General features: G+C 43.2%; 2 long non-coding RNA genes across 3 annotated transcripts; both read right to left on the bottom strand.

Annotated features, from left to right (window-relative positions):
- Positions 1–36335: 36335 nt before the first annotated feature.
- On the bottom strand, positions 36336–96580 carry LOC121466502. 2 transcript variants are annotated; one of them, XR_005976778.1, is made up of 4 exons: positions 96353–96580; positions 94287–94334; positions 89765–89893; positions 36336–37472 (listed from the first exon to the last, which is right to left on the bottom strand). It is a non-coding gene; the product is annotated as an uncharacterized LOC121466502 (long non-coding RNA). The 2 variants fall into 2 exon arrangements; XR_005976777.1 differs by lacking the exon at positions 36336–37472 and having other exon boundaries at positions 89011–89893.
- A 25378-nt stretch (positions 96581–121958) lies between these two features.
- LOC121466503 lies at positions 121959–128258 on the bottom strand. Its single transcript, XR_005976779.1, has 2 exons — positions 128128–128258; positions 121959–123114 (listed from the first exon to the last, which is right to left on the bottom strand). It is a non-coding gene; the product is annotated as an uncharacterized LOC121466503 (long non-coding RNA).
- Between the last annotated feature and the right edge of the window lie 11572 nt (positions 128259–139830).

Below are 139830 nucleotides of genomic sequence, written 5' to 3'. Positions count from 1 at the left end.
CCTCCCCAAATCCTCTTTTCAATAAACTCCACACTCAAGCTCTCTCTGTATGGTGTGTCCTGTCACCTGCCATAGTCCTCAACTGACCTCCAAGGACCCAGCTAGATCAGTATCTTAACAGAGGACTCTTTTTTTCTTGCCTGATGCTCTCTAGTCTGAAAGCCTGTCTTGTGTGACTTTATCCACCTCCCAGGGACCATTCAAGTTCAAAGGCAGTTGGAGATCTCTTTGACAGCAGAAAAAGACTTCAATTCAGTAGCTGAACCAACTTTGGGACTGTTAGGGCTTCTGTTGCTGTGACTACCATGACTAGAGCAACCCTTAAAGAGGATAACATTTAACTGACCCACAGTTTCAGAGGATTCATCAATTATCATCATGGCATGGCAACTTGCAGGCAGTTGGTGTTGGAGAAGAACTGAGATTTCTACATCTTGATCCACAGACAGCAGGAAGAAACTGAGTCACACATACCCAACTGACCCTCTAAGAACTTGCCTGATAATCAGTGAAGAGCTAAGCCAGGGAGTGGTGGCACACATCTTTAATCCCAGGACTCGAGACAGAGGCAGATGGATCTCTATTAGTTCAAGGCCACCCTGGGCTGCACAACATTGAATCTGTTTAAAACAGAGCTCACACAAAGTTGATTCCAGCACTTGGGATCACACTCCTTTAATCCCAGCACTAGGAAGGTGGAGACAGGAGTGACATGTCTGGGTGGAGAGAGGGATATAAGGCAGAAGGAGACAGGAGATCAGGCAGTCTGGGGTTTGCTGGAGAGAGTTGCAGTCTGCAGATTGCCCCGGCAGTCTGAGGATGAAATCTGAGGAGGCAGTCTGTGGACAGGATTGCTCCTTCTGTCTGAGCACTGATACAGGGGAAAGGTATCTCTCATGGCTGGCCACACTGCTTCTCTGATCTCTCAGCTTTCTCCCCCTTAATATCTGATTCTCGGTTATTATTAATATCAATTAGAATTCACGCTACAAATAACTCAAAATCCACCTCCAGCACACTTCCTCTAATAAGGACATATCTTTTCCAACAAAGTCATGTCTCATAATAATGCTATTCCCTATGGGCCAAGCATTCAAACACCTGCGTCTATTTGAACCTTACCTATTTAAACCACCACAGTTATGCTTCAGATGGATCTTTCTATTCTATCTCTCTCTGCCTGGAAGACAGGAATACAGCAGACAGAGAGAAAACACACATGCCTGAAGCTAACATGAATGTCTCTTGACACCTGACTTGGCTGCCTGCTGTGTAATATTTATTTAAAGATGTGTTACATTTGTTTATGCCGTGAAGCACTTGTTTAATGATACAAAGATGAGTTGCATCCTTTTATGTTGCATTTGTTTACTCCATGATGCTGTGTTATTGTCCCTGTCTAAAATACCTGATTGGTCTAATAAAGAGCAAAACAGCAATAGTGAGGCAGGAGAAAGGATAGGCAGGGCTGGCGGGCAGTGAGAACAAAGAGGAGGGGAAATCTGGGAAGAAAAGATCACACAATGAGGAAAGGAGGAGAAGAGGAAACAAAGGGACAGCCACCCAGCTGCACAGCAAACCACAGAGTAAGAAGTGAAAAAAAGTATTCAGAAAAAGGGAAGATAAAAACTCAGACACAAAAGGTAGAGGGGATAATTGAAGTAAAGCTGTCCAGAAATAAGCCAAGCTATGGCCGGGAACTCATAACTAAGACTATGTTTCCATGTGATTTATTTGGGAGCTGGGTAGCAGGCCCCCTAAAGAGACAAAGAGAAAAACAAAACAACAACAACAACAACAACAAAAACACCTGCCAATAGAAAAGATGTTTGCTGTCATTCTGGAGGCGGCATGAGACTTCAAACTCATTGTCTCAGACTGAGTAGCAGGCACCGTGCTTGGAAGACAGTAATTTGAGTGTCTCTAGGTGGCTGCCTGGATCCTCACCCTGTCCTGCTGTGCTAGATGTAGCAGCAGCTGTGTTAGGAGGGACCTGCGAGGTCTCTAAGGACATGACACTCCTGAGCACTGGGATGTGCCATGTGCAGTTCAGCCTTGGACCCCGAGTCCAGGTTTGCACTCTCAGTCCTCACTGCTGACTCCACTGGACCTGTTCTTAGTCAAGACCTTCAAGTGAAGCCAGACTCCTAAAGACCTGAGTAAGAGCAGAGTCTAAGGAACTGCAGAAATAGGAGACTGCAGGGAAAGGGAAGGGTTAGGAAAGTCCCAGCTGAGCAACCTGAGACACAAATGGGGAAGTCACCCCCAACGAACAGCAGAGATGTTAGCCCACCCCTCCTGATTCACATCCTGTGTTCTTCAACTCCACTGCAGGCTGCGGGCAAGAATGACGTCAGCTATACCAGAAGTTTTTTTTGTAGGATATCAACAACCATCCCTCTGCGATGTCTGTTACATCCTACCTTAAAGCTTGTGGAGTCCTTTGGTGGGAGTATATTGAAGGTAGGGGAGAGGGGGCACTGGAAACTCAGGTAGTATGGGGAAAGACAGGGTCTCTGTTCTGCAAGCTCTTTATTAGATGGGCAAAGTAACAGAGCTTCAGAGAGTTAAACAAATGCAACATAAAAGAATGCAGCAGTGTGGAGAGATAGCTGAGTCATACAGCGCTTGTCCTGCAGGCATCAAGACTAGAGTTTGAGCCCTAGGACCTAAGTTGTAGAGGGAGGGGTGGTAGAGCATGCTGGCCATCTCAGAAGTGCTGCAGCAGAGACAAGTGGATTCTTGAGACTCACAGGTGAGCCAGCCTAGCCTTCCTACTTGGTAATCCCTGAGTCAGTGAACTCCCCAAACAAAAGATGGAAACCAGCTCGAGAACTAGAACCTTGATAGTTCTCTGGCATCCCATGCACAGACACAAGCACAGAGTTTGTGGGCACTACCCCTGTCCATGAGCACCCAGCCCTGCCTTCACCACCCCCACAGGAAAATAAGCAGAAGTACCAAGTGCCCACAGTTTCGCAGTTTCTGCCTGCTAATGGTAATGTTTTCTATGAAAGTGTTCTTCGTTATTGTTGTTTGGTTTTTAAGAAAGTTTCTCATCATGTAACTCTGCCTGGTCTTTAAATCAACAGAGATCTGCTGCCCAATTCTGCTTCCCAAGGACTGGGATGAAAGGCAGGTGCCACTATGAGCAGCTAAAAAGTTGCTTTTCAAAATCCCAGCAATGTAAGCACGAGGACCTGAATTTCATTCTCTAGAACAAACACAAAACCTCCAGAAGAGATGGTTTGTGCCTGTAATCCTGGACATAGGATGATCTTGGTCTTGGAGGTTGGCCAGTTTAGCCAAATCCATAACTTCCCAACTTCAGAGGGAGACCCTGCCTCAAAAAACTAGGTGTACCTCAAGGCCTCTGGAAACCCAGTAGTGACTTCACGCTTTCCTATGCAAGACCACGGGGGCCACAGAATTGACTAGAAAAGCACAGCCTGCAGTTAGGAGAGCCAACAACCCTGATTTCAGAGGGGAACAAACCTGTTACGTGTTTTAAAGGATATACAAAAAGGAAAGTCCAGAGGGGTGTGGTGGCCATTTTCTGTCCGATTGGCTATATCTGGAATGAACGACAATTCAGAAATGGAGGGCACACCTGTAAGAGATGTTTTGCTTGGTTTCAGGTGGGTGAGTCAGGACCTGTAAAACAGGAAGCGACATGCCTTTAATTCGGTTCCTGAGGCACGAAGACTCACCTTTCTCTGGGATCTACCTTATGCTGGATATTTATAGAAGGACATAGAAGAGGAAGCTTTGGCTCTTTGCCTGCTCGCCCTCACCTTGCCAGCACATCAGTTTCTTCACTAGCACGAGAGCCTGGTTCTACAGGAATCCAGCACACACTGAAGACCAGTCTTGGGAACTGAGCAACTGCTGGGTTCTAGGACTTAGCATTCACAGCCAGCCATTGTTGGATTAGCTGAACAAATCTTCTTTTCCAAAAGTCTCCTTTATATAGTGAGATTCCTTCTCTAACCTCTGTTTCTCTAGAGAATCCTGACTAATATAAGGAGTCTGAAGAAGGAGCAGCAGTTAGGGAGAGAGAGGAGATGGGGGCAGGGAGGAGGCAGGAAGATGGATTGCTGCAGCCAGAGAGTAGAAAGGATTCCTAGGCCATAGGCAAGAGGCATGAACATGGGGTGCAGGGAGAGGGGTGCGGGGAAACCCCACAAAGACACAACCTGTTTGGCCAGGGTTACTTCCATTTCTGGTTGCAGCCTATGTGGCCACTTTCTTTGCCCTCTGTCCAGGTTTGCTGCAGAGGGTCCCCCAGGACATGGCTGCTGAGTGAGCTCCTTGAAGAATCTGGGTGTTATGAACTCAGAAGCCTGAAGCCCCTGCTGCTAGGTCTCCACCCCACCCCAGGCCCTCCTGCTGCTGCACTCCCCAGCCCCAGCACTCCTGACTGGAACCAAGGGAGGGGTCACACTGCAGCAGACAAGGGCATAGGACCAGCCCCCACAGACTGTGGGGTGACTCAGAGAGTGGAAACTAAGAACCTGATTTGACAGTCCCTAAGAAGAGAAATACCTCACTGCCAAAAGTTTCAGAAACTTCCTGTGGGCAGGGCCATCAGAAGAGAGTGACTGAGCCTTTCCTGACTTTGCAGACAGCTCATTTCATCACAGCAATTCAGAGAGTTCGCATTGCATCGCACCTGAGTCTAGGGAAGAAACCATGGAGCTGGCGGCAGCCACCAAGCTCATTTACCGCCACCTGATCCTGCTTCTCACTCTGCTGCCTGTCTGTCTGTGTGCAGGGCTGGATGGTGAGTTCTGGGATTCCATGGGAACAGCGCCTGGCAGGGAGTTTAACTTGGCTGAGGGGCGCATGTAGTTTGTCTGTGAGTTTCTGGGTTCCTTCTGACATTGGAGAAGCTGGGTGGTGGCAAGGAGTTAACTGTGTTTTGGGCTAGCCAGTGAGTTCCAGGATCAGTCTGGGAGGGGAATCACAGAGGCATAGTGTGGGAAGACAGGGTTTCCTCAGTTCAAGACTCCTTATAGAGTCTCAAAGTTCCTTCTTGCCCTTCCCCTCTGTCCCCAAACTAACTCTCAGGCATTCTCTGGGCTCTTATCTTGTGAACTTCTCAGTGTGCTTTAATAGAAGATCACAGCACATGCAACCAGCTTTTATATTGCTTTTATTATGTTTAGCTTTGTCCCTTATATTTCTAAACTGTCCAGGACTTTTATCATGAAGGGGTATTGGATTTTGTTAAAGGTTTTCCTGCATCTAATGAGATGATCAAGTACATAACATTTTTCTTTCACTTTGTTTATACAGTGAATTACATTTATTTATTTTTGTATATTGAACCATTCCTGCATCTCTAGTATGAAGCCTACTTGATTGTGGTGGATGATATTTTTGTTGTGTTCTTGAATTCAGTCTACAAATATTTTATTAGTTATTTTTGCATCTATGTTCATAAGGGGCATTGGTCTGTGGTTTTCTTTGCTGGGTCTCTATGTGGTTTGAGGATCAGGATAAAATGAATTGGGCAATGTTCCTTTTGTTTCTATTTTGTGGAATAATTTGAAGATTATTGCTCTAACTTTTCTTGAAAAGTCTGGTAGAATGCTGAACTAAAACAATATGAACCTGAACTTTTTTGGTTGTTTGCTTGTTTATTTGGGAGACTTTCAGTGATTGCTTCTCTTTCACTAGGGATTGTAGGTCTATTTAAATTGTTTATCTGATCTTGATTTAACTTTGTAAGTGGTACCTATGGAGAACGTTAATCATTTCTTTTAGATTTTCCAATTTGGTGGAGCACAGTCTTTTAAAGTATACCTCTGTGATTCTCCGGATTTCCCTGGTGTCTGTTGTTATGTCCCCCTTTTCATTTCTAATATTGTTAATTTGGAAATTCCTTCTCTGACTTTTAGTTTGGATAAATTTTGTCTATCTTGCTAATTTTCTCAAAGAGCCAACTCTTTCTTTCATTGATTCTTTATATTGTTCTCTTTGTCTCTATGTCATTGATCTGAGTTCCCAGTTTGTCTGTTTCTTGTAGTTTACTTTTCTTGGGTTAGTTTGCTTCTTTATGTTCTAGAACTTTCAGGTGTATTGTTAAATTGCTGTCTTGAGATCTCCCCAATTTCTTTATGTAGGCCTTTAGTGCTATGACTTTTTCTCTTCGCACCGCTTTCATTTTGTCCTGAACATTTGGATGTGTATTAATTTTCACTGTATTCTAGGAAGTCTTTAAATTCTTTCTTATTTCTGCCTTGGCCCAGGAGAGAGCGGTTCAGTTTTCTAACTGGGTTTTCGAGTTTTGTCTTGTTTCTATTTTTGATGATAACTCGCTTTAATCTGTGATGGTCTGATAGGATACAGAGAGTTATTTCAATTTTTTTACATCTGTTGAGACTCAATTTGTGTCCAAGTATGTGGTCAGTTTTGGTGAAAGTTTCAAGAGGTCCAATGAAGAAGGTCTATTCCTTTGTGTTTGGGTGAAATGTTCTGTAATTTCTGATATGTCCATTTGGTTGATAGCGTCTGTTAGCTCCAGAATCTCTGTGTTTAGCTTTTGTCTGGATGACCTGTCATTAGTAAAAGTTTGGTATTGGAGTCTACCACTATCAATGTGCCAAGGTCAATATGTGATTTAAACTGTAGTAATGTTTCTTTTACAAACTTGAGTGCCCTTATGTTTGGGGCATAGATGTTAAGAATTGAAATGTTATCTTAGTGGATTTTTCCCTTGATGAAAATTTAGTGTCTATCTCTTTTGATTAGTTTTGGTTTGAAATCTATTTTGTTAGATATTAAAATAGCTATATCCACTAACTTTTTAGGTCCATTTTATTAGAATATCTTTTCCAACCATTTACCCTGAATTAACGTCTTTGCTTGATGTTGACGTATGTTTCTTGGGTACAGCAGAAGGATGAATCCTGTTTTCACATCCATTAAATTAATTTGTGTCTTTTAATTGGGGGATTGACATCTTTGGTATTGGAGATATTAGTGACCTATGATTGGTGATTCCTGTTATTTTGTTGTTGCTATTGGTGGTGGTGCTGGTGATGGTGGTAGTAGTGGTGGCAGTGGTGTGTGTGTGTGTGTATGTCTGTGTGTGTGTGTCTTTGTGTGTGTGTGTGTGTGTGTGTGTGTTCCTTCTTTTGGATTTCTGGTGTGGCGTTATTTATTTCCTATCTTTTCGTTGGTGTAGTTAACTTCCTTAGGTTCAAGTTTTCCATCTAGTGCCTTCAGATGTGCTGGATTAGTACATAGATATTGTTTAAATATTGTTTAAATCATGGAATATCTTATTTTCTCTGTCTGTGGTGAATAAAGATTTTGTTGGGTATAGTAATCTGAACTGGCATCTCTGGTCTCTTAGAGTATGCAGGAAACTAGGCTCTTTTGGCTTTTAGGATCTCTGTTGAGAAGCCAGGTGTAATTCTAATATATTTGTCTTTATATGTTAATTGGTCTTTTTGCCTTGTTGCTTTTAATATTCTTTCTTTGTTCTGTAAGTTTAATGTTTTGATTTCCATATGGTGAGGAGAATTTCTTTTCTGGTCCATTCTGTTTGGTGCTCTGTATGCTTCTTGTACCTATATGGGCATCTCCTTCTTTAAGTTAAGAAAGCTTTTTTTCTGTGATTTTGTTGGAAATACGTTCTGATTCTTTGAGCTGGAATCCCCCTTCCTCTACTCCTATTATTCTTATATTTGGCTAGGCAGGACAGGAGGACTGTGACTTCATACAGGCTATAGCCACATGCATAACCCTTAAACCTTTGATTGAACTAGAGAGGACCCTAAAGGTCCAGTGCTCATATCAAGGGCACCAAGATAGGTACCAGGTAATGTGACTATGGCAGCCTCTCTCCATCTATGCTATTTGTAATTTTTCCCCTGGAAGCCTCTCCTGAGTGCTTAAGATCTGTGATGAATTTACCGTGCACCCTTGATAACTCTTTCTTTCTGTAAAAGGCATTCTCTCATCAGCCAGATTTGAAGCCCCAGCAGCACAGATACTTTGTGGTTTATTTTTTACTTAGGTATTATTAGACAAAGATATTTCAAGGAGTTGTCAGGCAGGTCCTCCTGGTGACACTGTGTACATCCTAGGGGTTCATGGTAGCACCAGATAGTCATGCCAGACTAAGGCAGCTGAAGGTTATCCAGAACTCAGGATCTATCTTTCCTAACCAGTGTACCCATGCAAGAGTCTAGGTTTATAGAACATGAGTCCTGTGGTCCTCTGCTCTCTTTGGACCTTACCAGCTTGTGTTTTTTTTTCTCACAGATACATACTATATTTATTTCAAATTCACTATCAAGGCTCGTTCCACACCCTGGTTTGAAGGGCAGTGCTCAGTGAATGGAGAACCTATCCTTTGGTATAATGAAAGTAATTTCACACCTTTGGGTGACCATGGAAAGGTGATATATGACACCAAAGCATGTACAGATTTCAGCCAACGTCAGAAAGACATTGGAGAAGAGATGAGAAAGCAGATACTTAACATGGAACAAGAAGCAGACAAGACCATGGGTAAGAATGGGGCAGGATGTACAGATAGAAGTTATCAATAAGAAACAAGAAGGGCATATGGGGTGATGGTGGCAGCACATGCCCTTAATTCCAATACTCCAGAGCCATAGACAAGCAGAATCTTTAAATTCAGACCAGCCTGGTCTACACAGAAAGTTCTAGGACAGGCAGGGTTACACTGAGAAACCCTGTCTTGAAAAAACAAAATGAAAACAAACAAAAAACCCAAACAAACAAACCAGCAAAAAAGAAAGAAAGAAAATAAGAAAGAGCAAGCAAGACAGACAGACAGGAAGAAAGAAAGAATGAATGAAAAAAAGAAAAGAAGGAAGGAAGGAAGAAAGAACAAAGAAAGAGTAAAGGAAAGAAGAAACAGGGCAGAGCACTTGTGGGAAAGGGACTGCTGAGGATTTGTATAAAGAACTTAATGTTGACACAACCTAGAAGTACTAGGTACCCTATGGGTAAGAAACAGGAAGCCAGGGGAGGAAAGAATCCAGGTCCCTAAGTGTGTAGAGAAAGACTTGACCTTGGAGGGTCTATAAGGGGTAGAATATGATGGTTTTGTGTGTCATTTCCAGGCTGTCACACCTTGCAGGTCACTATGGAATCCCAATATAAAAAAGGAGAACTCACTGATTCCTCCTGGAAGTTCACCATGGATGGACAGTATTTCTTCTACTTTAATCCAAAGAACAAGACTTGGGGAGTGATGCATGAGGAAGCCAGAGGTATCATGGAGAAATGGAAGAGTAACAGAGAACTACAACAACTTCTAGCATTGTTCTCCATGGGGGATTCCCCACACTACCTCAAGGAATTCTTAAAGCTCTGGAAGGAAATGCCAAGTAAGAACTTAGGTGGATTATCACAAGGAAACCTCTACGGGGTGGGAAAGTCTGTTGACTTACCTAAGTAGACATCAGCATGTGTGCATAATGGTAGATTTGATAGACTGAGTGATTTCTTGATAGTCTTTCTGCCTGGGGAGTCAGTTATGACCAAAGGGCTCTCTCTCCCCCATCTCACCTGCCAATGTTTGTCAGTCCTATTAACCAATGCCCAGGTACTACATGGCCTGCTAATGATCCCCAAGTCTGTAGGCATCCCTATAAATGTTAACCCTTTCTTCCTCACTTATAGCTATCCTTCCACCAGCTCCATATCAATTGAAAGACTTCACTATGTTTCTCTGGCACAACTAAACACCACCAACTGACCTTACATCCAGAAAGTTCTACCCACAATAAATACGTCACATTGTTTGATAGCTATTTGTTTTCTTTGGTAATGAAATAAGCTCTGTAAGGATATCTTACACACACATCCTAGTCCTCTCTCATTGTAAGATCTGGTAAAATAGATATCACACAGGAGTCTCTAGGGATGCCGAGAGAGAGAGAGAGAGAGAGAGAGAGAGAGAGAGAGAAGCTCATAGTGATGCGTTTTCAGCTTTATCCATACTTTTCCTAATGTTTTTATAGGATCAACATCAAAGACCCTAGATACCACCTGGTTTCCATCTGTCACCCCACTTTCTTCTTCTACCACCCAGTCTCCATGTATTGCAGTGCATATCATCATGGGAGTCAGCTTCCTAGTCTTTATTTTGGCATGATTATGGAGAACTTTGGTACCCAAGAAGGTAAGGAGCAGCCTGGGCTCTCACTCCTGTCTTTGGTAGTATTAGTCTGGTATGGATGTAGGAGAGTGGTCCCAAGGGACACACCCAAGCCACTGTCCACCCCAGTGCCTCTCTATCTACTTGAATAATGATGAATGCCTCTTCTTAGCCTTAAACCCTCACTTTACAGTAACGTATGCGATGACTATTGTTGAGGTACAGTAGGTTCAGGAGAGTCAGCATGAGCATGCAGTCACAGGAGGTTTAAAACAGTAAAATTCCCCTGAGGTAACAGAGAATTCAGCAACCAAGGATGCAAATAAGACACAAGGAAAACTGGAATGGGGTGTTGCCTTCTCATAATCTAACAAAAGGTTCCCTCAAGACATTGATTAATATCTCTTTGCTTTCTGAGGGTGACATTATGCTCTTTAACCTCATAGACAGTATCAGTTACCTGCTATGTATGCTCTATACCAGGAGAAACAGCGTTGTTAGAGCAATCCTTGATTGCAGTCTGACTTTTTTCCTTCAACTTTATTCTGTGTGTGTGTGTGTGTGTGTGTGTGTTATATGCATCTGTGCATTTTGTATGCCCCCATATGCACAATAAAGATGACAGAAGGAATCCACCATACTGCCCATGCGACAAGGTCTCTTACTGACCTGGAGCTGGGCCTGCAGCCCTCAGGCTCCATTGATCCTCCTGCTTGTACCTCCTGAACCCCTGAAATTACAGGCACACCCACCCACCACCAGCTTTTGCCTGGACTTTGGGAATTGAAATCAGGTTCTCATGCTTGCATAGCAAGTCCTATACCAACTGAGCCATATTCCCAGACCCCAAATTGAAGTCTGTTGATAGTCTATCTGACAGCCCAATAAATACATTGCTTCGGCTCAAACACCAAGAGTAGCCAACAACTAAATGAAACAAGCTTCCTAAAGCCTCACTTGCATGACCTCCTGCCATGCTCCTTGGAGAGAGACCCTTGCCTTGTATCTACTTAACACTTATGAATGATTTGTAAGAGATATTTGCTCACAGTCAGTTAGGACGGCCCACTGCACTCAGTCTTCCACAGTCCCACCATGTTAGATGTAGTTGGAGTGGTGGTGATTTTTATTTAAGGGGATGTATTTATCACAGCTGAGTGGGACAAAACTCCTTTCTCTGTTGTCACTGATGGGCAGAAACCACAGCCAACTGTGCTAACTCACCAAATACCACAAGAATGAGATGAAGTGAAATATGAATTAGCATGCTCTAGATTCTTTCACAAAAAGGATGAAGTATGATATATCTATCTGTAAACAGAAATGTAAAGGACCACCCCAAGTTCTGTTCTAGCACCTCCTGGGTGGATCACACCCCTCACCCAGAGCCCACTTGTCACCCTCAGCCTCAGTGAAGCTCAAGATTGCCACGTCATCCTCGTTCCTACAGCCCAGCCTCTAAAGTCTGTTTCTCTGGCAAAGGTCTCATGTGTTGTGCCTGTTAGTGTCACAGCAGAAGTAGGAGAAATGTCTAGAAGTTGTGATGTGCTGCTGCTTAGCAGGGTGACCAGAAGGACACAGGTCCACAGTTTACTTACTACAGAGGGATTTTCAGTATATTGCAAAGGCGCTTAATAAAGTCATTTCTCAAGGTGGTTTATCAGTTTTGTCCATGGGTGTTTAAAATTCAGTTTTCTTTACCTAAAGACATGGACATGTGTGTAGTGTGAATGAGCACATGGTGAGGACGCACATAAAATCTTTTCGGAATTTTGTCTTTGGGGGCAAATAGATGAGTAATAGCTCATCTATTAGCAACACTTACTACGCTTGTAGAGGACCCAGGTTCAATTCCCAGCACACACAGGGCAGGGTACAATCACATGTAACTCCGGGTCCAGGAGGTCAGAGCCACTCTTTCAGTGTCTATGTGTTCCTGTTTAAGCGTGTTGCACGGAAATACACTCACAAGCACAAATATGCACATAAGACAAAAACATAACTACTAATTTTTTTTTAAAAAAAGCATTGAGATTCATGTCTGATAGTGAGCATCTGAAGAGATATAGCAACTTTGTTTCTTGCCTTTTTATTAGCAATATGTTTTATTTAACCAACTATCACTTAAATGTGACCTTAACATAGAATCGGTGCAAAACACAAATAAGATATTTTACATCCTTTTTCCTCATGGCTGGAGAGATGACACAGAAATTAAGAGCACTGGCTGATCTTCCAGAGCTCTTGAGTTCAACCCAGAAACCATATGGTGTTGACTGTCGACCATCTATAAAGGAGTCTGGCACCCATTTCGGGTGTGCAGCTCTACATATAGGTAGAGCATTGTATACATAATAAATTAACAAATCAATAAATCTTTGAAGAGAGCATAGGGTTGTGAAGAACATTGCCTGTGGGACAATGGCCCATACTCTGTCAATTGTATTTTAATAAAATGCTGATTAGCCAGTAGCCGGACAGGAAGTAAAGGCCGGGATACCAGGCAAAAAGTAGAGGTGGGGCACAGAGAATTCTGGGAAGAAGGAAGTTTCAGTATGCAGTCCTGATCCAGCTGCAGAGGAAGCAAGGTGTGACTGCCTAACTGAAAAGGGTACCAAGCCACATGGCTAACATATACAAGAATTATGAGTTAATATAAGTTGTAAGAATTAGTTAATAAGAAGAGCCTGAGATACTGGGCCAATCAGTTTATAATTGATGTAGATCTCTGTGTGATTCTTTGGGACTGAATGACTTCAGGACCAAACTAAACAAACTTCAGACAATTGTCAATGTCCTAAGTATTTCAATTGATCTAAAATTTTCACTGTAAGTATGGGGTGGTAAAAAGATTCACATCTAATATCAGTTGACATGTTAGGTTTTAAAGGTAATATAATTATTTTGGAATAACTCTACTGCATAAAAAGAAAACTGTACCTGGATATTTTGTCAGCCTACAATTCCAATATGTGAAGAACTGAGGCAGGAGAATTGCTTCAAGTGTTCAAGCATATTATAGATTATATAGTAATTTAAAGGCAAGATTTAACTGTAAAACAAAGTCCTGTCCTCAAGTATGAATAAATAAATAAATAAATAAATAAATAAACAAACAAACAAAAAGTTAAAAGGCCAGCAAAGACAGAAATGCAGGCATATTTTGCTGGTCTTTTACATTTGCTGGTTTTTTTAGGTTTGCTATTTTTTATTTGCAATCTATTTTTAAATGCATATATAGCCCAGAAACACTGGAAGTCTTATCATAGCAGAGCTTAGAGTGACATAAAGATCTAGAAGGAAAAGATGAAAGAGAAAAAGGATGTGGGACTGAATTCTATGGTCTGTAAGGTTGGGGAGTGTCAGAAATGAAGGAGAGTGGGATGCTGTTAGTAGATGCCCAGGAACCCACTGTAATTCACACCCTTTTCGTCAATAGGTTCTCCCTGCTGCTCCTCTTCCTCTGTAGACAGATCTCCAGTCTTCATCACCAGCTGTGTTGGGTGACTCTTGAACATTGCCTGAGACTTCTTCAGCAAACCAAGCAAACGTATTTCTGATGACATCCCCGAAACCTGTACTGGTGACTTCTGACCAACCTTGTGGGAAACCCTGAGAGCGATGGTCTGGGCGCCTCACTCACCAGGGCATCTGAGTCAACAGTGTTGCCATCAGGGGCTTCTTCTTGCTTTGCTTCTTTTCCTTTCTCATTCTTTCCTGATAGCTTTGTGGAGGTCAAGCTGGGCCGGGCTGCAAATTACTTCTCACTGTACAAAACAGTGACTTGCGCTGGGTGTCTGTATTTTACAGGCAGCAGTTGGCACCTTTTTGAGAACAGTGCAAAGGCTGAATGACCCCTTACTTGGCGCAGACACATTCTGCAGACCAGAACTGATATAAATGTTTTAGTGAGAAATGAGTTACAAAGAGATAGCTCAGTCCTAGAGTGCTTGCCCTCTCCAGCACGAGGAGCTGAGTTCACTCCCCAGAACCCATGGACACCATGGTGACACACACTTATAAACCCCGTGTAGGGGACAGAAGGAAAAGTGCATACCTGGGAATTCCTCATCAGCCAGACTAGTGGAACTGGTGATCCAGGAGAGACAGGATCAAAACACAGTGCTCATGGCTGAGGAATGACACCAGAGTTAAAGCACTGTCTCCATAGGAACAAGTACGTGAATGAGCACACACACATGTGTATATGCACACATGAGAATGATAGACACTGTGGACCAGAACACAGCCAGTGAATTCTCACACTGTGTATATGCACACATGAGAATGATAGACACTGTGGACCAGAACACAGCCAGTGAATTCTCACACTGTGTATATGCACACAAGAGAATGATAGACACTGTGGACCAGAGCACAGCCAGTGAATTCTCACACTGTGTATATGCACACATGAGAATGATAGACACTGTGGACCAGAACACAGCCAGTGAATTCTCACACTGTGTATATGCACGCATGAGAATGATAGACACTGTGGACCAGAGCACAGCCAGTGAATTCTCACACTGTGTATATGCACACATGAGAATGATAGACACTGTGGACCAGAACACAGCCAGTGAATTCTCACACTGTGTATATGCACACATGAGAATGATAGACACTGTGGACCAGAACACAGCCAGTGAATTCTCACACTGTGTATATGCACACATGAGAATGATAGACACTGTGGACCAGAACACAGCCAGTAAATTCTCATGAGGCAGTACTGCTGAGAGGGAACGGAGGCTGTAAATACTAGTTACAAGATATTACTTGGCCTTGTCTTCTGGGCCAGTTTTACGTTCATACGAAAAGGGGACAGCACATGTCTTCTTAGATGAGTTTCGTAGCACCGTGATGGATTCATAACTTGACATACGGACCTCATGTTACAGTTATTTATTAGAGTCTGGATGTGTATGACGGTATGTTGCATCAAACATGCACTGAAAGAATTAATAAAAATCCGCAAGAGACTCTCAGGAATGATCTGTTTGAGCCTCTGCAGGTGCAGCGCTATTACCTCTCGTCAGACAAATCCACAGATCTCATACCTTAACTACAGTTAGGGGGATGCGCAGGACCCAAGAGGAGCTGGTCCAGACTTCTCCCACGGCCTTGTGTCCTGTGGAAGAAATTTAAGATTAACTTAATCACCTGTTTAATAACTGGAGCTTATCCTGAGAACATGGAGTCAGAGGTGGAGCTGTCCTTATCCTAGATTCAGTGACAGCCTTGATCGTCTGCCCCAATGATATACTGAGACAAAGGAGTCTCTGCCTGTAATGAGAGGTCAGTACGAAGAAAAAGGCTAGTGTGAAGGCATCAGACAGCTGATGGATAATTCAGGATTATAAATAAGAATTAATTAGTATTCAGAGCGCAGTTCTACCAGCTGAACCAAGTCATGGTGAGACTACTGGGTGCAGCTGGTAGATTTTTAATTTTATATTATTTTTAGTTGTACATTTTTGGCAAGTGTTTGAGAGCATGAAGAGAGCCAACAGCTTCTTTTCCTTGTTGGCAGTTGTATCTCCTTAGGGGCTACTTTTAGGGGTTGGAGAGTTTTAGGAGCCATGTCTCCACTCTTTGCCGTCTGATGGTCAAAGGGACTTTTAGTGTGACATGACCCAAAACTCAAACTCCAGGGTCTCCACAGCCTCTCCGAGGCTATGAGATTCCTTTAGAGCTGTCCCATTGTCCTCCATCCTCGACATGGCCAACCTGGAGGAAGATGAACATATTGGCTGTCAGCCTAGCCCTTGATCCTCACTGTTCTGGGTTTCTAGAAATCTCAAAAAGTCAGTTACCCCAGATCTAATCTGTTATGTCACTTTCAGGGGGAACACCTCACTGCCAAGGATACCCTAAATGTGGCCAAATCAAATGCAGGGACTTTAGTAAAATATTATGGGACAGTTTCGCAAAGATTTTTAGATCACTGAACTGTATGGTGACTTACGTAGATTGTCCAGTGTGAATTATTTAGATCCCTTTGTGTCGCGATATCAAAAGATCGGACACTTCTGATAATAAATGTTGACAAAGACAAATTTTAAATCAATCTTGACTCAGATAAGACCTTCGTTATTGAGAAGTTAAAGTTCTGACAATCACAGAAGAAATTACAAGCAGTTATCTTGAGAAGCATAAATGCAATTAAGTAAGCTTTTTAAAAAATCCATACCATTTTAAATTAACTATCACAACTTGTGACATATGAAAGCTTCTGCTTTTTCACAATCTTTTAACAATCGTTTAGGATGAAATTAATATATCATGAAATTCTGACCCGTAAGCACATGCTCTCCTTCAAAAATGCGTCTCTGTGCCTTCATGAACCCATCACTGCCTCTTTCTTGGCTGTTTCCAGGCTTTGTTAATTCGTGCTGTGATTTAGGCTTCTTTTTATGAAAGCAATAAAAACCTGAAGACTTCATCCTGTTTTCTCTTTTACAAAATAGGTTCAGACGCACAGTATTGTCAAGTCTTTCCCTGCCCTTGCTTAATGTGCTTTTTCACACCTTGCTGCAATAACCTGGTTGTTGTATGATGCTGATATTTCCATTTTTCTTCATAATTTAAAATAATCCAATATGTTAGATTTGTCTGTATCTTCTAAATTAAAAGAAATTTGGACTAAGCTTTCATAGTCTCTTGCTTACTTACCAGTCAATTTAAGCTAGATCCTTTGAAGAATGGACTTTTTCATGTAAACACACCACATAGTATCTCACCTGGAGGTTAGGAACAAATACATCAACTCATAGACACCTAACCTCATCCCTGAAGTCTAGAGTACAAGTCGTGTATGCTGTGGGGGCGGGTAGATCTGGAGAAGTGACTCAAGCCATTTAGAAGAGTCTAGACAGTCGTGAGTAGAATCCAGACAACGGCTACTGAGTTATTTATAGTTGGAGTTTAATTTTGATTTGTTTATATTGTGACAGGGCCCTGATTCTTCCCTCTTGAAATAAAGAAGTATTTAACTTAATTTTTATATTTACAGAAGCTTACAATTATGGACTTCGAATTTTTAAAAGAGAATTTTGATTTTTAACAAGATTCTGGATTTTTGCAGAGACTAAACTTTTAAAGTGTTTGAATTAGTAAAGACTGTGGAACTTTTTAAGTCATTTTGGTTTTTATACTGTGATGTTAATTTTAAAATTCCATCATGGGATTAAATGAGAAAAAAAAAGGTTCTCACTGAAAAATGTTTTGTAGGGCTGGAAAAATGGCTTAATGGTTAAGAGCACTAGCTGCCCTTCCAGAGGTCCTGAGTTCAATTTCCAGCAACCACATGGTAGCTTACATCTATCTGTAATGAAATCTGATGCCTTCTTCTGGCCTGCAGGTGTGCATAGAGGCAGAACACTGTATATGCAATAAATAAGTAAATCTTTTTTTAAAAAAAAAGTGTTGTTTTTATGTTAGGCTGACAAGGGTTCAGTTGGACTGACTAGTTTTATTTCTAAACTTGAGAAAACCAGAGTTTCATCTCTAATTTTCTTTTGGTTGTGGTGTTTCATCATAGCAATAATTACCCCAACTAGAGGAAAAAGGGTCTTGCCATCCTGAAGAGAACAAAAACCTGATTACCCTCAGGCCCTTGCATCAGGATGCCTGTCTAGAAGTGAAAACGGCAGACACAAATGCTGTCAGCAGGCTTTCTGTCCCTGCCACCTGGAATAACTATAACTGTAAGTAGGGGAGAGAGAGAGAGAGAGAGAGAGAGAGAGAGAGAGAGAGAGGAAGAGAAGAGAAGAGAAGAGGATGTGGACATGCTCACAGTGTGTTCAAACCTCCCGAAATGAGCTGTCACTGTCCCTTCATCATAGTAGGGCACATATTAAAAATAAATTAGCCCTTAACCCTTGCAGAGAAGTCTGAGAGTCACTCCTAAGCTTCTATCATGGTTTGCCCTGACCCCTAAGAAATGGAGGTGGTCCAGACTCCAGGCTGCAGGCCTCTGGGTCTCACTGGAAAGTCTCCCCAGACAGAAATCTTCATCTGCCCATGGAGTGCTCTATCAGCCACCACAATCAACATACCAAAGAGAGAAGAGCTTCCCTAAAGCATGGGTCAAAAGCCTTTATTAGACCAAGTATCTATATCACCCCATCAAAGAGTTAGGGACCACCTCGCAGAAGGGGAAGAAAGGATGTAAGAGCTAGAAGGCCGGGATGTTGTGAAAATGCTGTTTTCCAGCTATAACAGATCTGCTGCACTGCTGAACTCTCAGCAGCTCTGAGCACTTGCACAATCCCTGCACAGAGCAGGCCTGTCAGCCTTCCCTTCATGGAGAGAGGGGTCATGAGACACAGAAGTTCTCTGGGGACATAACTACAATTAATGGTGCTGGAGAGGGACAGACATTTTTAATCAATATTGTAGCCATTCTTAAAATGCCCATGTTCCTGTACTTAACCCTCACCCACACTTCTATAATTGTAATTAAATTAATTGAGACACATATAGGCACTTGTGAGCATGCACACACACACACACACACACACACACACATGTGAAGCAATTCTATCTTAAAGAAAAGGGGATCTAGTGGGAGTGGAAATTAGAGGGTAATACAAGGGTTAATATGGGTGAAATATTATGTTATACATTTATGGAAATGTCATAATGAAACAAATTATTTTGGTGCCTTCCTCTGCAAATTGTTTCATGACACAGGTCACATACACATAGAGAACATATGCCAAATCTGTACCAATATTAATGCTCATCCCTGTCCTTGCTGAATAATCCTTATGAAAGCAACTAGGTGAGCATCTTGCCTAACATGGAATTATCCAGAAGGAGCCCAACTCTAACCACAAAGGCCTGTGTCCTGACAGCATGAAATGTCTTCCAGGGTAGGGATCTGGCAGTAAGGCACCCAGTGTAACATCTGACAAGGTCTATAGTAATCTCCATAGTGTGGAAGAGACAGTCTGACACTTGCTGATTTTGTCATCTGAGAGTCACTGGAAGGCCCTTTGACAAATTTAAGGGCCTGGGGGGTTTTGACATGAACTAAAGCTTGTTATTTGGAAAACTGACTGTAAGGTCTTAAAGCATTATGTCCCCAACTGACCCAGGTCAGGTGAGCATCCCTTTTTGGTGACTGGTAAAACTTTGTGTAACTTTGTTCATAATATTGTATGAGTACGTGGTTATACTTTTCCTGTTGAGATGACTGTTCTTGGTTTCAACTACATCTGGAATTAACTAAAAAACAAAAAAGGCTGGGCAAGCCTGTGAGGAATTCTTTGATTAATTTGATCCTTTTGAGTTGTAAGATCCACTTACAATCTTGTTCTTAGAGGTGGGAAGTCACACCTTTAATACAGATCTTTGGATTAAATCTAATCTGGGCACCACATCTCCTCCTGGAAGCCCTGTATAATAACATGGGAAAGGAAGATTTTGTGCTTTCTCTATTGCACCAGCATCAAGAAGCAAGCCCATTTCTTCACTGGCACGAGAGCCTACCAATCAGAATTGTAGCATATACTGAAGATGTGCTGAGACAACCAGCCTCGTGGGTGGAGAAACTTCTGTATTCTTGGTCTTACCATTCCCAGCCAGGCATTTTTGGCATAACTGGACCACAGCCTGTAAATCATTCTAATAGACCCCCTTTTTTATGTAGAGAGGGATTCATTCTTTAAGTTCTTTTGCTCTAGAGAACCATGACTGATAAGTCTATCACATGTTTAAGATCATGTAGGGGCTACAAGTTAACCCCTTTGTGATATGATCAGTTGAGCTTTCTTAGGGTTTATTTTGGGGGACTTAGGAGAACACCATTGCCTCCATTAATTTTCCTCACTTGACAGTGCCCTCAATTGAAATGGGTTAGGATGTTACTGTCTGTGTGGCTCCCTTGAAAGCACTGAAGCCATTTCCCTTTGTGATGACTCATGACCCTCTTACAAAATACTTGATGGTTCATGTTCAACCTCGGTCATCTCTATGATCAAGACAGAAGGCTTATCAGAACCATGGCTGCTTTTGACCTCTCCGGTTGTTCCTTGGTCTCCTGGGACCTGGATGACCTGGGAGTAAAGGATAAAATTATAATTATTGTCTTAGCCCCACTATCTGACCAATATCAGCCTCCAAGTGTGGACTGAAGGAACGTAAGGCCACTCACACAAGTCTGGAGGAGTGGAAAGTCCTCTGAAATCCAGCCATTGTAGAGCACTTAGACCTTGGCCAAAGGTAATTTGCCTCTGTTGAGTCAGGCTCTCACCTCGTAGCTCTAGTTGGCTGGGAGTTCAAATTCACAAAGTTCTGCCTGCCTTTGCCTCCCAATTACTTGGATTAAAAGAATAAGCCACACACCTGTTCTCTCAGCCTCCGAAAAGCAAAGTTTCACACACATTTGTTGTGAGGTTTCCACCAGAGAAGACTGCTCAGACATGGGTTTAAACCAATAGTGAGTTTCTAATAGCTGACTGACACCTACACTGTGTATTTAGAATCCCAGTGTAGCCTCTCTCGGGATAATTTTTATGCACAAAAACCATGTCCTGAGTTGACACATGTAGCAAGAACAGTTAGCCAAAACAGAACTACAGAAACCAAAATGCAAGGTTAGTACATTTAGAGACTTAACCCAGAACTATGGACTTTGGTGGATTAGGCCTTTGTTTTACTCTTTTTTTTTAAGAGTTTAGTGCCTTTATTGCCTCTACAAGCTGGTTATAAATTAATTTTAATTAACTCCCACTTATTAAAAAGTTCTTTGTGAGACATATTCATTAAAAAATACAAGCAAAAGGCAAAATTAAAACACACCACACAAAAAAGCACTGTTAAGTTTTTTGATACATGTACACACATAATTAGGACAGGTGCTGATGTCCATATTTTGAGGTTCACAGCCTAAATGGTACTTCCATAATGAAGTCAGTTGTGCTAAGATCTGGGTGCCCACCAAGATATGGGGACCTGTCACAACATTCTTGTGCCCTACTTTACATGCCTTTTTCCTGATCCTTTTCTCTTATTTTCAGTAATCTTTATTTTAGGATAAAACTCATTAAAAACACTTTCTTACCAGAAATGATTTTATTTTTGTCAATAATCTGTCTTCCACACATGGAACACACACACACACACACACACACACACACACACACACATGAACACATACAAACACACATTACTTCATGTGTTTTTCTCTAGTTACTGGTTTTAGTTTCCTTTATAGAATTCTTGAAAGCAATGTGATTTAGAATTTTCTTATAAAAACACAGGGCCCTTGACAGAGGCCACATCTGATCCATTTTGTCCTTTAATAATAGATGTAACTTTATTAAAACTTTATTATAAGGAACAGCAATTTGCTGGACTTGTGGTGCACCTTTAATCCTAGGTCCTAGAGGGAAAAGGCAGGCTGATCTCTGAGTTCAAAGCCAGCCTGGTCTACTGAGCTAATTCCATAATAGTCATGGCTACACAGAGAAACTCTGCCTTGGGAAAAAAAAAACTTTTAAAATGTTTTAAAGAAATGTCTATAGTTAAAAAAATTATATAACAAAATTAACCAGAAATAAAGTCCACAAATGTTCTAACAGGAAACTCAAAAGATATATGACGTTGTCTTAGTGCTATACAGTAAGAATAGCCATTCTAATCAGTAATTTTTAAATTTGGCTACAGAATGTTATTAAAGCTTATGTTATTGTTAGCTAACTCATTTCAACGTGTAACTTAGGGACTGGAGAGGTGACTGAATGGTCATGAGTGCTGAATGCTCTTGCAGGGGACCCAGATTCAATTAATTCACAGCATCTGCCCAGTGGCTCAGGACAACCTGTAACTCCAAGCTGCAGAGGACCCTCTGGCCTTCGCAGACACCTGTATTTAGCACATAAATTATGCAGTGACACTGTTTGTATGAGATTTGTATTAGGTCAAGGTTGTATGCTGTGAAAATTATAATAGCAAATTTGTGTGATTTGTTAGTATCTTATGAATTGAAAGACGAAGAAAACTCACATAGCCCCTTGTCTTCATATAATCAATTTAAATCAAACCCCTTTGGGGGTTATTCAGAGTTATTTAGGCAAGTAAGCATATGTTATATATCAACAAATTTTTTTCTGAAAGTGGAAGACAAATCTATCAAGTCATAATCACAGCTAACAGCTGAACCTGAAGACCACAGGGCACATAAGGATGATTCGAAAACAATTTTGACAACGTTAGCAAGAATCTCAAAGGACATTGAGATGACTGTGTTTCATCGTTGTTTCACTGGGAGGAAAACATTCGAACCACCAAACATAACTTAGTGCAAACATGGGAGGAGTCGGCTTTAAATTTTCCCTGTAGCAGGTTCCCAAGGACAGTGTGCAGAGAGGTGACTCAGACTACAGAGAGTGTGTCATTTCACCTCTGCAAGCTGTATGCTGCATTGGCACAAAGCAGGAGGAGGGTGTGGCAGGGCTCCACACACCTTGAGGAAGAAGGTATGTGAGCGAGCACTCCACGCATCGCAATATCTCTCCTTTATGGAGCACCATGGCATGGCCACAAGCATCCTCTCATCTTTATGACTCAGTGTAGTGAAGAGGTGCGGGCAGGCCTGCTTTTCATCCCACCCGGCTCCTGCACAGCTAGCTTTATACCCGAAATAACAGCACACAAATTGTATTCTTTTAAGCACTGCCTGGCCCATTATCTCTAGCCCCTTACTAGCTAACTTTCACATCTTGATTAACTCATTTCTAATAATCTGTGTAGCACCACAAGGTGGTGGCTTACTGGGAAAGATTCTAGCCTACGTCCATCTTGATCCGGAGCTTCATCGCGTCTGACCCAGAGAGGAGAGGCATGGCAATTGCCTCACTTCCCTCTTCCTCCCAGCATTCTGTTCTGTCTACTCCACCCACCTAAGGGCTGGCCTATCAGATGGCCAAGGCAGTTTCTTTATTAACCAATGAAATCAACCAAAATCAGAAGACCCTCCCATATCAGCTCAGCATGGCATGGCCGCAAGCATCCTCTTATCTTTTGCCTTTCTACTTCTGCCCTCTTCAGAGAGTGAGTGCAGGGACAAGATCCTTGGAGTATGGGAAGGAAATAGAACCAAGGTCTGCCTGAGTGGAAATCAGAGCTACCTGAACTAGAGCTCTCTTGGAGAGGTTTAGAAAAACCAATGGGAGCTCAGAATGGGGCTGTTGAGAGAGGATCAGGTGTGGGGAAAGAGGGACTATTCCCGCCTGAGTGCACAGTCCAGATCTGTTGCATGGGCAGTTAGTGCCCAAACAGCCCTGGAAGAGTTATTCAGGCTTTGCCTTTCCTTGGCACCTCAAGTCACCGCAGGCACCTGCGGGGTCTGAAGAAAGGAGCCATGGCCTGAGCAGGAGTCACCAAGCTTACTCAGAGCACCCAGGCTCTGCAGCTCCACTGAGTTGTTGTTCTATTGGTCGACCTGTAAGGGTGTCTGGGAGGTAAGTTCATGTGATCTGACTGGGAGAGCCTGGATACAGGGACTCAACCTGGAAAAACCTAAGTCTCCATTGACCATAATGAAGCTGTGTAGTGTCCTGTTCCTCATGCTGGCTCTCTGTTATGCTACGGGACAACTCTACTTTGGAGACAGCTCATCATGTTTTCTCCTTCCTACACAGAGAGGAAAAGTGATAGGGAAAGGTACTGTGTAGAACACACAGGGTCTAGAGGAAAGCAGGGCAGGAAGGACAGCAGGCTATTCTATTCCCACTCTGCTCTATAAGCCATCTAACCTTCCCCAACCTGCAGATCCACAACCTCTCCAGCTTTCCCTGGTCACTCAGTCCTTACCCTCCCTTTCCATCTTCCAGCAGACCACAGCAATGCACTAGTACACACACTGCCTTTTCAATTTTTTATGTCATTTATTTACTTATTTATTCACTTACCTATTTATCTATTGTACGGTAGAATCACATTCTGTAACCCAGACTGGATTTAATTTGCAGCAGTGCCTTTATTCAGGCTCCTGAGTTTTAGGATTGCAGATTTGTCACCAAGCCAAGCTTCATTTCCCACTTGGTTGGCTGAACAAACATCTAGCTCACCTCCAGGCTCCCTTGTCTAATCAATACTGCTTGGCGCAGTTGTGAGAGGTTATAAAAATGTTTTCCTTACTAAAGTCTGGGGGTCTACATGCTGTGGGAGCACATTCCGCTCCTTCAGCCAATAACATTTAAGATACCAGCCCATGTGGGCATGGTCTCTCATACTATAAATGTAGATATGAGGCATGTTCTCTCTATCTCTCTTGCTTCTGGCTCTCACTTCTGGCTGCTGGACTCTGTTCCTGTTTGTGCAGAGGACTGTTATCAAGGACAGTGATCTCTAAGTCTACCCCAAATAAACAACCCTTTATTATTTATAATTATGAACTGGTATGGGATTATTCTGTGGCTTCAGCCTTTATCTATTATACATTACTTCCTTCTCAGACATTTATCATCATCATCTACTATTATTATCATTATTGTTATTTTAATTGGCATATGTTTGGGAGTCAGGGATGCTTTCTTTAAATTGACTTCATAATTCACTATTCCTGCTCCCACAAAAACAGCTGGAAAAAGAAACAGACCATTTTCTTCATAGGTACCACATAGCAAAATTAAATCAAGAACAGAGAGACAATTTAAATAGACCTATAACCCCTAAGGAAATAGAAGCAGTCATTACAAACCTCCCAACAACAACAACAAAAGCCCAGGGACAGCTGGTTTCAGCACAGAATCCGATCAGAATTTCAAAGAAGAACTAATACCAACACTCCCTCAAATTGTTCCACACAATAGAAAGAGAAGGAACATTGCCAATTTCTTTTTTATGAGCCCACAATTACCCTGATACCCAAACCACACAAAAATGCAACAAAGAAAATTACAGATCAATCTCCCTCATGAATGTTGACACAAAAATAATAAAATACTGGCAAACAAAATCCAAGAACACATGAAAAATAATAATTCATCCTGATTAAGTAGGCTTCAGCGCAAAGATGCAAGGTTGGTTCAACATACAAAAACCTATCAATGTAATCCACCATATAAACAAACTGAAGTGGAAAACCACATGATGATCACATTAGATGCTGAGAAGGGTGTTGCTGGGGTTGGAGTAGAGAGTGTAGCAAGGGAAGAAGGAGGGGCAGAAGGAATCTAAGGCACTGGGAGGTGTGGTAGAGCTGAGGTTTAAGAAAGAGGAGAGAGTTAACAAAGTAAGGCCCTAGACAGAGGATCAATACAGGGATGAAGGTAAGGGAAAGAACAGGCCAGGAGACAGTACCACACCCTGCTCAAGGTCAAGAGAGGGTAAGGATGTCTTAAGAGGAGAGAATAGAGCATTGAGGTGTTGACTGGTGTATCTGTCCCACGTGGTCCCACAGCTATTTAGCCCCAAATAAATATACAGAGGTCTACATTAATTATAAACTGCTTGGCCTATTAGTTCAGGCTTCTTATTAACTCTTTCTTACATCTTATATCAACCCATTATTCTTGTCTGTGTTAGCCACGTGGCTTCGTATCTTTTTCAGCGAGGCATTCTCATCTATCTTCCTCTGTGTCTGCATTAAGACTGCAGACTAACTGTTTCTTCTTCCTCAAATTCTTGTTGCCCCGACTTTACTTCCTACCTGGCTACTTGCCAATCAGCCAATACAATTGACAGAGTACAGAATATTGTCCCACAGCATTGGAAGTTAGGGGTTGTAGGGGCAAAACAAAGGGGAAAAGAAGGAGAGCAGCAAGTAAGAGGTTGAGGGCTGCCAGCAGAGAAGAGAGGGTCCTAAAACTGGGGCTAAAAGAAGACAAGGATAGGGTTTGGCCCTAGACAGTAGAGGTAGGACAAGGCAGAGTAGAGAGAGAGGGGTGGTTGGGGCGGGGGAGAGTAGAAGGTGAGACCAGCCAAGTTTGGGGACTTAGAACAGGAACTGAGAGGATGTGAATAAATCCCACAGTCTCTGATAATTCCTTTCTGACCTCAAGCACATAACTGTGGCATAGACCCATAGGACTGAACTTATTCCTAGACTTTCTGCCATGCTTCAGCTGCCTAGGGTCTCCAAGGGTGCAGATGATTTGTGTGGGAAGGGACCACATGGAGTGGGAGACCTGGGAACACCAGAACCAGGAAGCCCTGGCTACTTAGCTTCTGCCTAGGTGTCTTGGCCTGTGTCAGAAAAAGGACCTGAGCCTGTTGAAGACTTTCTTGGAAGCTGATGTAAGCACAAATCTTCTAAGAGAAAAAGGGAAGGGGTGTGACAGATAAAGCCCAAACTTTTGAGGTCACAGCCCTGATTCTGAAATTTTCATGAATGTCATTGAATTTTCAGGAAGCTGGCGTCTAGTCTATTACAGTGCCCTTCACATCTGAGGCTGGGTTTAGAGAAGGGAACCAACGGCCTAGCCACAGTGACTAAGCACCCTGCCTCTGCACAAACTCTACCAGCCTATGAGTTTAGGGGATTCAACAACACGACTTGAGGGGACAGAGTGGCACAGGATCCAGGATAAAGGGTGATCCTATCTGAGTTGATGATCCTGGGCCTCCACCCCCATCCCCCATCCCCTCAGACTCCTACTGGATAAGCATACAGTCTAGACCCTGGGGTTAGCTCTCTACCTCACCCCTCACTCTTTCTCTCATAGGTTTTCAAAAAAGCTGAGAAGTTTCGGAACAAATACACCAGGATGGCATGACTGTAGGAGGAGAAACAGAAGTTCACTGTGGCTCACCAGAAGTCACTGAATCGCTAAACCCATAGATGCCCCGGGGCAGGAGTCACACCACCCCAGCTCCCTCCTCCTTCTCATTTTTTTTTCCCCCACTGGAAAAGGTTGCCAGCTTACACCAGTTCCCTTCATCAGCTTTTTCAGAGCTGAGGGCAGAGGTCACGACAAACAGCTTTACTGACTGAACCAGCACCCATTTCACCATTCTTATATCCCTTTCCCATCCTCCTATCCAGGAAGATGGCACTGCATGCCCCTGCCTGACACACACCCAAGAAATCCATGTACCCTCACCCATAGAGTCTAAAGTAGGGGATATGGGACAAAGTTTAAATCACATAGGATGCTCCCAGTGGTGCTGAGTAAGATATAAGGAAGACTCTGTTCTTTCCTCCCAGACCTCCCAGGCTAACTGCTGGGCAGACAGTAGCAGATAATGGGGTTCATTTCAGCAGGCATCGCATAGCTTTTATTTACAGATCACATAATAACATTGACAACTCGGCAAGTCACTCCCTCTCTACATCAAACATTCTATCCCAGCTTCAGCATGAAAGCAGCTCAAGGGATTAGGGGACAACAGGAGACCAGGTTTGGCCTCTGTACTCATCTTCTGACCCCAGATTAGGTAGCATCCTGTATCCCAGTATTGGTAACCATTACCCTGAGCTCTCTCTCCAAGTGATGCCAAAGCTGTGTGCTAAACAACCAGGAATGGTCCTGTGCTGCCTGTGCCTCCTGGGCCAGCAGGAGTTGAGTGGAGGAGGCCCTGATGTTTGTGTCCATCATTGTCTGCAGTTCTCAGGAATGAGGACACTCCTGAGTCAGAGATGCTTGCTAAGGGAGAGGGGAAACCCCCTTCACTTCTAGGGTAAGATCCCTACAACCATCAGGGGAACAGGACATGTTCTGTCAGACAAGACTCCTTGTCCCTCCCTGCTAGGCAACTCTCAACATGTATGACCACCATGTCCCTTCTGGATTTGTCTCACTTCTGGACATCTTGTCTGACTGTCATCATTCACATAATAACCTAGTGGAAAAGAGCTCACCTCACCATGTCTTCCTGAGGCCTGATGGGCCATCTGATAGCCTAGGACCACAGGCTGCTCTCTCCCAGGCCCCAGGACCATGCCAGAGGGCACAATGAAATGGAATCTATTTTCCCTGCTGCAGGTGGATCAGGATGGCTCCTGTCCAAGCAAGGTGCTTCTCCGATTAGACACTGCCATGAACTCCACCCAGGAGCCATTTCCTTGATGACACTTCAGACTGGCATATTGCCCTGGGGACATTGGAGAGTCAGAGAACTCAGTATTGCTCAATCCAGCAGGCTGGGTGCCTCTACAGTGGCAATCTGACAGTGAAAGCTGGTAACTACAGACTTTGTCACTGAGGATACCTGTGGAGGTAGCAGTAATACAGACACTTCCTCCTTATGGTGACCTGGGCTGGGTCACCCCACTGTGATTCACTGTTCTCTCTGGAAACGCTCCCACAGACACAGAGCATCTCAATCATTCTCCATATCTGCTAATTTAGTCAGGCTGACAATGTTGATCACTGTCCCTTACAGTTTTTCCTCTGTGTTTTAACTTACAGTGCCTACTATAGATAAGCACAGCATGGAGGCAACACTGACATGAAGAACACACAGTGCACTACAGACACCACTACAGCCTCCCCCACCCCTGCCCTGCTGTACCCTCCTCTCACATTCCTGGACCTTCGTTTAGTTCCTGGTTTCTCCTCACACTTACTTCCCATTATATAACCATATTTATCTTTTAGAAGCTTAGATCCACAATGATTTCAAGGTCATTTTAGATACAGGTTTGGGGAGAGATGAAGTTTCTGGGACTCACTGGCCATACACCATAAACAACTCAGAGAACTGAGGCCTTTGAAAGAACTATGTCCTCAAGTAAGTTTGATGGAATCTGTGGATCCACAGCCAAGGTCAATCACCATCCTGTATGAACAGCACCCATAACACTACACACACACACACACACACACACACACACACACACACTCATATACACCTTCACAAGTATAGGGTTCAGCTGCAAAAAACACTAAATAAAACAATTTAAAAAGTGACAGAAAATTCAAAAATTTTCTACCAAAGATCTGTATTTTTCCTATGTAAAAGCCTCTTCTAAAATAGAAAAAAAATCATTTTTACTTCATGTGTATGAGTGCTTTATGTGTGTTTGCCTTTCTGGCCCGTGTGTGTGCAGTGCCCACGGAGAATCCTCTGGAACCTCATTTCCTCGGGCTGTGAGCTGCTGACTGAGTGCTGGGAATTCAGCCTGGGCCCCCAAACAGCAGCTGGTGCTCTCACCCTCTGAGCCCTCTCTCCAGACCCCAGATGCTGCTTTTAATTGGGAGAAGTTTTTTAACTGCAGAACTCTCCTGAAAGTCTTAGGTGCCAGTGTCACAGAGGTAAGGAGGAAAGCTCAGACTTCCTTCCCCACAAGACAGCTATTGTCTCCAACAGAAAGAAAGTATAAGGAAGGAAATGGAGGTGGGAAGGGAGAGTGGCAAGAGGGAACTGAGGGAGGGGCCACCTTGACAAGCTGGGACACAAGAACTTGAGGGTGCAAAGACCTTGAGGGGGTGAAGGGGAAGGGACCCGGAGGGGCAAATGAGTCTGGAATGGGGGAGAAACTTGAGAAAGAGGACATGAGGAAGAGCAGGCTGGAGGTCCCAGGGAACCCAGAGGGATGGTCTAGAGAGAGACAGAGAGTGTGAATCTAGAGGAGTAGGGGAAACTGCTAAAGCTAACAGTGCCACCTACTGGAAGGGCCAAATGACTACATTGCTGTGGGCGTGGAAACCTCACCGCAAGAGAGGGCCGGGTAAAAATTTGCAGAACTTTTATCAGAGAACAAGCGGAAGACACGACTTGCTGAAAGCACGGCTTTATTCGGTCTCTGTCTTTCCTGATTCTGTTGCCCACCTGTCCCCGAGGGTGCAGCTGCGGGTGAGTGAGGGGAAGGGACAGCAGGTTTGGGAGCCCAGGACCACAGTGTCCTCACCTCTCCATTCACAAGAATGCTCCCTGCGCCTGTGTGAAAGGAGGACCGCGATCTGCTGGCGGAAAGGACCAGCCACAGGGCCCTGATGGAACCCCGAAGAGATGCAGGAAAAGATGAAGACTGGGAACCGGCATGGCTGGAGCACAGAAGGACTAAATTCACAGCCCCGCCGCCGGGTCTTTGGCGAATCTCCACGTGAGGTCCTCTGCGGGGCGGTACTGAGGACTCCCCATTCTCTCCGCAGCTCTAGTCACACCAGTCCAGTGCGGCACCTCAGAAAGGAACCATGGCAAAGGCTGCAGCCACTGGACGCAATCTTTCCCTAGTTCTGCGCCTTTTTGTTCTACTGAGCTGTCTGGAATCTTCACTGCAGCACCGTGAGTTACCGGGACATAAATGAATGGGAGTGGGGGAGGGGAGCACTAAGGCGGAGTTGGGGAAGGAGCAGGGGGCAGGAAGATCAAAGTCTTCTCAGGGGAAGCTCCTGGGCTTCTCTCTCTTCACTATCACAGGGATTTAAGTATGGGCGCCCTGGTCGTCACCAAGTCCCTCCGGGTTTCTCTTCAGTGGATTGACAAAGTTAGAGGAAAGTTACTGCTGCCTCCAAGGGCTGGCAGGAGAGACATGTGATACCATGCCCTTCTGAGAGCCAACATCTTAAATGTCAAACAAGGTCCACACTTGAAGAATTGGGAATAGGTTTTAAAGCCACACTCCCAGTGACATACATCCTTCAGTCAGCCTTACCTCCTAAACCAATCCCAACAGCTGCCACCAACTAGGGACCAAGTGTTCAAATTTCTACTCTATAGAGGACAGGCTCATTCAATTCACCACACCAGCCATTCACAGGAGCATCTGGGGGTTCATCCCTGAGTGACAGGGCAGTAAGAAAGAACGACTGTACTTGCTGCTGGGCTGAATTGTCTCTCTTCTTGGGATTTGATTGGTCCTCCTGGGAAGGCAACCTGGGCCTGTGTTGGAGGTGGTTTAGTTTTAATTGTTTTTTTTAGATTTATTTTATTTTGCTTGCATGTATGTACACGCATTATGTATGCGTCTGGTGCCTTTGGAGGATGAAAGAGAACATTTGATCCCCTGGAAGTGGAATTAGAGGCGGTGGCAAGCCACCATGTGTGGTTGTTGAGAATCAAACCTGGATCCTCCGCAAAAACAAGTGCCCTTGACCATGTCACCACCTCTCTAGCCTCAATGGTTCAGTTTAAACAACGGGCACAAAAGTCAGGGTTTTCATGCGGCACCGTTTTCGGTGTCTTGATCATCTGTTTGGTGTTTATTTATTCATATCCTGAAAAATCTGCATTGGCTAACCATTTCCTATATTTAAGGTTTTTCTGACCTGCCTTAAGCAGTTAGGCTTCAAGGTGGGTACCTCTACTCATCAGTGACCCACTGTCCTTGATGTTACTGGCTCCTGACCACTCCACCTGATAGGACTTTCCTGTTCTGTATTTCCTGGGATTCCGTAATACTGGTTTCTATTCCCCTGCCCCCAATCCTTGAGTCATCATCATCATCCATGAGATCCCAGCCATGCTGTTGCCCTTCTCCCTGGTCCTCACTGTGCTTCTCAGCAGGGATGCTCCAGCATCCACAGACAGCATGGACTCTGCACTCTTCCCCTGGAAATGTTTGCTGTTCCATCCACTCTGGCACATGCACTTCTCTGAGATTTTTGATACCCACTCTTCTACGGCCAGAATTAACCAGCCTAGATTTTCTTTGTTCTGCAGTGTGGGCTAGCCTCTGACCAGGTCCAGGAAGCCATCCCTGGAGCACTGCAGTATATCCTGAGGATCTGGCGTATGTTTGTTCTGGTTTCATTCTGTTGCTGTGATAAACCCTCTACCAAATGCAACTTAAGGGAGAAACATGGTCTTGCTCAGTGTTCTATTGCTGTGAAGAGACACAATGACCATGGCAACTTTTATAAAAGAAAGCATTTAATTGGGGCTTGCTTACAGTTTTAGAGGTTTAGTCCATTATCCTCATGATGAGAAGCATGGTGGTACCCAGACAGATATGGTAGCTGAGAGTTCTACATCCAGATCCAAAGGCAACAATCTGGGGTTGGGATGGGTTTTCTAAAATGTCAAAACCCACCCCCAATGACACACTTGCTCCAATAAGGCCATACCTACTCACACCAGGCCACACTCCTAATCCCTCTTAGAAATTGCCACTCCCTGATGATGAAGCATTCAAATACATGAGCCTATGGGAGCATTCTTATTCAAACCACCACAACCATGGTCTTGTGTAGTTTTTAACCCTGGGCATCTGCCAAGGCCTGTGCCCTTCTCCCTGGACATCCTTTTTATGCTTGGCAAATAAGAGTCACCCATGCTTCTCCATGGACAGAGTGGACATATTTCATATCAGATATCCTTTGACACATGTACTGAGCCTTTACACACACCCTTCACTTTTAGCTTTAGAAGTTCTGGACTTCCTGTTTCATGCAGTATGGCCCAGCCTCTGCAAGCCACTCCTGGAGCATAAGGGCATTGTCTCCAGAAAATTCTGGCTGTTTGCTGACTACTGAAAGTTAGTGTATCCAAACATGGGGAGAGAGCTGAGTGACAGAATGTCTGCTTCACAACCATGAGGACTTGGTTTGATCCCTAGCGACCGTGTAATAGAGCCAGGTGTGGTGCTGTGTGCTTTCCCTGTCAATACTAAGAAAGCAGAGGCAGGAGAACCCTGGAGTCAGTGGCATGACTGTCTATCCTGCTTGGTGAATCCCAAGGCTTTTTGAGTCCTTGTTTAGTCAATGCTACTGTGACACAGTCCTAAGAAAGTATAAAAATGTTTTTCTTCTCAAATCTGAAACTGTGAGTTTAAATACTTCCTTCTAAGACTTGATGGTATCACATTAATATTGCTTTCTTTCAATCACCTTCATAAATCCCTGTTTCTGCTTTAGCAAAACAGTTTCCTCTCATCAAACTTCTAACAGGATTGATGCATATTGTATCTGATCCACCAAGCTGCTGAGATTGTGGCCTTTGGTTCACAACCACAAAGCCAGTTCTCGGCTCACAAGGGCTCACGTTCATGTCCACCAATCTTCCAGCAGGGGTACTGAGTGAGAAAGATTCCAGCCATTAAAGAACAAATTCAAGCCTTAGGAGTGGGAGGAAGGAGAAAGTTGGGGGAAACCACAGTGATGGAAGAAACGGGTGGCAGAAAAGGCAGAGAGGAGAAGGAAGAGGAAGTTGGTTGAAGGGACAGGAGAGGATGTCCCAAAACAGCCCACCTTAAAGCAAAAGTTTTGGGATGAGAGAAGGGAAGGAGGTTTTTCTTTTGTAACACTTCTGCATTTTTTACTATAATTATATGGCAAACTTGTTAAAATTTCCTTTAAAATTATAATTTTAGATTTCAAGTCTACACACACACAGAATATTTATGTCCATGCCCCACTAGGTCTTTCCTAATTGTTTGTGCAGTCTGCTGAACAGAACAGCTCTAGGATATTGTGTCTTCTCTTGTTGTTAGTTTGGGAGACCAGGGGCTGTAAGTGTCCTGGGAAACAACTGCCTGAGGAAGAGGAGACAATCAGGGCTTCGAGAATTTCAGACAGAGATCTCTTCTTAAGAATGAGTTAGGGGTGTGGCATCTGATGCTCAACATTGCTGTGTGAAGTGCCCCAGTGGGAACATGGTGAGTACTGTGCTCACAGGTGGCAGCTCCCTTCCCATGACAAGTTGCAGCGTAGTCCAGGAGGCCTTTCCTGAACTTGAGGCTCCATGTGAATTTACCACGTGTTCTGTGATACCTCCTTTCCCTGTGTGGTCAGTAGATTTTCATTTTTAGGAACAGATACTATCTGACAGATTTAATTCCTCAACACTTGATAAAATTCACTAACAGTACTTGTGAGATAAATCCCCCTGGTGATATGTTGTGCGTCTGAGGGGTCCTCCCACTCCAAGACAGTCAAACATGGCATGGAAATATGGATCCAGAAGCTGAGTGACATCTTGACTAGAGGCTTCTCTTTCTACCCTTTTGTCCTTCAGAAGGATTCTGGGTGTCATAGAACCATGAGTCCTGTGACTTTCTGATCCTTCTTTGTACCTCACCTGCTTGTTTTTCTCACAGATACACATTCTCTTAGTTGTGACGTCATTGTCAAGGCTGGTACCACACCTGGACAGCCCTGGTGTGAAGGACAGTGCTCAGTGGATGGAGATCCTTTCCTTCAATATAAGGACAGCAAATTCACACGTTTGGGTGACCTGGGAAATGCAGCAAATGGGACTAAAGTGTGGACATATATGATCCAAAAGCTGGACTATTTGTGGAAAGAGCTCAGGACAATGTTGGCTGACAATAAAAAAGAGATTACCAAGATCAGTGGTAAGTGTGGGATCGAGTACTGGGGCAGAGACAGGTGGCAAGAGAGAGGAAGGGGAGAGCACATGTGGGAATGGGATGGTGGTTGTATTTGTGTGAGAGAGTTGAGCATTGGTCCAACCTTGGAAGCATGTGGTACCCAGTGGGTAACAAAGAACAAATCATGTGGAAATGATCCTGGCTCATAACCAGTGGGAAAGTCCTGACCTTTGGAGAAGTGATGGATCTATGAGAGTGAAGCATGATGGTATTGTGTGGTTCACAGGTCAGCCCACTTTACAGGCCACCATGGTTTCTCAGTATGAACACGGACAAATTGTTGGTGCCTCCTGGAGATTTAACATCAGTGGAATGTACACCTTCATCCTCAATACAATGAATATGAATTGGACACTGATTGATCATGAAGTTAGTGGTATCATGAATACATGGAAGGGTGATGAACACTTAATAAAAGATCTCAAGACAATATCCACAACAGACTGCAGTTATTGGCTCACGGAACTTTTAAAGTACCAGAAGGAAAAGCCAAGTAGGTATTACCTAGATCATCAGGGGCAACTCCATTTCATTTGATATACTGGGTGGGAGATTTCTTGGTTGTCTTCATGTCTGAGATCCAGTGATGAAAACAAGGACAAAGGGAAAGGAAGCTATTTGCAGATGAGGCGTATGAGGCGTGTATGTGTGTGTAATAATTTAATCACCATGCATTCCTGCGTTGATGGCAATTTTTTGCATCATTCATTCTATTTCTCACCCTCTTCTATCTCATTAATTGTTCTCTCATTGTGGTTCTCACTGATCAATACAGTCTGAGCATCTTGTATTTCCTGACCTTTCCCCCATTCTAGACTCACTGTTGATTTTCATCTCACCTGATCTGTCTTCTTCCCTGGCACCATCTTCACAGGTGAGCTTCTCTCCTGCCAGAGGAAAGATGAGGCCTCATCATAACCTTGCTTCCCCAAACATAGTTCCATGAGTCTTTGAGGACAGAGGACATGCTTCCTCTCCCTTCCAAATCAGGATCCACCTAAACAGGTGTTTCATAGCAACAGGGGTGGAACTCTGTGTGTCACTGAATTGCATGAGCACCAAGAAACTAAAGTGAAATCTCCTTAGATCTGAGGTCTGGTCAAAGACTCAACTGTGTTTCCACTTCAGCCTTGCCAACTGCTGCTCCAGATGTGGTCCAGCCTTCGTCCATGGCCATCAAGACCAACATCTCTGTCCTGCTGATAATTCTCATGTGCTTGCTCCTGAATATTCTTCTCTGAAGAGAATACCAGGTAATTACAGGTACTGAGGGCAGTGTTGGGAGTGCAGTAAGAAACAGGTGGGTGAGGAGCAAGGACAAAATCCCTGAAGTCCTGATCTTGTCCCTCAACTGTATCATCTTGTTGAGAAGGAGGCAGGATACCTGATGTTCATGTCACCTACTAGCAATAACATGTGCATGTTCGTCACAGGACAGCAATCATATCACAGACCAGTTGAGAATGAGGAGGGAACACAGCAGGTGTTTGATCAGAGCAGGTTCCTAATCAGGAGGGTCCTGTGATGCAGATGTGCACAGAGCAGGAACACAAAAGAACATGCTAGTTCCACTTAGGGTGTAAAGGGAAGAGCATTCCTTCTTGCAGACAAAAATTAAGAGATATAAATAAAAAGATGACCCAGTGGCAAGACCACCTGCTGCTCATGCATCAGACCAGAATTCTATTCCTAGAACCCACATGGTAGTTCATGACTATACAACTCTAGGTCCAGGAGAACCTGGCCTTTCCTCTTCACCGAGCCCAGGTATTCACACAATGCACATACAGACATGCAGGCTCACATTCATACACACAAAATAGAATTGAATCAAGCAGCAGCAGCCTTCAGTACCCCTGGAGCAGTGTCCCCACTGGAGACAGAAGGGACTGAGATGCTGATGTGGCCTACTTCTCCCATCTGGGCTTCTCAGATGGACAAAGTGTGGCAGGGACAGTCACATCCACACCTGTGTGTGATACACTGAAGCTGAGAGATTTTGGAGAAGAAAGTTGGATAGAGGTTCCCCCCCCTACTCTTCCAGCTGCTCTCATCAGCCTCTGAGTCAGGAAGCAGAGCTAGTCATCACCACTTTATTCTCATCTCCAGGCCTGAAGCAGGGCCTGGGGCTCTGGGACTTGAGAAAAAAGGAGGAAGACAGTAGGGGATCCCAGATGGAGAGCCCAGGGGTGATGGAGGAGAGAACTGAAGGACCCTCAGTGAGGGTGGCTGTGGGGTGGTGATGACTGGTACAGGGCACCCAGGAAAACTGACCGAGGCTTTCCTCAGACCCTTCAATAGATGTGTTTCCTTGCTGCAGGTTGAAGATGCTCCAGAGAAGTCATGAGAGTTCATCTGGTGCCACCACTATCCCTTTCCATCAGCCTCAACCAGATGAATCATGATGCTGCGGACACAGCATTTCATGGTCTTCACTCTGTGTAGTTGCTTGGGCCCTTTCTTATCACCTTGTACTCTTGGTGCTCCTGGGTAAAATTTGTCCTTAAAATGGAACTACTTGAACTAGAGATGTGGCTAGTACCCATTCCTAGCATAGGAAACAGGGTAACCCGATCTCCTTAGCAGAAATGTGTAGTTTTACCCCTGTGTGTATAACTGACCTGTATCTAGGTCAGACAGACTAGGAGGACTCCTACACTCCCTAAGATATTTGGCTGGCAGTTAAATACTGTTAATTATTGATTTTGTAATAGATATATATATTATAGCCAAACCTATACTATGCAGCGTTTTTTTAGAACAAAATAAGAAATGTATCTGTTATTTTAATATAACTATATATGATACAAAGGGATACTACATAAGTGAAAAGATAATATTTTAAGGTATTATTGCTATTATATGTTAGTTTCTGTGACATGCACTAGGTCCAGCAATGGCCACATGCACACTGGGGAAAGAGAACCTGGAAGCTGCTCAGTCCGACAAGCTGGCTGTCCCTGCAGTGACAATCTGGCAGTGAAAGGCAGAATGTCCTGTGAGCTGGTGCTGCTGGTTCCACATTCTCCTGGTGCAGGTCTGGGTCAGTGCCGCTCTCCACTGTGTCAGAGAAGCTTCTTCTGCAATCCAGACCTGAGATGGAAGGAGAGTGAACTCACACTGGTTTCCTCTGACTGCGCAGGGACACTTTGCACACGTGCACTAGCACTCACACACACACACACACACACATGACACATACACACGGGACAACATAAGAACCCTAAAGTATGGAGAGTTCACTGTTGAAAACAATATTTTTTTTGAGGTACAACCTAACTACATAGTACCGCCTGGAATGGAACTCACTCTGTAAACCAGGCTGATCTGGAAACTCAGAAATCTACCTGCCCCTACATCCCCAGCACTGGGCTTAAAGGTGTGTGCATCACACCTGACTGATTCTTGGATTTTGAGCCCTTAGGTTGTGCTACTAAAGTATCACTAATGTAAGATGCACTATTTCTCCCTAATTAATTTGTAAACTACAGTGGCATTAAGTAGACTGGCCATTCTCAGATATCTCAGGCACCACTAAAGGAAACCTGTAACAGCTAATCCTAAGAAAGAGAAATTGAGGACCAGTTGTTTAGTTGAAGTCACTGGTAATGTTTGTCCTTTATTTTCATTACTGGAAGCCATCTGATTGCTGATTTGGCATCTTTAAAAAATGCCATCCTTCTACTCAGATGTCCATGAACTTTTTCCTTGTGATTGTCTTGGAGTTGGTCATGTTTCTACAAATGTGTGCATGGCTGCATTGTATGACATTTACATAAAAATGTTCAAAGAATTTTCTGGTAATTTTACTTCTCAAGGTTTGTAGCAATATGTATTTCATTTGTGATAAAGTAACTGTAATATCCTCTTTGTTCTTTGTCAATCTGTAAAAGTCCTATAGGGTGGGGGGATTGGAGGGTATTGATATTTTGTTTGTGTTTTAACAAGTAAAGCATGCCTGAAGATCAGAGTGCAGAGCTAAGCCACTAGAGGTCAAGGAGTATTGGCACACACCTTTAATCTCCGAAGATGAAGGACAGAGGCAGAGGAATCTCTGTTAGTTCAAGGCTACCCTGGGCTACACGAGATTGAATCTGTCTAAAAGAAAAACAGGGCTCCCACAAAGTTGACCCCAGAACTTGGGATCACAGGTCTTTAATCCCAGCACTAGGGGGGGACGAGAACAGAATGACATGGCTGGGTGGGGAGAGGAATAGAAGGCGGGAGGAGATAGGAGCTCAGTGCAGTCTGAGGAGCAGTGCAGTCTGGGACAGTCAGTCTGAAGCGGTCTGAGGATGTAACCTGAGGATGGGATCTCCCGTTTGGTCTGAGCACTGGTAGAGACAAGAACTCTCTAGTGGCTGCCCCTTTGCTTCTCTGATCTTCAGCGTTAACACCTATATATGACTCTGTTTTTATTATTAATAACAATTTGAATTCATATTACATCTGGCACCCAGATGTTTGGGGTATGAATTCATGAAACAGTCATTAGCCTATGGCTTTGCAGCCACATGCATAGGCCAGAGCTGAAGTAGAAGGGTCTTCTTTCTATGTGTTGTTTTCATTGGTTGAATAAAGAAAACTGCCTTGACCTTTCAATAGGTCAAAACTTAGATAGCCAGAATAGACAGCACAGAATGCTGGGAGGAAGAAAGCAGAGTCAGAGAGAGCCACCATGGAGCCAGCCGCCAGCCACCAGCCGCCAGGTCAGACATGCTGAATCTTTCCTGGTAAGCCACAACCATGATAGACATACAGATTATTAGAAATGGGTTGAATCAAGATGTGAGAGTTAGCCAATAAGAAACTAGAGCTAATGGGCCAGACAGTATTTAAATGAATACAGTTTCTGTGTAATTATTTCGGGTATAAGCTAGCCGGCCATCGGGAGCTGGACGGGAAGAGGTCTGCCTCTCCTTTTACTACACAGAGCTATAGGCAGTCAGAGACATCACCATACCAGCTAGGTTTTTCTCTTTCTCTTTCCTGATGGACATTCCCTGGAGCCATTCTCAGGCTGCTACCAAACCAGGTAGCTGCCTTGAAATCCAGTCAGGTTTCAAACTGTTCTGTGAAGCAGCAGTGAGCCTCACATCTTCATCGTCATCATCAGAACATTGGTGAAAAAACTGGGAATTCTTAGAGAAAGGAATTAGTTAAAGCATAGAGTTTTCCCACATTAAAATATGGGACAATAGAGAAATTAGGTCTCTGTATGATGACACAGTGCATGATTTAAAAATGGAGCAATTAAATGAAGGGATAATCAACTTAATCGGGATTGGCATACTGTGTATTATCATTTTGATAATCCTTGCTATTGCTTTAATAATTTTTGGTTAATGTCTTAAAAAATACTTTGTGAAAAAGGGTGTTTGGTTTGACTACCAAAATACAAGTCTTAGAAAAACTTAATTCAAATGTGATGAGAGTAGGAGCAGATCCAGGCAGGGATATTTGCCGAAGCAAGACTGGGGCAGTGACATAGGCTGGAGCAGGCCTGAGGCAGTGAGCTCCACGGGAGTGGGAGCAGATCCAGACCAGGGACATTTGCAGAAGCATGACTGGGCCAGCAACCTGGGCTGGAGGTGCAGGTACAGGGGAACAACCACTGAGCCACTGGGCCAGAGCCAGAGATGACTGCGGGTCCTGGCATGAATCTGGGACCTTCGAGGGAATAGACCTGAGCCAGGACCCATGTGAATCTGGGCATGAGTCTGGAACCTCCAAGGAACTAGGCCTGAGCCAGGACCTCTGCGGGTCTGGCTTGAGTCTAGGATCTTTGATGGAGTAGGCCTGAGCCAGGTCCACACCCAAGTCTGGGACTGAAAACAGGGCATTCCCATAACAATGATTTTTCTAAGCATAATTCAAATCAAATAGAATTTGCCTCCCTTCTGTATTATGCAGAAGGTGCCAAATGCAGGCACTGACCAGCCAAGGGAGATTCAAGGTAACCCTTTGCCGTCAGGGAAACTCCTTAAGGAGTCTTCTCAAAGGCTTTTCTGCCAAATCTGGTTCAGTACTTTACTGTAACCACAGAGGAAACACTTTCCTAGAGCAATTGAAGAATGTAATACCTATTGCAAGAAGCCATGCTGTTGTAGATAATAGAACATCTATAGAAGAGAGTAGAAAACAATTTAGGAGATACAACAAAGCAAATATTTTGGCAAACTTGTGTGAACGGACAAAGAACAAAATTAAAAATACAAATAAATGACTTTGTCACTGAATGTCTGATACACATGGGTAGGATGTAACAATAATTGCACTAGAATCTTAGCATCCAAACTGGCATGTTCAGAAGCTAAATGTTCAGCTTTTAGGGATTAGAACTTTATCTTAGGTAAAGCATAGCATGAGAATGTATAGGGGCAAGAGGAAGGAGAGGAAAATTAAAACCATATGTGGCTAACATAGCAATGACGTGATTTGTGACAACAATGGAATACTCAGAGTAGCATTTTTTCAATCTGAAAGAAAACATAAAATAACATATGTCCCTGGGAAAAATTTTAGAAGGTATCATAAAGAACAGTTACCAACCATTCAGGTTGTACAAGAACAGGGCACAACAGCTGCTGATCTTCCAAAGGCATCAACTGTCCTACCTTCAAAATAGTTGACAGACAAACCTGTATGGGCTGTGCAATGGAAGTTAACAATGGAGAATGTAGTAAGGAGCAGTGGTGGGCTGCCTCCTGCCACCCGGCTAGCATATGCCTCAAAATAATTACACGAAAACTGTATTCCTTTAAACACTGCCTTGCCCATTAGTCCCAGCCTCTTATTGGCTAATTCTCAAATCTCGATTAACCCATTTCTAATAATCTGTGTAGCACCAAGAGATGGTGTCTTACCAGGAAGGATTCTAGCCTACATCCATCTGGGGTCAGAGAATCATGGCAACTGCCTGACTTGGCTTCTTTCTCCCAGAATTCTGTTCAGTCTACTCCGCCTACCTAATTTTCTGTCCTATTAAAGGGTCAAGGCAGTCTCTTTATTTAACCAATGAAATTAACACAAAACAGAAGACTCTCCCCCATCAGGAGATATTGTAGGTTTTAGATCAGGTGGCACAGGAACAACAAAAGGACCAGAATATTGAAGAATCAACCAGCGCTTAGAATTCTCTTATATTTGTTGTTAAAAAGAAATCTGTAAAATGGAAATTGGTAACAGATCTAAGAGCTGTCAACAAGGTAATTCAAAATGGACCCTCTGCAGTCTAAAATTCTTTTACCTTCCCTATTGCCTAAAGTAAGGCCTCTTATGGTCACTGATATTAAAAATTGTTTCTTCACTATACCTTTACAAGAAAAGACACAGAGAAATTTGCCTTTATAGTTCCTACTTACAATAATCCTCAGCCTACTAAGAGACATCAAGAAAATTCTCCCACAGGAAATGTTAAATAGATCCATCTTGTGCCAATACTTTGTACGGCTAACGTTGGAAATGATATGGAAACAATTTCCTCTAGTTCAATATTATATGAGCAGCAATTTGCTCTCTGATTCTAATACAGATATTTTGAAAAGAATGTTTGAAGAATCAAAAGATACTTTGAAAAGAATGTTTGAGAAGCAAAGAATATTTTTGCCTTCTTTTTGATTACAAATTGTTCCTGAAAAATATAAAGAGGAGATTTTATTTGAAATCTTGCTTTTACTGATAGCCATGTTATGACCTAAAACTGTGTCTTGCTTTGTGGTTTACATTACAGTGACTGAAGACTTTAGCAAGATGCTTTGGGTATAATTTATTTTAAAAGTTTCTGTTATGGCTGGAGTGATGGCTCAATGATTAAGAGCTTACTTTTCTTGCAGAAGCTCCAGGTTCTATTCCGAGCACCTACTAGTATCCCACAACCATCTGTAACTCCAGGTCCAATGGATCTCATGCCTTATCTGGCCTCCAATGGCATCAAGCACACATGGAATGCACAAATACATGCAGACGAAACATTCAGACACATAACGTAAAAATAAATCTCAAAAAACCTTCCACAAAGTTTCAAGTATAAGACTACAATGATGTCTCCGAGGCAAAGGCACTGGCCATGAAATCCTTATGATCTGGGGTGGACTCAGGGAGTCATAGTGAAAGGAGAGAACTGAATTCCCATGGTGTCCTCTTGCCTTCACAGGGATGCCAGGGCACTTTACAGTTGGTTAGGGGGCACATGCTTGTAATCACAGTGTATGGGAAGTAGGAGCAGAAGGACCAGAAGCTCAAGGCCATCCTTGATCCAGGAGCCAGATTACATACAATGATTGACAAGCTTTCTTCACATGACTGAGGAAAGGTGAAATTATCTCTTCAGTTTCAGTCCTCTCATGTATCTCTGTCTGCCTGTCTGTCCATCTGCCAGAGGTAAGTTTTTGTTTGATTGTTTGTTCTACTTTTTGGCATAGAGCAGACCGGCACACAGGTTGGCCAGTCCTGATGGTGCAGCACCTATCTAGAGCAGTGAGCTCTGACATGCTCTTTCCACACTCTCAGAAAATGTGTACATTTCTCTAACTCATGTACTAAGTCAGACCCTAAAATGAGGCCTCTCACTCATATGAATAGCTACATTGATGCAATTTTTAAATCAGAGAGGAGTTCATTCCTGAATCTCAAAGATGAATGGGCAACAGAGGCTGTGTACTCATCTCTTAGGTCTGCTAGAATTTGTAGACAAAACATGTTGTGTGCTGACCCAGGTAAGGTTCTCCTAATGACATGATGATCATGATACATTGGGATTTGTTGTGTAAACAATAAACAAACTATGGCTAGGCTGGAGAGACAGCTCAGTGATGACAGGCACTGGAGACTCTTCAATAGGTCCCATGTTCAATAACAAACACCCAAAGGGGGCTCACAACCACAAGTAACTCCAGTTCCAGGGAGTCTGACACCCTCCCTCTTTTGATGTCCATGGACAACTGGCATGAACATGGTACACACATACATATATTTATGGGAAAAAACATCCATATACATAAAGTAATACCAATTTTAAAAATACCTCTATGAACATCTCTCCTGGGCTAAATAACATAGTCTGAAGATACTGCTTTCTTGCGTGTGAATGTTATTTACTTGAAACAGACATTAAAACTAGCTTTCTGAAAATGAGTCTGTCATGCAAAAGTGAACAAATGGTTTAAGGGAAATGTAAAATAATAAATGCCTACAGGAAAAGTCAGTAAGGCTTCCAGGCCACAATCTTCATTTACACCCTAAAAATAAATTCGCAGCAAAGTAACCTCTGGAAAGCAGAAGACAGAAAATGAGAAAGAAAAGACAAGAGTCTACACAAATAGAAAGTATAGATACACTAGAAAAAGCTGGTGAGGGAGAAAACAACTCAATGAAGACAATGGTTCCTTCACCCCAGGGGCTCCTCTTGGACACCAGTGGACAAGGAGTCCTCAATGATGCTCAAGACAATAACTGTGGTGCTCCAAATGAAGAGAAAGAAGAGCAAAGATTTCATGATCCTTTCAACAAATGCAGAAAAAGGTGTCAAAACACAACACACGGCCATGTGGCCTGGGCAGGTAGGAGACAACCACAGGCCAGCCTTGCACCGTGTAAGCAAATGGATAGGACTAGGAAAAAAAACAAAGGTAACCTAGACCCAGAAAGACAAACAAAATATATATTTACTTATAAGTGGATAAACATCAATTTTAAAGAAAAGAGCTGTAAGAGACTAGCCATCCCCATTCTCAAAAGCAGCCTAGGAATTGTGCTCCAGTAAGGAGATATGAAAACATAGAAGAGCTGTCAGGGCTGCACAGCAGGAAAGTCCTGTCTTTGGGGACAGAAAATGACCTTGAAAAGCACCTTCTTCACTTCTGTTTTGCTGTCACCAGATACCGTGAGCATGGCAGTTCTTTTAAGAGGATGCGTTTAATGGGGCTTGTTACACTTTAAGAGGTTTACTCCAATGTTACCATGTCAGGGAGCATGGTGGCAGGCAGGCATGTGCTGGATATGCAGCTGAGAGCCACATCTTGTTCCACAGGCAGAGAGAACAAGTCTAGGTCAGGCATGGGCTTTTGAAACCTCAATGCCCACCCTCAGTGATACACTTCCCCTAACAGTGCCACACAACCTAATCCTTCCAATCCAACAGAATGTTCCATTCCCTGGTGACTAAGCATCCAAATACACGAGCCTATGAGGGCCATTCTTATTCAAAACACTATTAAGGGAGACTAATGTCTTAGATCCAGTATAGGAAAAGGAACTGAAGGAATTGCCTGCCTTCCTCCCTCCCTCCCTTCCTCCCTCCCTTCCTTCCTTCCTTTGTTTCTTCTCTTGATTTTCGAGACAGGATTTCCCAATGTAACAGTTCTAACTGTCCCTGAACTCGCTTTGTAGACCAGGTTAGCCTCTAACACAGAGAGAATTGCCTGCCATTGCTTCCCAAGTGCTATGATTAAAGGAGTGAGCTACCACTGCCTGGCAGAAATTCCCTTTCTGGAGAAGTCTGATATCATCATTAGTACAGAGGTATGAGTAAAGAACCAGTGATTAAAACTCCAACTACACTTCCATGATCACATTTTGCTCTTTGTATAGAACTGGAAACAGGGATGATCACTAGAGAGACAACTTCAATTAGAAATAGTCTATGAAATCTGACTGAAAGACAAAGGTCTCTAATAAATTCTAAAAGCTGAGATCTCCTTTAGGACATCAAGGGAACAGGAGGTGAGAGGTTTTTTGCATCATTGAACTCAGAAAGCTGAGAGTCTTGACTACTGAGGAGCATCTCAGGGTAAGTAAGCAGAGACCAAAGATGCAGAGCAAACTCACAAGCACTCATAGACAAGATGGCTGAGTGGGAAAAGCACTTGCCTGATAGCATGATGTTTCTTGTATATGTGACAAAATGCTGAAATCATCTGAGAGGAGGGAACCCCTGTGATTAAATGCCTCCAGAGATCAGAATATTGGGCTGTGGGCAAGGTTGGAAGGCATTTCTTAATGAGAGAGTGATGTGGGAAGGCCCAGCCCATTGTGGGTGTTACCACACCAAGGCATGTCCTCCTGGGCACTGAAAGAAAGCAGGCTGAGCAAGCCATGAAGAGCAAGACTGTAAACTGGACTTTTCCAAGGCCTCTGCATCAGCTGCTCCTTCTAGGTTCCTGCCCTGCTTGAGTTTCAGCCTTGGCTTCCCTCAATGGACTCTGACTGGGCATACAGAAGCCAAATAGACCCATTCCTCCTCAGGCTGCTTTGGTCATGGTATATCATCACTGCAATAGAAACCCTAACTAAGACACCAGACAACTGGGTTTGAGCCCCAGAACCCACTGGGGGATTAGGTCTCACTAGAAGAGGAAACATATCTGTAAGAGGCTCAAAAGAACAGAGCAGTGGAGATTCTGTGGACAGAGCATCCTAACTCTGGACAGATGGATCCACAGTGGCAGACCTTGAAGCTTAACTACTGATGGACTTGTGAGAGCTTGACAGGGCCCAATTTGGACAGATTATAGTGGCTTTTTGTGTAATAATTTATTTTAAAATGGTAGGAAAATGTCATGCCATACAATAGGATTTGTATGAGAGTTTTATTGGAAGAGGAGGAAAAGAGGGCAGAAAAATGAATAGAGAAGGGAGCAGAGAGGGAGGCGGAGACTGTTGCATGGAGACAAAGTAGCAGAAGAGAAAGGAGACAGGAGGTTGGCACCACCTGCCTTTTATAAGTGAAAGTATCAAATGTGCACATGGGGTTCTCTTGGAGAAACAGATGATGACACAGATCCCATGAGTGGGGCAGATAAGGAAGATCCAGCTGTTCAAACAGGATCAAATAAGAAGGTGCAAGTTGTTCAGTGAGTAGTGACACACAGAGCAGGGGCCATGCTTGAGTCTGAGAGACACATGGATAGCCTGGTACTAAGACTTGTCTGAGAATCAAGAAGACACATTTGAGAGAGAATCCTCACACGTGGGAAATGGCCAGAGGTAGAGAAGTGGGGGGAACTCACCAATCATGTTAGGGTTGGACAGAGGGACCCAGGGAACAATTAGTTGGAGAAGGAAGGCTGTTTGTCAGATTTGGACCCGGTTCCATGTGTAGGAGTGCCTCCAACTGCCAACGGGCTGGAGGAAGCCCTAGCAGGGCCTGCCTAATCTTGGGGAACCAAGGTTACAATTCAATTGAAAATGGTGGGAAGTAGTCATGCCATACATCAGGGCTCACTAGGAAGGTTTATTAGAAGAGGACAGAGAAGGGGCTATAAAGGGACAGAGACAGGAGGAGAGAAGGGGGCTGGCAAGGGAAAGAGACTGAGCAGAGGCAAGTGGACAAGAGTGGCAGAAGAGAAATCAACAGGAGGAGGCCAAGGCCTGCCTTTCACAAGGGAATACAGCAAATGTGCACAGAAGGTGCTCCCAGTGGCTGCAGCTGAGGACATATCCTGTCAGGACCCTAAGGGCAGGCCAGTACAGATGCCTGAATACTAATATTTTATCCTGTGGGAGGCTGTAAGGTAGATAAAATCTCCCATATTAGTGTGTGGAGGTGACTGAAAAGGCTTGTTTGTCTGGAACTCCAGATGCCCTAGATTGTCACCGTGAAAAAAAATGAGACAGATACCGAGTCTCAGGATCTAGTGAGAGTCCATGTCAAAAGAGAGCTGCAGACTCTGAGGAGCCAAAATGTGTAATATGTTTGAGTGTGGGCAAAATTACTGTCATGATTGTGATCTTAGGATAAGAGTTAGATAAAGTGATAGGGACATGGGAAGCAGGGGAAGCTTAGGTGGGGAGAGGGAGAGCAACACAGAAGAAGGTGGAAAAATAATAAGGAATATCAGAATTGTTACAGTTGTGCTGATAGGGAATCTGGAAAAGGATCATCTACTTACAGAAGTGCCTAGCTAAATACAGGAGAAACAGTGAGGGAGGTAAAATAACAGCAAGATGGTTGAAGAGGTGACAAGGATTCATGCTATTAAATATTTACCTAAAATATAACAAATGTAAATCTAAGTATAAATATACATACATTCTTCTAACGAACATTTTTTCGTGGGGGCTGATTGTGCTATCTCCAGGAGACTACCTAACAGAACCCCAATACCAAACAAGAGAAACCCTCATTTGAGTTGTTGGTCAGGGCCAAGAGGCTACTAAGGCATACAGCCTATTGCTGCTGCACTTCTTTTCCCCAGAGCTGGAACTTAACACCCTACTTTAAAGACTCCATGCACTTTAGAGACATGGCCCAGAAGCCACTGAGCCAGTACCGACCTAAAGTCACCTCCCTGAGGGACAACCTTTCTTGGTTCCAAAAGGTGCCAGGCAAGCTTCCAAAGGAGAGAGGCAACAAATATTTCCACCTATCAGTTGATGCCTTTGGACTCCATCAATGAGCAGCGTGCCACAATAACTCTTATCTCTGCAGGACTGGCACACATACCTTGATGGTATCCAGCATCTCTCTCATTGAACTTAAGACCTGCTCAGCAAGAGGGACATCATGACTTGTACTGGAAACTAATAATAAACATAGCTAACTAATTAGTACTGAAGTCATGGTTATTGGAGGAGAATCCACAACCACTAATTTACTAACCAGCATAATCTCTAACAGCAATCTATAAACATTTGTCCTTAAACACCTGAGTAAATGTATTCTTCACTCTCATCAAGGCAATGTCTCTGCAAAGAAAGGAGAGCACTGCAAAAAAAAAAAACACAGCCAATCAATATGCACAGTTGTGGAGCCCACTCCTAAGGGATGAATCTTCCAAACAGTCCCACAGCTAAGGCTCAGGGAACAATTCAAAAGAGGGGATGGAATTCCAACAGGGGTCCTCTGGAAGAGCAGTCAGGGCTCTTAACATTTGAGTCTTCTCTACAGAACTGAATCTGCTTTTTACTGGAATAAATTTGTGATTGCAGAACTTTCCTAAATGTCTTAGGTTCCAGTGTCACAGAGTTAGGGAGAAAAAGCACAACTTTTGTGACAAGATAGTTACTAAGGGTCTCCGGTGGGGAGGGGGATGTTGGTAAAGGAAGGAGATAGAGAGGACGGAAAGGAGAGTGCAAAGGGCACCTTGTAGATGAGGAGTGCTGAGCTCTGGGCCAAGCATTAGGACAATTAAAGTGTGGGGGGAGGACAGGGTTGAAGGGAAGAGACTTGGTGGAGAAAGTGAGTCTGGGATTGAGATGTAGGAAGAGGCAAGGTGATAGAAAGTGCAGAAGGAAGATCAGAAGGGAACTCAGAACGGGTGGGGTGAGGTGGTTGAGAGGGAGGCTCCTGGTGAGGCTGAAGCTAAAGCAGGTGTGTGTCCAATACTCAGGAGAGAAACTCCTCGTGTGACTCAGGCTGCTGTGGGCGTGACTGGCCTTAAGTCACACAAGCTGCATTCTCCTGCCCACAAAAACACTGACTGTGGATGTGTAATTTCTGTTCAACCTGACAAACCTCACTATATCCGTCCTGCATCAAATACTCAATTCTAACTTTAGTGTAACAACTTGGAATGCAACAAGCTGATGAACAGGACAGGAAATGTGGCTCCCATCGTTCTTCTGACCCCAGTTAGGGTGTACTCCATGTTCCAGAACTGGTGCCCATCGCCACAGAGTGTATTCAGAAGAACTTTGAAAGCTGCGTGTTTCCCAGACAGCGGTGGGTTCTATGCTGCCTTTGACTTCTGTGTCAGCTCGAAATGACGCGAAGAGACCCTGGATTTAGGGTCTATTGATGTCTCACTGCTGTCCAGTGGATTCCTTAGATCCCATGGCCATAGAGATCACTACTGAAGCCCGAGGTGCTTGCTGAGAAAGAGGTGGCAGCTTACTTGAGAACTAACCTCAGTCTCTTTCTCTAGGTAAGGTAAGATCTCCAAAAGCATCTGGGGAACAGGAGATGTTCTATCAGACAAGAGTCCTTATCTCTCCCTGCTAAGCAGCTCTCAACTCACAAGTGACCTGTTATATCCCTTCAGCAATGTCTCTCTTCTGGACATCTTGCCTTATGGTCACCTACCCACCTAATAGGCTAGTAGGAAAGAGATCCCCTCATGATGTCTCCCTGAGGCCTGATAGGCCTTCTGATAGTGCAGGACCACAGGCTGCTTTCTCTCAGATCCATTACCATGTCAGGAGCCTTAATAAATGGAGCATTTTCCCTGCTGAAGGTGGTCAGGCTGGCCTCTGCACAAGCAAGGTGTTTCTCCAATTAGACATAAACTTCACCCAGGATCATATCCAAGAATTGGCCCCTCAGGCTGACAGATTGTTCTGGTTCAGAGAGTCCTAGAGTCAGACCCAGACATGTTCTTCATTGGTCTATTGTCTCTCTCTGCTTTCTCAAGCAGAAATGAGCAGGTGTAACAGAGACAGTCTGTACTGTGAAGACTTCAGTACTGATACAGTAGCTGTATTGGTCACTTTCTGCTGCTGTGATGGACACCAAGGCCACGGTCACACAGAAGGAAGGGTTTGGAATCTAAGAGTTTCAGAGGACAAGAGTCCATCACCTCACAGCAGAGAAGCATGGCACCTGGGGTGCATGGTTGCTGGAGCAGCAAGCTTAGAGCCCACATAGCTTTAGTTTGGTTTAGGTTTCTGAGACAAGGTCCCACTGTTTAGTTCCTGATGTACTAGAACTTAATACACAAAACAGACTGGATACAAACTTATAAAGATCTCTTTCCTCTGCCTCTCAACTGCTGGCATGAGCACCATGTGACACCAGGCATAGCTAAGAACACACGTCTTGAACCCCAAGCAAGGTGTAGAGATGAAGAGAAGAGAATGGGTTTCAAAGCCACACCCCCAGTGTCATATTTCCTTCAACCAAGCCATACTTCCTGAACCTATCCAAACAGCTGACAACTACTGGGGACCAAGTATTCAAACACCATACTCTATAGGACAGGCTCATTCAAACCAGCGCACGATCCATTCACAGGAGCATCTCTGGGTCCATCCCTGGGTGACAGGGCAGTTGTGAAGCATTGCTGGAAGAATGGCTGCACTTGCTGAAGGGCAGAGTAGTCTCTCTTGTTGGGACCTGATCTGTCTGTCCCCTAGAAAGTAACTCTGTGTCTATCTTGGAGGTGGTCCAGTTTTGATTGTTTTATAGGTTTATGTTTTGACTACATGCATATATGTGCAGCACATATGCACCTTGTGCTTTTGGAGGACAAAGGAGGACATTTGGGCTCTGGAAATGGAGTTACAAGCAGTGGTGCATCACCGTGTGAGGTTGCTGAGAATCATTCCTGGATCCTCTGCAAGAGCAACAAGTGCTCTTAACCACTGCACCACCTCTATAGCCCCAGTGGTTCAATTTAAACAATGGGCAAAGGAGTTGGGATTTTCACGGGATAGCAGCTTTCACCTTCTTGATCATCTCTTCTGTCTTTAATTATTAAAATCAAGCCACATTTGGGTTGCCTAACCATTTCTCTATATTTCGGGTAATTCTGTCCGTTGACCATGACCTCCTTAAGCAGCTAAAGATCAAGGTGGGTCCCCCTACTCATCAATGGACCACTGTCCTTGATGTTACTTCTCCTGAACACTTCACCCTATTCTGTACCATGTTGCAAAGATTCTAAGTTAAAAATCCAGTTTCCTAACCCCAACCCAGCCTTGAGCCATCATCATCCCGGAGCTTCCAGCCATGCTGTTGCCCTTCTCTCTGATTCTTCTCACTGTGCTTCTCAGCAGGGATGCTTCAGCATCCACAGAGCAGCATTGGCCCTGAGCACTTCCCCTGGAAATATTTGCTGTTCCATCCACTCTGGCACATGCATGACTCTGAGAGTTTGATATCACTTTTCTACACAAGATTTAATCTGCCCAGATTCCTTTGTCTTAAACTATGTGCTATCATCTGATTATCTCTAGGAAGCCATCCCTGGAGCACTGCATTGTGTACAGGGGTCTCCCAATGCTTTATTCAAGTTTCATACTGTTGCTGTGATGAACAGTCTACCAAATAAAAGTTAAGGGAGAAACTGATTTCCTTGACTTCTACTTCTAAGCCAGAGTCTGTCACTGAGGGAGGTCAGGGCAGGTACTAGAGACCAGCCCACTTGCTATTCTACACAGCATTATCTATGACTAAGGAACTCACTTCACAGCCAGAGAAGCACAGCCGGAACCATGGAGGAGGATTCTTGCTGTCTGGATCACCAGGTCCTGCTTAGCTAGATTTCTAATCCAGCTGGAGACTACCTGCCCCGGGAATGATAATGCCCACAGTGGCCGGGTGTTCCTACATTATTAATAGTGAAAACAGACCCTAAGTAGATACTACCTTATTAGGTGACTCTAGGCTTTATCAAACTGGCAATAGAATCTAACCAACAAAGATGTTCAAGTCTATGATCTAAGAGTACAGATGAGTAAAAACGGTGTCCATGCAACCTCTGTTCCATCCTCACCCTGCTCCACTCTGCCCCACCAGCCTCACGCACCATCCTGTCTCCACACAGTCTCCATGAGCAGCTTCTGGAGATTCTACAGGTCCAAAGAAGATAAGCTGAATGTTTCCTGCCATGACTACAGGGTGAACCACTACCAAGAACTTGTGATAACAGAAAAAAGACTATTGAGGTCAGGTGACATGCCCTCTGTCCCTTCCAACACAGGACCCACCTAAACAGTTGTTGCATAGTAACAGAGGTAGAACTTTGGTGTTGATGAAGACCCAGAAGCTAAGGTGAGATTTCCTCAGATTTGATGTCTGGTCAATGACTCAACTTGTATTTCCAATTCAACCACCCCAGATGTGGACCAACCTTCCTCCATGGCCTTTGTCCATGGCCTACAATCCCAACAATAAAGGAACACTAAAGCAACACTAAACGTAACCTGTAACAACTAATCTTAGCAAAGAGAAATGGAGGACTAGTTGTTTAGCAGAAGTCACTGGTAATGTCTGTCCTTTATTTTCCTTACTGGAAGCCATCTGAATGCTGACTTGGCATCCTTAAAATGACATCTTTCTACTCAGATGTGTATAAACTTTCTTGTGATTGCCTTGCTGATGTTCATGTTTCTACAACTGTGTATGTGGTTGCATTGCATAATTTTTATGTAAAAGTTTTCAAAGGATCATCTTTTAATTATTTTACTTCTCAAGGTTCGTGATAATACCTGTTTTTTAAATATCTTTTTATTAATTTTTATTAAGCTTTATATTTTTCTCTGCTCCTCTCACCTTCAATCCTCTTTCAAGGTCCCCATGTTTCCAATTACTCTGGATATCTTGTCTTTTTCTACTCTCCATGTAGATTAGATCTATGTAAGTTTCTCTTGGGGTACTCATTGCTGTCTAGGTTCTCTGGAATTATGATTTGTAAGCTGGCTACTTCGCTTTATTTTTAAAAGCTATTTATGTTTGAATACATATGATATTTGTCTTTCTGTATATAGGTAACCTTGTTTTCTATCTCTATCCATTTGCCTGCAAAGTTCAAGATGTTGTTATTTTTCCCTGCTATGAATACTCCATTGTGTAAATGTACCGCATTTTCCTTACTTTTCTTTGGTCAAGGGTTTTGTCTTGTTAACTGTGCATTTGCTTTACAGAGGCTTTTCAGTTTCAGGAGGTCCCATTTATTTACTGTTTCTCTCAGTGTTTTTCCTACTGGGGTTATATTTAGGAAGTGGTCTCCTGTACAATTCCTATTTCAACTATGATAAAGTAGCTGTAATATTCTCTTTGTTCTTTGTCAACCTATAAAAATTCCTGTCAAAATCAGTATAATTTGGGGGAGGGGCTCTGGTGGGGGTTGAAGTGTAGTGATATTTTGTTTGTGTTTTATCAAAGAAAACCTGCCTGAGAACAGAGTGCAGAACTAAGCCACTGTAAGCCAGGGAATGTTGGCACACACCTTTATTCCCAGGACTTGACAGACAGTTGCAGAGGAATCTCTGTTAGTTCAAGGCCACCTGGGTAATGGGATTGAATTTGTCTAAAAGAGAAACAAAGGTGAATCTAGCCCTTGGGAACAAATCCCTTTAATGTCAGCCCTAGGAGGGTGGAGACTGACATGTGATGTGGGAGTGTCAAATATCAATCTGTTGATTTCATTGGTTAAGCAATAAAGAAACTGCTTGGTCCTCATAGGTTAAAACATAGGTGGGAGGAGTAAACAGAACAGAAGGCTGGGAGAAAGAAGCTGAGTCAGGAGTCGCCATGATTCTCCCACTCCAGGCAGACGCAGGTTAAGATCATTCCTGGTAAGCCAGCTCGGGGGCTACACAGATTATAAGAAATGGGCTAGTCCAGGTGCGAGAGTTAGCCGAGAAAAGGCTAGATAGAAATGGGCCAAGCAGTGTTTAAAAGAATACAGTTTCCGTGTAATTATTTCGGGTAAAGCTAGCCGTGCGGAGCTGGGTGGGAACGCAGCCCACCGCAGCTCCTAGCCATGTGGGTGGCCGGGTGCTGGGGATGCAGCCCCACCGCTCATACTATTACAGAGTGGCGCCCGATGTGATGGACTAAATCCACTTAAAAACCTGAGAAGGCTTAAAAATAAGGGAGAGAGAGTTTAACACAGATTTTTGCTGTTTGTTGCTGGCGTGCTGTAGAGAGATTTCCTGATTTGGCATCAGTAGCAAAAAAATACAAAAAACAAAAAAACAAAAACAAAAACAAAAACAAAAAAAACGCTGCTTCATTTAAAAGCGCAGCTTCCTGGGACTCTGCTGCCAGCGTGAACTCTGGCTTTAAAGCATTTCAATGTATTTTATGGGACTAGATGTTTGTGTTCCCGCTTGGGATCGGAAGGAAAGTTCTCTGAGACCGTGCTGATGACTCAGCGCTCCCCAAATGCACCTGGGCAGATGGCCAAATCAGGCTTAGGCAGGTGGAAGGGCATGGCATGTTTTCAGACTGTGCAGTGCTCTGCGTGTCAGATTTGGCTGTAACTTGGATGAAAAGAATTTCTATGCTGCATGCTCAGTCTCAGAATTAAACTGCTGAGTGCTGCTCCTACCTGGGGGCCCCAGAGCTAGCACAAAATGGTACGTCCTCCATTTTGAAATTTTCCTGACTTAGCAGCAGGAAATAACTGGCTGTTTTAAAATGCCGGCTTTCTGGGCTGTGCAAGGATCAGAGGCATGAGCGGCTCTGCCATGTTGGACTGGGCGGGGCCAGCAGGCAGTACCTGTTTTTGACCTAGGAATGTCATAGCTTAGATTCTTAAGCGCCTACTGATTTAAAGGCGCAAATCAGAAGTGCTCCTGGATAATAAAAAAAAAAATGTTACAGATTCACAATAGGACATATTCAGACCACTAAATGAGTCACACTGTTGGATGAATGTACGTAGGCTTGAGAGAGAAAAGAAAAAGAATATAGAGAATAAAGTTAATGGTTTAAAAAAAAGGTAAAGTCTTTAAAGAGACAGAGTACAGATAGTTAAGAGATTAAAAGAAATAAAGAAAAATAAGCCACGTAAAAATGGAAAATTCACAGAGAGTCTGGATTATGCACATTGTGCTTTCTTTAAAATTTTTGACTGTAAAGGAGCTAAGTACAGAGAGACATTTCATTACATGGGCTGCCAAGCTAAACCAGAATGGATATAAGGGTATTACGATTTCAAAATTTGGGTCTAAGAATATGATGCTTTGGAGAGGGTATTCTTTTGTTTTCACAGAGGACCAGACCCTGTGGATTTCTTCTATTCCAATTTGGTATGATAGACCACGCCCTCCTGAAAGGTTATTGTGAACATCTTCAGAAAATTGCTTCACTCAACTGCCAACTGAGATAAAACTAGCACACGGGTTATGTGTGCACACATGAAAGACCTAATTAACGACGCCCCCATTCAGCAGGAAGCAGTTTGGAGAGAAAAAACTGCGCCCATGTTCCCAAAATATTGTTTATAAATGTTCTTTTACATTTAAAGGGGGATATGATATAGGTATGAATAATTTGCATTGGTATGGATTTTAAGGTCAATTTTGTTATATGTATATGTATTTTTGATCTTGAATAAGGTGTGATTGTGCAGTTCATTTTTAAAATGTAATGTATAATTAGGAAATATAGGTTGTTGATGGATAATCATAAATAATAGTCAAGTTTGTAGTCATGTTACTTAGATTTTCTAGATATATAGAGATATATTTCAGGTAGGCATTCTTCATATCTCTCAAAGGCTACAGAATATGGCATTTAAAATATTTTAGTAACTTAGGACTTTTCATGACAATGAGACATGTCTGCTCCTGGCAGCACCAATCTACTTTGAGAGGAAGATGGGCATCGAAGAGGATCGTTAGGGAGTTTGATAGCCGTTTGGGCAAAAAACTGCTCTTGCCTGGACTGTTGCATAAACTGGACAAAGAGAACCCGCAGAGAGAAGACTGCTGAACTTGCCTAAAGGTGAGATGGTCTTTCAGGGTTCCTGACTCATGAAAGAGTCTGCGAGATATTCTGCAGGACACAGCAGAAAATGACTGAACTGTCTTTGGAATTTCCTGCTTGATGAAAATGTCTGCTGGATACTTTGGGCCTGAAGGCTGAAGATGGATGCCCCAACGGTACAAAAGAACTTTGGAAGACTGTCCAGGCAGTGAGATGTCTCTGTCATTTCTAGAGTTTTCTTATTTCTTGTTTACTTAGGTAGTATTAAATCCTTCTGGAGTCTTTGATGGAGTTGAAGAATGAATAGATAATTATAGTTTTCCTTAGTTATAATAAAAGATAAAATAGATATAAATATTGTAACTGTACTTCTTGCTTGATAACTGTTTTGCTATATGTAATTTTGCTATGTTAAAGTTAAAGCCTTCCTTTTTTTGTTTAAACAGAAAAAGGGGAAGTGATGCGGGAGTGTCAAATATCAATCTGTTGATTTCATTGGTTAAGCAATAAAGAAACTGCTTGGTCCTCATAGGTTAAAACATAGGTGGGAGGAGTAAACAGAACAGAAGGCTGGGAGAAAGAAGCTGAGTCAGGAGTCGCCATGATTCTCCCACTCCAGGCAGACGCAGGTTAAGATCATTCCTGGTAAGCCAGCTCGGGGGCTACACAGATTATAAGAAATGGGCTAGTCCAGGTGCGAGAGTTAGCCGAGAAAAGGCTAGATAGAAATGGGCCAAGCAGTGTTTAAAAGAATACAGTTTCCGTGTAATTATTTCGGGTAAAGCTAGCCGTGCGGAGCTGGGTGGGAACGCAGCCCACCGCAGCTCCTAGCCATGTGGGTGGCCGGGTGCTGGGGATGCAGCCCCACCGCTCATACTATTACAGAGTGGCGCCCGATGTGATGGACTAAATCCACTTAAAAACCTGAGAAGGCTTAAAAATAAGGGAGAGAGAGTTTAACACAGATTTTTGCTGTTTGTTGCTGGCGTGCTGTAGAGAGATTTCCTGATTTGGCATCAGTAGCAAAAAAATACAAAAAACAAAAAAACAAAAACAAAAACAAAAACAAAAACAAAAAAAAACGCTGCTTCATTTAAAAGCGCAGCTTCCTGGGACTCTGCTGCCAGCGTGAACTCTGGCTTTAAAGCATTTCAATGTATTTTATGGGACTAGATGTTTGTGTTCCCGCTTGGGATCGGAAGGAAAGTTCTCTGAGACCGTGCTGATGACTCAGCGCTCCCCAAATGCACCTGGGCAGATGGCCAAATCAGGCTTAGGCAGGTGGAAGGGCATGGCATGTTTTCAGACTGTGCAGTGCTCTGCGTGTCAGATTTGGCTGTAACTTGGATGAAAAGAATTTCTATGCTGCATGCTCAGTCTCAGAATTAAACTGCTGAGTGCTGCTCCTACCTGGGGGCCCCAGAGCTAGCACAAAATGGTACGTCCTCCATTTTGAAATTTTCCTGACTTAGCAGCAGGAAATAACTGGCTGTTTTAAAATGCCGGCTTTCTGGGCTGTGCAAGGATCAGAGGCATGAGCGGCTCTGCCATGTTGGACTGGGCGGGGCCAGCAGGCAGTACCTGTTTTTGACCTAGGAATGTCATAGCTTAGATTCTTAAGCGCCTACTGATTTAAAGGCGCAAATCAGAAGTGCTCCTGGATAATAAAAAAAAAAATGTTACAGATTCACAATAGGACATATTCAGACCACTAAATGAGTCACACTGTTGGATGAATGTACGTAGGCTTGAGAGAGAAAAGAAAAAGAATATAGAGAATAAAGTTAATGGTTTAAAAAAAAGGTAAAGTCTTTAAAGAGACAGAGTACAGATAGTTAAGAGATTAAAAGAAATAAAGAAAAATAAGCCACGTAAAAATGGAAAATTCACAGAGAGTCTGGATTATGCACATTGTGCTTTCTTTAAAATTTTTGACTGTAAAGGAGCTAAGTACAGAGAGACATTTCATTACATGGGCTGCCAAGCTAAACCAGAATGGATATAAGGGTATTACGATTTCAAAATTTGGGTCTAAGAATATGATGCTTTGGAGAGGGTATTCTTTTGTTTTCACAGAGGACCAGACCCTGTGGATTTCTTCTATTCCAATTTGGTATGATAGACCACGCCCTCCTGAAAGGTTATTGTGAACATCTTCAGAAAATTGCTTCACTCAACTGCCAACTGAGATAAAACTAGCACACGGGTTATGTGTGCACACATGAAAGACCTAATTAACGACGCCCCCATTCAGCAGGAAGCAGTTTGGAGAGAAAAAACTGCGCCCATGTTCCCAAAATATTGTTTATAAATGTTCTTTTACATTTAAAGGGGGATATGATATAGGTATGAATAATTTGCATTGGTATGGATTTTAAGGTCAATTTTGTTATATGTATATGTATTTTTGATCTTGAATAAGGTGTGATTGTGCAGTTCATTTTTAAAATGTAATGTATAATTAGGAAATATAGGTTGTTGATGGATAATCATAAATAATAGTCAAGTTTGTAGTCATGTTACTTAGATTTTCTAGATATATAGAGATATATTTCAGGTAGGCATTCTTCATATCTCTCAAAGGCTACAGAATATGGCATTTAAAATATTTTAGTAACTTAGGACTTTTCATGACAATGAGACATGTCTGCTCCTGGCAGCACCAATCTACTTTGAGAGGAAGATGGGCATCGAAGAGGATCGTTAGGGAGTTTGATAGCCGTTTGGGCAAAAAACTGCTCTTGCCTGGACTGTTGCATAAACTGGACAAAGAGAACCCGCAGAGAGAAGACTGCTGAACTTGCCTAAAGGTGAGATGGTCTTTCAGGGTTCCTGACTCATGAAAGAGTCTGCGAGATATTCTGCAGGACACAGCAGAAAATGACTGAACTGTCTTTGGAATTTCCTGCTTGATGAAAATGTCTGCTGGATACTTTGGGCCTGAAGGCTGAAGATGGATGCCCCAACGGTACAAAAGAACTTTGGAAGACTGTCCAGGCAGTGAGATGTCTCTGTCATTTCTAGAGTTTTCTTATTTCTTGTTTACTTAGGTAGTATTAAATCCTTCTGGAGTCTTTGATGGAGTTGAAGAATGAATAGATAATTATAGTTTTCCTTAGTTATAATAAAAGATAAAATAGATATAAATATTGTAACTGTACTTCTTGCTTGATAACTGTTTTGCTATATGTAATTTTGCTATGTTAAAGTTAAAGCCTTCCTTTTTTTGTTTAAACAGAAAAAGGGGAAGTGATGCGGGAGTGTCAAATATCAATCTGTTGATTTCATTGGTTAAGCAATAAAGAAACTGCTTGGTCCTCATAGGTTAAAACATAGGTGGGAGGAGTAAACAGAACAGAAGGCTGGGAGAAAGAAGCTGAGTCAGGAGTCGCCATGATTCTCCCACTCCAGGCAGACGCAGGTTAAGATCATTCCTGGTAAGCCAGCTCGGGGGCTACACAGATTATAAGAAATGGGCTAGTCCAGGTGCGAGAGTTAGCCGAGAAAAGGCTAGATAGAAATGGGCCAAGCAGTGTTTAAAAGAATACAGTTTCCGTGTAATTATTTCGGGTAAAGCTAGCCGTGCGGAGCTGGGTGGGAACGCAGCCCACCGCAGCTCCTAGCCATGTGGGTGGCCGGGTGCTGGGGATGCAGCCCCACCGCTCATACTATTACAGAGTGGCGCCCGATGTGATGGACTAAATCCACTTAAAAACCTGAGAAGGCTTAAAAATAAGGGAGAGAGAGTTTAACACAGATTTTTGCTGTTTGTTGCTGGCGTGCTGTAGAGAGATTTCCTGATTTGGCATCAGTAGCAAAAAAATACAAAAAACAAAAAAACAAAAACAAAAACAAAAACAAAAAAAACGCTGCTTCATTTAAAAGCGCAGCTTCCTGGGACTCTGCTGCCAGCGTGAACTCTGGCTTTAAAGCATTTCAATGTATTTTATGGGACTAGATGTTTGTGTTCCCGCTTGGGATCGGAAGGAAAGTTCTCTGAGACCGTGCTGATGACTCAGCGCTCCCCAAATGCACCTGGGCAGATGGCCAAATCAGGCTTAGGCAGGTGGAAGGGCATGGCATGTTTTCAGACTGTGCAGTGCTCTGCGTGTCAGATTTGGCTGTAACTTGGATGAAAAGAATTTCTATGCTGCATGCTCAGTCTCAGAATTAAACTGCTGAGTGCTGCTCCTACCTGGGGGCCCCAGAGCTAGCACAAAATGGTACGTCCTCCATTTTGAAATTTTCCTGACTCAGCAGCAGGAAATAACTGGCTGTTTTAAAATGCCGGCTTTCTGGGCTGTGCAAGGATCAGAGGCATGAGCGGCTCTGCCATGTTGGACTGGGCGGGGCCAGCAGGCAGTACCTGTTTTTGACCTAGGAATGTCATAGCTTAGATTCTTAAGCGCCTACTGATTTAAAGGCGCAAATCAGAAGTGCTCCTGGATAATAAAAAAAAAAATGTTACAGATTCACAATAGGACATATTCAGACCACTAAATGAGTCACACTGTTGGATGAATGTACGTAGGCTTGAGAGAGAAAAGAAAAAGAATATAGAGAATAAAGTTAATGGTTTAAAAAAAAGGTAAAGTCTTTAAAGAGACAGAGTACAGATAGTTAAGAGATTAAAAGAAATAAAGAAAAATAAGCCACGTAAAAATGGAAAATTCACAGAGAGTCTGGATTATGCACATTGTGCTTTCTTTAAAATTTTTGACTGTAAAGGAGCTAAGTACAGAGAGACATTTCATTACATGGGCTGCCAAGCTAAACCAGAATGGATATAAGGGTATTACGATTTCAAAATTTGGGTCTAAGAATATGATGCTTTGGAGAGGGTATTCTTTTGTTTTCACAGAGGACCAGACCCTGTGGATTTCTTCTATTCCAATTTGGTATGATAGACCACGCCCTCCTGAAAGGTTATTGTGAACATCTTCAGAAAATTGCTTCACTCAACTGCCAACTGAGATAAAACTAGCACACGGGTTATGTGTGCACACATGAAAGACCTAATTAACGACGCCCCCATTCAGCAGGAAGCAGTTTGGAGAGAAAAAACTGCGCCCATGTTCCCAAAATATTGTTTATAAATGTTCTTTTACATTTAAAGGGGGATATGATATAGGTATGAATAATTTGCATTGGTATGGATTTTAAGGTCAATTTTGTTATATGTATATGTATTTTTGATCTTGAATAAGGTGTGATTGTGCAGTTCATTTTTAAAATGTAATGTATAATTAGGAAATATAGGTTGTTGATGGATAATCATAAATAATAGTCAAGTTTGTAGTCATGTTACTTAGATTTTCTAGATATATAGAGATATATTTCAGGTAGGCATTCTTCATATCTCTCAAAGGCTACAGAATATGGTATTTAAAATATTTTAGTAACTTAGGACTTTTCATGACAATGAGACATGTCTGCTCCTGGCAGCACCAATCTACTTTGAGAGGAAGATGGGCATCGAAGAGGATCGTTAGGGAGTTTGATAGCCGTTTGGGCAAAAAACTGCTCTTGCCTGGACTGTTGCATAAACTGGACAAAGAGAACCCGCAGAGAGAAGACTGCTGAACTTGCCTAAAGGTGAGATGGTCTTTCAGGGTTCCTGACTCATGAAAGAGTCTGCGAGATATTCTGCAGGACACAGCAGAAAATGACTGAACTGTCTTTGGAATTTCCTGCTTGATGAAAATGTCTGCTGGATACTTTGGGCCTGAAGGCTGAAGATGGATGCCCCAACGGTACAAAAGAACTTTGGAAGACTGTCCAGGCAGTGAGATGTCTCTGTCATTTCTAGAGTTTTCTTATTTCTTGTTTACTTAGGTAGTATTAAATCCTTCTGGAGTCTTTGATGGAGTTGAAGAATGAATAGATAATTATAGTTTTCCTTAGTTATAATAAAAGATAAAATAGATATAAATATTGTAACTGTACTTCTTGCTTGATAACTGTTTTGCTATATGTAATTTTGCTATGTTAAAGTTAAAGCCTTCCTTTTTTTGTTTAAACAGAAAAAGGGGAAGTGATGCGGGAGTGTCAAATATCAATCTGTTGATTTCATTGGTTAAGCAATAAAGAAACTGCTTGGTCCTCATAGGTTAAAACATAGGTGGGAGGAGTAAACAGAACAGAAGGCTGGGAGAAAGAAGCTGAGTCAGGAGTCGCCATGATTCTCCCACTCCAGGCAGACGCAGGTTAAGATCATTCCTGGTAAGCCAGCTCGGGGGCTACACAGATTATAAGAAATGGGCTAGTCCAGGTGCGAGAGTTAGCCGAGAAAAGGCTAGATAGAAATGGGCCAAGCAGTGTTTAAAAGAATACAGTTTCCGTGTAATTATTTCGGGTAAAGCTAGCCGTGCGGAGCTGGGTGGGAACGCAGCCCACCGCAGCTCCTAGCCATGTGGGTGGCCGGGTGCTGGGGATGCAGCCCCACCGCTCATACTATTACAGAGTGGCGCCCGATGTGATGGACTAAATCCACTTAAAAACCTGAGAAGGCTTAAAAATAAGGGAGAGAGAGTTTAACACAGATTTTTGCTGTTTGTTGCTGGCGTGCTGTAGAGAGATTTCCTGATTTGGCATCAGTAGCAAAAAAATACAAAAAACAAAAAAACAAAAACAAAAACAAAAACAAAAAAAACGCTGCTTCATTTAAAAGCGCAGCTTCCTGGGACTCTGCTGCCAGCGTGAACTCTGGCTTTAAAGCATTTCAATGTATTTTATGGGACTAGATGTTTGTGTTCCCGCTTGGGATCGGAAGGAAAGTTCTCTGAGACCGTGCTGATGACTCAGCGCTCCCCATATGCACCTGGGCAGATGGCCAAATCAGGCTTAGGCAGGTGGAAGGGCATGGCATGTTTTCAGACTGTGCAGTGCTCTGCGTGTCAGATTTGGCTGTAACTTGGATGAAAAGAATTTCTATGCTGCATGCTCAGTCTCAGAATTAAACTGCTGAGTGCTGCTCCTACCTGGGGGCCCCAGAGCTAGCACAAAATGGTACGTCCTCCATTTTGAAATTTTCCTGACTCAGCAGCAGGAAATAACTGGCTGTTTTAAAATGCCGGCTTTCTGGGCTGTGCAAGGATCAGAGGCATGAGCGGCTCTGCCATGTTGGACTGGGCGGGGCCAGCAGGCAGTACCTGTTTTTGACCTAGGAATGTCATAGCTTAGATTCTTAAGCGCCTACTGATTTAAAGGCGCAAATCAGAAGTGCTCCTGGATAATAAAAAAAAAAATGTTACAGATTCACAATAGGACATATTCAGACCACTAAATGAGTCACACTGTTGGATGAATGTACGTAGGCTTGAGAGAGAAAAGAAAAAGAATATAGAGAATAAAGTTAATGGTTTAAAAAAAAGGTAAAGTCTTTAAAGAGACAGAGTACAGATAGTTAAGAGATTAAAAGAAATAAAGAAAAATAAGCCACGTAAAAATGGAAAATTCACAGAGAGTCTGGATTATGCACATTGTGCTTTCTTTAAAATTTTTGACTGTAAAGGAGCTAAGTACAGAGAGACATTTCATTACATGGGCTGCCAAGCTAAACCAGAATGGATATAAGGGTATTACGATTTCAAAATTTGGGTCTAAGAATATGATGCTTTGGAGAGGGTATTCTTTTGTTTTCACAGAGGACCAGACCCTGTGGATTTCTTCTATTCCAATTTGGTATGATAGACCACGCCCTCCTGAAAGGTTATTGTGAACATCTTCAGAAAATTGCTTCACTCAACTGCCAACTGAGATAAAACTAGCACACGGGTTATGTGTGCACACATGAAAGACCTAATTAACGACGCCCCCATTCAGCAGGAAGCAGTTTGGAGAGAAAAAACTGCGCCCATGTTCCCAAAATATTGTTTATAAATGTTCTTTTACATTTAAAGGGGGATATGATATAGGTATGAATAATTTGCATTGGTATGGATTTTAAGGTCAATTTTGTTATATGTATATGTATTTTTGATCTTGAATAAGGTGTGATTGTGCAGTTCATTTTTAAAATGTAATGTATAATTAGGAAATATAGGTTGTTGATGGATAATCATAAATAATAGTCAAGTTTGTAGTCATGTTACTTAGATTTTCTAGATATATAGAGATATATTTCAGGTAGGCATTCTTCATATCTCTCAAAGGCTACAGAATATGGTATTTAAAATATTTTAGTAACTTAGGACTTTTCATGACAATGAGACATGTCTGCTCCTGGCAGCACCAATCTACTTTGAGAGGAAGATGGGCATCGAAGAGGATCGTTAGGGAGTTTGATAGCCGTTTGGGCAAAAAACTGCTCTTGCCTGGACTGTTGCATAAACTGGACAAAGAGAACCCGCAGAGAGAAGACTGCTGAACTTGCCTAAAGGTGAGATGGTCTTTCAGGGTTCCTGACTCATGAAAGAGTCTGCGAGATATTCTGCAGGACACAGCAGAAAATGACTGAACTGTCTTTGGAATTTCCTGCTTGATGAAAATGTCTGCTGGATACTTTGGGCCTGAAGGCTGAAGATGGATGCCCCAACGGTACAAAAGAACTTTGGAAGACTGTCCAGGCAGTGAGATGTCTCTGTCATTTCTAGAGTTTTCTTATTTCTTGTTTACTTAGGTAGTATTAAATCCTTCTGGAGTCTTTGATGGAGTTGAAGAATGAATAGATAATTATAGTTTTCCTTAGTTATAATAAAAGATAAAATAGATATAAATATTGTAACTGTACTTCTTGCTTGATAACTGTTTTGCTATATGTAATTTTGCTATGTTAAAGTTAAAGCCTTCCTTTTTTTGTTTAAACAGAAAAAGGGGAAGTGATGCGGGAGTGTCAAATATCAATCTGTTGATTTCATTGGTTAAGCAATAAAGAAACTGCTTGGTCCTCATAGGTTAAAACATAGGTGGGAGGAGTAAACAGAACAGAAGGCTGGGAGAAAGAAGCTGAGTCAGGAGTCGCCATGATTCTCCCACTCCAGGCAGACGCAGGTTAAGATCATTCCTGGTAAGCCAGCTCGGGGGCTACACAGATTATAAGAAATGGGCTAGTCCAGGTGCGAGAGTTAGCCGAGAAAAGGCTAGATAGAAATGGGCCAAGCAGTGTTTAAAAGAATACAGTTTCCGTGTAATTATTTCGGGTAAAGCTAGCCGTGCGGAGCTGGGTGGGAACGCAGCCCACCGCAGCTCCTAGCCATGTGGGTGGCCGGGTGCTGGGGATGCAGCCCCACCGCTCATACTATTACAGAGTGGCGCCCGATGTGATGGACTAAATCCACTTAAAAACCTGAGAAGGCTTAAAAATAAGGGAGAGAGAGTTTAACACAGATTTTTGCTGTTTGTTGCTGGCGTGCTGTAGAGAGATTTCCTGATTTGGCATCAGTAGCAAAAAAATACAAAAAACAAAAAAACAAAAACAAAAACAAAAACAAAAAAAACGCTGCTTCATTTAAAAGCGCAGCTTCCTGGGACTCTGCTGCCAGCGTGAACTCTGGCTTTAAAGCATTTCAATGTATTTTATGGGACTAGATGTTTGTGTTCCCGCTTGGGATCGGAAGGAAAGTTCTCTGAGACCGTGCTGATGACTCAGCGCTCCCCAAATGCACCTGGGCAGATGGCCAAATCAGGCTTAGGCAGGTGGAAGGGCATGGCATGTTTTCAGACTGTGCAGTGCTCTGCGTGTCAGATTTGGCTGTAACTTGGATGAAAAGAATTTCTATGCTGCATGCTCAGTCTCAGAATTAAACTGCTGAGTGCTGCTCCTACCTGGGGGCCCCAGAGCTAGCACAAAATGGTACGTCCTCCATTTTGAAATTTTCCTGACTCAGCAGCAGGAAATAACTGGCTGTTTTAAAATGCCGGCTTTCTGGGCTGTGCAAGGATCAGAGGCATGAGCGGCTCTGCCATGTTGGACTGGGCGGGGCCAGCAGGCAGTACCTGTTTTTGACCTAGGAATGTCATAGCTTAGATTCTTAAGCGCCTACTGATTTAAAGGCGCAAATCAGAAGTGCTCCTGGATAATAAAAAAAAAAATGTTACAGATTCACAATAGGACATATTCAGACCACTAAATGAGTCACACTGTTGGATGAATGTACGTAGGCTTGAGAGAGAAAAGAAAAAGAATATAGAGAATAAAGTTAATGGTTTAAAAAAAAGGTAAAGTCTTTAAAGAGACAGAGTACAGATAGTTAAGAGATTAAAAGAAATAAAGAAAAATAAGCCACGTAAAAATGGAAAATTCACAGAGAGTCTGGATTATGCACATTGTGCTTTCTTTAAAATTTTTGACTGTAAAGGAGCTAAGTACAGAGAGACATTTCATTACATGGGCTGCCAAGCTAAACCAGAATGGATATAAGGGTATTACGATTTCAAAATTTGGGTCTAAGAATATGATGCTTTGGAGAGGGTATTCTTTTGTTTTCACAGAGGACCAGACCCTGTGGATTTCTTCTATTCCAATTTGGTATGATAGACCACGCCCTCCTGAAAGGTTATTGTGAACATCTTCAGAAAATTGCTTCACTCAACTGCCAACTGAGATAAAACTAGCACACGGGTTATGTGTGCACACATGAAAGACCTAATTAACGACGCCCCCATTCAGCAGGAAGCAGTTTGGAGAGAAAAAACTGCGCCCATGTTCCCAAAATATTGTTTATAAATGTTCTTTTACATTTAAAGGGGGATATGATATAGGTATGAATAATTTGCATTGGTATGGATTTTAAGGTCAATTTTGTTATATGTATATGTATTTTTGATCTTGAATAAGGTGTGATTGTGCAGTTCATTTTTAAAATGTAATGTATAATTAGGAAATATAGGTTGTTGATGGATAATCATAAATAATAGTCAAGTTTGTAGTCATGTTACTTAGATTTTCTAGATATATAGAGATATATTTCAGGTAGGCATTCTTCATATCTCTCAAAGGCTACAGAATATGGTATTTAAAATATTTTAGTAACTTAGGACTTTTCATGACAATGAGACATGTCTGCTCCTGGCAGCACCAATCTACTTTGAGAGGAAGATGGGCATCGAAGAGGATCGTTAGGGAGTTTGATAGCCGTTTGGGCAAAAAACTGCTCTTGCCTGGACTGTTGCATAAACTGGACAAAGAGAACCCGCAGAGAGAAGACTGCTGAACTTGCCTAAAGGTGAGATGGTCTTTCAGGGTTCCTGACTCATGAAAGAGTCTGCGAGATATTCTGCAGGACACAGCAGAAAATGACTGAACTGTCTTTGGAATTTCCTGCTTGATGAAAATGTCTGCTGGATACTTTGGGCCTGAAGGCTGAAGATGGATGCCCCAACGGTACAAAAGAACTTTGGAAGACTGTCCAGGCAGTGAGATGTCTCTGTCATTTCTAGAGTTTTCTTATTTCTTGTTTACTTAGGTAGTATTAAATCCTTCTGGAGTCTTTGATGGAGTTGAAGAATGAATAGATAATTATAGTTTTCCTTAGTTATAATAAAAGATAAAATAGATATAAATATTGTAACTGTACTTCTTGCTTGATAACTGTTTTGCTATATGTAATTTTGCTATGTTAAAGTTAAAGCCTTCCTTTTTTTGTTTAAACAGAAAAAGGGGAAGTGATGCGGGAGTGTCAAATATCAATCTGTTGATTTCATTGGTTAAGCAATAAAGAAACTGCTTGGTCCTCATAGGTTAAAACATAGGTGGGAGGAGTAAACAGAACAGAAGGCTGGGAGAAAGAAGCTGAGTCAGGAGTCGCCATGATTCTCCCACTCCAGGCAGACGCAGGTTAAGATCATTCCTGGTAAGCCAGCTCGGGGGCTACACAGATTATAAGAAATGGGCTAGTCCAGGTGCGAGAGTTAGCCGAGAAAAGGCTAGATAGAAATGGGCCAAGCAGTGTTTAAAAGAATACAGTTTCCGTGTAATTATTTCGGGTAAAGCTAGCCGTGCGGAGCTGGGTGGGAACGCAGCCCACCGCAGCTCCTAGCCATGTGGGCGGCCGGGTGCTGGGGATGCAGCCCCGCCGCTTATACTACTACAGACATGGATGGGTGAAGAGAAGTATAAAAGTCAGCAAGAGATAGGAATTCAATGCAGTCTGAGGAGCAGTGTAGTTTGAAACAGTGCAGTCTGAGACAGTCAGTCTGTGCAGTCTGAGGATGAAACCTGAGGACAGGATTTCCTCTTTGGTCTGAGCATTTGTAGAGGTCAGAACTCTCTAGTGGCTGCCCACTTTACTTCTCTGAGCTGCAACATTAACCTCTGCATCTTACTTTGTGTTTTTATTATTAACACTAATTAGAACTTATATTTCATCTTGCACCCAGAGGTTTGGGTTATGAATTCACGAAAAAGCCATTTGCCTCTAAATTTGCAGCTACATGCATAGGCCAGAGCTACATATGGTCGGAGTCACCACCTTACAAGTTGAGTTTTACTTTTTTCTCTCCTGATGGACTTTCCCTGGAGCCCTGCTCAGGCTTCTACCAAACTAGGCAGCTGCCTTGAAATCCATTCAAGTTTCAAACTGTTTTGTGTAGCAGCAGTGAGCCTCACATCTTCAGCTTCAGCAGATTGTTAAAAAACAAAAACAAAAAAATAGGGAATTCTTAGAGAAAGGAATTAGTTAAAATATAGAGTTTGTCCCACATTAAAAAATGTAAAACACAATTAAAAAAGAGAAATTAGGTGTATGTATGATTACACAATACATGATTTAAAATGGAACAGTTCAATGAAGGGATAATCACCTTAATCGGGATTGGCATACTAAACATTATCATTTTGATAGTCCTTGTTGTCACTTTGGCAATTCTCCATTAATCTTTTAAAAGTTGTTTGGAAAAAAAGTTGTTTGATTTGACTTCCTATACACAGACCTTAAAAAACTTAAAAAAAAAACACAGATCATAGAAATTTTCAGCTTCAGATATAGGAATTTAATGAAGACACAATTTCAGTAATGCAGTGTGAGGTTAGAGAAGAACAGCCTAAGGCTTTCAAACAGTCAACCTTAATATGTCCAGTAATCTTACAAGAATTACCAAATAAAAGAGGATCTGGAAGAGCTGATTTGGCTCCTGTGACAATGCTAGCTTTAAAGAGATTCAAGGAAGGGATTGTCTCATATGGCATGCATTCACCACATGTGAATAGATATTAAACTTGTAGTCAACTTATGGAACCTGGTCCACAATTACAATAGATGTTTTGGTAGAAAGAAGAGGTTAAGACCATTGAGCAACAAAGTAGAGCTAGATGTATAGAAATCTATCAAGATTAACATCTTGGAGAAGGAGATTTTGCTCCTATAGAAAGACAATCCCTATATAATGGCTACACCATAATTTTATGCTATGCAGTAGCTTTGAATGCTTGGGACAGAAATGAAGAAGTAGGAAAGAAGATTGAGTCATTTACTAAAGTTATTGATGTCCCCCACAAAACCACAGAGAAAACCTGTCTCTAAAAACCACACACACAAAAAAAGCCTTAACAGATTTCTTACAAATTTTGACATCAGCATTAAATTGAAAGGTACCAAATTCAGATGCAAGGCAAATAATAATTGAATCTCTACCTTTTGAAAATGTTTATTCACAATGCAAATGACCATTCAGCCTTTAAAGGCAAGATCAGGACTCTGGGAGGAATGAATCTGAGATACAATCAATATTGAGTCTTCTGACCATGATGATTCTTGGACAGGAAAGGTGATTTCCAGAGGTTTGAACAAAAATCAAATTGTCAAGGGTTTCAATTCTGGCAACAAGGTCACCCTAAAAGGGAATTTAAACAGGATATTTTCAGACAATGTTTTTATAAGCATAATTCAAATAGAACACCTTCCCTTCTAGATTATGCTGAAAGTGTGTCAAATGCAGACACTGAACTAATAAGTGTAGATCAGCAAAAGATATTCAAAGTAAACTTTCCTATTAGGAAACTCCTGAAAGGGTCTGTCCCAGGCTCCTTTGCCAAATCTAGTTCTGTGATTTCCTGTAATCATAGAGGAAACTCCTTCCCAGAGCAAATAAAGAACCTGATGCCTATTGTAAGAAACCATACTGATCTGGATGCTAGAACAGCTACAGAAGAGAGATATAGAAGAAATAGAAGAGAGAATTAAAAATTCAGAAGAAATCATAAAACGAGTATTTTTGGAAACTTGTATAAATGAATAAAGATTAAAATTAAAAATAGGAATAACTGACATTGTCATAGAAGGTCTGATTGAGACAAGTGAAGATGCAACAATAATTACACCATAAATTTTGAATCCAGGGTCTGAAAAGATGGCTCAGTGGTTAAGAGCACTGACTGCTCTCCCATAGGGCCTGAGTTCAATTCCCGTGCGGCAGTTCCCAACTGTCTGTAACTCCAGTTCCAGGGAATCTAACACCTTCATACAGGAAAAACAAATGGACATCAAGTAAAAATAAATCACTAAAAAAAAATTGAATCCAAATTGGCCTTTTTAGGAGGTTCAGCTTTTAGGGGTTGGAACTTTAAGGTAAAGCAGAGCAGGGGGTGGGTCAGTTTTATAGGGGTACAAGGACAGAGAGGCCTGGGTGGATAGAAGAAAACCACAAGCCCATGTGGCATCATGCTGCTTTAGTTGGTCATGTGCCATAATGATGAATGTATTCATATATATTCATATTAGTGTGTAGATAGGTAGATAGATAAATAGATAGATAGGCAGAATGGTTCATTTAGTATGGAGAGAGGCAGATCTGAAAAGGTGAAGCTGGCAAAAAATGGCTGATGTGGGCAACCTGCTTGCCCTCTGAGGCCATGGTGATATTGAAGCCCAGTCTGCTACCAAGGGCCGTGTCTGGGTCTGTAACCCTGTTGAAGAAGGGTATATGTGGGTATCCGTGGATCTGTTACCACCAAAGTTCCTGTAAATATCTGGGGTTTGTGCCACTACCTGGGCCCTTGCTGCTATCTGAAGGTCATGCTGCCACCAGGGCCAAACAGATCCGAGTGACCTGTGCTGCCATGCAAGGCCATGTTGAGATCTGTGTCTGAACTGCAGCCAAGGGCCATTTCTGGATCCATTGCCCTATCACAGCAAAGGCCTGTGCTAATGTCCATGTCTCCTGTTACAATCATAGTCCATGTGGATGTCTGAGCTCTGGGTCTCCACCTGAGCTGGGGCCATGGTGAAGTCATGTTAAAAGCTGGCTCCAGTTCTTGCCTGAGGGGGATGGTTCCAGTGGCCCAGATGGACAAACTCAGCACACATCTAAGACTTTGAGATGGCCTACCCTAATATCTACCCCATCTATGACCTCCATGAAGGGGCCGGTCCTGCTGAATCATACCACAGCTCTCCATAATTCAGGTCAACCATAGGATATTTGAGAGGAGTTTAATGAACATCCAGTATTGATGTTGTGCCAGAAGCCAGAGGCCTTGAACCTGAACAATAACTCATTATACAATGAACTGTTCCTAATAAAGCAGTGTGGACAAAGGAGTTTTTCCCCAATTCTGCTAAGACAAATGAAGAGGTGATAGAGAGGCAGAAAAGACAGGACAGAAATGGTTTCTGTTTGTTTTGTTTTGCTTGTTATTTCATTTGTTTGCTAATTCATATTTTTATTCCGTCTCGAATTTTCTTAGTGTTGATGCTACAAGGGCACATATGGAGGGACTGAGAAATGAGTAGGACTGGAGCACATGGTGTGAAGTTTCCAAAGAATCAATAAAAATAATTAGGTTGAAAAAATCTAAACTTAAAAAACCAGACTTTCTGATAAAATCTTCAAAAATTAGTTATGGGAAGACTGTCCATACACATGCACACATCTACACACACAAATATACACAAACATATACACAAACATACACACATATGTATTGTGGGACAATGGTCCTGTTACCTGTAAAAATTTGTCAATTGTATTGTTTTAATAAAACACTGATTGTCCAGTAGTCAGGCAGAAAGTATAGGTAAAGTGACCAGGCAGGAAGTATAGGTGGGGCAACCAGAACATAAGAATTCTGGGAAGAGGAAAGAGTCAGTTCATCGTTGTCACCCAAACACAGAAGAAACAATATGTGAATGCCTGGCTGATAAAAGATACCAAGCCACATGGCTGATACAGACAAGAATTAAGGGTTAATGTAAGATATAAGAGTTAATAGGAAGCCTGGGCTACTAGGCCAACCAGTTTATAATTAATGTAGACCTCTGTGTATTTCTTTGGAACTGAAGAGATTATGGACCACGCAGGACAGAAAATTTCTTTCACTAAATATGAACACGTACACGTAAAACAAGATATACTACAACATAGCTCGTAGCACAGTTTTAACAGTGAGAAGTTGAACTCAGGAAGGTACCCACTTTAACAATGTGTACTCAATATAAACTAGAAACCCTAGTTAGATCAATTGGACAAGAAAAATAAATAAAATGCATTTATACTGGAAATGATAAGGTTAAGGAGTCTCTTCTTGCACTTGAAAAAATAGAATATTTAGAAAACACTGAAAAGTCAAAGTAAAGTTAAGGGAGATGGAGGCCAGGCTGGTCCACAGAGCAATTTTCAGGACAACCAGAGCTACACAAAGAAATCTTACCTTGAAAAGCCAGTAAAAGCGAGACCTGAGATGCCAACCTGCCCAAGAACAAGAGAGGTCTGAACTGCAGATTACTTGGGAGTGTCAGAGGAGGCCTGAGCCACACAGTCCCCTGGGAACCACAGAGGTCCTTGCCACCTGCCCACCTGGGAGTGCCAAGGAACCACTAGGAACTCCAAGCAATCAGGACCATGGCCCAGACTCCACCTTGAGGAGCAACCATCCAAGTCTTGTGCCCACTGACACCTAGGGGAGTGATCTCTCGTGGCTCTCCTCTGCCTGCACCTAAAGGAGCTTTCAATGGAGGCACAGCACCTAACGATACCAATTGGAGGAACTGATGGGTAGACAACATGGTAAGAATAAACTCAACAACATAAAGATCAATACAGCCCCACCAGAAACTAGTGGCACTACAAGACCTGAGCACCCAAACACAGATGACACAGAAGAAAATAACTTCTAAGATAACTTTTTGAAAATGATGAAGGTCCTTAAAGAGGAAATGAAAAATTCCCTTAATGAAGTAGAGGAAAAACAAACAAAAGGAGTTATAAGAAACTAATAAATTCTTTAAAGAAGACCAAGAAAAAGCAATCAAACAGGTGAAAGAAATGATTCAAGACCTGAAAGCTGAAATAGAGATAATAATTAAAAAATCACAATCTGAGAGAATCTTATAGACAGAAATTTCTGTCCCATTCAATATCACAGCTGTTCAGTTCCAAGGAAGCACACAGAGGCTTATAAACTGTTTGCTCTAATAGTTTATATTAACTAACTCTTATAACTTAAATGTACCAATAATTCTACTCTATGTTTAGCCATGTTTATTGGTACCTTTCTCATAAGACATTCTCACCTTGCTTCCTTGGTATCTGGCTGGTGACTGACTCTCTCTGCCTTTCCTCTTCCCAAAATTCTCCTACTCAGTTGCCCTGAATATACTTCCTGGGTGGCTACTCTCCAATCACTATTTTATTAAGCCAATATGAGTGACAAATCCTTACAGTGTACAAAAGCATTATTCCACAGCAAATTTTGGAAATGTAAAATTTGGGTACACAATTAGAAACTACAAATGTAAATATAAACAGCAGAGTAATGTATTATATCCAATATAAGAAAATAATTGCCTTTCTTTCTTTCTTTCTTCTTATTTTTTTTTTTTGTTTTTGAGATGGGTTTCCCTCTGAAACACAATTTGCAGTCCAGAGTCACCTTCAACCCAAAGAGATCCACCTGCCTCTCCCTCCTGAGTGCTGGGGTTAAAGGCATGGGCCACCACTGTCTGACAGGAATTTCCTTTCTAGGGAAGACTGATATTATCATTAAGACAGAGAAATATGAGTAAAGGACCATTGATTAAACCCTAAACGACACTTCTATGACCACATTTTGGTCTTTGAATAGACCTGGAAAGAGGGACAATCACTAGAGAGACAACTTCAGTCTAAAAATAGTCTATGCACTCTGACAGAAGGACAAAGGTCTCTAATAAATTCTCAAAGATGAGTTCTCCTTTAGGACATCAAGGGAACAGGAACATAGAGATCATAGAATTGCATCATTGAACTCAGAAAGCTGAATGTCTTGACTAATGAGGAGCATCTCATGGTAAGTGAGCTGAGACCAAAGATGCAGAGCAAACTCACAAGCACTCATGGGCAAGATGGCTTCATGGGAAAAACACTTGCCTGATAGCATGATGTTTTTTGTCAACATGACACAATGCTGAAATCATCTGAGAAGAGGGAACCCCTATGATAAAATGCTTCCAGAGATCAGAATACTGGGCTGTGGGCAATGTTGGAAGGCATTTCTTAATGAGAAAGTGGTGTGGGAAGGCCCAGTCCATTGTGGGTGTTTCCACACCTAGGCTTGGGCTCCTGGGCACTGAAGGAAAGCAGGCTGAGCAAGCCATGAAGAGCAAGACAGTAAGCTGTACTTTTCCAAGGCCTCTGCATCAGCTGCTCCCTCCAGGTTCCTGCCCTGCTTGAGTTTCAGCCTTGGCTTCCCTCAATGGACTCTGACTGGGCATACAGAAGCCAAATAGACCCATTCCTCTTCAGGCTGCTTTGGTCATGGTGTTTCATCACTGCAATAGAAACCCTAACTAAGACACAAGACACCTGAATTCCAGCCCTAGGACCCACTGGGGGATTAGGTCTCACTGGAAGAGGAAACAGATGTTCAAGAGGCTCAAAAGAACAGAGCAGTGGAGATTCTGTGGACAGAGCATCTTAACTCTGGACAGATGGATCCACAGTGGCAGGCTTTGAAGCCTGACTACATCTCGACTTGTGAGAGCTTAACAGGGTCCAATTTAGACAGAATCCAGTGGCCTTTTGTGTTATAATTTATTTTAAATGGTAGGAAAATGTCATGCCATACAATAGGATTCGCATGGGAGTTTTATTGGAAGAGAAGAGAAAATGGCAGAAAAATGGGTAGAGAGATAGAGGGGGAAGAGAGAGAAGCAGAGAATGTTGCTTGGTGAAAAGAGGGGCAGAAGAGAAAGGAGACAGGAGATGAGCACAGCTTGCCTTTTATACGTGATCATAGTGAATGTGCACATGTGTGCTCTTAGTGGCTCCAGCTGATGACATATCCTGTCAGGACCCTACGGGCAGGCCAGTACAGATGCCTGAATGCTAACAATCCTCCCTTTTTTATTATAAACAGGAGAGGAGTTAGAAAGAGGTAGCAGGTGATGCAGGGATGAGGGTGTCATGTTCTTGAAACTGCTTCCTGCTGAATTGGGGATCATCGGTCATCTCTGCGGGACTTGAGAAAGTCAGGGTTGCTGGCCATGTCCTGGGACATCTGGCTGTTTGAGTTCACTGTCCAGGCTCTGTGGAACCGTCAGGCACTGCTTAGATCTGGCAAACTGCTGTTCAAGGTGGATCCAGGTTGATTCCCTGGAGCTCACAAGAAATCATGATGATATTATCAGGCAAGATGGAGGAGAGCCACGTGATTGCTGAAAACAATCGTTACATGCACACATGCATAGAGTTGAATCCAAGCTACATACACATACATTAGGCATTAAACCCTGCTAACATTTAAATTCAAGTCACACACACACAAACACACACACACACACATTAAACAGGAATTGAATAAATATAAAGGAAAGGAAAACTGATGTGTGATGAACAAGAGGAATCTGGCTTCTCCATCTGACCCACACATTGCAGCAAACAGACAGGACATTTAGAGACCGAGAACTGACAGACACAAGCAGGCCTTGGAGCCAAGAAAAGGAAAGAAAGTGGAGAATACTTTCTCATTTTTCTGACTGACTGATTAAGGAATACTGAGGCCAGATTTAATTTAAAAGAAGTGGTCAGTGGTCTTCAAAACTGACCAGGTGTATGACACAGTGCCCAAGGATGAGGCAGATCCAGGGATACAGAAGTCACAAGCTATTCAGAATGCTGTCACAAAAGAACAGGGTCCAAGGTATCTGAGTCCAAGAGAGACACACTCAACTGGTACCAGAAAAACCAGAAGGCAAGGAGAGGGCAGTGCTCAAGAAATGAAACCTACTATGAGTGTGTGGGGTTTGATGTGTAAATTAAGTTTTAGTAATATTTCTTTTATATATGTGGATGTTCTTGTATTAGGCCCATAGATATTCAGGATTGAGACTTCATCTTGATGAATTGTTCCTGTTATGAGAATAAGGTGTCCTTCTCCATCTCTTCTGATTGATTTTAGTTTGAAATCAATTTTGTTAGACATTAGGATAGCCATACCCGCTTGTTTCTTAGGTCTGTTTGATTCAAAATCTTTTCCTAAACTTTTATTCTGAAGTAGTGTCTGTCTTTTGAGGTTGAGGTGTGTTCCATGTAAACAGCAGAGTGCTGGATCCTGGTTTTGTTCTCTTAGACTGTGTCTTTATATATGTGAATTGAGTCCATTAATATTAAGCAATATTACTAACTAGTGGTTGTTAACTTCGGTTATTTTTCAGTAATAGTGTTTATGTGTTTACCGTCTTTGGGTTATGCTGGTAGGGGGTATCAGACGTCTGTGTTATTGTGGGTGTCCCACATCGGAGCACTGGACTGAGCTCCCAAGATCCAGTTGAAGAGTGGAAAGAGTGAGAGTATGAGCAAGGAAGTCAAGACCATGAGGGGGTCATCCACTGAGACAGTTTGCCTGAGCTAATGGGAGCTCACCACCTCCAACTGGACTGGGAGTGAATGAGCATGGGAACAAACTAGTGCCTCTGAATGTGGTTGGTAGTTGGGGCAGACTGAGGGGCCACTGATAGTGACACTGGGATTTGTCTCTACTGCATGTACTAGCTTCTTGGTATCTTATTCTTTTTGGATGTACACCTTGCCCAACATAGATGTGGTAGGGAGGGCCTTGGCCTTTCCACAGGGCAGGGTGCATTGCCCTAGCTTAGGATTGGAGGGGGTGAAGTGGAAGGGTGTGTGGAAGGAGTGGGAGGGGACTGGGAGGAGGGGAGAGAGTTGGAATTTGGATTGTTTTTTTTAAAAGTAATAAATTTGTTTTTAAAAAAACTAAAAAATGTTTTGATAAAGAAAAATAAAAGAAATGAAACTTCACATAAAGGGGAATGGTCAGCGGCACATAGCCCCACCAGAGACCCAGTACCAGTATTGAATGGAAGGTGAAGCTGCTAGTGAACGAGGAAGCAGATTTGCTGCAGGTTGAAGAGAGCAAATCTGCGGCAAGTGGAGCAGGCAGGTAGAGTCCTAGCGAGTAGTGGGTACCATTGGCTGGCCCTGCCAAGGCATGCCACTAAGCAAACAAGCCACACACAACAGAGTTCGTGCAAGTGGTGTATTGAGAGGGGAAGAGTAAAAGATCAAGAGGCAGATACCTCCTTCCATCTGTCTGATCCCTGGAGGAATGTTGCAAAGGTCCTTTAAAATATTCTGATAGGGAACTTTCCAGAATGTTCAGTGGGAGGTGGAGGACCTTCGCCTGAACCGTGCTGTGCTATGCTTCTCTTTGCACTATCCAGCACTGGTCCACTCCCCAGCTGTAAAAAATGGTAAAAGAAACCACTTACTACAATGTTTTGGAGGTCAAACCCAATGCCACCCAGGAAGAACTGAAAAAGGCTTATAGAGAATTGGCCTTGACATACCACCCTGATAAGAATCCCAAATGAAGGTGAAAAGTTTAAACAGATTTCTCAAACTTATGAAGTTCTTGCCGATTCCAAAAAAGGAGAGTTATATGATAAAGGAGGAGAACAGGTGATTAAAGAGGTTGGACCAGGTGGTGGTTTTGGGTCACCCATGGATATGTTCTTTGGAGGAGGAGGAAGGATGCAGAGACAAAGGAGAGGTAAAAATGTTGTGCAAGCTGTTCAGTGAGTAGTGATACACAGAGCAGGGGCCAGAATTGAGTCTGAGAGACACATGGATTGCCTGGTAGCAAGACTGAGAAGCAAGAAAACACATTTGAGAGAGAATCCTCACACGTGGGAAATGGCCAGAGGTAGAGAAGTTGGGAAACTCACCAATCATGTTAGGGTTGGACAGAGGCACCCAGCGATCCATTAGTTGGAGAAGCAGGGCTGTCTGTCAGATTTGGACCTGGTTCAGTGTGTCGGAGTGCCTCCGTCTGCCAGCGGGCTGGAGGAAGCCCTAGTAGGGCCTGCCTAATCTTGGGGAACTAAGGTTACAATTCAATTGAAAATGGTGGCAAGTAGTCATGCCATACATCATGGCTCACTAGGAAGGTTTATTAGAAGAGGACAGAGAAGGGGCTAAAAAGGGACAGAGAGAGGAGGAGAGAAGGGGGCTGGGAAGGGACAGAGACTGAGCAGAGGCAGAGACAAGAGTGGCAGAAGAGAAATCAACAGGAGGAGGCCAAGGCCCACCTTTCACAAGGGAACACAGCAAATGTGCACAGAAGGTGCTCCCAGTGGCTGCAGCTGAGGACATATCCTGTCAGGACCCTAAGGGCAGGCCAGTACAGATGCCTGAATACTAACATATTATCTGGTGGGAGGATGTTAACCTAGATACAATCTCCCATATTAGTGTGTGGAGGTGACTGAAAAGGCTTGTTTGTCTGGGAACTCTAGGTGCCCTTGATTGTCACCTTGATACTACATGAGACAGATACTGAGTCTCAGGATCTAGTGAGGGTCCATGTCAAAGGAGAGCTGCAGACTCCCTGTTCCCAAAATATGTAACACATCAAGAGTGGGCAGAACTAGAATCTTGGGTGTGAGTTTAAGGAGATCTAACAGTTAGACATTCTGAAAGGGACATGGGAAGGGGGTGCGTAGGGGGGGAAAGGGAGGTCATGGCAGAAGAAAGTGGGATGTGAGTAAAGGGGAATAAGAATTGATAGAATTGAGCTGATAGGGAATATGGAAAAGCACCCTCTACATAGTGAAGAGGGGAGGTAAATACAGGAGGAGAAAAGTGAGGGAGGTAAAGTAACAGCAGGATGGCTGGAAAGGTGACAAGGGTTCATGTATTAACTATTTACCTAAAATTATAACAAATGTAAATCTGTGTATAACTAACATATGTAGTTCTATGAGCTTTTTTCATGGGGGTTGATGGTGCTCCCTACAGGGAACTACCTAACAGAACCCCAATACCAGTCAGGAGAGACTCTCTTTCAAGTTGTTGGTCAGGGCTGTCCAACAGGCTGTCAAGAGGCTACTAAAGCACAAGCCTATTGCTCCTGCCCTTCTTTTCCCCAAGCTGAAAGGTAAGACCCTACTGCTGAAGACACCATGCACTTTAGAGACAGGGCCCAGAGACAGAGGCCACTAAGTCGGAAATGACCTAAGTCACCTCCCTAAGGGACTACCTTTCTTAATTCCAAAAAGTATTATTCAAGCTTCCACAGGAGTGCCGCAACCAATAGTCCCACCCAGCTATTGACGCCTATGGACCACATCAGTGAGCAGCATGCCACAGTAACTCTTATCTGTGCAGAACTGGCACACATACCTTGATGGTATCCAGCAGCTCTCTCATTGAACTTAAGACCTGCTAAGCAGGAGGGACATCATGCCTGCACAATACAGGAAACTAAAAATAAACATAGCTAACTAATAAGTGCTGAAGTCATGGTTACTGAAGGAGATTCCACAACCACCAATTTACAAAATCAGCATAATCTCTAACATCAATCTATAAACATTTGTCCTTAAACACCAGAACAGATGTATTCTTCACTCTCATCAAGAGAATGTCTCTTTGCAAAGAATGGAGACCACTGCAGAAAACCACAGACAATATGCAGAGTTGAGGAGCACACTCCTAAGGGATGAATCTTCCAAACAGTCCCACAGCTAAGGCTCAGGGAACAATTCAAAAGAGGGGATGGAATTCCAACAGGGGTCCTCTGAAAGAGCAGTCAGGTCTCTTAACATTTGAGTCTTCTCTACAGAACTGAATCTGCTTTTTACTGGAATAAATTTGTGATTGCAGAACTTTCCTAAATGTCTTAGGTTCCAGTGTCACAGAGTTAGGGAGAAAAAGCACAACTTTTGTGACAAGATAGTTACTAAGGGTCTCCAAGTAGGGAGGGGGATGTTGGTAAAGGAAGCAGATACAGAGGAGGGAGGGGAGAGTGACAAGAGCACTTTGTGGATGAGGAGTGCTGAGCTCTGGGCCAAGCATTAGGACAATTAAAGTGTGGGGTGGGGGGGAGGACAGGGTTGAAGGGAAGAGACTTGGTGGAGAAAGTGAGCCTGGGATTGAGATGTAGGAAGAGGGAAGGTGATGGAAAGTGCAGAAGGAAGATCAGAAAGAAACATAGAAGGCGTGCGGGGAGGTGGTTGAGAGGGAGGCTCCTGGTGAGGCTGAAGCTAAAGCAGGTGTGTGTCCAATACTCAGGAGAGAAACTCCTAGTGTGACTCAGGCTGCTGTGGGCGTGACTGGCCTTAAGTTACACAAGCTGCATTCTCCTGCCCAGTCCACAAAAACACTGACTGTAGGGCGTAATTTGCAACTGTAGGCAGCTTCAGTTACCAACAAGGGAGAGTGCCATGGAGGGACCAAGAGTTGAGAGAGCCTGGGTCTACAACCAGGGCAGGGATGCTCCACTCAGATGATGATAGTCTCCGCCTCCCAGAGGGAGGGACCACAGCAGTCTGCTATAAATGCACAAGTGCAGAGTACCCACTGAAAAGTCAGTGCATCTTTGTGAGGGTGCGCTGCAGGTCGGTCTTGAGCCCTCAGTGCTTCTCTCCACAGATCTGATCACCAAACTTGCTGCTCAAGATATGGCAAGGAATGGAGCTTCCCAGAACTATCCTTCCACTAAGGCGCTGTGTTTCTGGGTTCTACTGATCTGTCTATGGTCCATGATACCCATCGGTGGTGAGTTGTTATATTCTAACTGGAGGGGTACAGGGACTGAGAAGGTGAAGGAGGGGGGAACCAGGCTATTGAATCCCAGGGTAGCAGCTATTCTCTGAGAAGCTCCTGAACCCAAGGAAACCTAGCAGGGCTAACTGTCCCAAGCCCTGCCAATTTTATACAGTCCAGGCAAGGACTAGAAAAAATTACCTGGTCAGAAGGGAAAATAAGGAGGGCAGGGGACAAGATGCCAAAGGGGAATCCAGCTGATGCACTCAGCCCTCAGTCATACTGGGGAGGGGGTACAGGAAGCCTAAACCTAGCCAAGAAACCCCAGTGTGACACCCTGCCAAGAGGCTCAGGCAGCTCCTATGGACTTAAGGCAGTCTATCATCTGAAGACTGTCTTCCCAGCCTTACAATTATTTCCATTATTCCTGGAACTCTTTGCCCTCAAACTTTATTTCCCACCATTCCATTTAATTCTTCCACAGATCACAACACATGCTTCCAGGGACACAGCAGTCAAAACCACTTTCGTTTTAGCATTAAAAGTCAGGATTTCGCATCATAGCCCACACTATAGAATTTGCAGCAATTTCTTCTCTCCCTTGTTTGGTCAGGTGCTGGAATTACAACTTTGTACCTTCAAGCTCAGTTTCAATGCCAAAAGACACATCAGCTACATTCCTGCTCAGTGCCCTTCCCTGTCCATCTAATCTTTCCCTCTCCCCTATCCATAAAGTGCCTTTCAGCTCCTTTTCCACCAGGTAAGAATCTGTGGGTTAGCACCTCAGGTAACCAGGGCTGACTATACTGGACTCTGGCAATGGTACTAGACAGGGAGGGACTTGTGGAATGTTCTACTCGTGCCTCTCAGGTCCCATGTACTCAGCCTCCTGGGAAAACAGCATCCAATAATGATGTTTATTTAGGCAGGTGTAGGTTAATTTTTTTTCTTTAAATGGCAGACACTAATTATTTTCCACTTGGCAATCCTCACTATAGCAATCCTGCATCAAATACTCAGGTCTGCATTCAGTGTGACAGCAGCAGAAGGAAACAAGCTGATGAATGGGACAGCAGATTTGTCCTCTGCCCTTCTTCTGACCCCAGATTAGGGCATATCCATGTCCCAGTACGGGTGCCCATCCCCACAAGGTATCATCAAATGCACTGCCAAAGCTGCATGTTGCCCAGTCAGCAGTGGGTTCTGTGCTCCCTGTGATGTCTGGGATATCTAGAAATGACAGAGGAGGGCCTGGGGTTAGGGCACCTTTGTCTCTCCATGGCTGTCTAATGGATTCCTTGGATTTCATGCCCATAGAGGACACTCCTTGATACCCCAGGTGCTTGCTGAGGGAGAGGTGACAGCTTCCTTGAGAACTAACCTCAGTCTCTTCCTCTAGATGAGGTAAAATTTCCATAGTCATCTGGTGGACAGGAGATGTTCTGTCAGACCAGAGATCTGTCTCTCCTGTTAGGTAGCTTTAAACACACAAGTGGTCTATTGTATCCCTGCAGTAATTTCTCTCTTCTGGACATCTTGTCTGATTGTGACTTTCCTACCTAATAATCTAGTGGGTAAGAGCTCACTTTATGATGTCTGCCTGAGGCCTGATGGGCCTTGTAATGGCTTAGGATCACAGACTACTCTTTCCACGGGCCCAGTACCATGCCAGGAGACACAATAAAAGAGTGTATTTTTTTCCTCCACAATAGGGCAGGCTGGCTTCTGCCCAAGCAAGGCGATTCTAAAATTAGACACTGTCATGAATTCCACCCAGGATGATTTCCTAGGACTGACACCTCAGACTGACAGACTGTCCTGGTCAGAGGGTCCTAGAGGCAGGTCCAACCCTGCTCTTCGTGCATATGTTGTCTCTGCTGCATTCAAGCTCCAAGAGCAGAGCTGAGCTGGTGTAACAGAGACCGTCTGTTCTGTGAAGACTTCAGTACTGATACAGTAGCTGTATTTGTCACTCTCTGCTACTGTGATAAAGACCAGAACCACGGTCACACACAGAAGGAAGGGTTTGGAATCTAAGAGTTTCAGAGGACAAGAGTCCATTACCTCACAGCAGAGAAGCAGGGCACCTGGGGTTCACGGTGGCTTAAGCAGAAAGCTTAGAGCCCACATAGCTTTAGTTTGGCTTGGGTTTTTGAGACAAGTTTTCACTAAATATATTCTGGACATCCTAGAAATCACTGTGGAGAACAGGATGGATACAAACTCATAAAGATCTGCCTTTCTCTGCCTCCCAAGTGCTGGCATGAGAGGCATGTGATACCATGCTCTGGTGCGGGAGAATTTTCTGTATTCTGTCAATCTTGTTTTAAATAAATGCTGATTGGCCAGGCTGGAAGTATAGATGGGAAAACCATACAGGAAGTAGAAATGATGCAATGAGAACAGGAGAATTCTAGGAAGGAAGAAGTTGATTCCTCCCACTCCTGCCCAGACTTCAAGGAAGCAACATGTGATCTGCCCCACCGCGAAAGGTACTGAGCCACATGGCTAACATAGATAAGAATTATGGGTTAATATGAGCTACAAGAGCTAATAAGTAGCCTGAGCTAATGGGCCAATCAGTTTATAACCTATGTAGACCTGTGTTTGATTTTCTTTGGGGCTTGCTGGCTGTGGGGAACTGGGCAGGACAGAAATCCCCACAAGCCGACCCTTTATGCTACAATGCCCTTCTGAAAGCCTACATCTTAAATGTCAAGCAAGATCCAGATCTAAAGAAATGGGAATGAATTTTAAAGCCGCATCCCCAGTGCCATACTTCTTTCGGCCAGTCACACCTCCTGAACCTATCCAAAGAGCTGCCACCAACTGGGGACCAAATATTCAAAAATTCTGCACTGTAGAAGACAGGCTCATTCAAATCCCCTCACCATCCATTCATAGGGGCATCTCTAGGTTCATCCCTGAGTGACAGGGAAGTAATGAAGGAGTGCAGAGAGAAAGACTCATTAGCTCCAGGGCAGCGTGGTCTCTCTTGTTGGGATCTGATTGGTCCTCCTGAGAAGGCACTCTGGGCCTGTGTTTGAGGCAGTTTACTTTTAATTGTTTTTTTAAGATTTATTTATTTATTTTTTGCTTGCACATATGTATGTGCGATACCTATGTGCCTGGTGCCTTTAGAGGACGAAAGAGAACATTTAATCCCCTGGAAGTGGAACTGCAGGCAATGGCAAACCACCATGTGTGGTTGCTGAGAATCAAACCTGGATCCTCTGCAAGAACAAAAAGTTCTATTAACCACTGTACTATCTCTCTAGCCCCAATGGTTCAGTTTAACCCACAGACACAGGAGTCAGGGTTTTCATGTGGTGGCAGTTTTCAGTTTCTTGATCATTTGTTTTGTTTTTATTTATTCATATTCAGCCACATCTGGAATGGCTAACCATTTTCTATATTTAAGATTTTTCTGTCCCCCTTAAGCAGTTAGGCTCAAGGTGGGGCCCCCTACTTATCAGTATCCCATTGTCCTTGATGTTACTGCCTCCTGACCACTACACCTGATAGGACTTTTCTGTACCATATTTCCTGCGATTCAGTGATACAGTTTCCTATGCCCCGCCCCATTGTTGAGCCATCATCATCCATGAGTTTCCAGCAATGCTGGTGTCCTTCTCCCTGGTCCTTCTTACTGTGCTTCTCAACAGGGATGCTCCAGCATCCACAGACAGCATGGACTCTGCACACTTCCCCTGGAAATGCTTGCTGTTTCATCCACTCTGGCACATGCAATTCTCTGAGATTCTTGATCCCCACTCTTCTACTGCCAGATTTAACCTGTCTAGATTTTCTCTGTCCTGTAGTGTGGGCTAGCCTCTTACCAGGTCCAGGAAGCCATCCCTGGAGCATTGCAGTATATGCAGGGGACCTGGCGTGTGTTGTTCTGATTTCATTCTGCAGCTGTGATAAATGCTCTACCAAATGCAACTTAAGGGAGAAACATTGTCTTGCTCAGTGTTCAAATGTTGTGAAAAGACACCATGACCATGGCAACTCTCAGGGAAAAAAAAGCCTTTATTTGGGGCGTGCTTACAGTTTCAGAGGTTTAGCCCATTATCATCATGATGAGGAGTATGGTAGTACACAAGCAGATATGGTAGCTGAGAGTTCTACATCCAGATCCAAAGGCAGAAAGAAGAGAGAGACTCTGGGCTTGTAATGGACTTTCTGAACCTCAAAGCCCAGCCCTGGTGACACACTTCTTCCAATAAGATCATACCTGTTCACACCAGGCCACACTCCTATTCCCCCTTACAACTCCCTGATGATGAAGCATTCAAATACATGAGCCTATGGGGGCATTCTTATTCAAACCACCACAACCATAGTCTTGTGTAGTTTTTAACCCTGGGCATCTGCCAAGCCCTTCTCCCTGGACATCCTTTCCATGCTTGGCAAATAAGAGTCACCCATGCTTCTCCATGGACAGAGTGGACATATTTCATATCACATATCCTCTGGCACATGTACTTTTCTGAGTTTTTACACACTCCCTTCACTTCCAGTATTAGAAATTCTGGACTTCCTGTTTCATGCAGTAAGGCCCAGCCTCTGCAAGCCACTCCTGGAGCGCATGGGCATTGTCTCCAGAAAATCAGGGCTGTTTGCTGACTACTGAAAGTTAGACTGTCCAAACATGGGGAGGGAGCTGAGTGGTAGAAGCCCTGCTTCAAAACCATAAAGATGTGGGTTTGATCTCTAGTGACCCTGTAATAGAGCCAGGTGTGGGGCTGTGTGGTTTTCCTGTCAGTATTAAGAAGGGAGAGGCAGGAGGACCCTGGAATCAGTGTCAAGCCTGTCTAGCCTCTTTGGTGAGTGCCAAGGCTTTTAGAGACCTTGTCTAGTCAATACTGCTGTGACACACTTGTAAGAAAGTAATTTTTATTTGAAAGTAATTTCCTCCTCAATCTGTAAGTGTGAGTTTAAATATTTCCTTCTATTACTATTATTATTACTGCATACTTGAATGTTATTACAACAGGGATGCTTTCTTTCAGTCACCTTCATTAATCCTTGTTTCTGCTTTGGCAAAACAGTGTTGCGGGAGATCCTTCTGCTCCTCCAGCCAATAACCGCTGAGATACCATCCCATTGGGGCGTGGTCTCTCTTTCTTAAAAAAAGCTGCCACTTCCCTCCTCTCTCTCTCTCTCTCTCTTTGCTTCCTGCTCCATTTCCGGCGACTAGACTCCCTTCCTGATTGCGCAGAGGGCTGTTGTCTGGGACAGTTATCTGTAAGTTTTTTTCCCCTTTAAATAAATACCACCCTATTAATCATAATTCCAAACTGGTGCGGCACTGTTTGTGACTTACGCCTTCAAAACAGTTTCTGCTCATCAAACTTCTAATTGGATTTTTCTTACAGACAACTAATGTATATTGTATCTGATCCACCAAACTGCTGAGATTGTGACCTTTGGTTCACAACCACAAAGCCAGTTCTCGGCTCGGAAGTGCTCATGCTCATGTCCACCAATCTTCTACCAGGGAGTACTTAGTGAAAAAGATTCCAGCCATTAAAGAATAAATTCCAGCCTTAGGAGTGGGAAGAAGGGGAATGTAGGTGTTGGGGGAAACCACAGAGATGGAAGAAACAGGTGACAGAAGAGGCAGAGAGGTGGAGGAAGAGGAAGTTAGTTGAAAGGAACAGGGGAGGTCCCCAAACATCCAACATCCCACTTCAGAGCAGAAGTTTTGAGATGAAAGAAGGGAAGGAAGGTTTTTTTTTACATTTTTGCATTTTTTAGTATAATTATATGGCAAACTTGTTAAAGCTTCATTTAAAAATTGTAAATTTAGATTTCAAGTCTGCACACACAGAGAAGAGTATTTATGTCCATGCCCCACTAAGTCTTTCCTATTTGTTTGTGCAGTAGGCTGAATAGAACAGCTCTATGATATTGTGTTTTCTCTTGTTAGTGAGAGTCTAGGAGACCAGGGCCCATAGGTGTGCTGGGAAACAACTGCCAAAGAAAGTGGAGAGAGATCAGGTCGTAGAGAAAGTCACAGGCAGAGATTTCTTCTTGAGAATAAGTTAGGGTTGTGGTTTAACAATGGGTATCTGGCATCTGATGCTCAGCATTGTTGTGTGAAGTGGCCCAGTGGAACACAGGTGAGTACTGTGCTCACAGGTAACTGCTCCCCTCCCATGACAAGTGGCATAGTCCAGGAGGCCTTTCCTGAACTCCATGTGAATTTACCACATGTCCTATTATGATTCCTTTCCCTGTGTGTTCAGTAGATTTTCAGTCTCAGGAACATATAATATATTTTATTCCTTAATACTTGATAAAAGTCACTAAAAGTACTTGTGAGGTAAATACCCCTGGTGATATGGTTGGTGTTCATCTCAGGGGTCATACCAACCTAATACAATCTAAGATGGCCCGGAAATATGAATCCAGAAGCTGATTGACATCCTGTGTTTTTGTCCTTCGGAGGGATTCTGGGTGTCATAGAACCATGAGTCCTGTGGATTCTGCTCCCACTTTGTACCTCACCAGCTTGTTTCTCTCACAGATACACACTCTCTTAGTTGTGACGTCATTGTCAAGGCTCATACCACACCTGGGCAGTCCTGGTGTAAAGGGCAGTGCTCAGTGGATGGAGAGCCTTTCCTGCAGTATGATGACAACAAAGCCACACCTTTGGGAGACCTGGGGAATGCTACAGATGCCACTAAAGTGTGGACAGATATGACCCAAAGGCTGAAATTAGTGGGAATAGAGCTCAGGAAGATGTTGGCTGACACTGAAAAAGAGATTACCAAGATCAGTGGTAAGTGTGGGATCAAATACTGGGGCATAGACAGGTGGCAAGAGAGAAGGGCAGAGCACATGTGGTAATGGGAAGGTGAGTGTGTTTGTATGAGGGAGTTGAGCACTGGTCCAAACTTGGAAGCATGTGGTTCCCAGAGGGTAACAAAGGATCATGTGGAAATGATCCTGGCTCATAAGCCGGTGGGAAAGTCCTGATCTTTGGAGAAGTGATGGATCTGAGAGTGAAGCATGATGGTATTGTGTGTGGTTCACAGGTCAGCCCACTTTACAGGCCACCATGCTTTCTCAGTATGAACACGGACAAATTGTTGATGCCTCCTGGACATTTAACATCAGTGGAAAGTACTCCTTCATCTTCAACACAGTGAATATGAATTGGACACTGATTGATCGTGAAGCTGGTGGGATCATGAATCAATGGAAGGATGATGAACAATTCATAAAAGATCTCAAGATAATCTCCACAGCAGACTGCAGTTATTGGCTCAAGGAACTCTTAAAGCACCAGAAGGAAAAGCCAAGTAGGTATTATCTAGATTATGAGGGGCCAACTCCATCACATTTGATAGACTGGGTGAAAGATTTCCTGTTTGTCTTACTGTCTGAGATCCAGTGATGACCACAAGGATTCCTCTTCCTCATCTCACCCTCCAGTGTTTCTCATTTCGTACTAACTAATGGCCCAGACACTACATGGCCTGCTAATGGGCCTCAAGTCAGCATCACTGTAAACTTATATCTTTTTCTGATTCACACATAATAAAAACCTAGAGACAGATGTTGGGGTTCAAGCTGAAGGTCAAAAAAGCAAAGCAGCCAAGACACTAGAAAAATCTTACCTCTATCAAGACTCAGACACACAAGGACCCTCCTGCAGTACTCTCCACCAATCTCAGACTACATACTCCCTTCAGTTCCTGTCTCTTCTTTATATTCCTCTCTCCCCTCAGCCATATCATTCCTGTGTCCACCTTCCGAGTGCTGGGATTAAAGACATGTCACTCCCTGGTACTGGGATTGAAGGTGTGAAGCACCACCGCTTGAATCTGTTTCTGGATTGATCATGTGTAGCCCATGGTGGCCTTGAACTCACAAAGATCTGTCTGCCTCTGTCTACCAAATCCTGACATTAAAAGTGTGGCTTCCCTTTGCCTGCAGATCTTCAGGCAGCTTCATTTGTTAAAACACATATACTATACAACTACACTTTCCTTCTCACTGATAGCTGCCCTTGTACCAGCTCCACATCACTGTGAAATGCTTCACTATCATTTCTGGCACAATTAAACACCACCAACTGTGTCACCATCCAGAAAGTCCTACCACATTAAGTATGTCAATTGTTTAATGCTTTGATAGACATTTGCTTTCTTTGGTAAGGAAATAAACTCTGTAAAAACATTACCCACACAGCTGCACTCCTCTCTCTACTCAGGAATTATAAATAGTTATTACACATGAGGCCCTCAGACTGAATGGAGAGAGAAGATGCTGATGGAGTTATGTTTTTAGCTTTATCCCGAACTTTGCTGATTTTTTTTTTTTAAGGACCAACATCAAGCGCCACGGATATCACTCAGCTTCCATATACCATGACCACCACCCAGATTCTGTCTTCCAAGCAGTTTTCCAATAAGGAAATATATACCATCATAGCTGTAGTCAGTGCCATCATCATCATCCTATCTGTCATTGTTGGCATTTACAAGTATGTGAAGAGAAAAATCTAATCCCCAAGGAGGTAAGGAGCAGGCTGGGGTCTCACTCTGGTTCTTGATAGGGTTAGTCTTCTGAGGACATGGAACAGGTGTCCCACGTGGTATCGGGGATGTGAATTCCAGTCTTCATTCTTTCATAGCAAGGCCCTTACCTATTGGGCCATTCTCCCAGCCCCCAACACTGACCTGTTGACTGACTGGTTACATGTTCAATATACTGTCTTCTTCTCAGACAATGAGAACTGAACATAACAAGCTTCTGAATGCATCACTTGCATGCACTCCTGTCCTGGCCCTGAGAGGGGCCCTTACCATGTACTCATCGCAAACACAACTGCAAAGGTGTTTTCACACAGTCAATAGGACTGCATGTCTACTCTTTCTGCCTATCTTCCCTCTGTGCCACCTGCAACTGAGAGGCTGCTGACCCCAGGATGGGTCTGTCTGAGAAGGGCTTGGGTGGTCTGTACTCAAAACCCCCTTCATTTGTCAGGAGTCATGGGACATTGGGTTACAAGGGAAGCGATGCCTGTCATACTTCTCTCCTAAGGTAAAGGCTTGAGTACTTTCAGACTCACTGTCTGGAGCATTGACTGTCACTGCAAAACCTTTCCAGATGTGTCCATAATGTTGGTCCGCGGCAACAATCCACAGAGGGAAGAGAGGACAATGGAGCCAAACGGAGAGTCCCTAAATGAGTCACCAAACTGTTGTCCCAGGAGGAAGAACACAAGACACAGAAATTAAAGAATTTACCAAACCACACATCTACATCACCACACCCAAGAGTCAGCAATCTATCCTAATCCCACCCCAGCCTTGAGCCATCAACATCCCCAAGCTACAGCAATGCTGGTGCCCTCTCCCTGGTCCTCCCTCTGTGCTTCTAAGCAGGGATGCTCCAGCATCCACAGACAGCATGGAATCTTCACACTTCCCCTGGATATGTTTGCTGTTCCATCCACTCTGGCACATTCATTTCTCTGAGATTCTTGATCCCCACTCTTGTACTGCTAGATTGAACAAGTCTAGATTTTCTTTGTTCTGTAGTATGGGCTAGTCTCTGACCAGGTCCTGAAAGCCATTCCTGGAGCTCTGCAGTATCCAGGAGACCTGGCGTGTGCTGTTCTGGTTTCATTCTGTTGCTGGGATAAACCCTCTACCAAATGCAACTTAAGGGAGAAACATGATCTTGTTCAGTGTTCTATTGCTGTGAAGAGACACCTTGACCGTGGCAACTCTTATAAAAGAAAGCATTTGATTGCAGCTTGTTTATATTTTCAGAGGTTTAGTCCATGATCCTCATGATGAGGAGTATGGTGGTACCCAGTTAGAGTTCTACATCCAGATCCAAAGGCATCAAGAAGAGAGAGACTCTGGGCTTAAAATTGATTTTCTAAGATTTCAAAACCCACCCCCAGTGACACACTTCCTCCAATAAGACTACTACATCTACTCAAACATGGCCACACTCCTAATCCCTCTTGGGAAGTGCCACTCCCTGATGATGAAGCATTCAAATACATGAGCCTATGGGGGCATTCTTATTCAAACCACCACAACCATGGCCTTGTGTAGTTTTTAATCCTGGGCATCTGCCAAGGCCTGTGCCCTTCTCCCTGGACATCCTTTCCATGCTTGTCAAACAGTAGTTGCTGATGCTTCCCCATGGACGTATTTCATATCACATATCCTTTGACACATGTACTGAGTCTTTACACACACCCTTCACTTCCAGCTTTAGAAGTTCTGGACTTTTTGTTCCATGCAGTATGGACCAGACTCTGACCAGGTTCCTGCAAGCCACTCCTGGAGCACATGGGCATTGTCTCCAGAAAATTCTGGCTGTTTACTATTAAGTACTGTATATCCAAAGCATGGGGAGAGAGCTGAGTGGTAGCAGGCCTGCTTCACAATCATGAAGTGTAGTAATAAGGGCGACAGGCTGCATTCCACCCGGCTACCGCACGGCTAGTTTTATACCCAGAAATAATTACACACAAACTGTATTCTTTTAAACACTGCCTGGCCCATTAGTTCCAGCCTCTTATTGGCTAATTCTCACTCCTTGCTTTAACCCATTTCTAATAATCTATGTAACCCCATGAGTTGTGGCTTACCAGGAAAGATCTTAACCTGCCTCTGTGTCCGGTGCGAGAATCATGGCGACTGTCTGACTCAGCTTTTTTTCTCCCAGAATTCTGTTCTGTCTACCACACTTACCTAATTTACTGTCCTGTTAAAGGGCCAAGGAAGTCTCTTTATTTAACCAATGAAATTAACACAGAACAGAAGACTCTTCCCCCATCAATGAAGACTTGGGTTTGATCCATAGAGCTCCTATAATAGAGTCAGGCATAATGTTGTGTGCTTTTACTGTCAGTACTAAGAAGGCAGAGGCAGGAGAACCCTGGAGTCAGTGTCAAGCCTGTCTAGCATACTTGGTGAGTCTCAAGGGTTTTAGATAGAGACCTTGTCTAGTCAATACTGCTGTGACACACTTGTAGGAGGTTCTAGAAATATTTTCCTAACTAAAATCTGGAGATCTGACTGTACTTGTTTCCTTCTAAGATTTTATTATTATTATTATTATTATTATTATTATTATTATTATTATTACATATTTGGACATTATTATATCAGGGATGCTTTCTTTCCATCATCTTCATAAATCCCTGTTCCTGCTTTAGTGAAACAGCATCATTTCACCAAACTTCTAATTGGATTTTTTTGTAGAAATCCCTGCTACACATTTCATTGTGATCCATCTTAAAGAGCTGAGTTTGTGACCTTTGCTTTACAACCACAAAGTTAGTTCTCAGCTCACAGGGGCTCATGTTCATGCCCACCAATTTTCCAGAAGTGGGTACTGTGTGAGAAAGGATCCAAGCCATTAAAGAATAAATTCAAGACTGAAGAGTGGTAGGAAGGAGAAATTACAGTTGGGGAAAACCACGGAGATAAAAGAAACAGGTGGTAGAAGAGGCAAAGAGGAGAAGGGATGAGGAAACTGGTTGAAAGGGACAGGAAAGAAAGTCCCCAAGCCTGCAGCAGGGCATCTCAGAGCAGAAGTTTTAAAGTGTGAAAAAGGAAAGAGGTTTTTTTTTTTAAAAAAAACTGCATTTTTAGTATAATTATATTGAAAACTTGTTAAAAGTTCTTTTAAAATTATTAGCTTAGATTTCAGATCTACACACACACAAAAAAAAACACACAGGAGAATATATATGTCCATGTCTCACTAGGTCTTGCCTGATTGTGCAGCCTGCAGAACAGAACAGCTCTAGGGTGTTGTGTCTTCTGTTGCTGGTAGGGAAAGTCTTGGAGACCAGGGGCCATAAGTGTGCTGGGAAACAACTGCTGGAGGACAGGGAGAGAGGTTGAGGGCTTCAAGCAGGTCACAGATAGAGATCTTTTTTTTTTTTTTGAGAATGAGTTAGGGGTATGGTTTAATGTGGGAGAATTGGGCATCTGATGCCCAACATTGCTGTGTGAAGGGACCCAGAGGGAACACAGTGAGTACTATGCTCACAGGTGGCACCTCACCCTCCCATGACAAGTGGCAGTGTTATGCGAGGAGGCCTTTCCTAAACTCCCAGACTCCATGTAGAATTTACCATGTGTTCTATGATGCCTCCTTTCCCTGTTTGTTCAGTAGATCTCAGTCCCAGGAAGACAGATACTGTTTAATGTATTTTAGTCCTTAATACCTCATATAAGTCACTAAAAGTACTTGTGAGATAAATCTTTTGTGTAACATAGTGTGCATCTGAGAGTTCTACCACCCTAAGACAGTCAAAGATGGCACAGAAACAAGGATTCAGAAGCTGGTGGACTTCTTGACTAGAGGCTTCTCTTCCTGCCTTCTTGCCCTTCAGAGGAATTCTGTGTGTCATCTAGTGTCGTAGACCATGAGTCCTTGACTTTCTGCTCCCTCTTTGTAGCTCAAATGCTTGTTTCTCTCACGGATGCAAACTCTCTTACTTGTAACGTCATTGTCAAGGCTGGTACCACACCTGGAGAGCCCTGGTGTGAAGGGCAGTGCTCAGTGGATGAAGAGCCTTTCCTTCAATATAAGGACAGCAATTTCAAACCTTTGGGTGACCTGGGAAATGCAGCAAATGGGACTCAAGTGTGGACGGATATGAGACAAAAGCTGGAATACTTGTGGAAAGAGCTCAGGAAGATGTTGACTAACATTAAAAAAGAGATTACCAAGATCAGTGGTAAGTGTGGGATCTGTACAGAGGCAGACAGGTGGCAAGAGAGAGGAAGGGCAGAGCACATGTGGGAATGAGATGGTGGTTGTATCTGTGTGAGAGAGTTGAGCATTGGTCCAACCTTGGAAGCATGTGGTACCCAGTGGGTAACAAAGGACAAGTCATGTGGAAATGATCCTGGCTCATAAGCTGGTGGGAAAGTCCTGACCTTTGGAGAAGTGATGGATCTATGAGAGTGAAGCATGATGGTATTGTGTGTGGTTCACAGGTCAGCGCACTTTACAGGCCACCATGCTTTCTCAGTATGAACAAGGACAAATTATTGGTGCCTCCTGGAGATTTAACATCAGTGGAATGTACACCTTCATCCTCAATACAATGAATATAAATTGGACACTGATTGATCATGAAGCTAGTGGTATCATGAATACATGGAAGGGTGATGAACACTTAATGAAAGATCTCAAGACAATATCCACAGCAGACTGCAGTTATTGGCTCACGGAACTTTTAAAGTACCAGAAGGAAAGCCAAGTAGGTATTACCTAGATCATCAGGGGGCAATTCCATTCCATTTGATATACTGGGTGGGAGATTTCTTGGTTGTCTTCCTGTCTGAGATCCAGTGATGACAACAAGGACAAAAGGGGAAGAAAGCTCTTTGCAGATGAGGTGTGAGGCATGTATGTGTGTGTAATAATTTAATCACCATGCATTCCTGCGTTGATGGCAATTTTTTGCATCATTCATTCTATTTCTCACCCTCTTCTATCTCATTAATTGTTCTCTCATTGTGGTTCTCACTGATCATTACAGTCTGAACATCTTGTATTTCCTGACCTTTCCCCCATTCTAGACTCACTGTTGATTTTCATCTCACCTGATCTGTCTTCTTCCCTGGCACCATCTTCACAGGTGAGCTTCTCTCCTGCCAGAGAAAAGATGAGGCCTCATCATAACCTTGCTTCCCCAATCATAGTTCCATGAGTCTTTGAGGACAGAGGATAATGCTTCTTCTCCCTTCCAAATCAGGATCCACCTAAACAGGTGTTTCATAGCAACAGGGGTGGAACTCTGTGTGTCACTGAATTGCATGAGCACCAAGAAACTAAAGTGAAATCTCCTTAGATCTGAGGTCTGGTCAAAGACTCAACTGTGTTTCCACTTCAGCCTTGCCAACTGCTGCTCCAGATGTGGTCCAGCCTTCGTCCATGGCCATCAAGACCAACATCTCTGTCCTGCTGATAATTCTCATGTGCTTGCTCCTGAATATTCTTCTCTGAAGAGAATACTTGGTAATTACAGGTACTGAGGGCAGTGTTGGGAGTGCAGTAAGAAACAGGTGGGTGAGGAGCAAGGACAAAATCCCTGAAGTCCTGATCTTGTCCCTCAACTGTATCATCTTGTTGAGAAGGAGGCAGGATACCTGAAGTTCATGTCACCTACTAGCAATAACATGTGCATGTTCTTCATAGGACAGCAATCATATCACAGACCAGTTGAGAATGAGGAGGGAACACAGCAGGTGTTTGATCAGAGCAGGTTTCTAATCAGGAGGGTTCTGTGATGCAGATGTGCACACAGCAGGAACACAAAAGAACAAGCTAGTTCCACTTAGGGTGTAAAGGGAAGAGCATTCCATCTTGCAGACAAAAATTAAGAGATATAAATAAAAAGATGACCCAGTGGCAAGACCACCTGCTGCTCATGCATCAGACCAGAATTCTATTCCCAGAACCCACATGGTAGTTCATGACTATACAATTCTAGGACCAGGAGAACCTGCCCTTTCTTCTTCTTCACCGAGCACAGGTATTCACACAGTGCACATACAGACATGCAGGCTCACATTCATACACACAAAATAGAATTGAATCAAGCAGCTGTAGCACCCTTCAGTACCCCTGGAGCAGTGTCCCCACTGGAGAAAGGAGGGACTGAGATGCTGATCTGGCCTACTTCTCCCATCTGGGCTTCTCAGATGGACAAAGTGTGGCAGGGACGGTCACATCCACACCTGTGTGTGATACACTGAAGCTGAGATTTTGGAGAAGAAAGTTGGATAGAGGTTCCCCCCCCTACTCTTCCAGCTGCACTCATCAGCCTCTGAGTCAGGAAGCAGAGCTAGTCATCACCACTTTATTCTCATCTCCAGGTCTGCAGCAGGGCCTGGAGCTCTGGGACTTGCGAAAAAAGGAGGAAGACAGTAGGGGATCCCAGATGGAGAGCCCAGAGGTGATGGAGGAGAGAACTAAAGGACCCTCAGTGAGGGTGGCTGTGGAGTGGTGATGACTGCTACAGGACACCCAGGAAAACTGACCGAGGCTCTCCTCAGACCCTTCAATAGATGTGTTTCCTTGCTGCAGGTTGAAGATGCTCCAGAGAAGTCATGAGAGTTCCATCAGCCTCCATCAGATGAATCAGGATGCTGTGGACACAGCATTTCATGGTCTTCACTCTGTGTAGTTGCTTGGGCCCTTTCTTATCACCTTGTACTCTTGGTGCTCCTGATTAGAATTTGCCCTTAAAATGGAACTACTTGAACTAGAAATGTGGCTATTACCCATTCCTAGCATAGGAAACAGGGTAACCCGATCTCCTTAGCAGAAATGTGTAGTTTTACCCCTGTGTGTATAACTGACCTGTATCTAGGTCAGACAGACTAGGAGGACTCCTACACTCCCTAAGATATTTGGCTGGCAGTTAAATACTGTTAATTATTGATTTTGCAATAGATATATATTATAGCCAAACCTATACTATGCAGCGTTTTTTTTAGAACAAAATAAGAAATGTATCTGTTATTTTAATATAACTATATATGATACAAAGGGATACTACATAAGTGAAAAGATAATATTTTAAGGTATTATTGCTATTATATGTTAGTTTCTGTGACATGCGCTAGGTCCAGCAATGGCCACATGCACACTGGGGAAAGAGAACCTGGAAGCTGCTCAGTCCGACAAGCTGGCTGTCCCTGCAGTGACAATCTGGCAGTGAAAGGCAGAAGGTCCTGGGAGCTGGTGCTGCTGGGTCCACATCCTCCTGGTTCGGGTCTGGGTCAGCGCTGCTCTCCACTGTGTCAGAGAAGCTTCTTCTGCAATCGAGACCCGGGATGGAAGGAGAGTGAACTCACACTGGTTTCCTCTGACTGCACAGGGACACTTTGCACAAGTGAACTAGCACTCACACACACATGTGACACACACACACGGGACAACATAAGAACCCTAAAGTATGGAGAGTTCACTGTTGAAAACAATATTTTTTTGAGGTACAACCTAACTACATAGTACAGCCTGGAATGGAACTCACTTTATAGACCAGGCTGATCTGGAAACTCAGAAATCTACCTGCCCTTACATCCCTAGCACTGGGCTTAAAGGTGTGTGCACCACACCTGACTGATTCTTGGATTTTGAGCTCTTAGGTTGTGCTACTAAAGTATCACTAAGGTAAGATGCACTATTTCTCCCTAATTAATTTGTAAACTACAGTGGCATTAAGTAGACTGGCCATACTCAGATATCTCAGGCATGACAAAAGGAAACCTGTAACAACGAATCCTAAGAAAGAGAAATTGAGGAGCAGTTGTTTAGTTGAAGTCACTGGTAATGTCTGTCCTTTATTTTCATTACTGGAAGACATCTGATTACTGACTTGGCATCTTTAAAATGTCATCTTTCTACTCGGATGTCCATGAACTTTTTCTTGTGATTGTCTTGCAGATGGTCATGTTTCTACAAATGTGTGCATGGCTGCATTGTATGACGTTTACATAAAAATGTTCAAAGAATTTTCTGGTAATTTTACTTCTCAAGGTTTGTAGCAATATGTATTTCATTTGTGATAAAGTAACGGTAATATCCTCTTTGTTCTTTGTCAATGTGTAAAAGTCCTGTAGGGTCGTTGGGTTGGACTGTATTGATATTTTGTTTGTGTTTTAACAAGTAAAGCATGCCTGAAGATCAGAGTGCAGAGCTAAGCCACTAGAGGTCAAGGAGTATTGGCACACACCTTTAATCTCCGAAGATGAAGGACAGAGGCAGAGGAATCTCTGTTAGTTCAAGGCTACCCTGGGCTACACGAGATTGAATCTGTCTACAAGAAAAACAGGGCTCCCACAAAGTTGACCCCAGAACTTGGGATCACAGGTCTTTAATCCCAGCACTAGGGAGGAAGAGAACAGAATGACATGGCTGGGTGGGGAGAGGAATAGAAGGCGGGAAGATATAGGAGCTCAGTGAAGTCTGAGGAGCAGTGCAGTCTGGGACAGTCAGTAGGAAGCGGTCTGAGGATGCAACCTGAGGACAGGACCTCCCGTTTGGTCTGAGCACTGGTAGAGACAAGAACTCTCTAGTGGCTGCCCCTTTGCTTCTCTGATCTTCAGCATTAACACCTATATATGACTCTGTTTTTATTATTAATACCAATTTGAATTCATATTACATCTGGCACCCAGATGTTTGGGGTATGAATTCATGAAACTAGCCTATGGCTTTGCAGCCACATGCATAGGCCAGAGCTGAAGTAGCAGGGTCTTCTTTCTATGTGTTGTTTTCATTGGTTGAATAAAGAAAACTGCCTTGACCTTTCAATAGGTCAAAACTTAGATAGCCAGAATAGACAGCACAGAATGCTGGGAGGAAGAAAGCAGAGTCAGAGAGAGCCACCATGGAGCCAGTCGCCAGCCGCCAGTCACCAGCCGCCAGGTCAGACATGCTGAATCTTTCCTGGTAAGCCACAACCATGATAGACATACAGATTATTAGAAATGGGTTGAATCAAGATGTGAGAGTTAGCCAATAAGAGACTAGAGCTAATGGCCCAGACAGTATTTAAATGAATACAGTTTCTGTGTAATTATTTCGGGTATAAGCTAGCCGGCCATCGGGAGCTGGACGGGAAGAGGTCTGCCTCTCCTTTTACTACACAGAGCTGTAGGCAGTCAGAGACATCACCATACCAGCTAGGTTTATCTCTTTCTCTTTCCTGATGGACATTCCCTGGAGCCATTCTCGGGCTGCTACCAAACCAGGTAGCTGCCTTGAAATCCAGCCAGGTTTCAAACTGTTCTGTGCAGCAGCAGTGAGCCTCATATCTTCATCGTCATCATCAGAAGATTGGTGAAAAAATTGGGAATTCTTAAAGAAAGGAATTAGTTAAAACATAGAGTTTTCCCACATTGAAATATGGGACAATAGAGAAATTAGGTCTCTGTATGATGACACAGTGCATGATTTAAAAATGGAGCAATTAAATGAAGGGATAATCAACTTAATCGGGATTGGCATACTGTAAATTATCATTTTGATAATCCTTGCTATTGCTTTAATAATTTTTGGTTAATGTCTTAAAAAATTGTTTGTGAAAAAAGGTGTTTGGTTTGACTACTAAAATACAAGCCTTAGAAAGACTTAATTAAATGTGACGGGAGCAGGAGCAGATCCAGGCAGGGACATTTGCAGAAGAAAGACTGGGGCAGTGACATAGGTTGGAGCAGGCCTGAGGTGTTGAGCTCCACGGGAGTGGGAGCAGATCCAGATCAAGGAGATTTGCAGAGGCAGGACTGGGCCACCAACCTGGGCTGGAGGTGCAGGTACAGGGGAACAACCACTGAGCCACTGGGCCAGAGCCAGAGATGACTGCGGGTCCTGGCATGAATCTGGGACCTTCGAGGGAATAGACCTGAGTCAGGACCCATGTGAATCTGGGCATGAGTCTGGAACCTCCAAGGAACTAGGCCTGAGCCAGGACCTCTGCGGGTCTGGCTTGAGTCTAGGATCTTTGATGGAGTAGGCCTGAGCCAGGTCCACACCCATGTCTGGGACTGAAAACAGGGCAATCCCAGAACAATGATTTTTCTAAGTATAATTCAAATCAAATAGAATTTGCCTCCCTTCTGTATTATGCAGAAGGTGCCAAATGCAGGCACTGACCAGCCAAGGGAGATTCAAGGTAACTAACCCTTTGCCATCAGGGAAACTCCTTAAGGAGTCTTCTCAAAGGCCTTTCTGCCAAATCTGGTTCAGTACTTTACTGTAACCACAGAGGAAACTATTTCCTAGAGCAATTGAAGAATGTAATACCTATTGCAAGAAGCCATGCTGTTGTGGATAATAGAACATCTATAGAAGAGAGTAGAAAACAATTTAGGAGATACAACAAAGCAAATATTTTGGCAAACTTGTGTGAACGGACAAAGAACAAAATTAAAAATACAAATAAATGACTTTGTCACTGAATGTCTGATAGACATGGGTAGGATGTAACAATAATTGCACTAGAATCTTAGCATCCAAACTGGCATATTCAGAAGCTAAATGTTCAGCTTTTAGGGATTAGAACTTTATCTTAGGTAAAGCAGAGCATGAGAATGTATAGGGGCAAGAGGAAGGAGAGGAAAATTAAAACCATATCTGGCTAACATAGCAATGACGTGTTTTGTGACAACAATGGAATACTCAGAGTAGCATTCCTTCAATCTGAAAAAAAAACATAAAATAACATATGTCCCTGGGAATTATTTTAGAAGGTATCATAAAGAACAGTTACCAACCATTCAGGTTGTACAAGAACAGGGCACAACAGCTGCTGATCTTCCAAAGGCATCAACTGTCCTACCTTCAAAATAGTTGACAGACAAACCTGTATGGGCTGTGCAATGGAAGTTAACAATGGAGAATGTAGTAAGGAGCGGTGGTGGGCTGCGTCCCGCCACCCGGCTAGCATATGCCCCGAAATAATTACATGAAAACTGTATTCTTTTAAACACTGCCTGGCCCATTAGTCCCAGCCTCTTATTGGCTAATTCTCAAATTTCGATTAACCCATTTCTAATAATCTGTGTAGCACCAAGAGATGGTGTCTTACCAGGAAGGATTCTAGCCTACATCCATCTGGGGTCAGAGAATCATGGCGACTGCCTGACTTGGCTTCTTTCTCCCAGAATTCTGTTCAGTCTACTCCGCCTACCTAATTTTCTGTCCTATTAAAGGGTCAAGGCAGTCTCTTTATTTAACCAATGAAATTAACACAAAACAGAAGACTCTCCCCCATCAGGAGATATTGTAGGTTTTAGATCAGGTGGCACAGGAACAACAAAAGGACCAGAATATTGAAGAATCAACCAGCGCTTAGAATTCTCTTATATTTGTTGTTAAAAAGAAATCTGTAAAATGGAAATTGGTAACAGATCTAAGAGCTGTCAACAAGGTAATTCAAAATGGACCCTCTACAGTCTAAAATTCTTTTACCTTCCCTATTGCCTAAAGTAAGGCCTCTTATGGTCATTGATATTAAAAATTGTTTCTTCACTATACCTTTACAAGAAAAGACACAGAGAAATTTGATTTATAGTTCCTACTTACAATAATCCTCAGCCTACTATGAGACATCAAGAAAATTCTCCCACAGGAAATGTTAAATAGCTCCATCTTGTGCCAATATTTTGTACGGCTAACGTTGGAAATGATATGGAAAAAATTTCCTCTAGTTCAACATTATATGAGCAGCAATTTGCTCTCTGATTCTAATACAGATACTTTGAAAAGAATGTTTGAAGAATCAAAAGATACTTTGAAAAGAATGTTTGAGAAGCAAAGAATATTTTTGCCTTCTTGTTGATTACAAATTGTTCCTGAAAAATACAAAGAGGAGATTTTATTTGAAATCTTGATTTTACTGATAGCCATGTTATGACCTAAAACTGTGTCTTGCTTTGTGGTTTACATTACAGTGACTGAAGACTTTAGCAAGATGCTTTGGGTATAATTTATTTTAAAAGTTTCTGTTATGGCTGGAGTGATGGCTCAATGATTAAGAGCTTACTTTTCTTGCAGAAGCTCCAGGTTCTATTCCGAGCACCTACTAGTATCCCACAACCATCTGTAACCCCAGGTCCAATGGATCTCATGCCTTATCTGGCCTCCAATGGCATCAAGCACACATGGAATGCACAAATACATGAAGACAAAACATTCATACACATAACATAAAAATAAATCTCAAAAAACCTTTCACAAAGTTTCAAGTATAAGACTAGAATGATGTCTCGGAGGCAAAGGCACTGGCCATGAAATCCTTATGATCTGGGGTGGACTCAGGGAGTCATAGTGAAAGGAGAGAACTGAATTCCCATGGTGTCCTCTTGCCTTCACAGGGATGCCAGGGCACTTTACAGTTGGTTAGGGGGCACATGCTTGTAATCACAGTGTATGGGAAGTAGGAGCAGAAGACCAGAAGCTCAAGGCCATCCTTGATCCAGGAACCAGATTACATACAATGATTGACAAGCTTTCTTCACATGACTCAGGAAAGGTGAAATTATCTCTTCAGTTTCAGTTCTCTCATGTATCTCTGTCTGCCTGTCTGTCCATCTGCCAGAGGTAAGTTTTGGTTTGATTGTTTGTTTTTCTTTTTGGCATAGAGCAGATCGGCACACAGGTTGGGCAGTTCTGATGGTGCAGCACCCATCTAGAGCAGTGAGCTCTGACATGCTCTTTCCACACTCTCAGAAAATGTGTACATTTCTCTAACTCATGTACTAAGTCAGACCCTAAAATGAGGCCTCTCACTCATATGAATCGCTACATTGATGCAATTTTTAAATCAGAGAGGAGTTCATTCCTGAATCTCAAAGATGAATGGGCAAAAGAGGCTGTGTACTCATCTCTTAGGTCTGCTAGAATTTTAAACAAAACATGTTGTGTGTTGACGCAGGTAAGGATCTCCTAATGACATGACGATCATGATACATTGGGATTTGTTATGTAAACAATAAACAAACTATGGCTAGGTTGGAGAGACAGCTCAGTGATGACAGGCACTGGAGAATCTTCTATAGGTCCCATGTTCAATAACAAACACCCAAAGGGGGCTCACAACCACAAGTAAATCCAGTTCCAGGGAGTCTGACACCCTCTTTTGATGTCCATGGACAACTGGCATGAACATGGTACACACATACATATATTTATGGGAAAAAACATCCATATACATAAAGTAATACCAATTTTAAAAATACCTCTATGAACATCTCTCCTGGGATAAATAACATAGTATGAAGATACTGCTTTCTTGCGTGTGAATGTTATTTACTTGAAACAGACATTAAAACTAGCTTTCTGAAAATGAGTCTGTCATGCAAAAGGGAACAAATGGTTTAAGGGAAATGTAAAATAATAAATGCCTACAGGAAAAGTCAGTAAGGCTTCCAGGCCACAATCTTCATTTACACCCTAAAAATAAATTCATAGCAAAGTAACCTCTGGAAAGCAGAAGACAGAAAATGAGAAAGAAAAGACAAGAATCTACACAAATAGAAAGTATAGATACACTAGAAAAAAGATGGTGAGGGAGAAAACAACTCAATGAAGACAATGGTTCCTTCACCCCAGGGGCTCCCTGTCCTCTGTTGGACACCAGTGGACAAGGAGTCCTCAATGATGCTCAAGACAATAAATGTGGTGCTCCAAATGAAGAGAAAGAAGAGCAAAGGTTTCATGATCCTTTCAACAAATGCAGAAAAAGGTGTCAGAACACAACACACGGCCATGTGGCCTGGGCAGGTAGGAGACAACCACAGGCCAGCCTTGCACCATGTAAGCAAATGGATAGGGCTAGGAAAAAAAACAAGGGTAACCCAGACCCTGAAAGACAAACAAAATATATATTACTTATAAGTGGATAAACATCAATTTTTAAAGAAAAGAGCTGTAAGAGACTAGCCATCCCCATTCTCAAAAGCAGCCTAGGAATTGTGCTCCAGTAAGGAGATATGAAAACATAGAAGAGCGGTCAGGGCTGCACAGCAGGAAAGTCCTGTCTTTGGGGAACAGAAAATGACCTTGAAAAGCACCTTCTTCACTACTGTCTTGCTGTCACCAGATACTGTGAGCATGGCAGTTCTTTTAAGAGGATGCGTTTAATGGGGCTTGTTACACTTTAAGAGGTTTACTCCAATGTTACCATGTCAGGGAGCATGGTGGCAGGCAGGCATGTGCTGGATATGCAGCTGAGAGCCACATCTTGTTCCACAGGCAGAGAGAACAAGTCTAGGTCAGGCATGGGCTTTTGAAACCTCAATGCCCACCCTCAGTGATACACTTCCCCCAACAGTGCCACACAACCTAATCCTTCTAATCCAACAGAATATTCCATTCCCTGGTGACTAAGCATCCAAATACATGAACCTATGAGGGCCATTCTTATTCAAAACACTATTAAGGGAGACTAATGTCTTAGATCCAGTAAAGGAAAAGGAACTGAAGGAATTGCCTGCCTTCCTCCCTCCCTCCCTTCCTCCCTCCCTTCCTTCCTTCCTTTGTTTCTTCTCTTGATTTTCGAGACAGGATTTCCCAATGTAACAGTTCTAACTGTCCCTGAACTCGCTTTGTAGACCAGGTTAGCCTCTAACACAGAGAGAATTGCCTGCCATTGCTTCCCAAGTGCTGTGATTAAAGGAGTGAGCCACCACTGCCTGGCAGAAATTCCCTTTCTGGAGAAGACTGATATCATCATTAGTACAGAGGTATGAGTAAAGAACCAGTGATTAAAACTCCAACTAAACTTCCATGATCACATTTTGCTCTTTGTATAGAACTGGAAACAGGGATGATCACTAGAGAGACAACTTCAATTAGAAATAGTCTATGAAATCTGACTGAAAGACAAAGGTCTCTAATAAATTCTAAAAGCTGAGATCTCCTTTAGGACATCAAGGGAACAGGAGGTGAGAGGTTTTCTGCATCATTGAACTCAGAAGGCTGAGAGTCTTGACTACTGAGGAGCATCTCAGGGTAAGTAAGCAGAGACCAAAGATGCAGAGCAAACTCACAAGCACTCATAGACAAGATGGCTGAGTGGGAAAAGCACTTGCCTGATAGCATGATGTTTCTTGTATATGTGACACAATGCTGAAATCATCTGAGAGGAGGGAACCCCTGTGATAAAATGCCTCCAGAGATCAGAATATTGGGCTGTGGGCAAGGTTGGAAGGCATTTCTTAATGAGAGAGTGATGTGGGAAGGCCCAGCCCATTGTGGGTGTTACCACACCAAGGCATGTCCTCCTGGGCACTGAAAGAAAGCAGGCTGAGCAAGCCATGAAGAGCAAGACTGTAAACTGGACTTTTCCAAGGCCTCTGCATCAGCTGCTCCTTCTAGGTTCCTGCCCTGCTTGAGTTTCAGCCTTGGCTTCCCTCAATGGAAGGTGTCTGGGCATACAGAAGCCAAATAGACCCATTCCTCCTCAGGCTGCTTTGGTCATGGTATATCATCACTGCAATAGAAACCCTAACTAAGACACCAGACAACTGGGTTTGAGCCCCAGAACCCACTGGCGGGGGGGGGGGGGGGATTAGGTCTCACTAGAAGAGGAAACATATCTGTAAGAGGCTCAAAAGTACAGAGCAGTGGAGATTCTGTGGACAGAGCATCTTAACTCTGGACAGATGGATCCACAGTGGCAGACCTTAAAGCTTGACTACTGATGGACTTGTGAGAGCTTGACAGGGCCCAATTTGGACAGATTCTAATGGCCTTTTGTGTTATAATTTATTTTAAAATGGTAGGAAAATGTCATGCCATACAATAGGATTTGTATGAGAGTTTTATTGGAAGAGGAGGAAAAGAGGGCAGAAAAATGAATAGAGAAGGGAGCAGAGAGGGAGGCGGAGACTGTTGCATGGAGACAAAGTAGCAGAAGAGAAAGGAGACAGGAGGTTGGCACCACCTGCCTTTTATAAGTGAAAGTATCAAATGTGCACATGGGGTGCTCTTGGAGAAACAGATGATGACACAGATCCCATGAGTGGGGCAGATAAGGAAGATCCAACGGTCTGCAATTCCTAGCAACCAGCTGTGCAAACAGGATCAATTAAGAAGGTGCAAGCTGTTCAGTGAGTAGTGACACACAGAGCAGGAGCCATGGTTGAGTCTGAGACACCTGGATTGCCTGGTATGAGACTTGTCTGAGAAGCAAGAAGACACATTTGAGAGAGAATCCTCACACGTGGGAAATGGCCAGAGGTAGAGAAGTGGGGGGAACTCACCAATCATGCCAGTGTTCCACAGGCGGACCCAGCAATCCATTAGTAGGAGAAGCAGGGCTGTTTGTCAGATTTGGACCCGGCTCCTTGTGTCGGAGTGCCTCCAACTGCCAACGGGCTGGAGGAAGCCCTAGCAGGGCCTGCCTAATCTTGGGGAACCAAGGTTACAATTCAATTGAAAATGGTGGGAAGTAGTCATGCCATACATCAGGGCTCACTAGGAAGGTTTATTAGAAGAGGACAGAGAAGGGGCTATAAAGGGACAGAGACAGGAGGAGAGAAGGGGGCTGGCAAGGGAAAGAGACTGAGCAGAGGCAAGTGGACAAGAGTGGCAGAAGAGAAATCAACAGGAGGAGGCCAAGGCCTGCCTTTCACAAGGGAACATAGCAAATGTGCACAGAAGGTGCTCCCAGTGGCTGCAGCTGAGCACATATCCTGTCAGGATCCTTAGGGCAGGCCAGTGCATATTCCTGAATACTAACATTTTATCCTGTGGGAGGATGTAAGGTAGATAAAATCTCCCATATTAGTATGTGGAGGTGACTGAAAAGGCTTGTTTGTCTGGGAACTCCAGATGCCCTAGATTGTCACCGTGAAAAAATATGAGACAGATACCGAGTCTCAGGATCTAGTGAGAGTCCATGTCAAAAGAGAGCTGCAGACCCTGAGGAGCCAAAATGTGTAATATGTTTGAGTGTGGGCAAAATGACTGTCATGATTGTGATCTTAGGATAAGAGTTAGATAAAGTGATAGGGACATGGGAATCAGGGGAAGCTTAGGTGGGGAGAGGGAGAGCAACACAGAAGAAGGTGGAAAAATAATAAGGAATATCAGAATTGTTACAATTGGACTGATAAGAAATCTGGAAAAGCATCATCTACTTACAGAAGTGCCTAGGTAAATACAGGAGAAACAGTGAGGGAGGTAAAATAACAGCAAGATGGTTGAAGAGGTGACAAGGATTCATGCTATTAAATATTTACCTAAAATATAACAAATGTAAATCTAAGTATAAATATACATACATTCTTCTAACGAATATTTTTTCGTGGGGGCTGATTGTGCTCTCTCTAGGAGACTACCTAAAGAACCCCAATACCAGACAAGAGAGACCCTCATTTGAGTTGTTGGTCAGGGCTGTCCAACAGGCTGTCAAGAGGCTACTCTGGCATAGAGCCTACTGCTGCTGTGCTTCTTTTCCCCAGAGCTGGAACTTAACACCCTACTTTAAAGACTCCATGCACTTTAGAGACATGGCCCAGAAGCCACTGAGCCGGTACCGACCTAAAGTCACCTCCCTGAGGGACAACCTTTCTTGGTTCCAAAAGGTGCCAGGCAAGCTTCCAAAGGAGAGAGGCAACAAATATTTCCACCTATCAGTTGATGCCTTTGGACTCCACCAATGAGCAGCGTGCCACAATAACTCTTATCTCTGCAGAACTGGCACACATACCTTGATGGTATCCAGCATCTCTCTCAAAGAACTTAAGACCTGCTCAGCAAGAGGGACATCATGACTTGTACTGGAAACTAATAATAAACATAGCTAACTAATTAGTACTGAAGTCATGGTTATTGGAGGAGAATCCACAACCACTAATTTACTAACCAGCATAATCTCTAACAGCAATCTATAAACATTTGTCCTTAAACACCTGAGTAAATGTATTCTTCACATTCATCAAAGCAATGTCTCTGCAAAGAAAGGAGAGCACTGCTAAAAAAAAAAAAACACAGCCAACCAATATGCACAGTTGTGGAGCCCACTCCTAAGGGATGAATCTTCCAAACACTCCAACAGCTAAGGCTCAGGGAACAATGCAGATGAGAGATGGAATTCCTACATGGGTCCTCTGGAAGAGCAGTCAGGGCTCTTAACCTCTGAGTCCTCTCTACAGGGTTGAATTTGCTTTTTACAGAATAATTTTCTGATTGCAGAACTTTCCTAAAGGACTTAGGTTCCAGTGTCACAGAGTTATGGAGAAAAGCACAGCTTTACTGACAAGATAGTTACTAAGGGTCTCCAGTAGGGAGGGGCATGTTGGTAAAGGAAGGAGATAGAGAGGACGGAAAGGAGAGTGACAAGGGCACCTTGTGGATGGAGAGTGCTGGGCCACCAGGCCAAGCACTAGGACAATTAAAGTGTGGGAGGAGGACAAGGTCGAGGGGAAGAGACTTGGTGGAGAAAGTGAGTCTGGGATTTAGATGTAGGAATAGGGAAGGTGATAGAAAGTGGAGAAGGGAGATCAGAAGGGAACTCAGAAGGGGTGGGGGGAGGTAGTTGAGAGGGAGGCTCCTGGTGAGGCTGAAGCTAAAGCGGGTGTGTGTCCAATAGTCAGGAGAGAAACTCCTCGTGTGACTCAGGCTGCTGTGGGTGTGACTGGACTTAAGTTACACAAGCTGCATTCTCCTGCCCACAAAAACACCGACTGTGGAGGCGTAATTTCAGTTCAACCTGACAAACCTCACTATATCCGTCCTGCATCAAATACTCTATTCTAACTTTAGTGTAACAACTTGGAATGCAACAGGCTGATGAACAGGACAGCAAATGTGGCTCCCATCATTCTTCTGACCCCAGTTAGGGTGTACCCCATGTTCCAGTACTGGTGCCCATCGCCACAGAATGTATTCAGAAGAACTTTGAAAGCTGTGTGTTTCCCAGACAGCAGTGGGTTCTATGCTGCCTTTGACTTCTGTGTCAGCTAGAAAAGACACGAAGAGACTCTGGATTTAGGGACTTTTGATCTCTCACTGCTGTCCAGTGGTTTCCTTAGATCCCATGGCCATAGAGGTCACTACTGAAGCCTGAGGTGCTTGCTGAGAAAGAGGTGGCAGCTTAGTTTAAATCTAACCTCAGTCTCTTTCTAGGTAAGGTAAGATCTACAACAGCATCTGAGTAACAGGAGATGTTCTATCAGACAAGAGTCCTTATCTCTCCCTGCTAAGCAACTCTCAACTCACACGTGACCTGTTATATTCCTTCAGGAATGTCTCTCTTCTGGACATCTTGCCTTTCTGTCACCTCTCCTTTCAATAGGCTAGTAGGAAAGAGATCCCCTCATGATGTCTCTGTGAGGCCTGATAGGCCTTCTGATAGTGCAGGACCACAGGCTGCTTTCTCTCAGGTCCATTACCATGTCAGGAGCCTTAATAAATGGAGCATTTTCCCTGCTGAAGGTGGTCAGGCTGGCCTCTGCACAAGCAAGGTGTTTCTCCAATTAGACATAAACTTCACCCAGGATCATATCCAAGAATTGGCCCCTCAGGCTGACAGATTGTTCTGGTTCAGAGAGTCCTAGAGGCAGACCCAGACATGTTCTTCATTGGTTTATTGTCTCTCTCTGCTTTCCAGGTACAAGCAGAAATGAGCAGGTGTAACAGAGACTGTCTGTCCTGTGAAGACTTCAGTACTGATATTGTAGCTGTATTGGTCACTTTCTGCTGCTGTGATGGACACCAAGGCCACGGTCACACAGAAAGAAGGGTTTGGAATCTAAGAGTTTCAGAGGACAAGGGTCCATCACCTCACAGCAGAGAAGCATGGCACCTGGGGTGCATGGTGGCTGAAGCAGCACGCTTAGAGCCCACATAGCTTTAGTTTGGTTTAGGTTTCTGAGACAAGGTCCCACTGTTTAGTTCCTGATGTACTAGAACTTAATACACAAAACAGACTGGATACAAACTTATAAAGATCTCTTTCCTCTGCCTCTCAACTGCGGCATGAGCACCATGTGACACCAGGCATAGCTAAGAACACATGTCTTGAACCTCAAGCAAGGTGCAGAGATGAAGAGAAGGGAATGGGTTTCAAAGCCACACCCCCAGTGTGTTTATTTTCTCTATGGTATCTTCAGTGTCTGACATTCTTTCTTCTATCTCTTGTAATCTGTTGTTAGTACTTGTCTCTGTAGTTAAAATGCTAATTAACCCAATTAAAAAATGGGGCACTGAATTGAACAGAGAATTCTCAACAGAAGACGTTCAAATGGCCAAAAGACACTTAAGGTCGTGCTCAACTTCCTTAGCAATCAGGGAAATGCAAATCAAAACAACTTTGAGATATCATCTTACACCTGTCAGAATGGCTAAAGTCAAAAACACCAAGGATAGCCTTTGCTGGAGAGGCTGTGGAGGAAGGGGTACCCTCATCCATTGCTGGTGGGAATGCAGTCTTGTGCAACCACTGTGGAAGTCAGTGTTTCGGTTTCTCAGGAAATTCCGGGATCAACCTACTCCTGGACCCAGCAATACCACTCTTGGGAATATACCCAAGAGATGCCCTATCATATGACAAAAGCATTTGTTCAACTATGTTCATAGCAGTATTATTTGTAATAGCCAGAATCTGGAAACAACCTAGATGCCCTTCAATGGAAGAATGGATGAAGAAAGTATGGAATATATACACATTAGAGTACTACGCTGCGGTAAAAAACAATGACTTCTCGAATTTTGCAAGCAAATGGATGGAAATAGAAAACACTATCCTGAGTGAGGTATCCCAGACCCAAAAAGATGAACATGGGATGTACTCACTCATAATTGGTTTCTAGTCATAAATAAGGGTCACGGAGTCTACAATAGGTGAATCTAAAGAAGCTAAGTAAGAAGGTGAACCCAAGGAAAAACATATAGTTATCCTCTTGGCTAAGGGAAGTAGACCAAATTTCCGGGGAGAAAATTGGGATCTTGGGGGTGGGGTGGGATGGGGGTAAGGGGAGATGGAGAGAGAAAAGTTAGAAGGGAAGGACGAGGGGGGGGGCTTGGGGAAACAGGAGGATTGGGATAAAGGAAGGTTGGACAGGGGAGCACAGAACCATAATTCTCAGTTAAGGGAGCCACTTTAGGGTTGGCAAGAGACCTGACCCTAGAGGGGCTCCCAGGTGCCCAAGCCGAGGTCCCCAGTTAGTTCCTTGGGCAGCTGAGGATAGGGAACCTGAAATGACCCTATCCTAGAGCAATAATGACGAATATCTTGCATATCATCATAGAACCTTCATCTGGTGATGGATGGAGATAGAGACAGAGACCCACACTGGAGCACTGGACTGAGCTCCCAAGGTCCCAGTGAGGAGCAGAAGGAGGGAGAACATGAGCAAAGAAGTCGGGACCACATGGGGTGCACCCACCCACTGAGACAGTGGAGCTGATCTATTGGGAGCTCACCAAGGCCAGCTGGAATGTGACTGAAAAAGCATGGGATAAAACTGGACTCTCTGAACATGGCGAACAATGAGGGCTGATGAGACGCAAAGGACAATGGCACGGGGTTTTGATCCTGCTTAATGTGCTGGCTTTGTGGGAGCCTAGCCAGTTTGGATGTTCACCTTCCTAGATATGGACGGAGGGGGGAGGACCTAGGACTTACCACAGGGCAGAAAACCCTGACTGCTCTTTGGACTGGAGAGGGAGGGGGAAAGGAGTGGGCGGAGGGGGAGAAGGGTGGGAGGAGGGGGAGGGAAATGGGAGGCTGGGAGGAGGTGGAAACTTGTTTTTTTTTCTCCTTTTCTCAATAAAAAAAAAAGAATAAACTCAACAACATAAAGATCAATACAGCCCCTCCAGAAACTAGTGGCACTATAAGACCTGAGCACAAAAACACAGATGACACAGAAGAAAATAACTTCTAAATAACTTTTTGAAAATTATGAAGGTCCTTAAAGAGGAAATGAAAAATTCCCTTAATGAAGTAGAGGAAAAACAAACAAAAGGAGTTGTAAGAAACTAACAAATTCTTTAAAGAAGACCAAGATAAAGCATCAAACAGGTGAAAGAAATGATTCAAGACCTGAAAGCTGAAAGAGAGATAATAATTAAAACATCACAATCTGAGAGAATTCTTATAGACAGAAATTTCTGTCCCATTCAATATCACAGCTGTTCAGTTCCAAGGAAACACACAGAGGCTTATAAACTGTTTGCTCTAATAGCTAATTATTAACTAACTCTTATAACTTAAATGTACCAATAATTCTACTCTATATTTAGCCATGTTTATTGGTACCTTTCTCATAAGACATTCTCACCTTGCTTCCTTGGTATCTGGCTGGTGACTGACTCTCTGCCTTTCCTCTTCCCAAAATTCTCCTACTCAGTTGCCCTGAATATACTTCCTGGGTGGGTACTCTCCAATCAGTATTTTATTAAGCCAATATGAGTGACAAATCCTTTCAGTGTACAAAAGCATTATTCCACAGCAAATTTTGGAAATGGAAAATTTGGGTACACAATTAGAAACTACAAATGTAAAAATAAACGGCAGAGTAATGCATTAGATCCAATATAGGAAAATAATTGCCTTTCTTTCTTTCTTTCTTCTTATTTTTTTTTTTTTGTTTTTGAGATGGGTTTCCCTCTGAAACACAATTTGCAGACCAGGATCACCTTCAACCCAAAGAGATCCACCTGCCTCTCCCTCCTGAGTGCTGGGGTTAAAGGCATGGGCCACAACTGTCTGACAGGAATTTCCTTTCTAGGGAAGACTGATATTATCATTAAGACAGAGAAATATGAGTAAAGGACCATTGATTAAACCCTAAACAACACTTCTATGACCACATTTTGGTCTTTGAATAGACCTGGAAATTGGGACAATCACTAGAGAGACAACCTCAGTCTAAGAATAGTCTATGCACTCTGACAGAAGGACAAAGGTCTCTAATAAATTCTCAAAGCTGAGTTCTCCTTTAGGACATCAAGGGAACAGGAACATAGAGATCATAGAATTGCATGATTGAACTCAGAAAGCTGAAAGTCTTGACTAATGAGGAGCATCTCATGGTAAGTGAGCTGAGACCAAAGATACAGAGCAAACTCACAAGCACTCATGGGCAAGATGGCTTCATGGGAAAAACACTTGCCTGATAGCATCATGTTTTTTGTCAACATGACACAATGCTGAAATCATCTGAGAAGAGGGAACCCCTATGATAAAATGCCTCCAGAGATCAGAATACTGGGCTGTGGGCAAGGTTGGAAGGCATTTCTTAATGAGAGAGTGGTGTGGGAAGGCACAGTCCATTGTGGGTGTTTCCACACGTAGGCTTGGGCTCCTGGGCATTGACGGAAAGCAGGCTGAGCAAGCCATGAAGAGCAAGACAGTAAGCTGTACTTTTCCAAGGCCTCTGCATCAGCTGCTCCCTCCAGGTTCCTGCCCTGCTTGAGTTTCAGCCTTGGCTTCCCTCAATGGACTCTGACTGGGCATACAGAAGCCAAATAGACCCATTCCTCTTCAGGCTGCTTTGGTCATGGTGTTTCATCACTGCAATAGAAACCCTAACAAAGACATAAGACAACTGAATTCCAGCCCTAGGACCCACTGGGGGATTAGGTCTCACTGGAAGAAGAAACATATCTGCAAGAGGCTCAAAAGAACAGAGCAGTGGAGATTCTGTGGACAGAGCATCTTAACTCTGGACAGATGGATCCACAGTGGCAGGCTTTGAAGCCTGACTACATCTCGACTTGTGAGAGCTTAACAGGGTCCAATTTAGACAGAATCCAGTGGCCTTTTGTGTTATAATTTATTTTAAATGGTAGGAAAATGTCATGCCATACAACAGGATTCGCATGGGAGTTTTATTGGAAGAAAACAGAAAATGGCAGAAAAATGGGTAGAGAGATAGAGGGAGAAGAGAGAGAAGCAGGGAATGTTGCTTGGTGAAAAGAGTGGCAGAAGAGAAAGGAGACAGGAGATGAGCACAGCTTGCCTTTTATACGTGATCATAGTGAATGTGCACATGTGTGCTCTTAGTGGCTCCAGCTGATGACATATCCTGTCAGGACCCTAAGGGCAGGCCAGTACAGATGCCTGAATGCTAACAATCCTCCCTTTTGTTTATTATAAACAGGAGAGGAGTTAGAAAGAGATAGCAGGTGATGCAGGGATTTGGGTGTCATGTTCTTGAAACTGCTTCCTGCTGAAATGGGGAGAATCGGTCATCTCTGTGGGACTTGAAAAAGTCAGGGTTGCTGGCCATGTCCTGGGACATCTGGCTGTTTGAGTTCACTGTCCAGGCTCTGTGGAACCGTCAGGCACTGCTTAGACCTGGCAAACTGCTGTTCAAGGTGGATCCAGGTTGACTCCCTGGAGCTCACAAGAAATCATGATGAGATTATCAGGCAAGATGGAGGAGAGCCACGTGATTGCTGAAAACAATCGTTACATGCACACATGCATAGAGTTTAATCCAAGCTACATACACATACATTAGGCATTAATCCCTGCTAACATTTAAATTCAAGTCACACACACACAAACACAAACACACACACACACACACACACATTAAACAGGAATTGAATAAATATAAAGGAAAAGAGAACTGGTGTGTGATGAACAAGTGGAATCTGGCTTCTCCATCTGACCTACATGTTTCAGAAAACAGACAGGACATTTAGAGACCGAGAACAGACAGACACAAGCAGGTCTTGGAGCCAAGAAAAGGAAAGAAAGTGGAGAATACTTTCTCATTTTTCTGACTGACTGATTAAGGAATACTGAGGCCAGATTTAATTTAAAAGAAGTGGTCAGTGGTCTTCAAAACTGACCAGGTGTATGACACAGTGCCCAAGGATGAGGCAGATCCAGGGATACAGAAGTCACAAGCTATTCAGAATGCTGTCACAAAAGAACAGGGGCCAAGGTCTCTGAGTCCAAGAGAGACACACTCAACTGGTACCAGTAAAACCAGAAGGCAAGGAGAGGGCAGAGCTCAAGAAATGGAACCTACTATTAGTGTGTGGGGTTTGATGTGTAAGTTAAGTTTTAGTAATTATTCTTTTACATATGTGGATGTTCTTGTATTAGGCCCATAGATATTCAGGATTGAGACTTCATCTTGATGAATTGTTCCTGTTGTGAGTATAAAGTGTCCTTCTCCATCTCTTCTGATTGATTTTAGTTTGAAATCAATTTTGTTAGACATTAGGATAGCCATACCCGCTTGTTTCTTAGGTCTGTTTGATTCAAAATCTTTTCCTAACCCTTTACTCTGAAGTAGTGTCTGTCTTTGAGGTTGAGGTGTGTTCCAAGTAAACAGCAGAATGCTGGATCCTGGTTTTGTTCTCTTAGCCTGTGTCTTTTTATAGGTGAATTGAGTCCATTAATATTAAGCGATATTATTAACTAGTGGTTGTTAACTTCGGTTATTTTTCAGTAATAGTGTTTATGTGTTTACCGTCTTTGGGTTATGCTGGTGGGGGGGGGGTATCAGATGTCTGTGTTATTGTGGGTGTCCCACATCGGAGCACTGGACTGAGCTCCCAAGATCCAGTTGAAGAGTGGAAAGAGTGAGAGTATGAGCAAGGAAGTCAAGACCATGAGGGGGTCATCCACTGAGACAGTCTGCCTGAGCTAATGGGAGCTCACCAACTCCAACTGGATTGGGAGTGAGTGAGCATGGGAACAAACTAGTGCTTCTGAATGTGGTTGGTAGTTGGGGCAGACTGAGGGGCCACTGATAGTGACACTGGGATTTGTCTCTACTGCATGGACTAGCTTCTTGGTATCTTATTCTTTTTGGATGTACACCTTGCCCTACCTAGATGTAGTAGGGAGGGCCTTGGCCTTTCCACAGGGCAGGGTGCATTGCCCTTGCTTAGGATTGGAGGGGGTGAAGTGGGAGGGTGTGTGGAAGGAGTGGGAGGGGACTGGGAGGAGGGGAGAGAGTTGGAATTTGGATTGTTTTTTTTTAAGTAATAAATTTGTTTTAAAAAAAACTAAAAAATGTTTTGATAAAGAAAAATAAAAGAAATGAAACTTCACATAAAGGGGAATGGTCAGCGGCACATAGCCCCACCAGAGACCCAGTACCAGTATTGAATGGAAGGTGAAGCTGCTAGTGAACGAGGAAGCAGATTTGCTGCAGGTTGAAGAGAGCAAATCTGCTGCAAGTGGAGCCGGCAGGTAGGGTCCTAGCGAGAAGTGGGTACCATTGGCTGGCCCTGCCAAGGCATGCCACTAAGCAAACAAGCCACACACAACAGAGTTCATGCAAGTGGTGTATTGGGAGGGGAAGAGTAAAAGATCAAGAGGCAGATACCTCCTTCCATCTGTCTGATCCCTGGAGGAATGTTGCAAAGGTCCTTTAAAATATTCTGATAGGGAACTTTCCAGAATGTTCAGTGGGAGGTGGAGGACCTTCGCCTGAACTGCGCTGTGCTATTCTTCTCTTTCCACTATCCAGCACTGGTCCGCTACCCAGCTGTAAAAAAATGGTAAAAGAAACCACTTACTACGATGTTTTGGAGGTCAAACCCAATGCCACCCAGGAAGAACTGAAAAAGGCTTATAGAGAATTGGCCTTGACGTACCACCCTGATAAGAATCCAAATGAAGGTGAAAAGTTTAAACAGATTTCTCAAGCTTATGAAGTTCTTGCCGATTCCAAATAAGGGGAGTTAGATGATAAAGGAGGAGAGCAGGTGATTAAAGAGGGTGGAGCAGGTGGTGGTTTTGGCTCACCCATGGATATCTTTGATATGTTCTTTGGAGGAGGAGGAAGGATGCAGAGACAAAGGAGAGGTAAAAATGTTGTGCAAGCTGTTCTATGAGTAGTGATAAACAGAGCAGGGCCAGAATTGAGTCTGAGAGACACATGGATTGCCTGGTAGCAAGACTGAGAAGCAAGAAGACACATTTGAGAGAGAATCCTCACACGAGGGAAATGGCCAGAGGTAGAGAAGTTGGGAAACTCACCAATCATGTTAGGGTTGGACAGAGGCACCCAGCGATCCATTAGTTGGAGAAGCAGGGCTGTCTGTCAGATTTGGACCAGGTTCAGTGTGTCGGAGTGCCTCCGTCTGCCAGCGGGCTGGAGGAAGCCCTAGTAGGGCCTGCCTAATCTTGGGGAACCAAGGTTACAATTCAATTGAAAATGGTGGGAAGTAGTCATGCCATACATCAGGGCTCACTAGGAAGGTTTATTAGAAGAGGACAGAGAAGGGGCTAAAAAGGGACAGAGACAGGAAGAGAGAAGGGAGCTGGGAAGGGAAAGAGAGTGAGCAGAGGCAGAGACAAGAGTGGCAAAAGAGAAATCAACAGGAGGAGGCCAAGGCCCACCTTTCACAAGGGAACACAGCAAATGTGCACAGAAGGTGCTCCCAGTGGCTGCAGCTGAGGACATATCCTGTCAGGACCCTAAGGGCAGGCCAGTACAGATGCCTGAATACTAACATATTATCGGGTGGGAGGATGTTAACCTAGATACAATCTCCCATATTAGTGTGTGGAGGTGACTGAAAAGGCTTGTTTGTCTGGGAACTCCAGGTGCCCTTGATTGTCACCTTGATACAACATGAGACAGATACTGAGTCTCAGGATCTAGTGAGGGTCCATGTCAAAGGAGAGCTGCAGACTCCCTGTTCCCAAAAAATGTAACACATCAAGAGTGGGCAGAAGTAGAATCTTGGGTGTGAGTTTAAGGATATCTAACAGTTAGACATTCTGACAGGGACATGGGAAGGGGGTGCGTAGGGGGGGAAAGGGAGTTCATTGCAGAAGAAAGTGGGATGTGAGTAAAGGGGAATAAGAATTGATACAATTGAGCTGATAGGGAATATGGGAAAGCATCCTCTACTTAGTGAAGAGGGGAGGTAAATACAGGAGGAGAAAAGTGAGGGAGGTAAAGTAACAGCAGGATGGCTGGAAAGGTGACAAGGGTTCATGTATTAACTATTTACCTAAAATTATAACAAATGTAAATCTGTGTATAACTAACATATGTAGTTCTATGAGCTTTTTTCATGGGGGTTGATGGTGCTCCCTACAGGGAACTACCTAACAGAACCCCAATACCAGTCAGGAGAGACCCTCTTTCAAGTTGTTGGTCAGGGCTGTCCAACGGGCTGTCAAGAGGCTACTAAAGCACAAGCCTATTGCTCCTGCCCTTCTTTTCCCCAAGCTGAAAGGTAAGACCCTACTGCTGAAGACACCATGCACTTTAGAGACAGGGCCCAGAGGCCACTAAGCCAGAAATGACTTAATGTCACCTCCCTAAGTGACTACCTTTCTTAATTCCAAAAAGTATTATTCAAGCTTCAACAGGAGGGCGGCAACCAATAGTCCCACCCAGCTATTGACGTCTATGGACCACATCAGTGAGCAGCATGCCACAGTAACTCTTATCTGTGCAGAACTGGCACACATACCTTGATGGTATCCAGCAGCTCTCTCATTGAACTTAAGACCTGCTAAGCAGGAGGGACATCATGCCTGCACAATACAGGAAACTAAAAATAAACATAGCTAACTAATAAGTGCTGAAGTCATGGTTACTGAAGGAGATTCCACAACCACTAATTTACAAAATCAGCATAATCTCTAACATCAATCTATAAACATTTGTCCTTAAACACCAGAACAGATGTATTCTTCACTCTCATCAAGAGAATGTCTCTTTGCAAAGAATGGAGACCACTGCAGAAAATCACAGACAATATGCAGAGTTGAGGAGCACACTCCTAAGGGATGAATCTTCCAAACAGTCCCACAGCTAAGTCTCAGGGAACAATTCAAAAGAGGGGATGGAATTACAACATGGGTCCTCTGGAAGAGCAGTCAGGGCTCTTAAAATTTGAGTCTTCTCTACAGAACTGAATCTGCTTTTTACTGGAATAAATTTGTGATTGCAGAACTTTCCTAAATGTCTTAGGTTCCAGTGTCACAGAGTTAGGGAGAAAAAAGAACAGCCCTGCTGAGAAGATAGTTACTAAGGGCCTCCAGTGGGGAGGGGGATGTTGGTAAAGGAAGGAGATGGGGAGGAGGGAGGGGAGAGTGAAAAGGGCACCTTGTAGATGAGGAGTGCTGAGCTCTGGGCCAAGCATTAGGACAATTAAAGTGTGGGGGGAGGACAGGATTGAAGGGAAGTGACTTGGTGGAGAAAGTGAGTCTGGGATTGAGATGTAGGTAGAGGCAAGGTGATGGAAAGTGCAGAAGGAAGATCAGAAGGGAACTCAGAATGGGTGGGGGGAGGTGGTTGAGAGGGAGGCTCCTGGTGAGGCTGAAGCTAAAGCAGGTGTGTGTCCAATACTCAGGAGAGAAGCTCCTGGTGTGACTCAGGCTGCTGTGGGCGTGACTGGCCTTAAGTTACACAAGCTGCATTCTCCTGCCCACAAAAACACTGACTGTAGGGCCATAATTTGCAACTGTAGGCAGCTTCAGTTACCAACAAGGGACAGTGCCAGGGAGGGACCAAGAGGTGTGAGAGCCTGGGTCTACAACCAGGGCAGGGATGCTCCACTCAGATGATGATAGTCTCCGCCTCCCAGAGGGAGGGACCACAGCAGTCTGCTATAAATGCACAAGTGCAGAGTACCCACTGAAAAGTCAGTGCATCTTTGTGCAGAGTTCTCTGCACATCGGCCCTGCCTCTCTCCACAGATCCGATCACTAAACGTGTTGCTCAAGATATGGCAAGGAATGCAGCTACCCAGAAATATCCTTCCACTAAGGCACTGTGCTTCTGGGTTCTACTGATCTGTCTGTGGTCCATGATACCCATCAGTGGTGAGTTGTTATATTCTAACTGGAGGGGTACAGGGAATGGGAAGGTGAAGGAGGGGAGAATCAGGCTATTGAATCCTAGGGCAGCAGTCATTCTCTGGGAAGCTCCCGAACCCAAGGAAACCCAGCAAGGCTAATTGTCCCAAGCCCTGCCAATTTTATACAGTCCAGGAAAGGACTAGGAAAATTACCTTGTCAGAAAGGAAAATAAGGAGGGCGGGGGACATGATGCCAAAAGGGAATCCAGTTGATGCGTTCAGCCCTCAGTCATACTGGGGAGGGGGTACAGGAAGCCTAAATCTAGCCATGAAACCCTAGTGTGACACCCTGCCAAGAGGTTCATTCAGCTTCTATGGACTTAAGGCAGTCTATGCTCTGAAGACTTTCTTCCCAGCCTCAGAAGTAATTCCAACGTTTCTGGAAATCTTTGCCCTCAAACTTTATTTCCCACTATTCCATGGTATTCTTCCACATATCACAATAGATGCTTCCAGGGACACAGCAGTCACAACCACCCTCTCTCTCACTTTTTACCCTTAAAAGTCAGGATTTCACTCCATAGCCTGCACTATAGAATTTGCAGCAATTCCTTCTCTCCCTAGGTCTGTCAGGTGCTGGGATTACAACTTTGTACCACCAAGCTCAGTTTCAATGCCATAAGACTCATCAACCACCTTCTGGCTCGGTGCCCTTCCCTGCCCATCTAACCTTTTCCACCCCCTATCCATAATTTGCCTTCCAGCCCCTTTTCCACCAGGTGACAATCTGTGGGTTAGTACCTCAACTAACCAGGGCTGACTATACTGCACTCTGGCAATGGTACTAGACAGGTACATGTGGAAGGCTCTGCTCTTGCCTCCCAGGCCCCATGTACTCAGTCTCCTGTGAAAACATCATCCAATAATGATATTCCTTTATTCCTATAAATGGCAGGCACTAAATATTTTCAACCTGGCAAGCCTCACTATATCTGTCCTGCATCAAATACTCTATTCTACCTTTAGTGTAACAGACTTGGAATGCAACAGGCTGATGAATAGGACAGCAAATGTGGCTCCCATCGTTCTTCTGACCCCAGTTAGGGTGTACCCCATGTTCCAGTACTGGTGCCCATCGCCACAGAGTGTATTCAGAAGAACTTTGAAAGCTGCCTGTTCCCCAGACAGCAGTGGGTTCTATGCTGCCTTTGTCTTCTGTGTCAGCTAGAAATGACACGAAGAGACCCTGGATTTAGGGACTTTTGATGTCTCACTACTGTCCAGTGGTTTCCTTAGATCCCATGGCCATAGAGGTCACTACTGAAGCCTGAGGTGCTTGCTGAGAAAGAGGTGGCAGCTTACTTGAGAACTAACCTCAGTCTCTTCCTCTAGATGAGGTAACATTTCCAAAAGCATCTGGGGTAATAGCAGATATTCTATTAGACAAGAGTCCTTGTATCTTCCTGCTCTCAACACACAAGTGACCTGTTATGTCCCTGCAGCAATGTCTCTCTTCTGGACATCTTCTCTGACTGTGACCTGTCCACCTTATAGCCTAGTGGGAAAGAGATCACCTCATGATGTCTGCCTGAGGCCTGATGGGCCTTATCATATCCCAAGACCACAGACCATACTCTCTCAGGATCCATTACTATGTCAGGAGCCTCAATGAAATAGAGCATTTTCCCTGCTGAAGATGGGTCAGGCTGGTCACCAAGCAACGTGGTTCTCCAATTAGTCATAAACTCAACCCAGGGTCATTTCCAAGAATTGATACCTCAGGCTGACAAATTGCCCTGGGTCAGATAGTCCTAGAGGAAGATCCAGCCATGTTCTTAGTTGGTTTATTGTCTCTGGCTGCTTTCAAATTTCAAGAGCAGAGCTGAGTAGGTGTAACAGAAGCCATCTGTCCTGTGAAAACTTCAGTACTGATACAGTAGCTGTATTTGTCACTTTCTGCTGCTGTGATGAAGACCAAGGCCATGGTCACACACAGAAGGAAGGGTTTGGGATCTTAGAGTTTCAGAGGAACAAGAGTCCTTCACCTCACAGCAGAGAAGCATGGCAGTTGGCTTGCACGGTGGCTGGAGCAGCAAGCTTGGAGCCCACATAGCTTTAGTTTGGTTTAGGTTTCTGAGACAAGGTCCCACTATTTAGTTCCTGATGTACTAGAACTTACTATACAAAACAGATTGGATACAAACTTACAAAGATCTCTTTCCTTTGACTCTCAAGTGATGGAATGAGAACCATGTGACACCATGCCCAACTGAGAGCATATGTCTTAAACCTCAAGCAAAGTTCAGAGATGAAGAAATGGGAATGGGGTTTAGAGCCACACCCCCAGGGACATACTTCCTTCAGCCAGGCCTTACCTACTGAACCTGTCCAAACAGCTGCCATCAACTTGGGACCAATTATTCAAAAACATTCTACTCTATAGATGACTGTTCATTCAAACCAGCGCACGATCCATTCACAGGAGCATCTCTGGGTCCATCCCTGGGTGACAGGGCAGTAGTGAAGCAGTGCAGGAAGAATGGCTGCACTTACTGCAGGGCAGAGTGGTCACTCTTGTTGGGACCTGATCTGTCTGTCTCCTAGGAAGTAACTCTGTGTCTGTCTTGGAGGAGGTCCAGTTTTGATTGCTTCATAGGTTTATGTTTTGTCTGCATGTATATATGTGCAGCACATATGCACCTGGTGCTTTTGGAGGACAAAAGAGGACATTTGGGCTCTGGGAATGGAGTCGCAGGCAGTGGTGAGTCACTGTGTGAGGTTGCTGAGAATCAACCCTGGATCCTCTACAAGAGCAACAAGTGCTCTTAACCCCTGCACCACCTCTGTATCCCCAGCTTCAGTTTAAACAATGGGCACAGATGTCTGGGTTTTCATGGGTCAGCAGTATAACACCCGATTCTGTGTTACACCCTCAGTACAGTTTGTGCGCCACTGTACCTTATGTACAGTTGGGTAAGGGCCTGGAGATTGAAAGAACACACAGAGAGACCAGGGTCATTCGAAAGGAGATCAGCTGAATGCCTTTTATTTAGACTTGGGGAAGTCCTTAAGTATCTAACTGCTGCACAAGGATCTCCTCCCAGACAGGTGGAAAATTACCATATTAACAATGGAGACAATGCTCTGCAGCTAATCACCAGGCCAGGCTGGGAGAGCACAGAAACACACAGGACACTTAGTTAGCTGACCATAAACTGTCCCCGCAAATGCACCCCAGAAATAAGGGCAGACCAGGGCCCTACAGGTCCCCCCTTTTATATAAATTATGACTAGGCCTGTCTTGGGTGGCTTTGGATGTCAGGCAATACCCCTTACCCGTCATGGGAAAGCATCCAGGTCAAAACATATTTCCTGTCTTAGGTTGGGGCAGCCCCCCAAAAGCCTTTCCCGTCTTTGGCTCATTAGTCATCCATCACCGAGTTCAGCCAGATTTGTGCTGAAAGATTCTCTGGGGCAATAGCTAAGAGGACTTGCCATGTGGCAACACTGATCTGAGCTTGCCTTTGGCTCTGGCATCATAATCCATGAAGATGATGCTCCAGCACCTGTAAGCATTCCTTGAGAAGACTGTGCCTGCTCAATCCTTAATAATTCTGCCCAAATTGGAGCCCTTTAAGTAAGGTCTCAGCGCTGGTGAAAAAGAACCCTGGTATAGCTAACTAGAATAATTTCAAGAGCCAATTAGTAAATTGTACACCTCAGGGTCCGTGAATAACAGCAATAAGTCTATTACTGTAACATCTAGCAGTGGTCTTTAACCACAACCAAGAGCAAAATTAACTGCAATATTCATTTGTAAATTTAGCTCAATTTGAATGGCCAAGGCATTTGCAACCTGTCCTAAGAAGGTATCCTTTGTGCTAGCAGGAAGCAACTGACTGACTAATGAAAAATCCAGCAGCTCTAGCTGCTGTGGCAGCAACAGCCATGGCTGCCGATATCATGGGATGGGTAGATGGGTAGATGGGTAGAGGAACAATTTTTGGCACTCGGACCACCACAGCCAGCTCCTCAGGAATCCCACAACTCTTCAGTTGACAAGCCAGAATCTCTTTGATCTCTCGGCTCTGTCCTGTCTTCAGGCTTCTGGACAGGAAAATCCACAGCATGCAGCAGACGCTCAGGTACCCATATTGGATTGTCAGCATCCTGCGGGAAAACACAAACAGCCCCTCTTCCCCATACCAGTACAGGATCTGGACCATACCAGGTGCCGTCTGATAGATTCTTCCATTTGACATGAGGCATCCCGGAAGAATCTGGCTGCCAATGTCGGTCAGTAGTTACCACTGAGATTGAGCATCAATAGTCAAAAAACTTAAAATGTATAAAATAAAAGATAAATGATCTCTGGGGGTGGAACGATATTCCCCTTTTTGTTTTATGCAAATAGGCTTTGAGTGTATGATGAGCTCGCTCCACTATAGCTTGTCCTTGAGGATTATAAGGTATAGCCGTTTTGTGAGAAATTGAAAACTCAGAGCAAAATTTAGCAAAGCCAGTGCTAGTATAGGCTGGTCCATTATCAGTTTTTACAGTTTTAGGAACTCCCATGTAGGCAAAAGCCTGGAGACAATGACTTCTAACATTCCGTAATCTTTCTCCTGTGTGAGCTGGGGCAAAAATAAGACGACAATATGTATCCACGGTTACATGAACATATTGCATGCACCCAAAAGAAGGAACATGGGTGACATCCATTTGCCATAAATGATTAGGAGCAAGCCCAAGAGAATTAACTCCCAAATGGGGAACAGTTAAAAGTTCTGTACACAGAGAGCACTTTTTAACAATATTAGTGGCTTGCTCTCGAGATATCTTAAACTGAAATCTTAAAGATCCAGCATTGAGATGAAAACGATTATGAGCTTTATCTGCAGCTTCATAAGATTCCTGACTCACTGCATAAATTTGACTAGTAAGCTGATCAGCCAAAGCATTCCCTTCACTCAAAGGACCAGGGAGGTCAGTGTGAGCCCGCAAATGCCCTACATAAATGGGAACAGATTGGGCCCAAAGCAAAGTTTGAATAGCCAATAATTGCATCTAGACTCGAGATACAGAGGCAATATAAGCTGCAGTTTCCAATGGTGCAAGAATTTTGCTTATATACTGACTGTTCGTAAAAAGGTTAAATGGAATATCAGCATATTTCTCTAGGGCTACCTGGACAGCAACCAATTCAGCCACCTGAGCAGAGTTAGTATTAACAGACTGAATGTCAAAATCAGGAGGGGCGGCTACTACAGCTCTCCCGGTGGAAGATCCATCAGTAAACACATTTTGTGCCCCTGCCAGAGGCAGCAAAGAAATAACTTTAGGGAAACCTGCCGGATGATTTTTAAAGAAGGTGACTAACTTATCAGAAGGATAATGATTGTCAAACTTGCAGGCATTAGTACATAAAAATAAGGTCTAATCTTCAGCAAAATTTTGCAACCAAGTTATTTCTGCCTGGGTATATGGTGTAATAGCCTTATCAGGTAATATACCAAAAGTTTGCAAACTAAGTTTGTACCCTTTCTGAATTACACGTAGCACAGCTGATGGATATGAGATAACAATTTTTACAGGTGACACATGTTTATGTACCCATAGAATGGGTCCTTGCTGCCAAAAAACTCCAGTAGGACTATGCTTGGAGGGGAAAATTATCAACAGCAGTGGCTGACTATAGTCAATATAATGAATATGAGCAGAGGCAAGCTTTTCTTCAATTAAAGTAATACATTGCCTTGCTTGAGGTGTTAACTCACGAAAGGATGTTGGGTCTGGATTCCCCTGCAGAATGTCAAAAAGTGGTTTTAAGTCTCCAGTAAGAATTCCCAGACTGGGCCGGACCCAATTTAGGTCTCCAAGCAATTTTTGAAAATCATTCAAAGTTTGTAGTTTATCTAGGCAAAGAGTAACTTTCTGTGGTTTTACTCCTATCTGCAATAGCTGATGCCCCAAGTATTGATATGCAAACTGTAGTTGTACCTTTTCAGAAGCAATTATTAACCCAGCATGTGCTAGATATTCTTGTAAGTCAGCAAAAGCCTCAAGGACTATTTCTGGGTTCTGTCCAGCTAATAGGATGTCATCCAAATAATGTCTTATATACAGTTGAGAATATTTATACCTTATTGGGGCAATAACCCGCGCCACAAACATTTGGCAAATTACAGAACTATCGGCCATACCCTGGGGCAATGTTACCCATTGGTAGCGCCTGTATGGTTCTTTGAAATTTATAGACGGTATACTGAAAGCAAATTTATCAGAGTATTTTGGATGCAAGGGAATGGTGAAAAAACAATCCTTCAGGTCAATAACTAAAAGATGATATCCTGCAGGAATACCTACAGGCTGAGGCAACCCAGGTTGAGTTGCCCCCATAATTTCCATGCAATCATTTACTGCTCTAAGATCTTGCAGCAACCTCCATTTACCAGACTTTTTCTTAATAACAAAGATAGGGGTATTCCAGGGAGAAGTGGATGGCACTATGTGGCCTGCTTCTAGCTGTTCCTGGACTAGAGTACGAGCAGCCTGTAATTTCTCCTTACTCAGGGGCTATTGCTCTATCCAAACAGGTTTTTCAGTTTTCCATTTTATAGGAATGCTTTCTGGCTGCTCTGCAATGGCCCCTAGGAAAAATTTCCTAACCCTGCACGCTGTCCAGGTGACTGTTGTATTATTTTCTTGTCTGCTAAAATCGGCACATCTCCCTGCAGATTTTTGCCCAAACCCTGACCAGGGACAAAGCCCTGCTTAGATAGCATACGCTGCACAGGTTCAGTGGTTAGAACTGCTCCCATAGCTTGCAAAACATCTCTTCCCCACAAATTAAAAGGAAGATGTTCCAGGACAAATGGTTTAAAAATGCCCTTATGGCCTTCTTCGTCCTCCCAATCTAAATATTGAGTGCTGTACTCTGGAGAACTGGCCGTTCCTACTCCCTGCACGGTCATAGAGGCTGGTTGTAGAGGCCAGGCTTCAGGCCAGTGCTTTTTAGGAATCACTGAAGAATCAGCCCCTGTATCAGGAAGGCCTTGGAACCTTTTCCCATTGACTGTTAAAGTAAGGGTGGGGCGGTTCTCTAAACTAGAAACCCATAAAGCTCCAGGGGATCCTGTGGAGCCAAACACTTTGTCCCCTCATTCTTGTTTAAAGAAAGGATTAGTAGAGCGAAACATGGGCAAAAGCACTAATTGAGCTATTCTTGCTCCTTGAGGGATGACAAGGACTCCCATACCAGCTTCAATCATAATTTTAATTTCTCCAGTATAATCACAGTCTATGATTCCTGGTAAAATTTTGATTCCTTTGAGCGCAGAACTACTTCTACCCAAAACTATACCTTTCTGAACCCTCTGGAATAGGTCCAAATACTCCAGTCCCCAAGGCCTGCACACCCATCTGTGGGGTCAATACTGCCCGGGCGGAGGTACAGAGATCTAGTCCTGCACTTCCTGAGGTGCCTCGTACAAGGTAATTGACAGCGAGGCATTTCTCTGAGGAATGAATCTGATGGGAGCCGCTACTCCGCTCATGGCCCCGTACACTTGTGTTTTGGGGGCCCAGGGCAGGCCCCACCCCACCCCACCCCACCCCCGTTTTTTGACCTGGGGATGAGATTTCCTTGACTGTCCATCTTAGAGTGACAGTCATTAGCCCAGTGAGCTCCCTTTTGGCATTTTGGGCAAACACCTGGATTTCCTCTAGGTTGATTAACTGCTCCTTTACCAGCAGGGCAGTTCCTTTTGAGGTGTCCTGACCTTCTGCATTGAAAACAATTCCTAGGCCTAGCTCCACCTTGGCCTTCCTTAAGGGCAGAAACAATTACCTGGTCCATCATGTGGGTGCCATCAATGTCTCTGCATAATCGGATAAAGTCATTTAAATCTCCATCTCTATGAGGGCATACAACTTCCTGACAAAACTTATTTGCATTTTTATAGGCCAAATGTTTAATGACTGGCATAGCTGAATCCATATCTCTAAAAATGCGACTTCCCACCTGTAGAAGGTGGTCAATAAACTCAGAATAAGGTTCTGAAGGTTTTTGAAGGATCTTAGAAAGCTGTTCTCGTGATCCTTTGTTAGGTAAAGTTTTCCAAGCTTTAACGGCTGCTGCAGCTATCTGAGCATAAATCGCAAGATCATAAGCAATCTATGCTGCTAAACCAGCATACTGTCCTTCATCAGTTAACATGTCAAGGTTATGCTGGGGGAAACCTGCTTCGGCATTTTTCCCTGCAGTCTTTTTGCAATTTTCCTGCATTTCACCTCTTTATAACAAGTAATCTCCCCCTGAAAGACAAGCCCTGCAAAGCTGCATCCAGTCACTGGGTATAAGGTTGAGTTCTGCAAAGGATTCCAATAAAGTTACAGTGAAAGGAGCATGAGCTCCATAGTCCACAACTGCTTCCTTTAACTGCTTAATATCCTTAAAGGCCAGGGGGTTATGCTGCCTGACCCTCTGTCACTGCTGATCAATATTTTCCACAACAGGATAAATCTGCCTCTCTCTACTTAGATTATTTAACCTGTCCCGGATATCTCGGATTTCTGCCTCTAAGTCTATCGGGGCAGAAGCAGTAGTGCAAGGATTATGTGGAGGAGGTCTCATGGAGACATCTCCCTTTGCTTCCTTCCTTTCCTCTTTTTCTAACTTCTTTTTTATCAGTGCAATCTCCTTTTCTAAAATTTCTTCTTCTTCTTCTATATCCTTTCTAATATTTCCTGTTCCTAAAACTTCCTGTTCCTCAAAACTCTTAATAGAACTCACAGATTCTACTTCCTGAATCTCCTCAAGGGTTTTGTTTAAACTCCTTAATTGCTCTTTCACTTTTACATCATCACTGAGAAGAGCATCTCTGACCAAGCGCCATAGTGAAAATATCACCATGAGGAATTCTTGTGGCCCTCGCTCTTTCAGTGCATTTTGAAGATCAGCCTTTACCTGCTCCCAATCAGTAATGTTAAAACCCCCTGCGTGTTGGAACCAGGGACTAAACTCTAAAACCGTCTTAATGATCTCTTGTGCTGTCTCAACTTTAATACCGGTGCCTCTATTCTCCAAAAGAGCTAACAACTGGCCTGTTAACCGGCCCGTTAACACTGGAACAGAATTACTTGCACCCATAACCAATTCACCCTTGCAGCTCAATTTCTTACCTGCTTGCCAGCCTTCCCGAGGGCGACCTCTCAGGGATCCCTACTTTCCGATCTCGCAGATAGGTCTAGTTGCTGATGATCATCCCAGCGGGGCCTCCAATTGTAACACCCGATTCTGTGTTACACCCTCGATACAGTTCGCGAGCCACTGTACCTAATGCGAGTCGGGCAAGGGCCTGGAGATTGAAAGAACACACAGAGAGACCAGGGTCATTCGAAAGGAGATCAGCTGAATGCCTTTTATTTAGACTCGGGGAAGTCCTTAAGTATCTAACTGCTGCACAAGGATCTCCTCCCAGACAGGTGGGAAATTACCATATTAACAATGGAGACAATGCCCTGCAGCTAATCACCAGGCCAGGCTGGGAGAGCACAGAAACACACAGGACACTTAGTTAGCTGACCATAAACTGTCCCCGCAAATGCACCCCAGGAATAAGGGCAGACCAGGGCCCTACACAGCTGCTTTCAACTTCTTGATCACCTGTTTAGTCTTTAATTGTTAAAATCCAGCCACATCTGGGTTTGGTAACCATCTCCCTATAGTTAGGATTTTTCTGTTCTGTTAGCCATGACCCCCTTACACAGTTAGCCTTCAAGGTGGATCCCCCTTACTCATCAATGGAACACTGTCCTTGATGTTACTGCTCCTGACCACTCCATCCTATATTTTTTTTTCTGTACTATATTGCTAAGATTCCAAGTTAGAAATCCAGTTTCCTAACCCCAACCCAGCCTTGAGCCATCATTATCCCTGAGATTCCAGCAATGCTGGCACCCTTCTCCCTGGTCCTTCTCACTGTGCTTCTCAGCAGGGATGCTCCAGCATCCACAGAGCAGCATGGGCCCTGCACACTTCTCCAGAAATATTTGCTGTTCCATCTACTCTGGCACATGCACGACTCTGAAATTTTTGATACCACTCTTCTACCACAAGATTTAACCAGCCTAGATTTTCTTTGTATTATACTATGCCCTATCATCCAATCAACTCTAGGAAACCATCCCTGGAGCACTGCATTGTGTACAGGGGTCTCCCAATGCTTTATTCAAGTTTCATACTGTTGCTGTGATGAACAGTCTACCAAATAAAAGTTAAGGGAGAAACTGATTTATTTGACCTCTACTTCTAAGCCATAGTCTGTCACTGAGGGAAGTGAGTGCAGGTATTCAGAGGCTGGCCCACATGCTATTCCACACAGCACTATCTATGAGTAAGAAAGCCACTTCACAGCCAGAGAGGCACAGCAGGAACCATGGAGGATGCTGCTTGCTGTCTGGATCACTAGCTCCTGCATAGCTAGATTTCTTTTCCAGCCAGAGACACCGGCCCAGGGAATAGTAATGTCCATAGTGCCCAGGTGTTCCTACCTCATTAACAGTCAAAACAGTCACTCAATAGGTGACTCTAGGCTTTATTATACTAACAGCTTGATAACCAGCAAATACGTTCAACTCTATGATCTGAGTGTACAGATCAGTAAAAACGGTGTCCATGCAACTTCTGTTCCATCCTCACCCTGCTCCACTCTGCCCCACCAGCCTTACACAACATCCTGTCTCCACACAGTCTACATGAGCAGCTTCTGGAGATTCTACAGGATGAACAGATCCAGGGAAGACACCCTGAACATTTCTTGCCATAACTGACAAGGCCAACCCCTAGAAAGTTCATGTGATAATACATAAGAGACTTGTCCTGGTGGAGAGCAGGGGTTGGCCACACCTGTACCTGTGTCTTCAAGCAAGAGAAAAATGACTAAACTTTTTTTTGTTTGTTTGCACAGTGAAAGTTCAGTCAGGGTTTTTATTTCATTTTTCTTACTTTCATTCTCTTTTTTTTAGAGATTCCCTTCCAAGGGACTTTCCTGATCCACAGGCAGAGACTGTCTCTGAGCCCCTGCTCTGCATCCCTAACCTCACTGCATGTTTCCTTCACAGATGCTGCTTCTCTTTGCTACAGCTTCACTGTTGGCCAGACAGGGTCTGGATTGTGGTGGCACAAAGTCCAAGGCCAACTGAATGGAAAGACTTTTATTACCTGTGACAGTGCCAACAACTGCAATACCACTGGTCTTCTGAGTGACAAACTGAATGCCACAACGCCCTGGAAAGAACAGGCTGTCACTCTGAAAGATGGAATTAACCGGTTCAAACAACAAGTGACTGACATGAAGCAGGAGACTAACACTATCAGAGGTGAGTTTCAAATTACCCCAATATTCTGGGTGATGTCGCTCAGTGATAGAGTGCTTACCTAGCATGTATGTGGCCATAGGTTCAATTCCCACTGCTACAAAATAAACAAAAGAACAATCAGATGTCTCCCAGAAGGAAAGAATGTAAACGTGACAGATTAGGGACATTCATTGTTTGCATGGAGGAAAGAAAATGAATCACTGGTAGCCCCTCCCACCTCAGAGATCCAGCAGCAAGGCTAAAATGCAGAGGGTGGAGCAAGGTCAGAGGATGGGAAAGGAGGAGGGTAGGTAGCCAGGATTCATCAAAGCCAGAAGCTGATCCCTTTCCAATGGGCACAGAGCCCTTCACTGTGCAGGTCAAGCAATGTTGTTGGCATAAAGCAGATGGAAATTCCAATGCATCCTGTGACCTATATCTAAATGAACACCAAGTACTATCTCTTCACCAAAGCACTGGAAAGTGGACTGAAGTTGACCCTGGATCCATGTGGATAAAAGAGATGTGGGAGAAAAATGAAGATTTAACAGGCTTCTTATACAGAACCTCACAGGGGGACTGCAAGGCCTGGCTTAAGGAGATAAAAATGTCACACTTGGAAGAAAAGCTGGAGCCTACAGGTAATTTGGGAAAAGCTCCTTAGAGATGAGGTGTGTGTGTGTGTGTGTGTGTGTGTGTGTGTGTGTGTGATAATCTAATCACTATGCGTTCTTGAGTTTAGGGTCATTTTTTCCATCATTTATTTCATTTCTCTCTCTCTCCTATCTCATTAATTGTGGATACATTGTTCTCTCACTGCGGTTCTCACTGGCTGTCACAGTCTGAGCATCCTTGTGTTTCCTGGCCTTTTCCTCATTCTAGACTCACTGTTGCTTTTCCTCTCACCTGATCTTTCTTCTTCCCTGTCACCGTCCTCAGAGGTCATCCTCATGCCTCCTCTCCTGCCGGCAGGAAAGATGAGGTCCCATCATTACCCTGCTTCCCCTACATAGCTGCATGAGTCTCTTGAGATTAGGGGACATGCCCTCTCTCCCTTTCAATGCAGGACCCACCTAAAGAGTTGTTGCATAGTAACAGAGGTGGAACTTTAGTATTGCTGAAGACCCAGAAGCTAAGGTGAGATTTCCTAAGATTTGATGTCTGGTCAAAGCCTCAACTTGCATTTTCACTTCACCCACACCAATTACAACTCCATATGTGGACCATCCTTCGTCTATGGCCTTCAATCCCAACATCACTCTTTTGTTGATAATCCTTCCCAACTCCATTCTTCTGTGGTTTCTGATGAGAATAATAACAATGAAAGGTGTCAAATACAGTATTGTGAGTAGGGTAAAGGAAAGATGGGTGAACAGTGAAGAAGCCAGAGTGATCTCCTGGGGTCCAACCCTTGTCCCTCATCTAGAGCATCTAACTGAAAAAAGGAGACAGGAGATCTGGAGTTCATGTCACCTGCAAGCAACAGCTTCTGCCTGTTCAGCCTAAACAGGACAGGAATCATGTCACAGACCAGTGGGAAATGAGGAGGGAACACAGCAGATTCCTGATTAGGAGGGTCAGCCATATGGTACAGACATAGAGACAGCAGGAACACAGAAGAACATGGTAGTTCAACTCAAGGTGTAGAGGGAAGATTTCATCCTGACGAGAAAGACAAAGAAGATATAAATACAGAGACAGCCTAGTGATGAGACCACTTGCTGCACATGAATCAGACCCAGATTCTATTCCTAGCCCTGACATGGCAGTCATACCATATAACTCCAGCAACACAGGGTCCAGTCCCTTCTTCTCCGAAGACCCCAGGTGTATACACAGTGTACTTACAAACACATAGGCTCACACTCTTACTCTTAAAATAGAAATTTATCAAACAGCAGCAGTGGTCTCCAGAACCCCTGGAACAATATCCCCACTGCAGGCCGGAAGGACTGAGCTACTGCTGGAGTCTACCACTCCAATCTGGGCTGTTCAGATGGACAAGGTGGAACAGGGACAGTCACATCCACACCTGTGTGTGTTACACTAAGGCTGAGAAAGAATAAAAAAAAAATTTGGATAGGGGTCCCCATGACTCCTCCAGCCCCTCCCATTAGGCCTGAGTCAGGAAGCAGAGCTAGTCATCACCACTTTATTCTGAACTCCCAAGTCTGCAGCATGGCCTGGGACTCTGGGACATGGGAAAAAAGGAAGAAGACAGTAGGGGATCCAGGATGGAGAGCCCAGGGGTGATGGAGGAGGGAACTGAATGTCCCTCAGTAAGAGGAATTTAATGGAGAAACAATTTCAGTAATGCATTATAAATTTAGAGAGGAACAGACTAAGGGGTTCAAACAACTAACCATAATATATCTAGTAACTTTACAGGAATTACCAAATAATAGAGAATCTGAAAGAATTTATTTGGCTCCTGTGACAATGCTAGGTTTAAGGAGATTCAAGGAAGTGATTGTCTCACATGGCATGCATTCACCATTTGTGAATAGATATTAAACTCGTGGTCAACTTATGGAACCTGGTCCACAATTACAATGGAGGACCTGGTAGAAAGAAAAGGTTAAGAACATTGAACAACAAATTAGAGCTAGAGGTATGGAAATCTACCAAAGCCAAATTCTTGGAGAAGGAGATTATGCTACTACAGAAAGGCAATCCCTATATAATAGCCACACCATGACTTTATGCTATGTAGCATCTTCTACTGCTTGGAACAGAATTGAAGAATTAGGAAACTAAAGTCATAGATGGCCCCCCAAAAAACCTTAATGGATTTCTTACAAATTTTGACATCAGGATTAAATAGAATGATACCAAATTCAGAAGCTAGACAAATAATAATTGAATATCTGATTTTTAAAAAATGCTAATTATCAATGAAAATGGATCATTAGACCTTTAAAGGCAACATCAGGACCCTTGGAGGAATGAACTGAAATACAATCAATATTGAATCTATGACCAGGATGATGCTTGGATAGGAGAGGTGATTTCCAGAGGTTTGAACAAAAATCAAAATGTCAAGTGTTTCAATTATGGCAACCAAGGTCAACCTGAAAGGGAATTTAAACAGGGAGTTTTTAGAACAATGTTTTTCTAAGCATAATTCAAATAAAACTCCCTCCCTTCTGGATTATGTAGAAGTTGTGGCAAAGGAAGACACTGAACTAATGAGTGTAGATGAGCAAGAGATATTCCAGGTAACCCTTTGCCATTTGACAACTCCTTAAGGTGCCCTGGCAGGCTCCTATGTCAAATCCAGCTCAGTGATTTCCTATAATCATAAAGGAAACTCCTTCCCAGAGCAATTAAAAAAGCTTAATGCCTATTGTAAGACACCATATTGCTCTGGATACTAGAACATCTATAGAAGAGAGAAATAGAAGAAATAGTGAGTATTTTGGGAATCCTTTGTAAGTGAATAAAGACCAAAATTAAAAATAGAAATAAGTGACATTGTCATAGAAGGTCTGATAGAGACAAGAGTGGATGCAACAATAATTGCAACAAAAATTTAAAATCCAAATTGGCCTTTTTAGGAGGTTCAGCTTTTAGGGGTTGGAACTTTATCTAAGGTAAAGCAGAGCATGAGATGGGTCAGTTGGATAAGGCCACAAGGACAGAGGGGAAAATTAAAACCATATGTGGCTAACTTAGCAATGAATTTGTGGGGACATGATTTGTTACAGTTCCCCAATTTGAAGACAAACCAAAAAGTAACTTATCTCACTGGGTAAAATATTAGAAGGTATCATAAAGACCAGTCACCAACTATTCAGGTTAAATAAGAACAGGGCATAACAGTTGCTGATGTTCCAAAGACACCAGCAGCCCTACCTTTAAAATGGTTGACAGAAAACCTGGATGGGTTAAGCAATGGCTTTTAACAGCAGAGAAACTGCAGGCTTTAGAACAGCTGGTACAGGAGAAATTAAAGGCTCAGCATGATGAAGAATCAATCAGTCCTTTGAATTCTCCTGTGTTGTTCTTAAAAAGAAATCTGGAAAATGGAGAATGATAATAGATCTAAGAGCTGTTAATATGGTGATTCAGTCAATGGGCTCTCAAAAATGTAGAAATCCATTGTCTTCTCTGTTGCCTAAATGATGGCCTCTTATAGTTATTGATTTCAGGGATTGTTTCTTAACTATGCCTTTACAAGAAAAAGACAAAGAGAATTTGCCTTCAGAGTACCTACTTATAATATTCTGTAGGCTATAAGAGATGTCAATAGAGAATTCTCCAACAGGGAATGTTAATTAGCCCCCATCCTGTGCCAATATTTTGTACGGCAGACGTTGGAAATGATATGTAAGCAATTTCCTATAGTTTACATGGATGACATTTTGCTGTCTGATTCAAATGTAGATGCTTTAGAAAGAATAAATAAGCAAAGAAAATTTTCCTTCTTGGTGGTTACAAATTGTTCTTGAAAAACACAAAGAAAAGATTATATGAATTATTTAGGCTATAAAATAGGTTTACAAAAAATTAGACCCCAAAAGGTACAGATTTTGAGAGATCCGTTGCAGACTATTAATGACTTTCAGTGATTTCTAGGAGACATTTCCCATCTATGGTTCTCTAGTGGAATAGTTCTCATGAACTGAGTAATTTGGTCAAAATCTTAGATGGTGACAAGAACTTAAATAGTAACAGGAAATTATCACACAATGGCTAAAGAAATGACAAAACGGGCAGGAAGGGATACAGTTCCCTGAAGCATGTGGAGAAAGACTTGACCTTGGAGGGGATGGTGGCTCAGTAAATGGGGAGATGATAGTTTTGTGTGTCATTGGCAGATCATCACACCTTGCGGGTCACCACAGTATCTCAATACAAAAAAGAAAACTATTTGATACCCCTGGAATTTCACCAATGATAGACAGTATTCCTTCCACTTTAATTGCTTTAATCCAAAGAACAAGAAATGGGGAGTGATTCACTTTAATGCCATAGATATAGGGAGATAGGAGACTAACACCAAACTAGCTCAGCATCTAGCAACACTCTCCATTGGAGTTTCCAGTAGCTGCCTCAAGGAATTCTTAAAGCCCTGGAAGGAAATGCCAAGTAAGTAGTTAGAAGATTATCATAAAATAGTAAACCCTCCATAGATAGGAAGGCATGGTAATTCTCTCATTAGCATGTGTGCACAATGAATGATTTGATAGAATGGTTTGATAGAATGATTTCTTGATTGTCTTCCTGTTTTGGGAGCCAGTGATGACCTTGAGGATTTCTCTCTTTCCCATCTCACCTCCCAGTATTTCTCATTTCCTACTAACAAATGGCACAGGAACTGCATGGCCTGCTAATGAGCCCCAAGTCTGCGTGCATCACTGTAAACCTCCAGGCTTTTCTTCCTCACTTATAGCTGCCCTTCCATCAGCTCCATATCACTTTGAAAGGCTTCACTATCTTTCTCTGGCACAATTAAACACCAGCAATTGTATCAACATCCAGAATGTTCTACCCACAGTAAATATGTCACATTATTTAATGATTTGATAGACATTTTCTTTCTTTTGTAATAAAGTAAATTCTGCAAGGACATCACATACAGAACTCTTCTCCTCTCTCTACTCGGGAATTATAAACAGTTGTTACACATGAGTCCCTCAGGCTGCCTGGAGAGAAAAGGTGCAGATGGAGGCGTGATTTTAGCTTCACCCATAATTTTTCTGGTTTTATTTAAAGGATCTACATCAAGAACCCCAGGGATCACCCAACTTCCTTCGGCCACCCTTCCTGTACCTACCAGTCAGTGGTGCAACCTCATTATGGGAGTAGCCTTCTCCATCATTTACTTCTTTATTCAAGCGTGACTGTGAAGAAATTATTTACCCAAGCAGGTAAGGAGCAGACTGAGGTCTTTCTCGGGTTCTACAGACTAATTCTGGGGCCAATTTTTAGAAAAAAATGTCCTCTTGGGTATTGGAAGCATAAATTCCAGTCCTCATCCTTGCATAACAAGTACCCTTACTCATTGAGACATCTTCCAATCCCCCAACACTGACCGTTTGAGCCTCTGGCTACCAATCTACCAGTTCAATAAATTATCTTCTGCTCAGATGCCAAGAACTGAATGAAACAAGATTCTTAATGTCTCAACTGCATGCACAACTACCATGACACTTGCCATGTACTCATTCCAAAAATATTTGCAATGGTATTTCATACATTAATTAGGACTCCCCACTTTATTATTTTTGTCTCACTTACCTCCATGCAGCATGCAGTTAAATGGCTGCTATCATTTTTATTTAAAGAGAAAGTGAATTAGGAATGTATTTATAATGATTTAGTGGGATTTGACTCTGTGATCAAACTCTTTTGTATACAGTTAATACTGGCATGCAGGAACCACAAACTAATTGTGCTGACTCACTGAATACCACAGTACAAGCAATAGCTTGAAGGGACATGAGGATTAGTGTGCGTACTAGCATGCATTGACACCTGCATGGCAGAAAGGATGAAGTTTGATGGATCTCTAGACCAAGATGTAGAGTAACAGCTCACATTCAAAGCCAGTACCCCTGGAGTGGCTCTCACGCCTCACCCAGAGGCTGCCTGCCACCCTCAGGTTCATCGAGTGAAATCCAAAGATGCCACACTTGAAAAGCTCTCATCCTTTCCACATATCAAGGCTGCAGCAGAGGAGAACTTGGCAGAAGCTGTGTTGTGCTGAGGCACAGCAGGGGGCCCAAGAGAGGCACCTTGCTCCACAGTTTTTCTCAGCAGAAAGACTAAATGGACTGCCAAGGATGCCTTAATTGACAAAGCCATTTTTTAATGAAGTTAAGAATTTTATCTAAAATATATAAATTTAACTTTCTTTTATTTCTTTAATTAATTTCCTTTACCTACACACATGTGTAAGCACATAACAGGAGTCAGTGTTTAAAGTACAAGACAAAAAATTTTGTTAATAGAGTTTGGAATTTTGATTTTGCCATTAGCCATGTTATGACCTAAAACTGTCTTGCTTTGTGGTTTACATTACAATGACTGAAGACTTTAGCAAGATGCTTTGGGTATAATTTATTTATAAAGTTTCTGTTATGGGCTGGAGAGATGAGAGATGGCTCAATAGTTAAGTACTTAATATTCATTCAGAAGACCCAGGTTCAGTTCCCAGCACCCACAAAGTGGCTCACGACCATCTGTAACTCCAGTTCAGGGGATCTCATGCCTCATGTGGCCTCCAATGGCATCAAGCACACATGGGATGCCCAAACACACATGCAGACAAAACACTCATACACATAAAATGAAGATATATCTTTTAAAAAACCTTCCATGAAGTTTCAAGTATAAGACATTAATGATGGCTCAGGAGGCAAAGGCACTGGCCATGCAATCCTGATGATCTGGGGTGGACTCAGGGAGTCACAGTGAAAGGAGACTATGGTTTCTTCAAAGTATGAAAAGCTACATCTAAAGTTGTCTTCTATATTGTGCCATTTACTGCAAGACTAAGCATGGCACAAAACAGCAATATTGATGGTACTTTTCTGTGGGCTGGCATTAACTCACCAGAACATCAAGGTGTAACAGTTTGTTGCCTTGAACTCACAGAAATCCACTTGACTCTGCCTCCCAAATGTTAGATTTAAAGACATGTGTTACCGTGCCCAGCAAGAGGCATCTTTTTTGAGCCATCAAATACATTACCAAAAAAAATTATAAAGAGTAGACATCACAGAAATCATGCTACATGACAATAATAGCAGGAAATGTGAAATCAATAACAGGAAGATATGAGGGAAATCCTATAACCTTTCAGTGTTGAACAGCTTCATTCTGTATAGCTACGTGTTCAATAAAAATTGATAGGAAAACTAGAACATATTTTAACATGAGAGAAAAACAATCAGAGGGTTTTAAAATCAAAATAATACTTTAATCCTGTAGCAACTGGATAGAGCATTTTAGCAGGTGCCTCGGGCCAGCTCTGGTAAACCAGACTTCCAGTAAATAGATGAGCAGGACATTCCTGCAGTGGAGGAAAGAATTTGGGTTGAAACTTCTTTGGAGCCTGATACTATGGCTAAAACTCACTTGACATGCCATGAGAACGCACATCTTCCTGGGTGGGCAACAAGCAGAGGAACAAAGTGACAGGAGCCTTCTAGGTGAGGGTGACAATGGTGGAAGCATTTTGTAAATCTGAAAGTGGTATTGATGCAGAAATCACAAATGTGGGATGGGTAACGTTAAATAAAACATAGGGACTACAGCTCATAGATAAATGTATTTGAAACTAATGGTTTGACACAGAGAGACTCGGGAGACATATAAACTCGATGATGTAGGGAAAGATAGAAAAATCATTTTCTCACCTCAGCAAACTGAAATTTCTGATAGAGAAGCAACTGTAGATATTAATCCACTTGATATAGTTATACATATTATTATGTTAATATATCATACATCTCCACAAATATATAATATATAACTACATATTATTAAGTATAATAATATAGTTCAACTATAACTTATACCATTTGAGTGACTTGGGAAATGTGTGAGCACTATGTTATAAGTAATAATGGAAAAATCATTTTTCACCCCATCAAACTGAAATTTCTGATAGAGAAGCAACTATAAATATTATACCACTCAGATGAAGGTAAACATGAAAAAGTCACGTGTGCACACATTCCTAAAGACTATACTGCAAGCAGAATTCCCCAGTGATAGACAAATACAATAGTGGTTCCCATGCAGAATCTAAGAACTCTGTTCTGGGAGCATGAGCCATGACTGAAGAGCATTGATTGAAATGTGGGGCTTCTGGGAAGGATTGGGTCTATTCTCTTCCCATGTTCCTCCTCCCTACACAGTGAATGACTCAAACAGAAGCTCAGGAGAATCATTAGACAGCACAACTCACAGAGACAGGTGATGTTTTCTGAAAGTTTTCAAATGACAGGTCCTAGAGAGGGGGCAGATTACAGACAATGATTGACAGGCTTTCTCACATGACCCAAAAGATGAAACGTGAAGTCATAGTTTCGTTTCAGTGCACTCCTGTCTCTCTGTCTGCCTGTCTGTTCATCTACCAGAGGTAGCATGTGTATGTAGGCATAGAGCAGACAGGCACACAGGGCGGCCAGTGCTGATGGTGCAGCACCCATTTAGAACAATGAGCTGTGACATGCTCTTTCCACACTCTCAGTGTGACATGTTTGTTAAATGTTTCTCTAGTTCATGTACTGACCCAAGCCCTACAAATCAAATTTCTCATGAATTAGATCTCTATTACATGAATAGCTACGTTTATGTAATTTCAAATCAACATGGAGTTCATTGCTGAATGTCAAAGATGAATGGACATCAAAGGCTGTGCATTCATCTCTTAGATCTTACTAGAATTTGAAAACAAAAATGCTGTGTGCTGACCCATGTAAGATTTTCCTGATGATCTAATTAATCATGATAGATTGAGATTTATTGTGTAAAAATAAGAAAACTATGGGTAGGCTGGAAAGATGGCTC

Source organism: Microtus oregoni, unplaced genomic scaffold (genome assembly GCF_018167655.1).
Source record: "Microtus oregoni isolate MIOR12 unplaced genomic scaffold, Mior012 000033F_ref0000390, whole genome shotgun sequence".
NCBI classification, from domain to species: domain Eukaryota; kingdom Metazoa; phylum Chordata; class Mammalia; order Rodentia; family Cricetidae; genus Microtus; species Microtus oregoni.
Note: the sequence above shows the minus strand (reverse complement) of the source record. Positions and strands in the feature narration are given on the sequence as shown.